The 144179-nt window shown below is 33.0% G+C and overlaps 3 protein-coding genes, 1 non-coding gene and 8 pseudogenes across 4 annotated transcripts; 11 read left to right on the forward strand and 1 right to left on the reverse strand.

Moving 5' to 3' along the window:
- Positions 1-10491: 10491 nt before the first annotated feature.
- LOC124087291 (olfactory receptor 6C2-like) lies at positions 10492-11430 on the forward strand. Its single transcript, XM_046436116.1, has one exon. It carries the CDS (start codon positions 10492-10494, stop codon positions 11428-11430), a length of 939 nt encoding a protein of 312 aa, XP_046292072.1.
- A 25650-nt stretch (positions 11431-37080) lies between these two features.
- On the forward strand, positions 37081-38021 carry LOC124087309 (olfactory receptor 6C2-like; annotated as a pseudogene).
- A 17905-nt stretch (positions 38022-55926) lies between these two features.
- On the forward strand, positions 55927-56876 carry LOC124087403 (olfactory receptor 6C2-like; annotated as a pseudogene).
- A 3725-nt stretch (positions 56877-60601) lies between these two features.
- LOC124087404 (olfactory receptor 6C74-like) lies at positions 60602-63081 on the forward strand (annotated as a pseudogene).
- Positions 63082-74892: 11811 nt separating this feature from the next.
- Positions 74893-75855, forward strand: LOC124087316 (olfactory receptor 6C6-like). The gene has a single exon (XM_046436162.1). The coding sequence runs from the start codon at positions 74899-74901 to the stop codon at positions 75853-75855; it is 957 nt and encodes a 318-aa protein (XP_046292118.1). The 5' UTR covers positions 74893-74898.
- Positions 75856-89450: 13595 nt separating this feature from the next.
- Positions 89451-90414, forward strand: LOC124087405 (olfactory receptor 6C1-like; annotated as a pseudogene).
- A 7113-nt stretch (positions 90415-97527) lies between these two features.
- On the forward strand, positions 97528-98445 carry LOC124087406 (olfactory receptor 6C3-like; annotated as a pseudogene).
- A 3413-nt stretch (positions 98446-101858) lies between these two features.
- Positions 101859-102814, forward strand: LOC124086957 (olfactory receptor 6C3-like; annotated as a pseudogene).
- A 1642-nt stretch (positions 102815-104456) lies between these two features.
- LOC124087407 (ubiquitin carboxyl-terminal hydrolase isozyme L5-like) lies at positions 104457-105564 on the reverse strand (annotated as a pseudogene).
- Positions 105565-113870: 8306 nt separating this feature from the next.
- On the forward strand, positions 113871-113979 carry LOC124087493 (U6 spliceosomal RNA). Its single transcript, XR_006850084.1, has one exon. It is a non-coding gene; the product is annotated as a U6 spliceosomal RNA (small nuclear RNA).
- A 1379-nt stretch (positions 113980-115358) lies between these two features.
- LOC124086963 (olfactory receptor 9K2-like) lies at positions 115359-116300 on the forward strand. The gene has a single exon (XM_046435484.1). The coding sequence runs from the start codon at positions 115359-115361 to the stop codon at positions 116298-116300; it is 942 nt and encodes a 313-aa protein (XP_046291440.1).
- A 24073-nt stretch (positions 116301-140373) lies between these two features.
- On the forward strand, positions 140374-143670 carry LOC124087408 (olfactory receptor 6C2-like; annotated as a pseudogene).
- Positions 143671-144179: the final 509 nt, after the last annotated feature.

Here is a 144179-nt window from a genome sequence, read left to right on the forward strand (position 1 = left end):
ACAGTAAATTCTCCAAACCTAGAGAAGAATAGACATATTCAGGAATAAGAAAGCTCAGTGATCACCAGACAGATTTAACTTGACCAAGTCTATTCCAAGACATGTTTTAATGAGTTATTAAAGTGAAAGATAAAGAGAAGATTCTCAAAGTGACAGAAGAAAAGAAACAGATGACATATGAGTGTGTCTCAATTCACCTGACAGCTGACTTTTTAAAAATCTTACAGGGTAAGAGAGAGGGGCATGAGATTTTTAGAACAATGAAGGGAAAAAAATTATCAGCAAAAAATACTGTACCTATCAAAGCTATTCTTTGAAATGAAAAATAGGTAAAGGTATTTTTAGCTAAAAGCTGAGAGAATTTGTCCCCACTGGAACTGAACCAAGGTATGCTAGAGGGAGTTATTTAAAATAAAAGAAAGTGATGTTGAAGAGTAAGAAGAAAAGATGGGAAGATTTAAATCTCAAAGAGTAAAATTAGCCCTACAGACAAAATCACAATGCCTTAATGTTGTAAGATGGTATGTAAATTATTTATATTTTCAGTATGAATATGATAAACAAAACAAGCCTAAACCCAATAACTACATTGGTATGTTTACATGGAAGATATGATGAGATATTAAAAATGGAAAATGTGGGGAGGAGTGGAGTGTGAATGTAATGTTCTTATTAGTATAATTTCTTTTTTCTTTATATTCTTTTTCCTGCTTTTATAATTATGTCATGTTGTAAATATTTAAAGATAACTTGTTAAAATCAAAGATGTCTTTGTAAGCCTCAGATTAAACACAAAATATTCTGAAAACCAAAAATAATAAGCAAGAAATGAAAACACAATCACAAAGGCAGTAAATCACTTAATCACAAAAGAAGATTGTAAGAAAGGGGAAAGAGAAGAAATACTATAAAATCAGACAAGAAGTTTCAACATGGATGCAGTAAGACTTGGCCCATTGATAATTTATTTAAATGCAAACATGTTAAAATCTCCAATTAAAAGATGCAAAGTAGCTAAATGAATAATAAAAAAGACTCAACTATAAGTTGCTTACAAGAATCTCAACTCACCTCTAAGACCCACTTAAATTGAAAGTGAGGGTATGTAATAGGATGTTCCATGAAAATAGAATAGAAAGCAGGAGTAACCACAGTCAAATCACAAAACACTTGACCATAAATAAAAAACCATAGGGCCAGGAGTGTAGCTCAGTGCTAAAGTGCTTGCCTATAATGCTTGAGTCCCTGAGTTGAATCCCCAGCACTAGCAACAAGAACAAAGGAAATAAAAATATTTTTAAAAAGAGGTAAAGGAATTGATTAAATAGTGATGAAGGGTCAATTCCACAAGAGGAAAGAATAGTTATATATGCATTCAATTTTGGAGTACACAGATATATCAAGGAAATATTAATAGATTTAAAAGGAGAGATAGGGTCCAAAACAATAATAGTATGGGACCTGAACACTCCATTTTCAGTAATGAAAGAATTATTCAGGCAAAAAATCAACAAAGAAATGACAGAGTTAAATTGCACATAATAGACATCTACAAATTCCATCCAACAACTGAAGAATACATATTCTTCTAAAAACATGGAGTAATCTTCAAGAGAGATCACATGATAGTGTACAAAACAAATCTCAGTAAGTCTTTTAAAATTAGGATTATATTAATGTATCTTTTCCAAAAATACCATGATAAATATAATTAGAAATCAATAAAAAAAACTTTGGAAATTACATAAATCCAGGGAAATTAAACAAACTCAGTCATAAACAAGCAAATAGATTGAAATCAAAAATGAAGTTTAAAAAATGTTTGAACAATTGAAACTGTAAACACAGTATACCAAAAACCAATGGTCCACAACAGAAGCACTACTAAAAATAAAGCTCATAGCAATCAATAAATTCTCCAAAATGGTAAGACCTTACATAAAGAACCTACCTGTGCATTTCAGGGCACTAGAAAAATAAAAACAAACAAAATTCAAAATTAGTTAAAGGAAAGAAATAATGATCTAAGTCGAAATGAGTGAAATAGAGAATTTAAAAAACAACACAAAAGACTTCCTGTTTGGTCCTTCAAAAAGATAAAGAAAATTGACAAGACTAACAAAAAGAGAATATTCAAACAAAATCAGAGATGAAAATGAAATTATTAAAATTGGCACTGAAGAAATACTGAGAAACATTAAAGATTATTATGAACAAGTATACCAAAAAAATTGATAATCTAGAAGAAAGGAAAACAAATACCTGGAAACATACACCTTGCCAAGATTTAATCATGAAGAAATAGAAAAACTGAACAGGCCAATACTGAATAATGAGGTTGAAACAGTAAATAAAATCTCCCTTCACAGAAAAATACAGGACTAGATGGCTTCACTATGAAGTTCTACCAATTATGTAAGAAATGTTAATTCCATTGTTTAAATGACTCCATAAAAATGAAGAGGTAGAAATTCTTGCAAATTTATTCTATGATGCTAGCATTAATTTCCCTGATACCAAAACCAGACAATGATACAACAACAAAAAAGCTACAGCTTGATGTCCTTAAAAAACATAGATGCAACAATTCTCAACAAAAACTAGCAAATGACTAAATCCAATGACATATTAAAAAGATTATTCACCATCTTTTAAAAAAATATTTATTTTTTAGTGATAGGTGGACACAATATCTTTAGTTTATATTTATGTGGTGCTAAGGATCAAACCCAGTGCCTCATGCATGCTAGGAGAGCGCTCTACCTCTTAACCCCAGCCCCCGTTATGCACCATTCTTAAGTGGGAATCATGCCAGGAATGCAAGGATGGTTCAAAATATGCAAGTCAATAAACATGACATACAGCATCAACAAAATGAAGGACAAAACTTAGGATTACATGAGTAGATGTAGAACAGGCATTTGATAACAAACTCAACAACACTCTATGATGAAAACAGAACACATTAAGAGTAAAATGAATGTACCTAACATAATAAAGGTACATATAATAAGTCAACAGTTGCAACCACACTGAATGGAGAAAAGCTGGAAGCTTTCTCTCTAACATCTGGAACAAGAATGTCATTTCCACCACTTTCATTTTAGCAAGAACAATCAGGCAAAAGAAAGAAATAAAGAGCATCTAAGTTGGGAAAGAGGAAATCATATTGTCATTGTTTGTAAGGCAATATGTTCTTATGTACAGAAAATCCACAAAACTCCACTAAAAAGCTATTGGAGCTAAAATTAATTCAGCAAAATTGAATGATACAAAATCAATATACAAAACTCATTAGTATTTCTGTGCACTAATAGCCTATCATGTGTATTAGAATTCAAGAGAGATTATTCAACCATAAAAGTAATGATATCATATTCCAAAAGATGGATATAACTAAAGAACAATATGCAAAATAAAATAAGTCACATGCGGATAGACAAGTATTATGTATTCTTTCTCATATGTGAATGTTATAAAATTAAGTTGATCAGATTGTATAATAATGATTACTAGAACTAGGAATGAGGAATATAATGTGGTAAGAAAAGTGGTATCCAAGTACATAGTAAATATACTTGGTACCCAAGTACACAGATAATATTCTATAGAACAGGGATTCTGTAGTTTACAATAATTTATTTTATATTTTATGAATAACTAGAAGAAATAAGCTGGAAGTCTCCAAACACAAACTAATAGGGAGAAGCATTGTTTGCATATAGAACAAATAATGTCCACCTTATACATGTTCTCCTGTTTTCAGATATAAATTCTGATTTAAGAAATGATTGTTTTTATAATATCTCTGTATACATAGTAATTTTTGTCAATTAGAATTTTCACATGTACCAGACACTTTATCAAATATTTATCATGGTGGATTCAATAAAATATTTTATTAACAGACATAATTATATTCTTAGAAAGTATAATGGGCAGTTGAATCAGACTTGTGCTGGCCCCCCACCCCATCCTGATGCCATTAAGACAATCACCTTCCCTGTAACTTGTTCCTAATCGCTATCTTATTGTCTCAAGAAAGGTGTTTTGGCTGCTGCCTATTTTAGTTGCTTTGCCAAAGCTAATTACACACAAGATTCAGTAAATGACGTTTGAACCTCAACACTAAGGATACTTAACTATTAATTCAAGTAATCTCAATGTGCTTCTCGGAGACAGAGAAGAAAATATAAATATCATTATTTGAGGAGTAAAAATATTAACTGCCTGCTCAGAAAGATCAGAAAACCACTCTTCTCAACCCAAAGAAACATTTTTATTCTCCCTTTCAAATTTTCTTACCAACATGATGGAGAGCAAAGAAAATGATTCTAATATTCAAAGTAAGAAAGAGTTTCTAAAGATATACACATACTCTGTTAAAATGGGAAATTAGAGAAACGTAAGACTCTCCAAAACATGCCTACTGAGCAATTTAAGTGATTGCCAGGACAAAACACATCTTCCTTAACAAAATACAGTTAAACCTACTAGGAGCTGCCAGCCAAATAATAAAAAAATTATCAAGAGTAAGTAATCTAAGGCAGACATGAGAACTACTTTTTCTTTTGAGAGATTAGGGAAAGACATATTTGCTGGTGTATTTTCCTGTAATTTTGTTTAGCTTTGCTTCAAATCTTTAATATGGAATATTGTATTGACCATGTTTTAAAATTATTCAACAGAATCTTATCTACATTATTGTCTTGATCAGGCATATTTAAGCATCTATCTGTAGTCACTGATCCAGCAATTTGTAGTTATCCATGCTGTGTAATTTAAGACACTCTGAGGTGTGTCTTCGAAATCCTTGGAAAATGTACCACAAAGAATATTACATTGCTGAAAATTTCAACGGTTTCTAAATTGGAAATATTATTTTAATATGAAAATTTAAGTAGAAATAATCCAATATCTCCTATTATTTTAATGAAATTGTCCCCTTTGCTAAGTGAGACAAATTACTCTCTATTGCAAGAACTTTCACTTGCTCATTATTCACTGCACAAGATTATCAAAGCATGCTGAGCCTTGCCATACACACCACATGGGATTTTCTAAGGCACATGGCCATAGGAATGAAGAAGTCACTTTTCCAGACCTATGGGATTCATGTTGTTTGCAGGAATTTTTAAAAAACAATCTGAGTTAAAAAAAAATCTAAAACAAACTGCTCTCCCCTGGGGAAATATCCTTTCACTCAATGATAGGGAAATACACAAAGCCCAAGAGACCATGTTTTCAGATGGTGCATATGTTCCTTGCTAGCATTATAAGTAATTGATGCTGGCTGACTAGGGGCAGATATTGTTCCATTAAAAGAAGCACAGTCTGTTTCTCTATATGAAGACTACACGTAATGATCAACAAAAGAAAGCCTGTAACAGGTAAAAGAACTCTATTAATATTTTAGTCATTCTTTGTGTCTAAATTATAATGCAAATATATAAATTAAGTGATGGTTTATGGCATAAGGAACAGCACTGATGGGGTGTGTAGATGACAATGTCAGTGATTAACACTAAACTTTAATTGCCTTGGTGATTCTCAAACTTTAATATGCATATGAAACTCTTAATAATTGTACTGCAATTATTCTAGCTTCTAATTTCTCTACTAACATTTAACCTCACTCCCTGACTTCCTAGTGAAAATTTATTATCTGTTTAATTCCCCCAGGTTTCTATATTTGTGAAAATATCCTTCATAATTCTAATTCAAAGGACAAAAGTAATGCATTACAGAAAATGAGGATGAGAGTTTTAGTACAGGTTAATGAATTCCATCATGTGGAACCTAGCCTGGTGACTTATAAATGGTAGATGCTATATGGGATAGATTTATTTGAACTAACTTGTTTTGTGTTTGCCAACAGTCATGTGCAATCAATCCCTGAGGGAATTAATAAGAGGGAGGGGGATGAAAAGATCCAAAGCACTTCATTCCTTGAAAAGACTAGGGCCAAGACAATGGCAGAGTGGAGCATTCTGTGCAGTAAACACATCATTATTACACCTAAGGAGTCTGGCAAAAGGAACTGGGAGTTTGAAAGATACGTATGGACAATGGATGTTATAAAACAAACATTGCCTTAGTCACAGCTTTCCCAATCCTGCATTGGGGAAATGATTTCTGAGAATATGAAACCAAAAGTCTTAGGGGAATTAAAAGAGTTCATTTTTTATGCAAAAGGAGAAGATATATTTACCCCTAATAAAATAATATGTGAAGAGAGAAATGAAAATGATATTGCATTTCTGAGGAGAAAAATAGATGAAATTTAGAGTTTTGGTAAAGGACTATATGAAAGGCTTTTAAAGCACAAAAGGAACAATTATCTTGTTAAATAATTAAGGAGACAATTTTGACTTTAAGATCTCTAGACTTATTTATATTCCATGCTGGAATTTTATAGCAACAGAACAACTCTCCATTTCCCCTTCCTCTGCTCCTGGCAACCACCCCTCTAACTCTCTTTCTTTGAAACTGACTATATTAGATACTTCATGTAAGAGGAACCAAACAATATTTGTCTTCTGTAACTCATTTCACTTTGATAATGTTTTCCAGATTATTCATGTTGTTACGTATTGCAGGATTTCCTTCTTTTTAAATTTGGATTATATTCCATTGTGTGTGTATATGTGTGTGTGTGTGTGTGCGCGTGCACATGCACATCACATTTTCTTTTAGTCCTTTTATCTGTTGATGGACATCTTAATTGTTTCTGTATCTTTGCTAATTTTAGCTGCAAAGAACACAGGGTTGCAGACTCTTCTTTGGGATATTTATTTCAATTCTTTTTGAAATATGACAAAAACTGGAAATGCTAGATCAGAAAGTCATTCTATTGACAGTTTTCTGAGGAAACTTCTTAACATTTTCTATAGTAACTATACAAGGTTACATTTCCACCCAAAGTATGCAGATCTCAATTTCTCTGCATCCTCATGAAAACATATTTTTATTGTTGTTAATAGATGGATGTAAGGTGACATCTCATTGTAGTTTACAACTTAATATTAGTTGTTAGAAAGTTGAGGAGTCAGAAGTACATTTTTAATGTAAGACTCCAAACACCTGAGATTTCCAGTGTAACAAAGATTGTAAGCTGTGGTCACACCTCCTGGAGGATAGCAGAATCACCAGAAAAGAGAAGTTTTTAAAAACTTGAACTTTTCTTGCCCACTCAGCCTTTACTTCATCCTGTACCTTGTTCCCACTCTTTGCAGAAGAGAGAACTACTGCTATTGCACAATTGTGTTCCTTACCTCAAAAGTGCTGGATCCTAAAAGATTTATAATTCCCTACCATTTAGGTGAATTTATGGATGAGAAGAATGGAGAAAAGAGGAGGAAACCTGGGCAGGCAAGGAATTCAAATAACAATTCCTCAGACTGTGACTATTCATGGCCATAGAAATTTGATGGCATTATTTTTCCCTTTACAAAAGGTAGGTTTATTTATTTGTCTCTCTGGCAAACATCACTTTTTCTCTAGAAACACTATCACTGAAGATGATTATGTAAAATACAAAGAACTGAATAGCTAAATGAACATTTTAATATGGATATAAATGTAAGTAGAATTAATTCTATATATTAGAAAAGATGTTTACATAATACATTCTGGTTATATCAGCCCACATTGCTGGAGTATTAGTATGAGAGAAACACATTTTGGGATATAGATAGAAAAGTAAATTTAAAAAAAAATATCTGGGTTATACTCACAAGATTTATCAATAATTCTAATCTTCTAGACATCACAAAGTAAACCTTTTAGATAGAAGTATCATCTGAAACATTCTCTATTTTTTGAAAGATTGAAATACAAGTTAAAATATATAAAGGTACATCAAACCATTTCTTCAAAACTTATTAAACATATGTTATGTATCATGCATTCTTTTTGTAGCTACAAAGGCTATAACAGAGACAGAATAAATTTCCTGTTCTTAGAATATATTTTTTCTCTCAAACCTAAAAATCTAATAACCTTGAGAATATTTGGATATTCCTGAGCTTTTTGAAGGTACCTGTTTATATTATTCATGTGGATCATAGTTGATTTTAGAAAGACAATACAAAGTCTCTCTTAGGAGATTAAATCTTTAGACATGCAGTAGGTGGTTTTATATATATATATCACAATGTGGAATAATTACAGTTCCAAAAAAATGATATATGGGAAGCAATTATGTAAAAAAATGGCAAACCTTAACTAAGAAGAGATTAGAAAAAAATTTATTGGAAATAAGAAAACAAACAGCAGCTGCAGACAGGGAATTAGTTACTAAGGGTAAAGTAAGAAGTAGATTAAGACTGGGCAAAACTGGGTAGAGTGTAGAGCTGGGCCTATTCAGGCCTTTGTTTAAGAAGTATTCAAAATAAAAGAGTATTTTGAAGTGTATATGTAAATATGGACTTTGAATCGAATGACCAGAAAAAGCATTAAGGATTATATAGCCAGGATATAGACAATGCTGCCTGGTTTCATCCCCAAGTTTACAATATAAGCCAAATACAAGAAAATTTAATAGCCTATAAAATATTGTTTCTACTTTAGAGAAATTTACAGAAACATACAGGAGAGGGCTGGAGATGAGGCTCAGTACTAGAGTACAGGCTTGGCATGTGTGGGTACTAGGTTTGATCCCCAGCACCACATTAAAAAAAAAAAAAAACAACTAAATTAACAAAATAAACATATTATGTCCATCTACAACTAAATATATTTTTAAAAAATCCAAGAGAAATATAATTACAGTGCAAAGCATAATACAATGTGATATACTCCACGACTGAATAAACAACAGGTACTTGGAAATACCATATGAGCACAATTTCACGTGCTTTGAGTTCATGAATGAAGATTATTTGAAAGAACTGATACCTACAGGTATCCATGAAGGACTAATAGGCATTAATCAAAAGGATTGCCTGTGCAGAGGAGAAAGCATGTAGAAAATATGAAGAGTTTCAAGTAGTCAGTGTTAGTGGAACTCAAGCCCTAAGGAAGACAGGTAAGAAAATGAGAAAATGAGAAGTGCTGAAATGAGAAAAACAAAGACGCTACTTTCCATAAAGAGCCTTACAGGTTAAGCAAAAAGATAAAATTCTTTTTATATCAAAAAGTATTTAACACTGGAAGAAAATAAGGCAAATCTTTTAGAGCATATGGTAATTGGGATGTGGACACACAAATTGTAATGTTTAGAGCATCTTCAGGCTTGGTATCCATGAAGGGTCCTGAAAGCAACACAGTGCAGACACCCAGGAATGACCTATATGCTATATCCTATAGATCTCATCTTTGGAGTATATCATATAAATGAAAAAGCAAATTAATTGATAAAATCACTCATGGAAAGCATAGAAAAAGAAGAATAACAAACAGAACACAAGAAGTGAGATGTCTGAAAGTAGAACATTGGGGAACACTGATATTTCACACGTGAATAGAGAAAAATGAAGAGTAAAAAGAGACACTAAAAATAGCAATATAAAGTTACAAGGAAAATTAGAATGATGCCATGGGACCCATTTAAGGAATGACCAGTATTTGCTTTTTGATGCTGTGGTAATTTTAGGCAAGATAAAAACTAAAATGTGCCACTAGCTTCAACAAAATGAAGTCTTTGGAGTGTAAGGAAATCTAAAGGGAGTTGCAAGTGAAAGTCCCAACAGAGCTAGTTAAGACCTCAATGGAATGAAGAAGAACTGAGGAGAAACTTGTATGTTTTCAAATGAGTTTAAAACATCATGCAATAACACACAGCCTAGAAGGCTATATTCTGTGATATTAAATATATATTAACATCTGAGGCTTTGAGAGAAACAGTCAAGTAATTGAGCATAAATGTATGCATAAGAAAGCACTCTTTTTTTTTAATACCTTGGACATAACACTTTCTCACACTATAAGTCAAATAGTTCTACATCCAACCATCCATAGGTTCTACAATTTCCACTATAAGGAATCCTGTTGTTGTTTTTATCACTTGTTTGTTTTTCAAGAAAAATGTATCTTACCTTTATAACAATCCCAAGATAGAACAAGAGAATCCATGCTCTTAGTTACATGGATAGGCCGGGTATTCAGGGTTTTCTTGGACAAAGAACTATTAGCCTCCCATGAAATGACATCTTTTTCTTACCCATCTGGAAATCCAGTTCATCTAATGATTTTTATGTGACCAATAAACTATATTTGTAAATTCTAAAGGGAGCAAACGATCAAAGAAAAAGTTGGATTGTTCTACAAAAACATGAACCCTTAAGGAAACTTCCACTAGTCACACACAGAAAATTCAGGATTGCTATTGAAATAATAAAAATATTAAGTATGATGTAAAAGGAGAAGAAAAATATAGTCTGGTTTGCTTGACTTCTATATGCACACCTTTCTGTTGTAGAATTTGAATATGTTTCTCTTTATGATATCTTGGTTTTTATATAAGGATTAGGTAAATATCAATGTACAGTGATGAGGAATCACACAGCAATAACCACTTTCGTCCTGCTGGGACTGACTGATGACCCAAAACTGCAAGTTCTGCTTTCTATCTTCCTGTTGCTCACATACATGTTGAGTGTAACAGGGAACCTGACTATTATCACCCTCACATTGGTGGATCCCCATCTTAAGACTCCTATGTACTTCTTCCTCAGAAACTTTTCCTTCTTAGAAGTTTCATTTACTACTGTCTGTATCCCTAGATTCCTGTACAGTTTATCAACTGGAGACAATACTGTTACCTACAATGCTTGTGTAAGTCAAATATTTTTTGTTTTTCTCTTTGGAACAACAGAATTTTTTCTCCTGGCAGCCATGTCCTATGATCGCTATGTGGCCATCTGTAAACCTCTTCATTATATGACCATCATGAACAACAGAGTGTGCACCTTAGTAGTCCTCTCCTGCTGGGTAGCTGGCTTGATGATTATTGTCCCACCCCTTAGCTTAGGCCTCCAGCTTGAATTCTGTGATTCTAATGTCATTGATCATTTCAGCTGTGATGCAAGTCCTCTCCTAAAGATCTCCTGCTCAGACACATGGTTATTAGAACAGATGGTTATCATTGTGGCTGTATTTGCCCTCATTATTACCCTAGTCTGTGTGGTTCTGTCCTACACATACATCATCAGGACCATTCTGAGATTCCCCTCTGTTCAGCAAAGGAAAAAGGCCTTTTCCACCTGTTCCTCCCACATGATTGTGCTTTCCATCACATATGGCAGCTGCATGTTCATCTACATAAAGCCATCAGCAAAGGAAGAGGTGGCCATAAATAAAGGAATTTCAGTTCTCAACACTTCTATAGCGCCCTTGCTGAACCCTTTCATTTACACCTTGAGAAATAAGCAAGTGCAACATGTTTTCAGTGACTGTATAAAAAAGATTGTATTTCTCTCAAAGAAGTAGAAGTTTTGATGAATAAGTAAAATAAAACATTCTGTAATTCTTTTATTACTGCTTCTAAGTTACTTCATCATTTCCTTTCTACATTTCATTCAGATTAGACTTCTCAATGACACTTAATATTTAATCCTGATCTCATCTTTATTAAACTCTTTATTATTTCAAATCAAATTCATGCATTGTGTTTTCCATCACTGTGAAACTAAAATATACAATTTCCAAGGTGTTAAGTTTTTCTCATTTCTTAGCTAGGGAAGGGAAGAAAATAACATTGCTCTAGGGAAGGAAAGATAATATTTAAAATTGTATAAATTATCCCTGAGTTAAATTAAATGGCAATAGTGCCATTCACTGACTTCCTGTAATACAAGTTACAAAATGAATAACACAAACGCAACAATCAAAACAGCAACAACACAAAACTCAGAGACATGCTAAAATATATTAAAACAAATAAGGCCTTCTAAGCAAATTAAAATAATAAGAAAATGAGGTATGAACAGGAGTTGATTAGTCAGAATTGAAGAAATGGAGATTTCTTCATAATCACTGAGAAGACTTATTTGCTATTTCCTAGTATAGAAGAGCAATATTACTTAAAATTATACATTTGATTTAAAGCAATGTATGCATAAAATCAATTATTATGGGTTTCTAATTCAGATTAGATGCATGAAAGTGAATTGGAACACCAAATTTTACATTTTCAGAAATAGGAAAACAAGTTAAATCAATACATAAAATATACAAAATAATTTTTGAAGATATCAAGGATATAGAATAATAAAACTAGGAAAAAATAAAAATACTAATATCAATTGGAATTAAGATGAAGGGAACAAAAAGAAAATGCTCAAAAAATAAAGAGTTAATATTCAAAGCAAATTAAAAATGTACATGTTTGGTTTATTAGCCCCTTTATTGATTGGGTTATTATTTTTTTTCTGGTGTTAAGTATTTTGAGTTCTTTACATAACCTGGAGATTAATGCTCTATCTGAGGTGAATGCAGTAACATTTTCTCCCATTCTGTAGGCTCTCTCTTCATGTTTTTAATTATTTTCTCTTGCACACATCCTATGTGTTCGAGGGAAAGTGTTTCCCTTCAGAGGGATGGGCTGGCTGAGAAATAAAGTCTAAGAAAATAGTACTACAAAATAACCACAGGACACAGAAATACAATTTCAGAGCTGGGGCAGCAACAGGCCAAGCTGACTAGACGGGTATAGCTTCTAGTAAAAAAAAGGAGCCCACATCTGGTTTATTTATATCAGCACAGATCAAAAGAATTTGATAGAAATTTCTTCTGAAAAACAGGATTGAGATAGGGGTCGGTAGGCCAATCAGTTCCCAACAGGTCACGCCCATCTCTGGTGCTGCACAGAACCTGTGGCAAAGCTGGGTGGGAGTTCACAATATATCAGACCATCTCAAAACCAGCAGGGGTGCTGCTGGGAGTTCCCAGATGCCAGATATTCCCTGTCAATGGCTTCAATGCTGATCTGGTCCACATACATTTCATAGATGGCTTCCCACACTTTCCCTCTTTTCTTACTTTCAAATTCAAATGATGGGATGTTATATAGAATTCCTGGATTCTTGTTCTGAAGTTATGACAATCAATTATTAGGATACAAAAGAGAATTAGTAGCAAAAATATCGTACCAATAATATACCATGCAGAGTGTTTCAGCATATTTCCCGGATTAAAGCTGTTCAATTTCTGAAGCATTTGACCAGCTAGAAATATAGGGTCCATAAGATTGATTTTGCTTTTCTGAATATCTTGGATGTGATATTGTAACTCCATAGGATCCAGGCTATTTTATTGCTATACCAAATATCCATTATATGATTTTTAGCCTTTTCCAATCCCATTGAGAAGCATTATTTGCTGATAATAACAAAGACATATTTATTAGCAGCATGGCATTTAAGCCTTTATTTAAACTTAAGAGTGGAAACTCATTACCAATAGTTATGACAGTAGCCTCCAAGGCATTCAATTAGTTTCAATCTTTTCATCAATGTTTATCTGATTATGGAGAGCTTTGAAATTATTTTGAACCAAATTATTGAGAAAATGTGCATGTTGAGTGTTCTGAAATATAGCTACCAAAGTTGTCACATTACAGGATATAAATGGTATTAAAGCAACCACTCCAAGAATTATGAGACCAAGAGCTCACTTGGCTCTGGTTAACTGAGCATTCATCTGTTGTAGAACTTGAACATCAGCATCAGCATACCGTGGTTCTGACATGTTGGCTGGTAGTAAGACAAAGGAGGTTAGTGAAGGATTAACATTCCTCTCCCTCTGTTAAATCTAGTGATGCAATTAGATTGCATTTTTTACAGGCCACAAGATATGTATCACTTTTTTTGACTATTATAATAAATTCCAAAAAATTAAAGCATAAGAAGTTTGAACACAGGCTCACAGGCCGTAGCAGGAATCCTCTTTGCAATTCCTGCCTAAAAGTCAGGCATAGGGTTATCTATATAATGTAGAAATTCTGAGGCTGAAATTAAGTGCCAGAGATCTTTTTTGATACCTCCTTCACTGAATATCACCAATAAAACCTCCAGGGGTCAAGACATTCTTAAGTAGTGGTCTTTTATCAATTCTTAGAGACAGTCAAAAATATATCCACTATTTCTAGAAACTTTAGATTGAATTGGACAGACATTTGCACATCCCATCTATTTAGGAGAGGTACCAAATTCTATTGCAGAACGATTAAAGAAGTAAGGTAATTGTGGATCTTCTGGAGAAATGACTGGCTTGTTATAAGAAAATTCCATTTTAATAACTGTCCGGACATAAAATTTTAACTCCCAGGGGTTAGGTCTCCCATATGCTGTCTTTTCCTCAACAAGGACCTTTAAACAGCCAGCATGTTTATCATGGGACCAACATGGAAGTAGTTGTACACTGTAACCAGTATAATTAAATCCATTCGCACACATACATGGGTGTAATATGAGTATCTGTAAAACCTCGCATCATATGTGTATCATTAGTAAATAGTGGGATGGATTCCAGTTGACATTACTAAAGTTGGATAAGGGAAATAGGCTCAAAAATCTATCCATGGATTCTAATTACCTGCCAGCTAAATAGAGCTATCATGGCCACAAACATTGGGGTGGAGACAGTTCAGCCTGTTGCATCAAATTCTTCAGCTGTTTCCATGATGGCAGTTTAGACATTTGGTCCCTCTGGGACTTCTTCATCCTTTTCCTACTTACAAAATTCCTGTTCCTGCTGGGGGGTCAGTGCTGACATCTCTGGACTGATCTTTAGTTATTTGAACCTTGGATTTAGGTCCTTCATTTCTGAAGGCATGTTCAGGTACCCAAATAGGACAAAATGCACTTTATGAGAAAACATAAGCATGACCTCTACCCCACAATATGAATGAATTTGGTCCTCTCCACTGTCCTGTTTGTAAATTTTTCTACCAAACTAGGTCCAAGGGACTTGTTTACAGTGGAAGAAATGTCTCTCAGCAGCAGTGCAATCTATACAGTCACAAGTTAAAAATTTAGAACAATTAAAACATGATTAAAGTTATTCTGTGGGGCTGTAATTCCCCTCCCCCTATTTAAGTAATTGTTGCTTAATAGATAAATGAGTTTGTTCTACAATGACATGACCTTGAGCATTATGAGGAATGCCTGTTTTATGATCAATACAAAATTGGTAGCAAAATTTACTGGCAAATTATCTATGATATAAGGTATAAAGAGTCCTAAAATGCCATATTTATCTTCCCAAAAGAATTGAGCACTTTCAGCAGGCTGAGAGATCTGACCAATACCTTCTTGTTGGACAGGTGCTATCTGTAAAGCCCAATTCCTGGGCCAGAATTAACTGGAAATTACAGAGACATCTGCACCAATATCTGTAACTCCCTTGAAAATTTTCTAATAACATGTAAGATCCAATAGAGGGCACTCTTGCTTAAGTAATTGAGCCAAGTATGCTCTGTGTGGGGACACGGACATCTGAATTTCTTGGGGACCCAGCTGCTAAATCTTTCCCTGAGGAATTACAAGGCAAGTAAACAATTGACACTATGATGTCTTTTGGAGAAAGCTGAGTAATGGAATTTGCTTGAACAGCAATTTTAATTTCCCCATCAAAATTTACATAAAAAACACAGATAGTATCTGAATTCCTTTTTGAGTTAAATTATTTCTATTCAATATTAAACCTATTGTATCTGGTGGTAGAGGTTCATAAATTCCCATAGGAACAATTTTTGGACCCATCTCTGGTGTCAGTATGAATTTTGAGGTGGGATGGAGCTCCAAGCTTTCTGTTCCCAAGTGGAAAATGTTCTGAATATATCACAAGACTGTGGCTGCACATAAGGAGGGTGAGCTAAAGTGAGTGATGGTTAACCCACAGCCAAAAGCTGCTCTGGAGCAAATTGTGATGTCTCCCCCATTATCTGTTGGGTTTGGGGCTTTTCCTACCTCTTGTTTCCCTGTTGTGTAAATGAACGTGGTCTCTTTATGACATTCTGGGCATGGCATTCCCATACCCAGTGGTTAACACAGACAAAGACCTGGTATATTCCTTTGTCCTTGTGACGGTTTGCAATATCTTTCCAGGTGTCCCATCTTGCCACAATTAAAGCACTGCCTCTTAGAAATGGTCTCATTTAATAGATTTTGCAAAACTTATTGTAATACAGCTGCCATGGCTATACTTTGGGAATAGGCTAATCCCACTCTGAAAAAAAGGTGTATGTAATCTGATATCATTCCTTTTTTGCAGTGGGGCTGAATTACCTCTTAAAAAATTCTACTAGAATTTTCAAAAACTATCTGTTTAATTAAATCTCAGAGGCATTCAGATCTCTGATCAAAGGGCTCACAGCTTGATATAAATGTGTCACAAAATCTGAGAAATTCTTCTTGGTTCCTTACTAAATCTGACTGAAATATATTTTTCTCTCCCTCAGTAAGTAATTCTCTCCATATCCTTCTTGCACACACACTAATGTGAGTATAAGTTTGTGTAAGGAGCATCTGCCATAGACCTTCTTGGATATGCTGGGATTCACTAAGATGCTGGCCATAAGGAACAGCAGCCATTGAACTGCTTAGTCATGTCTGCTTGCAATTGATGAAGAGCTGTAAGGGGCACTAGCCATAGGTGTTAGGTTGGTTTGAGGTGGCTAAGGGAACAAAACACCAAGCAACTCATGTGCCTAAAAGAACAATTAATCAGGCACCAACAGAACCACCTGCCAATCAGTGGAGTCTCCTGATCAATCCTGGAAGGACATGGATCTCAGAAAGATCCCCTGAACAACCCCAGGAAAACAAGGGACTCTAAAAACCTCCCTTTCCTGTCCCAAGCCCTCCCTTCCTGCCCTAAACCCAATAAAATTCCAATTCAGCTGAGCCTGTGTGGGATTCACTCAGACCCCCTTTGTTGGACTGCAGGGTGTTGCCTGGGAGCAAGTCTCAACAAAGCCTTGTTCAGCTGTTTGTAATCTGCCTCCTTTTGATCACTGGTGCCTGACTTTACAATAGGCATTCTTAGCAATGACTGGTTACAATTGATATGGAGCACAGCTCCATGGATGTGTACAAAGAATATGCTCAGTTGCAATTATACACCTCACTGGACATAACCAATGGACATTGACTTTCACTGGGTGTAACCAATCACTAACATCCACCATCAACTTGGAACTGTATTTAAATTCCTTGTCCAGCCACATTAAAGAGTTTTCTTTCAAGGACATCAGTGAGACTGGCCACCTTGCTATCCATCCCTGGACTGACTCCTCCATTCCCTGACATCCATCCATTGGCTGAAGAGAATCACCAGACAAGGATAATGTCTGCTCTTTAGCTCTATGACATTGGAGGTTTTTGGGGCTCGTGGTTGCCCTAGGATTGTGTGTTTTGATTATAGTGTTTAATTAGTGTGCATTAAATGCTTGTTGGTGTGCTTCAGTATACTCAACACTTTTGCTTTAATTGTTTATATTTGATGATTGGTGTGAACAGACATACATTTGCATTTAAAGATAATCTGCTTCTGAGTAATTATGAATAATGCTGCTCATGACAGTTTGTAAATCATAATTTAACTGTATTTCAAAATCAGCATATTGTCCCATCCTGGTCAACATCTCTAAAGTAATTTGAAGTCAATGTCTTTTGTTAGTTTCTTCCTGCTCAGAGCAAAAATCTACCCAACAAGATTTGCAACCAATATTCACCTCCTGAAAGAGAAGCTTTAGCAAGTGTAATCCAATCATAAATTGGCAGGGCCTCATTATCTATAGATTCCATCAAGTTTTGAGCAAAAGGCAAGTTTGGGCCATATGTGGAGCAAGCAAATTTTAATTCTTCTAATGTTTTAAAAGGAATAGCTGCATGAACTCTTACATTTTGGTTTTTTTGGTCTAAGTGCTCAAAAATTGGAAATAACTTAAACTCTGATATATCTTCTCCCAGGGTTCAGGTAGCTCTGAGACCTCATAGGAGTAGAGAAATATTTGTAGCAGCTATATTTAGGACTCTGAGTCTTAGACATTCTCAGGGGACAGGATGGATCCCTGGAAAAGTAGCATTTAAATGCAAATTACAGAGGTCTGCTGCCAATTTAATCTCTTCCTCAAGTGAAAGTTTTTGTCCTCAGACAGAGAATACTCCAGAGTGACCCTTCCTGCATCTTCTTGTTTCTCTCTTTCTAATGAAGTGCAATCTGGGCTGTTTCCCTGCCTTTTATTCACTATAAATTAGAATCATGTTCTGGGTCTGCCTCCAGGCTGTTTCCCTGTCTCTCACTTGCTATGAGTGAAGTATGCTTTGGTTGTGTTCTTAGATCATCTCTTTGGTTTTCATGAGCTACAAATGGGGCCTGCTGCAGTTCCACCCTTGACTCTTCTTTTTGTCCTTCATGTGTTAAGTTTCCTGCAAACAGAGAAGTCCTAGAAGCTGGGCAGCCCTGTTATCTGGGTTTAAGACTTTTAATCACATTTCTAAGGCCCATGATTAAATCTCCTAAGAACCATCATCCAGTATCTTGGTCTGAATATAAGCAAGTCTGTATTACCATGTATATTCTTCTCAATTGTACCCTTAGTCTTGTTAGCTGAAATACAGACAGCATGCAGTTCCCTGCAAAGTTTTTCCCAAGTATAAAAACCAAGGGATTTCTCCTCACAAAACTGTGGACAAACTTCCCTAATCACCTCTAGGAACTGAGAGAGTTTAGCTCTTTACATAGGCTTTCCCTTTTGCCTCATGATAGCCTTGAGAATAGAAAATTAAATTTCTCTCTCTGTAGAGAGTGAGTTCTTTATGCTTAACATCATGCTATAAAGAAACTTTCTCTCTTCTCTCTCTCAACCAGCAAGTTGTACACAAGCTTCCTGCAAGAGAGTGCCCAAGTACTCACCTGATATCTTTCTCTTTCAGTTTCCTCAGGAAGGTGTTCCTCTTCTGGGTGCCAATTCTCATTCATGTCCTGTGTGGGCAAAGGAAAGCATTTCCCTATAGAGGAATGGGCTGGCTGAGAAGTAAAAGCTAAGAAAATAGAACTATGAAATAATCATAGGACATAGAAGTATAGTTTCAGAGCCAGGGCAGCAACAGGCCAAGCTGACAAGATGGGTGCAGCTTCTAACAAAGAAAGGAGCCAGCACCTGGTTTATTTATATCAGCACAGATCAAAGGGATTCAATGGAAAGTTGTTCACAAAAATGATGAACCCAGCTTAATTCCATATTAACATTGGGAGCCATCTTGTCACAAAGTCATGTAAAGTTCATTTGTGTTTTACTGTAAAATACTAAGATTTCTATTTTGTCTGACCATATATTGATGTTTAAGCTTTTTTAAATTTCTGCCCATACTCTGAACTCACCCATGCCTGGCTCTCCCTGTCCAGATAACAATCCTCTCTGAAACTTAGTGGTCCCTCATAAATTCTGGCTCTCCTTGACCAAATAACAACCCTCCATGTAACCTCAGTGGCTCCTTATAAATTCTAATGTTCAAATCTAAATTTACCCCCTACCTTAAAATGTTAAACCATGTAGATCATTTACCTTCTATCTGCCCTTGTACTACCCTTGCCAAAACCCTGTTCATTGTAAGTTCCTAAGACACCCCCCTTTGTAACTTTTTGTGTTATAAAAACCTTTTCTGATCTTTTGGCTAAGGCAGCCACTGATCAGCTCTCTTGAGTGCACAATATAAGCTTACTTTACTTTTGTTTAATATTGGAGTTGGTGGTCTTTTTTTGTAATGTAGGTTCAACAAAAAACAGGATAAGGGTGGGGGCATGTAAGCTGTTAAGTTCCTTGTGGGTCACACCCATCTGTGGAGTTGCAGGGGACCTTTGGCAGAGCTGGATGCGAGTTCAAAATGTATTGGACCATCTCAAAAACTATAGTAGAGGTCAGACTGGCCAGGACACTGAAGATACCAAGAAGCAGTTTTATATGACTGCACCAGGTTCAGAGGGTATAGCTTTCACCATAACCATTTAGTTTGCCTGAACTCCAAGTTTTTTCTTATATTTCTAGGACCTTAAAGCATCTTTAGATTGTTTATTTGGGATCTTGCTGGGTTTTGTTTTGTTTGGGTTTTTGTTGTTTGCATATAGGCAATCATAGCTATACACTTCCTCTTAGAAAATCTTCAAAATGTCCCAGAGATTCTGGTATGCTCTATATCTATTCTCACTGGATTCTAAGGATTTATTTGTTTGTTGGTTTAGAGAAAAAGCGTTAGAGTAACACCCACATGGCTCTTTCATGATCATTGTGGCAATTTCTCATACTGAGAACATATTTTTAAATTTAATTTATTTTCTCCCTGCTTTTAATTTATCATGACTTCATTTGTTCATATTTTGTTTGAACAAATGAAGTCATGATATTATTCTTTATTAAGTCGATAGTCATCTGTCACATAATAAGTAACACAGGTCTCTGCTGACCCAAATTCACTCACTTAAAAAATAATAACTCATTACTTTTTTAAAAAAATTCATTTTATCAGCTTTATTGACATATGCTTTATATAAAGGAACTGCACATATGTAAGGAACAAAATCTGATTTGTGTTTACATTTCATATACATCCATAAAATCATCTCCATATTAAAGACATTCAAGGTAATAAACATACTTATAACCTCCAAAAATTTCTTCCTACCTTGTGGTGAGCCGCTTCTGCCGTTTCTGCAGATTATGGTCGCCATTACAAGATGACGCTGGCTCCGCTGTGGTCTGTGACAAACAACTTCTTATCTGGGAAAGTTGGCACATGATTTTTCACCACCCTGTGAGAAAGTTCCACGCGGCAGCTTTGCATTGGGGCTTGGGATGCTTTATTAAGGCTGGGAGGGGCATCCGAGAGAGAGAAGAAGAAATATCCAGGGCCTGAATAAACTGTTGAAAGAAGATTCTCGAGTTGCGTCTTCCTTGCGGGCAAGGGGTCGCGACACTACCTCTCTATTCTGAGTTTTCAGTTTTTAACTTAGTAAGAGCACATCACATGAAGTTCTACCCTCTTCACAAAATTTTAAGTGCAAAATACAGTATTGTTAACTACAAACACTTTGTTATATATTAGATATCTAGCACTTATCCATCCTACATAATGGAAACTTTATACTCATTGAACAGTAACTGCCCATTTCCTCAACTCCCCAGATCTGAAAACTTTCATTACTTTCTGCTTCTGAGTTTGACTATTTTCAGTTCCTGAAAAATGTGACCCTATTTTCAGTTCCATAAACATATCATTCTGTGACTGGATTTTATCTTAGTATAATGTCTTTCAAATTCATGTATATTGTGGCATATGTCAAAAATTCATTCTTAATTAGGGCAGAATAATATCCTAATATATATATAATCACACTTTCTTTGGCCACTAATCTATAGATGGGTATTTAAAAGATTGCTTTCATATCATGGATATTGTGAATAATGATGTAATATGCATAAATATTAAAAAATCTCTAGAAGATCCTGGTTTCAATACTTTTAGATGCATATGTAAAAATTGGATTTCTTTCTCACAGGGTAGTTCTATTGCAATTGTTTTGAGGAAAAATTGTACTGTTCTCTGAAATGGATGTATCATTTCACATCCCCATAAACAATGTTCATTAGTCTCAATTTCTCCTCCTCTGGCAAAAATTTGTTATGTTTAGTTTGGGGGTTTGTTGTTTTGCTCTTGTTCGTATAATAGCCCTCATAACAGGTGTAATGCCTCACTGTGGTTTTAATTTGCACCTCTCTGATAATTAGTGATGTTGAGAACCTTGTACACTTGTATGTCATTTTTGGAAAATAACTATTTAGATCCTTTCCCCTTTTTTTTCAAATACATTTGTTCTTTTTCTGTCAAGTCTACAGAATTCTTAATGTTTTGGATATTAATCTGTTATCAAGTTTATGGTTTATAAATATTTTTTTCCATTCCATGGGATGGCTTTTCATTGTGTTGTTTTCTTTGTGAGTGTAGAAGCTTCTCAATTTGATGTGCTCCCAATTGTCTATTTCTGTTTTATCACCTGAGATTTTTGTGTCATTGCCAAGACAAATGTTATGAAGCTTTGCACATATATTTCTTCCTAGAAGTTTTACTCTCTTGGGTCTGTTTGTGTGTGTGTGTGTGTGTGTGTGTTCCTGTCTTGTCTCAGATCTTATGTTTAGTCTTTCCTTCTATTTTGGTTCATGTATAATGTAAGATAAGGCTGCAGTTTCATTCTTTTGCATGTGAATATATAGTTTTTTCAATTCTACTTATTGTATAAATTGACCTTTCCTATTGTGAATTCATAACACCCTGTAAAAGATGAATTCTCTGTACATTCATGAGATTATTACTGAGCTCTCTATTTTGTTCAATTAGTTGACATGCCTGTCTTTATACAAATGACATATTGTTTTAGTTATTGTAGCTTTGTAATGTATTTAAATATCAGCAAGTGTTATGGCTCCAGCTCTATTCTTTTTTCTCAGGACTGATTGACTATTCAAAGTCTTTGGATATTCCATTACAATTTGACGTTATTTTTTTTTTCAGTAAAAAAACTGTTCTCGAAATCTTGAAACAGATAGTGTTGAATGTGTAGATAACTTTGTGCAGAGAAATATTTAATATTATTAAATCTCCCAATATATAAATATGATATCTTTTTATTTATTTGTGTTACTTATGTCATTCATCAATGTTTTGTAGTTTTCAGCATGGAAGTCATTTCTCCATTTAGTTAAGTTTATTTTAAGAGTTTTATTCTCGGTTACACTATTATAAATTAATTCATTTTCTTAAAAATTTTTCTAATTTTTTTTTGTTAGTGTACAGATGCAAGAAGTTTTTGTATGTTGGTTTGGTATTTTGCAACTTTACTGGTTCATTGGTTCTAACAGTTTTTTGATGTTTTTGTGCATGAGTATGTGTTTCTGTGTGTGTTCTTCAGCATTTTCTTCATGGGAGACCATGCCATCTACAAACAGATAATTTGTCTTTTTTTCCAATTGAATGCCTTTTATTTCTTATTCTTTTATTATTGCTCTATCTGTCTTTTTCAGTATTATATATAATGAAAGTGGTGGGTATGAGGAAATTTGTCTTGAATTTGATCATTAAGAATCAAGTTTTCCATCACTGAATATTTTAGTGTGGTAGGCTTTTTAAACACTGTCTTATTATGTTGGGATTCATTCCTTCTGAACTTAGTTTATTCAGAGATTTTTTTTTTAATCATAAAAAGCTGATTGGGGCTGGGGACATGGCTCAAGTGGAAACGCGCTCACCTGGCATGCTTGGGGGCACTGGGTTCCATCCTCAGCACCACATAAAATAAAGATGTTGTGTCCATGGAAAACTGAAAAATAAATATTAAAAAAATTCTCTCTCTCTCTCTCTCTCTCTCTCTCTCTCTCTCTCCTAAAAAAAAAAAAGTGATTTATCATCCACCCACACCAACCTGTGCAGGTCCCAGGCACAAGGCATGCATGGCCCACCCCTCCCCCTGCAGGGCAGACACAAAAGAGCAACACAGCAACACAGCTGTCAAAAGACTGCCCCTTCTGGCCAGCAGACCACTGAGGGAGGTCAAGCCCAGTGGCTGAGATCCACCCATACCAACTTGTGCAAGACCCAGATCCAGGATGAAGGAAACCAGCAGGAAACCAGCAGGGTCTGGAAGCCCAACATCAAGGTGAGGTACAGCCAATCTGCATGGGTACTACAAGGATATAGGAAAGAAACTGTAATATCTCAGATCAACACTTCAAGAAAGGAAGACATATAGACAACATGAAAAATACAAAGGAGGAAAGTGACCCAAATAAACTAGGACACTATAATAACAGAACCCATGGACAGCAAAGTTGATAAAATGTCAGAGGAGTTCTGAAGGTTCATAATTAAAATGATCTGTGAATTAAAGAATAGCCTAAATGAGCAAATACAGGCAGAAATTGATCACTCCAACAATGAGATAAGAGAGCAAATATAGATAGCAAAAGATTACTTCAAGAGATAGATAGAGACTCTGAAAAAAAAAGTCAGATATCCTTGAAATGAAGGATACAATAAATCAAATTTAAAAACTCAATGGAAATCATAACCAACAGACTAGATCACTTGGAAGGAAAAACATCAGATAATGAAGAAAAAATATACAAGCTGGAAAATAAAGTTGATCACACAGTGAAAATAGTTAGAAACCATGAACAAAACATCAAAGAATTATGGGACAGTATCAAAAGACCAAATCTAAGAGTTACTGGGATAGAGTAAGACACAGAGTTTCAAACCAAAGGAATGCACAATCTCTTCAATGAGATAATATCAGAAAATTTCCCAAGCATGAAGAACAAATTGGAAAACCAAATACCAGAGGCTTACAGGAGACCAAATGTACAAAATTACAACAGATCCACACCAAGGCACATTATAATGAAAATGCCTAGCATACAGAAAGAATAATGATATAATCTTAAAAGCTGCAAGAGAGGGAAATCAGATCATATATAGGGGGAGACTAATTCATATCTCAACAGATTTTTCAACCCCGGCCCTCAAAGCCAGGAGATCATGAAACAACATATACCAAGCTCTGAAAGAAAATGGATGCCAACCAAGAATCTTATATCCAGCAAAACTAAGCTTTAGATTTGATGATGAAATTAAAACCTTGCATGATAAACAAAAGTTAAAAGTATTTACAACTAGAAAACCTGCACTACAGAACATCCTCAGCAAAATATTCCAAGAAGAGAAAATGAAAAATAATGATGAAAATTAGCAGAGAGAGATATTATACTAAAGGAAAATCTAATTAGAGAGAAATCAAGTTGAATACCAACAAATAAACAAAATGGCTGGAAGTACAAATCATAACTCAATAATAACTCTGAATATCAATGGCCTAAACTCACTATCAAAAGACATATACTAGCAGATTAGATTAAAAAAAAGAAGACCCAACAATATGCTGCCCCCACAAAACTCAACTCATAGAAAAAGACATCCACAGACTGAAGGTGAAGGGTTGGGAAAAATCATACCATTCACAGGGACTGTGGAAGCAAGCAGGGTTTCCATCCTCATATCAAATAAAGCAGACTTCAAACTAAAGTCAATCAAAAAGGATAAAGAAGGACATACATACTGCTCAAGGGAACCATACACCAACAAGACTTAACAATTATAAATATATATACCTCAAATAATAGAGCCTCTATGTTCATCAAACAATCTCTTTTCAAGTTCAAATAGACCACAACACAATAATTTTGGGTGACTTTAACACACCTCTTTCATCACTAGATAGATCTTCCTAACAAAAGCTGAACAAAGAAACTATAGAACTCAATGATATAATCAATAACTTAAACTTAACTGATGTATATATTTCATCCTTCAAGGAGAGAATACACTTTCTTCTCAGAGCACATGGCTCCTTCTCTAAAATAGACCATATACTATGCCACAAAGCAACTCTTAGCAAACACAAAAAAGTAGAGATACTACCCTGCATTCTATTAGATCATAATGGAATGAAATTATAAATCAATGATAAAATAAGAAATAAAGTCTACTCCAACACCTGGAGACTGAATTACATGCTATTGAATTAACAATGGGTTACAGAAGACATCAAGGAGGAGATTAAAAATTTTTTAGAGGTGAATGAGAACACAGATAAAACATATCGAAATCTCTGGGACACTATGAAAGCAGTTCTATGAGGGAAGTTCATTGCATGGAATTTATTCCTTAAAAGAAGAAAAAGTCAACAAATAAATGACTTAACATTACATCTCAAACCCCTAAAAAAAGAAGAACAAATCAACACCAAAATAGCAGAAGACAGGATATAATTAAAATCAAAGCTGAAATCAATGAAATTGAAACAAAAGAAACGATTGAAAAAATTGACAGAACAAAAAGTTGTTTTTCTGAAAATAAATAAATAAAATTTATAGACCCTTAGCCATGCTAATGCAGAAAAGGAGAGAGAAAACTCAAATCACTAACATACGTAATGAAAAAGGAAATATCACAGCAGACACTACAGAAATACAGAGGATAATTAGAAATTATTTTGAAAGCCTGCACTCCAGTAAAATAGAAAATATTGAAGTCATAAACAAATTTCTAGAGTCATATAATCTGCCCAAATTGATGATATACAGAATATACAGAATTTAAACAGATTAATTTTAAGTGGTAAAATAGCAGATGCCATCAAAAGCCTACCAAACAAGAAAAGCCCAGGACTGGATGGATACACAGCCAAGTTCTATAGGACCTTTATAGAAGAACTAATAACAATACTCTCCTTTTTTTTCAGGAAATAGAAAAAGAGACAGCACTCCTCTTCTAAACTCATTCTATGAGGCCAATATCACTCTGAGTCTAAAAGCAGGCAAAGACACATCAATGAAAGAAAACTTCAGACCAATTTCTCTAATGAACATACATGCAAAAATTCTCAATAAAATTCTGGCAAATTGAATACAAAAACATAAAAAAGTTTATGCACCACAATCAAGTGGGATTCATTCCAGGGATTGGATTCATGGTTGGTTCAACATATGGAAATCAATAAATGTAGTTCATCACATCAACAGATTGAAAGATAAAAATTATATGATCATCTTAATAGACACAGGAAAAGTATTTGACAAAATACATCACCCCTTCATGTTCAAAACACTAGAAAACTAGGGATAACAGGAACATATCTCAATATCATAAAGGCTATCTATGCTAAGCCCCAGGCCTACATCATTCTAATTGTAAAAAAATTGAAGGCATTCCCTTTAACAATTAGAACAAAACAAGAATGTCCTCTTTCACCACTTCTATTTAACGTAGTTCTTGAAACACTGGCCAGAGCAATTAGAGAAATGAAAGAAATTAAAGGGATACACATAGGAATAAAAAGAACTCAAATTGTCACAATTTGCTGATATGATTCTACACCTGGAAGACCCTGAAAGTTTCACCAGAAAACTCCTAGAACTAGTAAATGAATTTAGCAATGTAGCAGGATATAAAATCAACACCCATAAATGAACAGCATTTCTGTATATCAGTGATAAATCCTCAGAAAGGTAAATGAGGAAAACCACCCCATTTTCAGTAGCCTTAAAAAAATAAAATAAAATAAAATAAAGTACTACAGAATTAACTTAATGAAAGATATGAAAGATCTACTTAATGAAAATTAAAGAATACTAAACAAATAAATCAAAGAAGACTTTAGAAAATGGAAAGATCTACTTGCTCTTAGATGGGCAAAATTAATATTATCAAAATGACCATACTTCCAATACTATACTATACAAATTGACCATACTTCCATACTATACAGATTTAATGCAATTCTGATCAAAATCCCAATGACATTCCTCATAGAAATAGAAAAAGCAATCATGAAATTCATTTGGAAAAACATAAGAGACCCAGGATAGCTAAAGCAATCCTTAGCAGGAAGAGTGAAGCAGGTAGCATCACTATACCAGAGCTTAAACTACACTACAGAGCAATAGTAACAAAACCAGCATAGTATTAGCACCGAAACAGACGGTTAGAGCAATGGTACAGAATAGAGAACACAGAGACTATCCCACAAAACTACACTTATCTTATATTAGACAAAGTTGCCAAGAATATGCATTGGAGAAAAATAGCCTCTTCAACAAATGGTGCTGGGAAAACTGGAAATCCCTATGCAACAAAATGAAATTAAACCCCCATCTCTTATCATGCACAAAATTCAACTCAAAATGGATCAAGGACTGAGGAATAAAACCAGAGACCCTATGTCTAACAGAAGAAACAGTAGACCCTAATCCCTATAATGTGGGATCAGGCTCCAACTTCCTTAATAAGACTCTTATGGCACAAGAATTAAAATCAAGAATCAATAAACAGGATGGACTCAAACTAAAAACTTTCTTCTGAGCCAAAGAAACAATGTGTGAGGTCAATAGAGAGCCTACATCTTGGGAACAAATCTTTACCCCTTACACATCAGATAGAGCACAAATCTCTAGGGTATATAAAGAACTCAAAAAGCTAAGCACCAAAAAACAAATAACCCAATCAATAAGTGGACCAAGGACCTGAACAGACACTTCTCAGAAGATGATATACAATAATTCACTAAATATATGAAAAAAGCGTTCATCATCACTAGCAATTAGAGACATGCAAATCAAAATCACCCTAAGATTTCAACTCACTCCAGTCAGAATGGAAGCTATTATGCATACAAACAACAATAATGGTTGGCAAGGATGTGGGGGAAAAGGTACACTGCTGGTGGGACTGCCAATTGGTGCAGCCTATATGAAAATTTAGAATGGAACCACCATTTGACCCAGCTATACCTCTCCTTGGTCTATACCCAAAGGACTTAAAAATAGCATACTATAGGGATACAGCCACATCAATGTTTATAGTAGCACAATTCACAATAGCTAAACTGTGGAACCAACCTAGATGCCTTCAATAGATGAATGGATAAAAAATGTGGCATATATACACAATGGAATATTACTCAGCAATAAAAGAGAATAAAATCATGGCATTTTCAGGTAAATAGATGGAGTTGGAGAAGATAATGCTAAGTGAAGTTAGCTAATCCCCCCAAAACAATTTTTTTTGCTGAATGTTTTCTTTGATATAAGAGGCTGATTCATAATGGGGTAAAGAGTGGGAGCATGAGAAGAATAGATGACCTCTAGATGGGGCAAAGGGTTTGGAGGGGATGGGAGGGGTATGCGGTAATTAATGACGGTGGAATGTGATGATCATTATTATCCAAAGTACAGGTATGAAGACACGAATTAGTGTGAATATACTTTGTATACAGAGATATGAAAAATTATGCTTTATATGTATAATAAGAATTGTAATGCATTCTGCTGTCATACATAAATAAAGAAAAAAAGCGATTTATCCCTGGGGTGGAAGGATGGCTCAACATGGGCAAATAAATTAATTAGATAATCCACATTAACAGGATGAATAATTAAATCACATCATTATCTCAATTGATTCAGAAAAAAATTTAACAAATTGCAATACCATTTTATCATATTAAATACAATTCATTATTTTTGATTTCTTATAGAAAGGCAAGAGATTCACCACCATCAATTTCAATTAAAATGATAATTGGATGGTGTTGATTGACATTCTTTGAGTAGGTAGCAGTCACTGAACTATCACTTGGATCCAGGAGGGTCAGTTATGTTTCATAGCCATAATGTGCTGCTTAAGTGTATGAGTGCTTGGATTAGGTTGCCAGGGTGTGTACTTGGCTTTGTCATTTACAAGCTGATGCTTAAAAAAATTATCTTCTCTGGATTTCAGATTTGTTCATTTGTTGTAAAGGAGAAAAACTAATTGTACTTAATTCACAGATTTTTTTAATGATTTTGTGTAGGTTAACATCTAAAATATTGCAAGTAAAGAAGTAAGTTCTCATCAATGTTAATATTTATTATTTTAATTGTTCCATTTCATGGCAGCACTGGTCTCATCAGGCTGAGGAATCAAGCACACATAGACTGAAACTCCTAAAAACAAGCCACTTTTTGCTGAACAACACCTAAATTTACACTGACCAACACAACTGCAGATTTGGGACAGATGGTACATGGATTGCCATATAGTGCTGAACCAATGAACACATCAATAGCAAACAGGCAGCAAATCTGGACTTAGGACACTTTCTATTGCCGAAATAGCAGAAGTGACTATAGACTCACAGAAAAAAAAAATCAGACCACTTAAAATTTCTAGAAAGGAAGGCATAATCAAAGATAGTTTATGAAGATTGGAATAAACACCCATTTCTTCAATATTATTGTACAGCAACAAGATCAGCATCAAGAACTTTCAGGGAACTACAATAAGGTATAGGAAGACAACCAGGTAATAACCAAAATGGATGTGAACTCTTGAATGAAGAATTTAAAAGAATCATTTTTAAAAACTTGATAAACATCAAGAAAATATTTGGAAATAATCAACTCTAATAAAGAAATAACAGAAATTGAACCAATTGAAAATGAAAAAGATGACCAGAAATCCTTGCACCACAAAAAATACAAAAGCAATATTTTAAAATATGAAAGAAGGTATTATAGCAATATTGATTAGACAGTAAAGTGAATTAATGAGCTGAAAGATTTTTAGAAAATGCACCGTTGGAGAAGAAAGAAGAAAAAGAGGAATAAAGAAAGCCTTTGGGAATTTTGGGACACCATTAAAAGAGCAAATAATTGTGTTACTGGGGTTCAATAGGGACTTGAGAAAGCCTAAGGGATAGAAAGCTTATTCAAAGAAGTAATAACGGAAAACTCCCCAAACATAGCGAAGAATACATATATTCAGGTATACGAAAACTCAGTGACCACCAGAGAGATTTAACTTGACCACATTTATTCTAAGACATACTATAATAAAGTTATCAAAATTAAAGTTAAAATGAAGGTTCTCAAACTGGCAGGAGAAAAGAAACATATAACACACAAGGGTGTCTCAATTCACCTGACAGCAGTCCCTTTAGCAAAAATCTTATAAAGTAAGAGGAAGCAGCATGAGACTTTTATAACAGTGAAGGAAAAATAGGAATTATCAGCAAAATCACTGTAGCCATCAAAGTTATTCTTTGAAATAAAAAATATAAATGTATGTTTAGCTAAATCCTAGGAGAATTTGTCCCCACCAGAACTGAATGCCAAGATATGCTAGAGGGAGTTATTTAAATAATGATAGTGGGATGTGATGATCATTATTATCCAAAATACAGGTATGAAGACAGAAATTGGTGTGAATATACTATGTATACACCCAGAGATATGAACAATTGTGCTCTATATGTGTAATAAGAATGGTAATAATATTCTGTTGTCATATATAAATTAAAAAATAAATATAAATAAGAAATAAAATGAAAGAAAGTGATGTTGAAGAGAAAGAAGAAAAGATGAGAGGATTTGAAACTCAAGACTAAGAGTAACCACACAGACAAATTCACAATGCCTTAATGTTCTAAGGTGGTATGTAGATCATTTATGTCTTTAGTATGAAGATGATTAACAAAACAAGCCTAAACCCAATAACTACATTTATATGTTTACTTGAAAGATGTGAGGTGGAATATTAAAATTTGAAAATATGAAGGGGAGTGGAGTGTGAATGTAGTATTTTTATTACTATAGTTTCTTATTTCTTTATCTTATTTTTCTTACCTTTATAATCATGGTATGCTGTAAACATTTAAAAATAACTTGTAATAATCAAAGATGTGTTTGTTACCCTCAGAGTAAACACAAAAAAAATTGTGTAAGCCAAAAATAATAAGCAAGAAATCAAAACACAATCTCAAAATCAACCACTTAATCACAAAAGAAGACTGTAAGAAAGGGGAAAGGAAAAAAATTAAATACAGTAAAACCAGAAAGAATTTCCAAAATGGCTGTAGTAAGCCTTTGTCTATTTATAATTCATTTAAATGTAAGCATGTTAAATTCTTCAATTAAAGTTGCAAAGTAGCTAAAAGAATAAAAAATAAAGCCCAACTGTAAGTTGCAGACAAGAAGTTCAACTCACCTCTAAGACCCACATAGACTGAAAGTGAGTGTATGTAATAAGTTTTTCCATTAAAATAGAATAAAATAAAGTGAGAGTAGCCACAGTCACATCACAAAACACTATACCCTAAATTTAAAAAAAAATGTAGGCCAGAAGTGTAGCTCAATACTAAAGTGCTTGTCTAGAATGCATGAGGCCCCGAGTTGAGTCCCCAGCACCACCAACCACAAAAAGAGAAATAAAAAAAATATAAGGGATATAATTAAATAGTGATGAAGAGTCAATTCCTCCATAGGAAAGAATAGTTTTAAATGCATCCAATATTGGAGCACACAAATATATATAAATGAAATGTTAAATTGCACCTAACAGACATCTACAGAATACTCCCTCCAACAACTGAAGAATACACATTCCTGTAAAAACGTGGAATAATTTTCAAGATAGAGCATATGACAGGCTACAAAACAAATCTCAATAAGTCTTTCAAAAAATGAGATGATATTAATTTATCTTTTCAAAACATATCATGACACAAACTAGAAATCAATAAAAAGAAAACTTTGAATATTATATTAATCAATGGAAATTAAGCAAACTCAATCTTGAACAACAAATAGGTAATGAAAGAAATCAAGAATAAAGTTTAAAAAAAGGCTTGAAAAAATTGGAATTGGAAACACAACATACTAAAACCAATGGTATACAAAAGAAGCACTACTAATAAGAAAGTTTATAGCAATAAACACCTGCATCAAAAAAGTAAAGTCTTTTCCCTGTTGCAGAGTTGTGTCCCTTCAATAAACAGGTATCTTGAGGCACAAGAAAAAAAAATAGAAAAGTCTTTAAATAAAGAACCTATCTCTGCATTTCAAGACACTAGAAAAATGAGAACAAAAAAATTTCAAAATTAGTAAAAGGAAAGAAATAATGATCTAAGCCAAAATGAGTAAAATAGTGAATTTTAAAAACAATACAAAATGACAAGTTAAATAAAGAGCCGGTCCTTCAAAAAATAAAGAAAATTGACAATTCCCTAGCAAGACTAACAAAAAAGAATATTCAAACAAATAAAATCAGAGAGAAAATGCAATTATTAAAATTGGCACTGAAGAAATACAGAGAAAATTTAAAATTATTATGAGTGACTATATTCTCCAAAATCCATAACCTAGAAGAAAGGAAAAAAAGTACCTGGAAACATACCCCTTGCCAAGATTTAATCATGAAGAGATAGAAAAACTGAAGAGGCCAAGAATGAATAATGAGGTTGATTCAGTAAATGAAAGTCTCCCTTCAAAGAAAAACCCAGGACTAGATGGCTTCACTACAAAGTTCTACCAAATATGTAAGAAATATTAATTCTGTTTTTTTTATGTGGCTCCATAAAGTCGAAGAAGAGGAAATTCTTGCAAATTTATCACATGAGGCTAACATTAATATCCCTGATGCCCAAACCAGAAAAAAACATAATTAAAAAGAATACTACAGGCCAATGTCCATGATGGACATAAATGCAAAAATTCACAACAAAAGCTAGCAAACTAAATATAATGACACATTAAAAAGATTATTCACCATTCTTAAGTGGGAATCATGCCAGGGATGCAAGGATGGTTCAAAATATGCAAGTCAATAAACAAGATATACAGCATCAACAAAATGAAGGACAAAAACATGATCACCTGAATAGACGTAGAAGAGTCATTTGATAACAAACTCAACAACCCTTGATGATAAAACAGAACACATTAAGTATAAAACTAATGTATCTCAACATAATAAAATCTATATATGATAAGTCAACAGTTGCTGTCACACCATATGCAGAAAAGCTGGAAGCTTTCTCTCTAACATCTGGAACAAGAATGCCATTTCCAACACTTTCATTCTAGCAAGAACAAGATGCATTGTTTGCATATAGAACAAATAATGTCCAACTTACACATGTTCTCCTGTTTTAAAATATAAATTCTGATTAACAAAATGATTGTTTTTATATTATATCTGTATAAATAATAATATTTGTCAATTAGAATTTTCACATGTAGCAGATACTTTACAAAACATTTTATCATGAAGGACTCAATAAAATATTTTATTAATAGACATAGTTATATCCTTAGAAACTATAATGGTGAGCTGAATCTGGCTTGTGCTTTTTTTTTTCCCCCTATTAAGATGAGCAACTGATGTCTAAATGATTTTGGTGTTGCTATCTTACTGTCTCAAAGGAAAGTGTCTCTGTTGCTGCCTATTAGTTGCTTTACCAAGGCTAATTACACAGAAGTTTCAGTAAGTGATGTTTGAACATGGACACTGAGGATACTTGACTATTATCTCAGGTAATCCCAGTATGCCTCCTGGATACAGAGCAAAAACATAAATATCATTATTTTGGGAGTAGACATATTAACTGCCTGTTCAGAAAATCAGAACACCACTCTTCTCAATCCAAAGAAAATTTATTTTTTTCTTCTCCCTCTTAGATTTTCTTGCCAGCTGAAGGAGATAAAGAAAATATTTCCAATATTCAAAGTAAGAAAGTTTCTAATGATATAAATATACAGTGTGAAAATGTGAAACTACGAAAACTCAATATTCTCCAAAACATGTCTACAGATCAAATTTAGATGATGGTGCTAGCTCTGGACAAGTCATATCTTCTGTAACACAAACAATTAAATCCACTAAGGAGCTGCCAACCAAAATTATCAAGAGTAAGTAATGTAAGATAGAGGTGAGAATTGCTTTCTCTTTTGAGAGATAAGGGAAAGAAATGTTTGTTGATATTTTCCTATAATTTTATTAAGATTTGCTTAAACTTTTTACTATGGAAAATTCTAATATACATATTACAATTACATAAATGTACATTAAATTATTTCTTCAAAAATTATTGAACATGGGTTATGCACTAGACTCTATTTTTGTAGCCACAAAGAATATAACAGAAAAAGAACAAATTCCCTGTTTTTACAGTACATTTTGTAATGACCCCAGAAATCTAATAATCTTGAGAATATTCAGGTACTCTTGGGCTTCTTCAATGCATTTGTTCATATTATCTATGTGGATCATTATTGATTTTTTTTAAGAAAATACAAAGTCTCTTTGGCTGGGGTGGTGGTTCAGTGATAGAGAGCTCACCTAGCACATGCCTAGCTCTGAGTTTGATCCTCAGCACCACATAAAAATAAATAAATAAATAAAATTAAGGTACTGTGTCCAACTACAACTAAAAAATAAAATATATTTAATTAAAGAAAATACAAAGTCTCTCTTAGCAGATTAAGTTTTTATACATGCAATAGGTAGTTTTAGAATCAATAAAAAATAAAAACAGAATGTGAAACTATTACAGTCCCAAAAAATTATATGTGGGAAGCAATTCTGTAAAACAGAGGCAAATCCTAACTAAGTACCTAAAAAGGAAGAGGTCAGGAAAAAGGTTATCAGAAAGAGGAAAGCAAATAGCAGCTGAAGAGAGGGAAATAATTAATAAGGTTAAGGGAAGGAGTAGTTCACAGGCTGTGGAAAATCCTGGAAAAGGAGAAGCTTTACAGTTTAGAACTGGGCATATTTAGGCCTTTTGTTTTAAAAAATATTCAAAATAAAAGATTAATTGAAGCACATATGAAAATAAGAACTTAAAAGCAACTTACCAGAATAGGCATTAAGAAGTATAAATTTCTCCAGTATACAGACAACACTGTTTTGTTTTGTACCTAAATTTTACTATATAACCCCAAATATAAAGAAATTTAAGAGCATATAAAATATTATTTTTACTTTAGATAAATTTACAGAAAAGAAAAGGAGAAATGTAGTTACAGTGCACAGCATAATACAATGTGATATATTCCATGACTGAATAAACAACAGGTACTTGGAAATACCACAGGAGCACAATTTCATGTGCTTTAGGTTCATGAGCAAAGATTTCCTGAAAGAACTGATACCTAAGGGGATCCCCGAAGGACTAATAGGTATTATTCAAAAGATTAGCCTGTGCGGAGGAGAAAGCATGCAGAAAATATGAAGAATTTCAAGTAGTCAGTGTTAGTGGAACTCAAGCCCTAAGGAAGACAGGTAAGAAAATGAGAAGTGCTGAAGTGAGAAAATCAAAGAAACTACTTTCCATAAAGAGCCTTTTAGGTTTAACAAAAAGATAATTGTTTCTATATCAAAAAGTAGTTAACACTGGAAGAAGATAAGAGCACATGGTAATTGAGATGTGGACACACAACTTGTAATGTTTAGAGCATCCTCAGATTTGGCATCCTTGGAGGGTCTAGGAAACAACCCAGAAATAACCTATATATTTAATGATGTTTTCATAGAGGATAGATCTCATCTTTGGAGAACATCATATAAATGATAAAGCATATAAATTGATGAAATTACTCATGGAGAGCATAGAGAAAGAATAACAAACAGAACATAAAAAGTGAGAGATCTGAAAATAGAATATTGGGAAGGACCTATATTTCACACGTGAACAGAAGACTCAAAGAGAGATACTAAAAATAACAATCTAAAGCTAGGAGGAAAATGAAAAAGATGGCATGGAACCCATTTCAAGAATGACCAAATTTTGCTTTTTAATGCTGTGGCAGTTTCAGGAAACTTAAGAACTAAAATGTGTCATTGTCTTCAACAAAAATGAACTTGTTGAGGTGTTAGGAAAGCTATAGGGAGTTGCAAGTGAAAGTCTCAATATAACTATTTAAAACCTCAATGGAATGAAGATGAGCTGAGGAGAAATTAATGTCTTTTAAATGAATTTAAAGCATCATGAAAAAAAAAGACACATTGTAGAAGGCTATATTTATTGATGTTAAATAAAAAATTAACTTCTGGGCTTTGAGAGAAAAGGGAGAACAATCAAACAATTGGTCAAAAGTCAATGCATAATGAAATACTTTATAATTATAAATATCGTGGACATAACATTTATTCAGACTTTACATTTATTCAGACTTTACCCAACCATCTTTAATAAGTATTAGTCTCCACTATAGAAATCCTGTTGTGGTCATTATTCTTTATTTGTTTTCTAGGAGAAATATATCTTACCCTTAAAACAATCCCCAAGTAATAACAGTAAAGAGAATCCATGTTCCTACTTACCTGGATATGTACTGTATACAAAGGGTTTGCTTGGACAAAGAAGGATTAGGCACCCAACAAATGACATCTTTCTGTAACCAATATGGAAATCGAGTTCACCTAAAGATTTGTATGTGACCAATCAACTACATTTTTAAATTCTGAGGGGAACAAATAATTAAAGAAAAAGTGGATGTTTGACAATAACAAATCTCCACTGCTCATACACATAAAATACAAGAAGGCTATTGTAATGGTAAAAATATTGATTATGATATAAAAAGAGAAAATAAACATACGCTGATTTGTTTGACTTCTATGTGCATAGTCTTCTGCTATAGAATTTGAATATCTGTCTCTTCATAAAATCTTGATTTTTACACAAGGATTAGGTAAATATCAAGGTTCAATGAAGAGGAACCACACAACAATAACCACTTTCATCCTTCTGGGACTGACTGATGACCCAAAACTGCAAGTTCTGCTTTTTATCTTTCTGTTGCTCACCTACATGTTGAGTGTAACAGGGAACCTGACTATTATCACCCTCACACTGGTGGATCCCCATCTAAAGACACCTATGTACTTCTTCCTCAGAAACTTTTCCTTCCTAGAAGTGTCATTTACTACTGTCTGTATCCCTCGATCCCTGTACAGTTTATCAACTGGAGACAATACTGTTACCTACAATGCTTGTGCAACTCAAATATTTTTTGGTTTTCTCTTTGGAACAACAGAATTTTTTCTCCTAGCAGCCATGTCCTATGATCGCTATGTGGCCATCTGTAAACCCCTTCATTATATGACCATCATGTACAACAGAGTGTGCACCTTATTAGTCCTCTCCTGCTGGGTAGCTGGCTTGATGATTATTGTCCCACCCCTTTGCTTAGGTCTCCAGCTTGAATTCTGTGATTCTAATGCCATTGATCATTTCATCTGTGATGCAAGTCCCCTCCTAAAGATCTCATGCTCAGACACATGGATACTAGAACAGATGGTCATAATTGTGGCTGTATTTGCCCTCATTATTACCTTAGTCTGTGTGGTTCTGTCCTACACATACATCATCAGGACCATTCTGAGATTCCCTCTGTTCAGCAAAGGAAAAAGGCCTTTTCCACCTGCTCATCTCACATGATTGTGGTTTCCATCACCTATGGCAGCTGCATCTTCATCTACATCAAGCCTTCAGCAAAGGAAGAGGTGGCCATAAATAAAGGAGTCTCAGTTCTCACCACTTCTGTAGCGCCCTTGCTGAACCCTTTCATTTACACCTTGAGGAACAAGCAAGTGAAAGACGCTTTCAATGATTCCATAAAGAAGATTGTATTTCTCTCAAAGAAGTAGAAGTTGTGACAAATAAAATAAAACATTCTGTAATTCTTTTATTACTGCTTCTAAATTACTTCATTGTTTCCTTTATACATATTTGCCTGATTAGCTTTCTCAATGAAATTTAATATTTCATCCCAATCTCATCTTTATTAAACTCTCTATTACTTCAAATCAAATTCATACTTTGTGTTTCCTTCATTGTGAAACTAAAATATATAATTTCCAAGCAATTACATTTTTCTCCACTTCTGAGCTAGAGATGTGGCAAAAATAATATTGCTCTAGGGACTATTGCTCTAGGAAGTAAAATAATATTTTAAAATGTATAAATTATCTATGGTAAATTATATGGCAATAGTGGTAGTTACATTTTTCCTGTAATACAAGATACAAAATGAATATCACAAATGCAAAAATCAAAATAAAAAAATTAAAAAACAAAAACACCAAAGACATGCTAAAATATTCACCAAATAAGGCATCCAGGCCCATTAAAATACTTGGAAAAGGAGATATCAATAGGAATTAATGATTAGTCAAAATTGAAGAAATGGAGAAATCTTCAACATCACTGATAAGACTTATTTGCTATTTCCTTATATACAAGAACAACATCAATTACAAATATATATTTAATCTAAAACAATATAAACATAAAATCACCTATTATGGGTTTCTAATTCAAAATAGATGCATGAAAGTGAATTGGAACACTAAATTCTACATTCCCACAAATAGGAAATCTAGTTAAATCAACACAAACAAATATGAACACTCAGAAAAATGAGAAATTATACCCCATTTGATTCAAATGTATGATATGTCAAGATCATTGTACTGTCATGTGTTACTAATATAAAAAAGAATTAGGAAATTGGAAGAAAAAAAACAAATATGAAAGATTTTTAAAAGATATTAAGGATATGGGATGATAACACTAGGAAAAAATAATGAAATATATGCTAATATAAATTGAAATTAAGATCAAGGGAATAATATAGAAAATACTCAAAAATTAAAGAGCTTAGAGTTGAAGCTCTTAAAAATGTATTCATTAAGTTCATTATAAATAATGAACCCATTTATTGATTGGGTAATTTTTTGGGTTTTTTTGGTGTTAAATTTTTGTGTTCCTTATATAACCTGTAAATTAATTCTCTATCTGGGGTGAATACAATAAACATTTTCTCCCATTCTGTATGCTCTCTCTTCATGTTTTTGATTATTTTCTGTTGCACACATAGCATAAGGCTGAAGGAAAGTTTTCCCTCCAGAGGGAAAACACAAGCATGTCGTCTACCCCACATTATCACTGTATCTGTTTCATTCCACTGTCCTGTTTTAAATGTTTCCACCAAACTAGGCCAAATGGATCTGCCGCAGTGGAAGACATGTGTCTCTCCACAGCAGTGTGACCTATAGAGTCACAGTTTTTAAAAAATTTAGAAAAACAAACATGATTAATGTTATTTTATTGGTCTTATTTCCCTTTTTTTGTTTAAGTAATTATTGCTTAATAGAAAAATGATTTCATTCTACTATGGCATGACCTTGATGTTATAGGGAATACTTTTTTTTTCAGATCAATACAAAATTTGTGGCAACATTGTTGAAAAGAAGTAAGTAGTATAAGCTGGGGTATTATCAGTTTTCAGTCTGTAAAGGACAACCTAATATTGTACAAGCAGGTGGGCAATGAGAAATGACATATTGAGTATTTTCTTTTACAAGGGCAATGGCAAAGATAAATTGAGAATAAGTATCGACAAAAACATGATCATAACAATTTTTGCCAATCTGAAGGACGTGAGTTACATCCATTTGCTATAACTGATTTGGTGATAAACCATGGGGACTAACCCCAGTTGGTGAAGATGGAAAATGTATAACACATTGTGGACATTGCAGACAAAGACCTGTTACACTCCTTTGTCCTTGTGACTGGTTTGCAATTTGTTGCCATGTGCTCTGTCTTGCCCTGTCTTGTCTAACCATTGCCTCTTAGAGTTGATCTCCTTTATTGGAGGTTGTAAAATTTGTTTTTATGCAGTCACCATGGATACACCCTGGAAGTAGGCTGGTCCCAATTCTGAAAAAAGATGTATGTAATCTGATATCATTCCCTTTTGGGTTGGGGCCAAATGACCTCTTCCCAAACTTTATTAGCATTTTCAAAAGCTAGCTGTTTAACTAACATCTCAGAGGCCTTCAAATCTCTGATCATACAGCTCACAGCTTGATAGAAATATGCTACAAAATCTGAGAAATATTTTCTCAGGCCCCTACCGGGTTTGAATGAAATCTAGTTTTTCTCTCCCTCAGTATGTAATTATCTCCATGTCCTTCTCACACATACACTAACCTGAGTATAAGTTTGTAAATCATAATCTAACTGTTGCTCCAAATCAGCAAATTGTCATGTCCCAATCAACATTTGTAAAGTAATTTAAACTCCATGCCTTCTGTTAGTTTCTGCCTGCTCAGAGCAAACATCCATGCAACTTGATTTCTACAACAAATATTCAGCTTTTGAAAGCCAAGCCTTAGTAGAGCTAATCCAATCATGAAGCTGCAGGGCCTCATTATACACCAGTTTTATCAAACTTTGCACAAAAGGAAAGTTTGGGCCATACATGAAGCAAGCAAATCTTATTTTTTTTAAATATTTTAAAAGGAATAGCTGCATGAAATATAACATTTTGGTTTTGTTGGTCTAACTGCTCAAAATTGGAAATGTTTTAAATTCCAATATATCTTCTCCCATCACTTGGATGTCTCTGAGACCCCACTGGAGTGGAGAATTTTGTGGTGGTCATATTTGGGAGTCTGAGTCTTAGTCTTTCCTGAGGGATAGGTCTTATTGCTGGAGCAGGAGCATTCAAATGTAAATTATGGAAGATGCTGCCAAGTCAACCTCTTCCTTAGACTGAGAATTCAACCTCTTCCTTAGACTGAGAATACTGCAGAGCAAACCCACCTCCCCACCCCCATCTTCTTGTTTTCTCTATCTAATTAAATGTGATCTGGGCTGTTGCCCTGCCTATCAAGAGCTACAAACAACAAATCCTGCTCTGGTTGTGTTCTTAGATTGCCTTTCTGATTTTCAAGAGCTACATACAGATGGGGCAAGCTCTAGTTCCCTAACTTGAATCTTCTCTTTGTCTTTCATGTTTTAAGTTTACTGCAGACAGAGAAGTCCTAGAAGCCTGACAGGCCTGTTTACAGGGTCTAAGACTTTGAACCACATGTCTAAGGCCCATGACTAAATCTCCTGAGGACCATCATATTGATGAACCCAGCCTAATTCTGTTTTAAGATTGGGAGCCATCTCGTCACAAAATCATGAAAAGTTAATTTCTGTTTTACTATAAATTACTGGAATTTCTAAACTTTCTTGGAATTCCAGCCCATGACTTGAACTCACCCATGCCTGGCTTTCCATGACCAGATAACAACACTCTTTAAAACCTTAGTAGTGCCTCATAAATTCTGGTGTTGAGATCTAAATTTAGTCCCTAACTTGAAATGTTAACCATTTAGATCATTAACCTCCTATCTGCTTTTGTATTATGCTTGTCAAAATCCTGTTATCTGTTATTTCTCAAGACACTCGCCTTTTGCAACTTTTTGTGCTATAAAACCATGCTGCTAGAGAGCTGTGGGATGATTCTCTAACCCAAGGATTTTGGAAGAGACAGTCCTGGCTGGTCAGAATTACAAGCTTGCTTTAATTTGATTTAAAATTGGAGTTGGTGTCTTTTCTTTGCCTCTCCTCCTCTGGCCAAAACTTGCTACTTTTAGTTTGAGGGTTTGTTGTTTCTGCTTTTGTTTGTATACCAGCCATCATAACAGGTGTGATGCCTCACTGTGGCTTTAATTTGCACTCCTCTGATAATTAGTGATGTTGAAAACTTTGTACATTTGTAGGTTCTCTTTTGAAGAATAAATATTCAGGTCCTTTTCTCATTTTTTTTCAAATATATAGTTTATTTTCTGTCAAGTCTACAGTTTTTTATATTTTGGATATTAATCCTTTAATATGTTTATGGTATATAATTTTTTTTCTTTCCATGAGATCCCTTTTAATTCTGCTGTTTTCTTTGCTGTGCAGAAGATTCTCAATTTGATGTGTTCCCACTTGTCTATGTCTGTTTTTTATCACCTGAGATTTTGATGTCATTGCCAAGACTACGGCCATGAATCTTTTGGCATGTATTTCTTCCTAAGAGTTTTACTGTCTCAGCTGTGTGTGTGTGTGTGTTTGTGTGTGTGCGCGCACACGCATGTGTGTACATCCATTGTCTCAAATCTTATGTTTAGTCTTTAGTACTTTTTCAGTTTGTGTATAATGGAAGCTAAGGCTCCAGTTTCAGTATTTTGCATGTGAATATGCCATTTCCCCAATTCTATTTATTGTATAAATTGTCATTGCTATTGTGAATTTTTAGCACTTGTAAAAGATCAATTTTCTATACCTGCATGAGAGTATTATTGAGCTCTCTATTCTGTTCAATTGGTTTACATGCCTATCTTTTTACAAATGACATACTCTTCTTAATATTGTAGCTTTGTAATATATTTAGAAATCAGCAAGTGTTATGGCTCCAGCTCTATTCTTTCTCAGGACTTATTTGGCTATTCAAAGTCTTTGGTTATTCCATTCCAATTTTAGACATTTTTATTTTTCAGTAAAAAAAAAATCTTGAAATCTTGAAACAGATTGCATTGAATGTGTAGATAACTTTGTACAAAGAAAACTTTAACAATGTTAAATTTTCCAATCCATAAGCATGGTATTTTTTAAATTTATTTGTGTCCCTAAAGTCATCCATCAGTATTTTATTGTTTTCAGCATGGAAGCATTTTCTCTATTTAGTTACTTTTATCTTAAGTATTTTATTCTGTTATGGTTTTATAAAATAAATTGTTTTCTTACAAACTTTTCAAATAGTTGTCGTTAGCACATACAATGCAGCTGATTGTTGTATGTTGATATGGTATCTTGCAACTTTACTGGTTCATTGGTTCTGACAGTTATTGTGTGTGTGTGTGTGTATACCTTCATTGTGTTCTTCATTGAAGACCATGTTCTCTACAAAGATAATTTGACTTTTTTTTTCCAAATTGAATGCCTTTCATTTCATATTCTTGTCTAATTGATATAGCTCTATCTTTCAGTCTTATATTGAATGAAAATGGTAATTATTGGAAAATTTGTCTTTGATTTTGATTACTAAGTATCAAGTTTTCCATCACTGAATATGGTGTCAGTGGTGAGCTTGTTATACACTGACTTATTAGGTTGATACTAATTCCTTCTGAATCTAGTTTGTTCAGAGTTTGTTTTTACTTTTTTTTTTTTTATTATAAAAGAGTGATTATCCTTAAGGTGCAAGGATGGTTTAACATGGGCAAATCAATTAATTAGAGAATCCACATTGATAGGATGAATGATAAAATTATATCACCATCCCAATAGCTTGAGAAAAAAAATTGGCAAAATGCAATACCTTCTCATAATATAAAAAATACAATTCCTTATTTTTTATTTCTTATAGAAAAGCAAGATATTCACCATCATCAATTTCAATTAAAGGGCTAATTGGAGGTGTTCATTGACATTTCTTTGATGAGGTATCAGTTACTGACTTATCTCGTGGATCCAAGAGGGTCAGTTTTACATTTCATAGCCATAATGTGTGCAAGTGTATGAGTGCTGGGATTAGGTTGCCAGGATTTGTACTCTGGATTTGTCATTTACAAGTTGACACTTTGAAAAAAAAAATTACCTTCTCTGGAATTCAGATTTGTTCATTTGTTGTAACAGAGAAAAAATAATTGTACTCAATTCATAGATTTTTTGTTATGATTTTGTGTAGGTTAGTATCTAAAATAGTACAAGTAAACAAGTAAATACTCACCAATATTAATAATTATCCTTCTAATTGGTTCATTCCAGTGCAAGTCTTGTTACAGCAGGCTATGGGATAAAGAATCCATAGCCTGAAACTTCTAAAACCAAGCCAATTTATGCTGCCCAACACAACTTCAGATTTGGGACAAACTGTGCTTGGATTGCCCTCTAGTGCTGACACAATGAACACATTAAGCAAATGTGTAACAAACCTGGACTTAGAACACTATCTAGAGCTGAAATAGCAGAAATGAGTACAGACTCAGAGAAACTACGTAGTCCACTTAAAATTACTAGAAATAAAGGCATAAACAAAGATAGGTTATGAAGATTGAAATAAACACCCAACGCTTCAATGATATTGTACACCAAAAAACATCAAGAACTTTCATGGAACTACTAACTGTCCAAATAAGGTACACAGAGACGACCAGATGGTAACCCACATGGATGTGAACTCTTGAATGAAGACTCTAAAAGAATAATTTTAAGGAACTTAATAAGCTTCAAAAAATATAGGGAAATGATCAACTGTAACAAAGAATTAGCAGAAAATCTGAAGCAATTGAAAATGAAAAAAATGACCAGAAATCCTTGCACCACAAAAAATACACTAAGCAAAATTTTAAAATATGAAAGAAGGCATTATAGCAATATTGATTAAACAGCAAAGAGAATTAATGAAATCAAAGCTTATTTTAAAATGCACCATTGGAGAAGAAAGAAGACAAGAGGAATAAAGAAAGCCTTTGGGGATTTGGCGACACCATTAAACAGCAAATAATTGTGTTATTGGGCTTCAATAGGGACTTTAGATTGCCTAAGGTATAGAAAACTTATTGTCAGATATAATAACAGAAAACTCCCCAAACTTATGGAAGAATACAAATATCCAGGTATAGGAAAGTCAAGGTTCACCAGACAGATTTAACTTGACCAAGTCTATTCCAAGACATATTTTAATGAAGTTATCAAAGTGAAAGATAAAGAAAAGATTCTCAAGAGGGCAGAAGAAAAGAAACAGATGACACATAAGGGTGTCTCAATTTACCTGACAGCAGACTTTTTAGAAAAATCTTATAGGGTAAGAGAGAGGGGCATGAGATTTTTAGAAAAAGGAAAAGCAAATTATTAGCAAAAGAAACCACTGTACCCATCAAAGCTATTCTTTGAAATGAAAAATAGGTAAAGTAAATGTATGTTTAGCTAAAAGCTGAGAGAATTTGTCCCCACCAGATCTAAATGCCAAAAAATGCTAGAGGGAGTTATTTAAAATGAAAGAAACTGATGTTGAAGAGTAAGAAGAAAAGATGAGAAGATTTAAAACTCAAGAATAAGAGTAACAGAAAAAATTCACAATGCCTTAATGTTCTAAGGTGGTATGTAGATCATTTGTATCTTTAGTATGAAAATGATGAATAAAAGGAGCCTAAACCCAGTAACTACATCGGTACATTTACAGAATATGTGATGTGGGATACTCAAAATTGAAAATGCGGGGAGGAGTGGAGTGCAAATGTAATGTTTTTATTAGTATAGTTTCTTTTTCCTTTGTCTTTTTTTAAACCTTCATAATCATGCTATGTTGTAAATATTTTAAAAATAACTTGTTATAATCAAAGATGTCTTTGGAACCCTCAGAGAAAATACAAAAAAAATCTATAAGCCAAAAATAATAAGAAATAAATCAAAACACATTCACAAAGGAAGTAAATCACTTAATCACAAAAATAAGACTTGGAAGAAAGGGGAAAGGGAAGAAAAGAAATATAATAAAACAAAAAAAGAGTTTCCAAAATGGCTGTAGTACATATTTACCTATTGAAAATGTATTTAAATGTAAGCATGTTAAATTACCCAACTAAAAGATGCAAAGCTAAATGAATAAAAAATAAAGACCCAACTGTCTGTTGCTGACAAGAAGCTCAACTCACCACTAAGATCACATAGGCTGGAAGTGAGTGTATGTAATAAGGTATTCCATTAAAATAGAATAAAATGAAGCAAGAATAGCCACAGTCACATCAAAAAATATTAGACCCTCTATAAAAACTGTAGGGCCAAGGGTATAGCTCAGTGATAAAGTCCTTTTCTAGAATTCATGAGCCCCAAGTTGAATCCTCAGCACCGCCAACAACAAAAAAGGAAATAAAAAGTTTTAAAAATATACAAAGGATATAATTAAATAGTGATGAAGCGTCAATTCCATGAGAGGAAATAATAGTTCTATGTGCATCCAATATTGGAGCATACAAATATATAAAGAAAATATTCATAGATGTAAAGGGAGAGATAAACTCCAAAACAATAATAGTATGGAACTTGAATTCTGCACTTTCAATAATAGACAGAATTATTCAGAATAATATGATAGGCTATAAAACAAATCTCAATAAGTATTTAAAAATTGTGATCATATTAATTTATCTTGTGAAAACAAACCATGACACAATTAGAAATCAATAAAAATTAAAACTTTGGAAATTACATAAATCCAGGGAAATTAAACAAATTCAGTCTTGAACAACCAACAGATAAAGAGATAAATCAAGAATGAAGTTAAAAAAAATGGTTAAAACAATTGAAATTGGAAACACAGCATACCAAAAACAATGGTATACAACTGAAGCAATACTAACAAGGAAGTTCATAGCAACCAATACCTGCACCAGAAAAGTAAAGACTTTAAATAAAGATTTATCTCTGCATCTCAAGGCACTAGAAAAATAAGAACAAACAAAATTCAAAATTAGTAAAAGGAAAGAAATAATAATCTAAACCAAAAGGAGTCAAATGGAGAATTAAAACAACTACAACAAAGGCAAATTAAATAAAGAGCTGGTCCTTCAAAAAATAAAGAAAATTGACAATTCTCTAGCAAGACTTACAAAAAGAAAGAATATGCAAACAAAATCAGAAATAAAAATAAAATTATTAAAATTGGCACTGAAGAAATACAGAGAAACATCAAAGATTATTATGAATAACTTTACCTAAAAAATAAACCTAGGAGAAAAGAAAAAAATACCTGGAAACGTACACCTTGCCAAGATTTAATCATGAAGAGATAGAAAAAATGAACAGCCAATAGTTAATAATGAGGTTGATTTAGTAAATGAAAGTCTCCCTTCAAAGAAAAATCCAGGACTAGATGGCTTTACCACAAAGTTCTACCAAATATGTAAGAAATATTAATTCCATTTTTTATGTGGCTCCATAAAGTTTAAAAGAAGGAAATTCTTGCAAATTAATCCATGAGGCTAACATTAATTTCCCTGATACCCAAACCAGAAAAGGACATAATTAAAAAGAATACTACAGGCCAATGTTCTTGATGAACATAGATGCAAAATTTACCAAAAAAGCTAGCAAACTATATGCAATGACACATTAAAAAGATTATTCACCATTCTTAAGTGGGAATCATACCAGGGATGCAAGGATGGTTCAAAATATGCAAATCAATAAACAAGATATACAGCATCAACAAAATGAAAGACAAAAACATATGATCAACTGAATAGATGTAGAACAGCTATTTGTAGATGTAGAATAGTGAACTCAACAAGAGTTTATGATAAAACAGAACACATTAAGTATAAAACTAATGTATCTCAACATAATAAAATCTTTATATGATAAGTCAACTGTTGCAGTCACTCTGTATGGAGAAAAGCTGGAAGCTGTCCCTCTAACATCTGGAATAAGAATGCCATTTCTGGACACTTTCATTCTAGCAAGAACAATCAGGCAAAAGTAAAAACTTCTAATTTGGAAAAGAAGAAATCATATTGTCATTGTTTGTAAGACAATATGTACAGATAATCCCCAAAATTTTAATAAAATTCTATTGGAACTAAAATTAATTCAACAAAGTTAAATGATACAAAACCAACATACAAAACTCATTAGTATTTCTGTGCACTAACAGTCAATTATCTGACTTAAAAATTGAGATTATTCAGCTATAAAAATAATGATATCATATGCCGCATGATGGATATACACTAGAGAACAATATGCAAAGTAAAATAAGTCACATGCAGACAGACAAATATTATCTATTCTTTTTCATATGTGGATATTAAACAAATTAAGCTGATAAGGTTGTGTAATAGTGGTTACTAGAACTGGTAATGAGGAGGATAATGGGGGTAAGAAAAGTGGTACCCGAACACAGTAAGATAATACTCTATAGAACAGAGAGGGGTATGCAGTTCACAATAACAATTTATGTTTTATGAATAACTAGAAGAAAGAAGCTGGAAGGCTCCAAACACAAAGTAATAAGGAGATGCATTGTTTCCATATAGAACAAATAATATCCAATGTACATATGTTCTCCTGTTTTAAAATGTAAATGCTGATTAATAAAATGATTGTTTTTTATAATATATCGGTATACATAATAATATTTGTCAATCAGAATTTTCACATGTAGCAGACACTTTACAGAACATTTCATCATGAAGAAATCAATAAAATAACCGATATAATTATATCCTTAGAAACTATAATGGTAAGCTAAGTCAGGCTTGAGGTTTCTTTCCCCCTCATTAAGATGAGCAACTACTCTCTAAATTATTTTGGTTTGCTATCTTACTGTCTCAAAGGAAAGTGTCTCTGTTGCTGCCTATTTTAGTTGCCTATTTTAGTTGCTTTGCCAAGGCTAATTACACAGAAGGTTTAGTAACTGATGTTTGAACCTGGGCACTAAGGATACTTGACTATTAATTTGGGCAATCCCAGTGTGTCTCTTGGAAATAGAGCAGAAAACAGAAATATCATTATTTGGGTAGTAGAAATATTTACTGCCTGCTCAGAAAAAATCATAACACCACTTTTCTCAATCCAAAGAAAATTCTTTTTTTTTCTTCTCCCTCTCAGTTTTTTTTTTTTTTTTTTAACCAGCTGGATAGCAAAGAAAATATTTGCAATGTGGAGAGTAAGAGTTTTCTAAAGATATAAACATACTGTGTGAAAAGGGGAAACTAAGAAAACTCAAGCCTCTCCAAAATATGTCTACAGAGCAAATTTAGATGATGGTGTTAGCCCTGGACAAGTCACATCTTCCTTAACACAACCCAGTTAAACCCAAAAAGGAGCTGCCAGCCAAAATGATAAAAATAATCAAGAGTAAGTAATGTAAGGTAGACGTGAGAACTGTTTTCTGTTTTGAGAGATAAGGGATAGAAATATTTGTTAGTGTATTTTCCTGTAATTTTGTTAAACTTTGCTTCAACTTTTTAATATGGAAAATTGTAATGAACATGTTTTTAAATTATTGAACAGATCCTTGACAAAACTAAGGACTTGGTCAGGGCATATTTAAGCATCAATCTGTATTCACTCATCCAGTAATTTGTTATCCACGTTATTTAATTTAAAAGACACTTTGAGGTATGCATTCCAAATCCTGGAAAATGTACCACAAAGAATATTACATTGCTGAAACTTTCAACATTTTCTAAATTGTAAACATTCTTTTACTGTGAAATATCGCCTATTAGTTTAATCAAATTGTTCCCTTAAAAGCTAAGTGAGACAAATTACTCTCTATTGAGAGAACTTTTAGATGTCCACCATTCACTGCACAAGATCATCAAGGCTAAGATTTTCACCAAGACAGTTTTTGCCCAGTATGTGTTCAGAGGGGGAGTATGAAGAATAAGATGACAGAAAACTTGTCAACTTTTAGTTACTTCATAGCTTACTGCACTTTTTTATCACCCTGAAGTAGTTGAGAGACAATTAGTTCTTAGATAAACTCAAATCAAAAAGGAAGTTATAGTGAAGTATTGGCATATGATTTACCTGTATAAAAGAGAAACAATTAATGTGTTGATTTTTGTCTATCAAAGACAAAATAGAATTTGCATTTAAAAAGATTGAAGTTGAAGTAGAAAACCCCAGCAAATTTGAAAACAAAGAGCTGTTTCCTTTTCCTTGAATAAGCTGTTGGTTAGCCTGAAAGGCTTTCAAAGAGACCAATCTTGAGATGGGGGTGGGATATCATTAAGGATAACAGATTTGGTTTTACAGATTTCTTTAAAAACCTGAAGTCTCACTCAGAAATAAATGCATGTGACAGACTGTCATTGTACATTATTGTCAGAATGCTTTGTTAGTATCTTCATCCAAGTTATACCAGTCTGCATCATTTCCCTTAATTTTCTGCTTATTTTCCTATGATGATTCTCTGAAAGTAAGCTGAGTCTTGCCACATATACCACATGGGATTTTCTAAGGCACATGGCCATAGGAAGAAAGAATTCATTTTTCCAGACCCAGAGGACTCATGTTATTTACAAAAATTTGTAAAAAGCAAACTGAGTTATTTTTTTCACTAAAACAGTTATCTCCTGGGGAAATATCAATGATAGGAAAATAGAAAACTCCAAGAGATTGTGTTTACAGATAATGCATGTGTTCATTGTTAGCATTATAAATAATTAGTGCTGGCTGACTAGGGGAAGTTATTGCTCCATGAACAGAAGCACAGTCTGTTCCTCTATATGAAGACTACATGTAATGATCAGAGATTACATCAACAAAAGAAAGGCTGTTAAGGCAGGTAAAAGATCTCTATTAATGTTTTTGTCATCCTTCATTTGTGTCTAAATTATAATGCAAATATATAAATTAAGTGATGATTTATGGCATAAAGAACAAAGTATGTAGATGACAATGTCAGTGTTGAACACTGTCATTTAATTGCCTCGGTGATTCTTAAATTTTAACATGCATATGAAAACTCTTAATCATTATACTAAAATTATTTTAGCTTCTAATTTCTCCACTAATGTCTAACCTCACTCCCGTACTACCTGGTGAAAACTTTTTAGCTTTGTCTAATTCTCATGAATCTATATTTGAGAAAAATCTTTGATAATTTTAATTCAGAAGATGCATGTAACAGATTACAGAAAATGACAGTGAGAGTTTTAGTACAAATTAAATGAGTTTCATCATATGGAACCTATCCTGGTGCCTGGGAAATGGCAGATGCTACATGTTATAAATTTATTTTAAATAACTTGCTTCATGTTTACCAACAGCCAGGTTCAATCAATCCCTGAACAAAATTAATAACAGCAAAGGGGATGAAAAGATCCAGAGCACTTAATTCATTAGGAAGACTAGGGCCATGAGGATGTCAGAGTGGTGCACTCTGGCAGAAGAACATTGGGAGTTTGGGAAGATGAATATGGAGAATGGATGCTATGAAGCAATCATTACGTTAACACAACTTCCCCTAGCCTGCACTGGTGGAAAGATTTATGAAAGGACAAAACTCAAAAATATTAGGAGAATTGAAAGAATTCTTATGAAAAAGGAGAAAAAAATATTTACTCCTACTCAATAAAATATAAAGACTGAAAAGAGAAATGAAAGTGATATTGTGTTCTGAGGAGAAAAATAGATGAAATTGAAAGTTTGGGTAGAGGATCACATGAGAGCGGAGCCTATAAAAGTACACATGGAAAAACTACATGTCAAATAATTAAGGAGGCAAATTTTTTACTTTAAGATGGTCAAAATAAACATGTTAGGTCTTTTCCAAATGATACAGTTGACCAAATAACTTTAGATGTGATTCACCAATAGACTACCCACAAGGAGCAGAGATCAGTTCGAAACTACTGCCAGATGCCATTTGGCAGAGTATGCCACAACCTGTTCATAAATATGGAAGAGACACTTCATTTAGATAGTGTAATGATCTCCAGCATATGCTTCTTTTTGACAGCTTTATACAAGTATAATTTATAATATAAATTGCATATACTTGAAATATTCAGTTTGATGTGATAAGATACATGCATACCATGAAGACATTATCAGAATTGAAGTAATGAAGAGATCCATCAGCTCCCAAAATTTGTTTCCCTTTTAGCTTTTGGTTTTCTTTCTTTGTTTGTTGTGTTTAGTCCTTTGTTTTGGTAAAAGCACTTAACAGGACATATATTCTCTTTAATTTTTTCAGTGCTCAAATTAGCAGTGCTAATAATGGCACCATGTTGCACAGCAGATCTCTAGACTTACTTATCTTGCATACTGAAATTTTATAGCATCAGAACAACTCTCCATTTCCCCTTCCTCTGCTTCTGACAACCTCCCTTCTGAATCTCTATTTCTTTCAATCTGACAATGTTAAATACTTCACGGAAGTGGAATCTTGCAACATTTGCCCTTCTGTAACTCATTTCACTTTGATAATATCTTCCAGGTTATTTATGTTGTTGCATATTGCAGGGTTTCCTTCTTTTTAAAGTTGAATAATATTGCAGTGTGTGTGTGTGTGTGTGTGTGTGTCTCTGTGTGTGTGTGCCTGCCACATTTTCTTTTAATCCACTTATGTGTTGACAAAATCTGAGTTGTTTCAATGTCTTTGCTGTTTTCAGTTTTGCTACAATGAACACAGGGATGCAGATTTTTCTTTGGGATACTTATTTTTATTTTTTTGGAAATATGACAAAAAGTGGGATTCCTAGATTATAGCCATTCTATTGCTAGTTTTCTGAGGAAATATCATAATGTTTTCTATAGTAACTATACCAGGTTACATTCCCACCAAAAAGGGGTACAGATTCCAATTTCTCCACATACTCATCAAAACATATCTTAGTTGTTGGTAATAGATTCCATAAGAGATATAAGAGACATCTGATTGTAGTTCACAACTTATTATTAGTTGTTAGAATTACTTTTTTTTTTACTGTGTGACTCCAAATACCCACAATTCCCAGGGTAGCAAAGATCTTAAGAGAGGATCACACCTCCTGAAGGATAGATAGCAAAATCACCAGAAAAGAGAAGTTTAAGAAAAATTTTAAATTTTCCTTCTCAGCCTTTACTTCATCCTGTATGTAGTTTCTGTTCACTGCAAAAGAAAAATCAACTTCTATTGTAGTATTGTGTTCCTTATCTCAAAAATGTTGGATCCTAAGAAATTTATAATTTAATAACATTTTAGGTGACTTGATGGACTGGAAGAATGGAGAAAACAGAAGGAAACCTGGTCAGGCAAAGAAAAGTTGAATAAGAGTTTTTCAGACTGTGAATGTTATGGGCCACAGAAATGTGATGACATTTTTTTTTCTCTCTTACAAAAGGTAGGTAGGTTTATTTATTTATCTTTATGGTAAACATTTTTTTTTCTCTAGAAACACTACCACTAAATTTGATTTTAAAAAATACAGAAAACTAGTCAGCTAGAGGAACATTCTAATATGGATATAAAGAGATGTGTAGAATTAATACATGATCACGGAAAGTCTGTAACACTAGTTGCATTCTGGTTATATCAGCAAATATACTTGGAGTGTCAGTATGGGAGAAATGGTTTGGGATATAGATAGGAAAGTAAATTAAACAAAGAAAAAAAAAACTCCCTTGGTTACAATCACAGGATTTAACAGCAATTCTAATCTTCCAAAGGGAAGATATAAGAGAGCCTTTTAGATATGTGTTATCTTAAACATTCTCTACTTTTTGAAAAATTAAAATACAAGTTACAGTTACATAAAGGTACATTAAATTATTCCTTCAAAAATTATTAAACATGAGTTATATATCAGGTACTCTTTTTTTTTAGCCATGAATGGCATAACTGAAAAAGAACAAACTTCCTATTTTTAGAGTACATTTCCTATTGACCCTAAAAATCAAATAATCTTGAGAATATTCAGGTAGTCTTCAGCTTCTTGAATGTATCTGTTCATTTTATATAAGTGGGTCACTATTGATTTTAGTAAAAAACATAGAAAGTCTATCTCAGGAGATTAAATCTTTAGACATGCAGTAGGTGGTTTCAGACAAAGAGAAATCAAGAAGTGAAACTATTGCAGTCTCAAAAAATGATATATGGGAAACAATTCTGTAAAATGGTGGAAAATCCTAATTAAGTATCTAACAAGGAAGAGGTCAGGAAAGAGTTTATCAGACACAGGAAAGCAAATAGCAGCTGCAGAGAGGGAATTAGTTATTAAGAGTAAAGGCAGAGTCGTTCACAAGCTGGGAAAACCCTGGGAAAGGAGAATCTTTACAGTTTAAAACTGGGCATAATCAGGCCTTTGTTTTAAAAGTATTCAAAATGAAAGAGTAGTTTAAGCACATATGAAAATAAGAACATTGAACCAAGTGAATAGGCATTAAGGAGTACAATCCCCAGTATGTAGACAATGCTGCTTTATTCTGTCCCTAAATTTATTATATAAGCCAAGATATAAGGATATTTAATAGTGTATACAATATGGTTTCTTCTTCAGATAAATTTACAGAAACATACAGGAGAAATGTAATTACAGTGCACAGCAAAATACAGTGTGATGTATTCCATGACTGGACAAACAACACGCACTTGGAAATACCACAGGAGCACAATTTCACATGCTTTGGGTTCATGAATGAAGATTTCCTGAAAGAACTGATACGTATGGGGAACGTGGAAGGACTAATAGGTATTAATCAAAAGATTAGCCTGTGCAGAGGAGAAAGCATATAGAACTAAAGAAGACTTTCAAGTAGTCAGTGTTAGTGGAACTCAAGCCCTAAGGAAGACAGGTAAGAAAATGACAAGTGTTGAAGTGAAAAAAACAAAGAAGGTACTTTCCATAAGAGCCTTGCAGGTTAAAAAAAAGATAATTTTTTCTATATTAAAACTTAGTTAACACTGGAAGAAGATATGGTAAATCATTTAGAGCATATGGTAATTGAGATGTGGATACACAACTTGTAATGTTTAGAGCATCCTCAGATTTGGTACCCACAGAGGGTCCTAGAACAACCCAGAAATGACAGATATGTTTAACATTTTTATAGAGAATCGATCTCATCTTTGGGGTACATCATATAAGGTAAAACAAATGAATTGATGAAATAATTTATAGAAAGCATAGAGAAAGAAGAATAACAAACAGAACATAAGAAGTGAGAGGTCTGAAAACAGAATATTGGGGAGGACCAATATTTCACATGTGAATAGAAAAAAGAGAGACATTAAAAATAGCAATCTAATGCTAGGAGGAAAATCAGAAATATGATATAGGAACCACTTAAAGAATGACCAAACTTTGCTTTTTAATGCTGCTGCAATTTCAGGCGAGATAAAAGCTAAAATGTGTCATTGTCTAACAGAAATAAACTCATTGGGGTGTTCGGAAAGCTATAGGGAGTTGCAAGTGAAAGTCCCAATATAACTGTTTAAAGCCTCAACGGAATGAAGATGAACTGAGGAGACACTAATGTCTTTTCAAAGGAATTAAAAGCATCATGAAAAAAAGACAAGTCCTAGAAGGCTATGTTTATTGATGTTAAATAAAAATTAAATTCTAGGTTTCGAGAGAAAAGGGGGAACAATCAATAACTGATCACAAATGAATGCATAAGAAAATACTTGTTTTGTAAATATCTTGGACATTTCCTTGCAGTATGTGTAAATTAGTTTTATATCAAACCATCCATATGTTCTAGAATTTCCACTATAAGGAATCTTGTTGTTGTCATTATCATTTGTTTGTTTTTCAGAAGAAATATATCTTATCCTTAAAACAATCCCCAGATAAATAACAGTGAAAAGAATCCATGCTCTTAGTTACCTGGATATGCCCTGTATCCAGAGTTTGCTTGGACAAAGAACTATTAGCCTCCCATGAAATGACATCTTTCTGTACCATCTGGAAATCCAGTCCATGTAATAAGTTCTTTGTGACAAATAAACCACATATGTAAATTCTGTAGGAACAAATGATAAAAGAAAAAGTTGAATGTATTACCATAATGTGAATCCTTAAGGAAATCTCCACTGCTCATACACATATAATTCAGGAAGACTATTGAAATAGTAAAAACATTAATTATGATGTGAAAACAGAAAATAAACAGGCTGATTTGCTTGGCTTCTATATGCACAGTCTTTTGCTGTAGAATTTAAATGTCTGTTTCTTCATAAAATTTTTATTTTTTTTTACACAAAGATTAGATAACTGTCAAAGTTCTATGATGAGGAACCACACAGCAATAACCACTTGCATCCTGCTGGGACTGACAGATGACCCAAAACTGCAAGTTCTGCTTTTTATCTTTCTGTTGCTCACCTACATGTTGAGTGTAACAGGGAACCTGACTATTATCACCCTCACATTGGTGGATCCCCATCTTAAGACACCTATGTACTTCTTCCTCAGAAACTTTTCCTTCCTAGAAGTTTCATTTACTACTGTCTGTATCCCTCGATTCCTGTACAGTTTATCAACTGGAGACAATACTGTTACCTACAATGCTTGTGAAAGTCAGATATTTTTTTTGTTTTTCTCTTTGGAGCAACAGAATTTTTTCTCCTGGCAGCCATGTCCTATGATCGCTATGTGGCCATCTGTAAACCCCTTCATTATATGACCATCATGAACAACAGAGTGTGCACCTTATTAGTCCTCTCCTGCTGGGTAGCTGGCTTGATGATTATTGTCCCACCCCTTAGCTTAGGCCTCCAGCTTGAATTCTGTGATTCTAATGCCATTGATCATTTCAGCTGTGATGCAAGTCCCCTCCTAAAGATCTCATGCTCAGACACATGGATGTTAGAACAGATGGTTATCATTGTGGCTGTATTTGCCCTCATTATTACCCTAGTCTGTGTGGTTCTGTCTTACACGTACATCATCAGGACCATTCTGAGATTCCCCTCTGTTCAGCAAAGGAAAAAGGCCTTTTCCACCTGCTCATCTCTCATGATTGTGGTTTCCATCACCTATGGCAGCTGCATCTTCATCTACATCAAGCCATAGGCAAAGGAAGAGGTGGCCATAAATAAAGGAGTTTCAGTTCTCACCTCTTCTGTAGCGCCCTTGCTGAACCCTTTCATTTATACCTTGAGGAACAAGCAAGTGAAACATGCTTTCAATGACTGCATAAAGAAGATTGTGTTTCTCTCAAAGAAGCAGAAGTTTTGATGAATCAAAGGAAAATAAAACATTCTGCAACTGTTTTACTGCTGCTTCTCACTTACTTCATGGTTTCTTTTCTACATTTCAGTCAGATTAGCCTTCTCAATAATATTTAATATTTCATACTGACCACACCTTTATTAAACTCTTTATAACTTCAAATCAAATTCACACATCTTGTTTACCTTTATTGTGAAATTGAAATATATAACTTCCAAGGAATTCTGTTTTTCTCCACTTATAAGGTAGGGAAGTACAGCAAATAACATTTCTCTAGGGAAGGAAAGTAATATTAAAAATTTGTGTAAATTTTCTATGGGTTAAATTATATGGCAATAGTGCTAGTCACTTTCTTTCTGTAATAAAAGTCACAAAATGAACAACACAAATGCAACCATCAACAAAACAAAACAAAACAAAACAACCCAGCAGAGACATGCTGAAAATAATAAACCGAATAAGACATTCCAGGTCCATTAAACTAATTGGGAAAAAAGATGTCTACAGTAGTTTATGATTCATCAGAATTGAAGAAGTAGACATATCGTTATAATTACTGACAAGATTTACTTGATATTTCCTTATATAAAAGAGCAATATCACTTAAAGGATAAATACTTAATTTAAAGCAATATAAACATAAAATAACCTATTATGGGTTAGTAATACACAATAGTTGCATAAAAGGTAATTGGGACACCAAACTTTAAGTTCCCACAAATAGGAAAACTAGTTAAATCAACACAAAAAATATATATAAATGTGTGTGTGTGTGTTTTCCTGAGTGGAGGGTATACCAGGGATTGAATTCAGGGGCACTTGACCACTGAACCACCTCCCCAGCCCTATTTTGTATTTTATTTAGATACAGGGTCTCACAAGTTGCTTAGCACCTCACTTTTGCTGAGGCTGGTTTTGAACTCACTATCCTTCTGGCTCAGCCTCCCCAACCACTGGTATTACAGGCGTACACCACCACAACTGGGTTAAAAGTTTTTTATAACGATATCAAGGATATAACATGAGAAAAATAGGAAAAAACCTAGGAGATAAAAATGTTAATATAGATTAGAATTAAGATCTAGGGAACAATGAAGAAAATGCTCAAAAATTAGAGAACTAATTTAACTAGTTTTGAAGTTATTAATAGTATACTCACCATTGAAAGAAAAAGAAAAGAAAATCCCAACAATATGTTACCTTCAAGAGGCACACCTCTGAGGCAAAGACATCCACAGGCTAAAGTAAAAGGACAGAGAATTATATTCCATAGAAATGGAGATTGAAAGCAAGCAGCAGTAGCTCCTCTAATAGCCAACAAAGCAGATTTCAAGCTGAAATTAATGAGAAGAGACAAAAAGTTTCCCTTCACACTATAAAGGAAGAAATCCAACAAGAATATATCATAATACTAAATATTTATGCCCCCAGAACTTTTCAAAATAGTATCTAATGAGCCTCTGGATTTCACTGATGTCTGTGGTGCTATGTCCTTTTTCATCTCTGTTTGTTTTTATTCTTTCATCTATCATTTTATCGCATTTCTCTCTTTTACTTAGTTTGGCTAAAAGTCTATCAATCTTGTTTATCTTTATAAAAAACAAACCTTTATTACATTATTCTTTGTACTTTTAAAATTTTCTATTAATTTTACTTTAGATCTTACTTTTTCTTTTTCTTCAATTAGTTTTAGAATTGGTTTGTTCTTGTCTTTCTCAGACCTTCAGATGCATCATTAGATTGTTTCTTTGGGATCTCTCTGAGTTTGGAGTTTTTGTTGTTGTTTCTGTTGTTGTTCATGTAGGCACTTATAGCTGTAAACTTTCCACTTAGAACAACCTTCAAAGTGCCCCCGAATTTCTGGTTATGTTCTATGTCTATTCTCAGTTGATTCTAAGATTTTTTTTTAAGTTTATTTAAAGAACGAACATTGGAGTGACAATCCACATGGCCCCTATCTAATCTTTTCGCCCCATAATTCTGTCATAATAATGGCAACTTGCATCACCCAGTTGGATTTGACTGGCATAGCCTCAGGGTTTTAATCTGGACACAAGGTAGATTCTATTGTTTAAGTGTGTTCCCCCAAAGCCCAAGTGTTGGAAATTTAATTCCTCAATTTAGTAGTGTTGAAAGGTTGGGTCTAGTGGGAGGAATTTGGGACAATCGATCAGAGTCTTCATGAATACCTGAATCCCTTTATAACATTAATGGACTTATTTTTAAAAAATTATTTATTTATCTAATTTGTTATACATGACAGCAGAATGCATTTCAATTCATAGTACACATGTACAGCACAATTTTTCATTTCTCTGGTTGAACAAAATGTAGCATCACACCATTCATGTCTTCATACATGTACTTAGGGTAATGATGTCCATCTCATTCCACCATCTTTCCTACCCCCATACCCCCTCTCTTTTGCCCTTTGCCCTATCTAAAGTTCCTCCTTTCCTTCCATGCTCCCCCAACCCCATTATGGATCAGCATCCACATATCAGAGAAAACAAGGAATGAGCTTCTTATTGTGGAAACTTAATTCTCTTTCCTCCTTCCTGCATAGGACCACTTGCTTTTCTTCTATTTTGAATTTAATGAGTATGAGTTACTTCCCTCAGGCAGTTATTTGATGTTGGACTTCCCTTACTCCAGAATCATGAGACAAAATAAACCTCTTTAAAATTTTTCCAGTCTTCAGACACTCTATTACAACATTAGAAAATGGACTGAGAGAGGTCCATTTAAGCATAAATATAAATGGATATTTCTTTTTCTTCTATTCATATCCCATCTGTAAGAATCCTTATCTGTCTTGGTTTCCACAAAGCAATGTCTTCATGTCCCACCACATACAACTTCCTAATTCCAATTTCTTTTATTTCTCTTTGCCTCTACATTCATGAATCTTATTAATCACTTTATCTGGCTGACTTAACACTGACATTATCAGAGTGTTCCTACTGATTTTGTATTGAGGTACAGAATAGGAAGATGGGGTTGCCAATGGAGACTATTCCAGAGATACTGGCATAGTAAAAAGAAGAGCAAATGAAATTATTTCCTATGTATCATTTCTCTTGTTAGAAATTGAGTTTCAGCCATGAAAACAAATGATAAAGGAATAAAGATTTTTGAGTACATTGTAAAGCCCTAAACCTTGAGGAGGGTTAGGTGTGTGTTTGTGTGTATGCAAAAATACAAAATAAAACGATGTATTGAAACTAACAAGAATCACAAGGTTTACACAAAGTGATGGAATTTTATTTAATTAAACTTTAAATGAGGGGCTCAGGTTTTGGCTCAGTGGTAGAGTGCTTCCCTAGCACAAGCGAGGCCCTGGGTTCAATCCTCAGCACCACATAAAAATAAAGAAAATTAAGGTTAAAACAAAAAGAAACAAAGAAAAACTTTAAATGACTAGTGAAATTATGTACCAAAACATATGTATTTATCAAGTAAGAAAAGTACTTTTTAGTCTTTAACTTCAATTTCCCTCTAATTTATTCATAAAACAGAATAAACAATTGCTGCACAATATAGATTGTTCTCCAGTAGAATTGCAAACTAATTTATTAGTTCTCTGACTAGGTAGCCTGAAAAAAAAAAGAATGCTTCTTGCTGGCATAATCATTTTTAAAGCATAAATGAGCATTGCATAGCTTTTTTTGGTATATTGCTTTTTTAATGTTAGCTCAAACCTAGTTACCACTGTTATTTTTGGGGAAGAGATGATGATGATGATGATGATGATGATGATGATTATTATGATGATTGTTTTTGCATTCAGACTTGATGAAAGTAAGAGCACCATAATTCAAAACCACACAAGACTGACAATGTTCATCCTCGCAGGTTTGACTGATGACCCAGAATTAAAAGTTGTATTATTTGTCTTCCTGCTTCTTACCTAGTCGCTGAGTGTCACTGGCAATCTGACCATCATCACACTCACCCTAGTGGATACGGACCTGAAGATCCCCATGTACTTTTTCCTCCGGAATTTCTCTCTTAGAAATCCCCTATACTATTAAATTGCTGGCTACTATGGCAACTGGGGACACGACCATTTCCTCTGCTGTTGTGCTACTCAAGTGTTTTTTGCCTACCTGCCTGGGTCCTTCCCTAGCGGGGTCCAGGGAGTCCTGAAGGATGAGTGGTGTCGGCGAAAAGATGAGACAGGAGTCCTTCCGTTGGAGCAATCTCCAGAGAGAGAGCTAATGCAGCTTTCTCTGGGTCATTTTTTATTACAATTTTTCTCATCATTATAGATTCAGAATACGTCATTGATTATATAATTTAAAACTTTTCCAAGACATGACATTTCCTTAACCATGATTGGGGGTACAAAAAATGTAACATTAATTTACATTTTTCCAGGATATGACCTTCAGTTATGTAATTATTAAAAGTACAGAATCATTAATAAAATACGTCACTAATTTATATTTTTCAGATTTTCCCAAGATTTACTATTTTTCCCAAGATATTTTATTTTCTTATTAACTAATGCCAAACTACGTAACCAGACTCTAAGTCTCCTAACCAATCATTAACCTAAAGTACACTTGTACTTTATTTCTAATCTAAAATCCCATCTAAAAAAGTCCCTTTAAATATTATATTTAAAACATCCTAAAGTTTATAAATCATTCTTAAAACATATCAGAAACCTATACAACTAAAAACTTAAGAATTTCTAAACTTAAGAATCTAAATAAAATAATATTTCTAACATTATTCTAATACTGTGTCTTATAAAGCTATTTTAATTAATTCCTAAATTTATTCTCATAAAACTGGTTGAGCTGCTTTCTCAAAGAGTTTCTTTGTTTCTCAGTCAAGGTGCACTAGTTCTCATATCTTTATAATCTTTCTCAAAAGAAAGTAAGTTCTAAACATCAATCCACTTTCCACCAATATTAACTATGCTCATCATATATCCCTATGTAAAATAAAAAAAGGTTTATAAAAAGAGAAGAATATATCTTTGTATGTTTTAACTTTCCTAAGTGTATAATATAACTTTCCTTAATCAAAAATGAAACTGCAAGTGGTGAACTTTGTAAAATAAGCATACTGATTAGGTTTTCTAAGAGGCCGGAAATATGGGCTTGAGTTCTAGTTGATATAATCAATGTGGTGCCTAAAATTCTCATGACCTTTCAAAGGATGATTGTTGTCCATTATCAGGTTTGTCCACAATGTACTGAGATAGAAGAACAGCCTTCTACTTTGTCCTTGATATGCTGAGGGGTAGTAGAATAGCCTTCAAGGCATGAACTACCTGTTATTTTCTAGCCATCTGAAATTTAACTTGTTTGGCATTTAACATACTCATGCCTCCTCTCAGGAACCTAAGCATGAAAATGAAAAGTCCCAATTACATAAAAAAGGGTCTCATGGTTTCGGTTTCCCACCAACCAGCGTGGCTTTGCCAGCATTCATCCTCACTGTGACCCTGTCAAGACAGTGGGAGAGCGGCTTTGCCAACACTTTTTCTCACTGTGACCCTGTCAAGACAGTGAGTGGGGGATCGCCTTCACCACCTACCTACTTGGAGCATCAGAATTTTACTTGTTGGCAGCTATGTCCTATGACCGCTATGTGGCCATCTGTAAGCCCCTTCATTACATGACCATCATGAACAGCAAAATCTGCATTCAGCTGGTCCTCAGTTGTGGGCTTGCTGGCTTTTTTGTCATCTTCCCACCACTCGTCCTAGCTCTAAATATTGACTTCTGTGCCTCCAACGTTGTTGATCATTTCTACTGTGACACTACACCCCTCATGCAGATCTCCTGCACAGACACACGGCTCCTGGAGATGATGGGATTCATCTCAGCTTTGGTGACACTCTTGGTCACATTGGTCATGATGATGGTATCCTACACCTATGTTGCTCTGATCATTCTAAGAATCCCTTCAACTAGTCAGAGGAAAAAGGTTTTTCCACATGTTCTTCTCACATGATCGTGATATCCCTTTCCTATGGCAGCTGCATCTTCATGTATCTTAAACCTTCAATCAAACAAAGAACATCTTTTTCCAAGGGAAGCGCTGTCCTCAATACCTCAGTTGCTCCACTTTTGAACCCTTTCATTTGTACCTTACGAAATTAACAAGTGAAAAAGCCTTTGTTAATCTGATACACAGGATTGTCTCTTTTTCAAAGAAATTAATGTTTTACTTTGTTATACAAAGGATATGAACAAGGAAGGCCCAGGTAGTTTCAGCAGCTTCCAAGAGATAGTTTTCTCCTTTACTTTTTATTTCATTGTTCTGACATTTAACTTTATATCCTTTGAAAAATATTTTTTTTCTCAAAACTTTAGTCTGAAATGCTAATTTTTCTTGTAATCTCCATTAAATCTGCCTTTTATTTTTGACTTTATTTCCTCCCTTCTCTTAGTTTTCTTTCTATGGACATATGAAAATGTTGAGCTTCCACTTTCAATATGTCTCTTTTTGTTCCTTAAGAATTGCAATTAGGTAAGACTAAAAAGTTTATCTCATTTAAAATTGCGTTTGATGTATGTATGATCCATCAAACTAATGTAGAATTAATATTTATTTTTATGCTTCCAATTAACTGATGTATATTGTATTTAAGTAGATTAAAAGAAAATTATAGCAGAGCTTTTCATGTTTGCCTTTGAGCACTATTTATCTTTGACGTGTATATTTAAATGTTTTATATGTGCCTGTCTCTGAGTGTATATTCACACATATCTATGTATATGTGCATATGCTCTAAAATAACAAATCACTTAATTTTTAGATGAAAGAAGTTACATTTATAAATGATTTTTATCATAGTTAAAAGTGACAATATTACTGATTCATTTTGAAAATCAATAATAAATATAATACTTATTTGATGGTCTCAAACTCCCCCAATTCCTTTGATTAACTTGAGATAATCCTAAAGTAAATTCTAAATGATTTGTGAATCTTTGTGAAATAAGAGCAATGCTAATTCTATTTTGTTTTCAAATTTTATTTGTCTGACCTTTATGTCTGACCTAGGTATATATTAGTACAGATATGCAGATTGATATAGTTATACATATACTTCCTACCAGTGATACCAAGATAGTAGAAGATTCCATTTCTAGCTTACTGAATTGCTAGCTTAAGACTGAATCTATTAGGAGACTCTGAAATTTAAATTCTGTGGAATAAACAGAACTTCAAAAGAATTAAATATAATAGTATTTTTAAAGATACACATCTAATTTCATGAACATTTTCCCATAAACATCTGTATTAGATCGGATTTCCTTTTTTCATTTCATTTTTTAAAAGTGAGAATCTTAGTTGGAAAAAATATATTTGAAAATATCACTCAAAGGGATGGGATTAAATATAAAACCAGGGAGAAAAATAAACATAGCATATAATTAGACAATTATACAAGTTTCTGTACAATTTGTAGAACAAATTGGATATTAGAAGATATTTAGGTTATAAACATGATTTCAGGAAAAAAATATTTAAACAATTGATTATAAGTTATTTATAGTTTTTCTTTTCATCTATGTATACATTTTTTCTAAATTGTCCATTTACACCTGATGATCGTAGAGCATTATATAAGGTTTAGAAATATGAAGAGAACACAAAATTATTTGTGTGCACACACGTATGTACATATATACACACACATATGTATAAATATCTTGTGACAATGTAATAAAAGTCAAGCCTAAAGAACTCTCAATAGATTCATTAATTTTGATTCTGTTATGTATCAATGAGGACCAGTTTGCTTAAATCAATACCATTCAAGTTAAACTACCTGTCATTTATTCTGAAATATTTTATATATTAGTTTTTCTGAGACTTCTAAGTATCTAGTTCAAATATCACTTTTCTTAAGTATCTCTGTTTTCATTTCAATGCATATTTATCAATCAGTTCTCTGTGTTACATATTTCATAACTTTTTTTAGTAACTCAGTGACCTATCCCACAAGTCATTCTAATTTGCCAATTAATTTACACACAAAATTAACTATTTAAATTAATTTCTTTCAACATAGATTCTAATAGTTATACAGTTCCATTCTGACTAGGCATACAGCCATGTTTTTTTACTCATCAAATTAATCTTCCTGAATTGAAATAAAGTATTTAAAGTGAAAGACCTTTATTTATTATTCAAAACAAAACTGTCAAATAGAGGTAGTTTGGATTAGGCAGAGTGGGGTGAAGAAGGATAGGTGGAAGGGTCATAGGAAGGATAGTAGAATGGATTGGATATCCTTACCCTGTATGCATGTATGACTACATAGCTGATGTAGTTCTACATCATGTACAACCAGAAAAATGAGAAGTTATACTCCATTTATGTATGATATGTCAAATGTATTCTAATGTCATGTAACTAACGAGAACAAATAAAAAATATGTATAAATGAGTGAAAAATGGAAAAATAGGTAAAATTTTGTAGCAAAGTTTATATAAATACAAATGATTAACAACTGAAAAAAGAAAACTGTCAGAATGTTTATTATTATATCAAAACAAATATCTCAAAAATGTGATCAGTTAAATGGTAATATAAAATCCCTTATCTTTTAAATAAATAATTTTATTTGTACATTTTAATGTAAATATTTCTTCAATAATTTTAATAAGTGAATAAGTAATTTAAGGGGCTGGGGATGTGGCTCAAGTGGTAGCACGCTCGCCTGGCATGCATGCGGCTGGGGTTTGATACAAACAAAGATGTTGTGTCCGCCGAAAACTAAAAAATAAATATTAAAAAATTCTCTCTCTCTCTCTCTCTCTCTCTCTCTCTCACTCTTTAAAAAATTAAGTAATTTAATGTTATTAATCTATGATTAGACTTCTTATAAGCTCTATGTCATTTACACATGAAATAAATTCTCAGAATTTTGAAGTTTTCTTTTGAATAATACAAGATATAATTTTCTAATTTTTAATTTCCTATCTTTATTACTCTTTATCTCCAAACATGTCATAATCACCATATTCAGATGTTCTTACAAATTATATTCATTTTCTAAAGCTGGTCATAACTTGAAATTTTTAGTAACAGATTCTTTGTTTGCTAACTTATTTATTGAGCTAATTTTACATTCCATTGACAATATTTTAAATTTAAAGCTGAGTTGGGATTTTTATTGTGTTCAAAATACTTGAGATATTCTGGCTTTTGTATCACAGTGATATCTCATGAATTTGTAAGTATTCCCTATACTTCTATTTTTTTCAAAGGGTTGAAGAATTGGTATTAATTCTTCCTTGAATTTTTGTGGAATTCATCTTTAAAACTATTTTATCTTGGGCTTTACTTTTTGGAGGGAAGTTTGATTATGACTTCAATTTCTTTATTTTTACTTAGTGTTTTCAGGCTAGTCATGATTGAGTCTTGGTGGGTATATATTTCTAGGAATCTGTTCATTACCTCTGGTTTATGCAATTTTGGGGACATAAAATTTTTCATAATAGTCCATTATGATTCTTTTATTTTTGAGGCATCTATAGTAATGTTTCTCTTTTTCATTTTTGATTTTACTAATTTTATTTTTCTCTCATTTTATTTTTAATTAGACTGGCCTAGGATTTGTTGATTTTGTACTTTGAAGAAAATAACTCTTGTTTAGAAAAAGTAAAACATTATGCACAATTCCTGAAGGTAGAAAGAAACAAACAAATCCTTTATTCTGACTCAATAGAATAATTAATTACAAAATGAAAAAAGTTCTCAATTATTATACTAAAAGTTCAATAAAAACCCAATAAAAATACCAACAAGATTTTTCTTATGATTGTAGGTAAAATCAATTATATATGAAAAAAATAGTAAAGCAACTATTGCCTAAAAAATTTGTTAAGAAAAGAAAATCTACAAGGAACAACAATTATCAGGGATTGAATATTTAATAAAATATCAAGTTGTAGGTGTATTAATAAATAGGTAAATTGGAATAGAATGAAGACGTTGATATATACTATATTATATGTGAAATTTTGCATATAATAAAGATAGAAGTTTACAGGAAATGTATGAACTTTAAATACATATTATAGGGCAAATTGAAAAGTAATTTGGATATAAAGGTCACTCATTTCTTAAAATATAAATAAAAACTGAGTTCAAATAGCTTAGGGATCTAAATGTAAAAAATGAAACTAAACATAATTAAAAGAAAATGTGGGTAAATTTCTTTTTGAATTTTTAACTGATACATAGAACATAAAATTATATTCATGGACTATGATCTGAAGTTTTTATGTGTACCTTATAAATTATTTAAATAAGGGTAAACACATATATCTCCCCAAATATTTTTTTATTTCTTCATGGTGAAAACATATACTTTCCTTTCTCTTAGCTTTTGAAATACATAGTGTCTTTATATTCACCCTACTGTGCAATAGCAAAGAACTTCGTACTCCTATCTAAATGTGTCTTAATTCCCAGTAATATACCAGTTCTCATCCCTCCTTCTTCCTTGTTCTGCCCAGTTCTGTTAACTGTCATTATATTCTTGGATTTTATGAAGTAAACATTTTCAGATCATTGTAGTACTTGTCTTTCTGTGCCTAGCTTTTTCCATTTAACATAATGATCTCCAATTCCACCCATACTTTTTCAAAAGGCAAGATTTCATTTTTCTTCCAGGTGTTGGTTCTAGTGCATGACTGTACCATGTTATCATTTATTAGTTGATGAACATTTAGGTTGTTTCATTTCTTGTATAATTTGAATAGTCTACAATAAACATAGGAGTACAGCTGTTTCTTTGACATACTGATTTCATTTCCTCTGAATATGTGCCTAGCACTGGGATTGTTGGAACATATGGTAGTTCTATTTCTAATTTTTGAGGAAGTTTTATGCAGTTTTCCATGATTGTCCTAGTTCACATTTCCACCAATATGTGCAAGGTTCTGTTTTTTCCACATCTTCACTAGTACTTGGTATCTTTTGCCTTTTTGATAATAGTCACTCTTATTTGAATGACATAATATTGTGGTTTTGATTTGCAATTCTCTGATAACTAGTCATCCTGAGGATTTTCTCATATTTGTGTTCGTCATTTTTTTTTCATAAATATTTGTTTAGGTTTATTGCCCATGTTTAAATAAGATTATTGTTTTTTGTTTGCCTGTTTTCATATTTATTTTCTTCTTTCTCTCTCTCTCTTTTTTGCTAGCAGATTCTTTGAGTTCCTTATATAATCTGGGTATTAATCCCTTGTCACATGTAAACTTTAAAAATCTCCCATTAAAGAAAAGCCAAAGACAAGAGGGTTTCTCTTCTGAGTTCCACCAAACATTTAATGAGAAACTAATACTAATTTTTCTAAATTATTCCAAAAAAATAAAGAAAAAGAAATTCTCACCAACTTATTCTAATATCAAATCTAGGCAAGGACACACACACACACACACACACACACCACAAACAGAAAGCTATATTCTAATGTCCTCAGTAAATATAGATTCAAAATTCTTGACAAAATACTAAAATCTGAATACAATGGTACACTAAAAATTTATTCTGCATAATTAAATATTATTCATCATAAAAATGAAAGGATCATTCAACATGTAAATTGATAAATGAGATACACTATGTCTTCAGAATGAAGGACAAAAAATGATAATTTTAATACATACATAAGAGGCTTTTGATACAATTTATTATCCCTTTGTGATGGAAACTCTGAACAAATTAGATTTTGAAGGAAAGTATCCCAATATAATAAAGACTACATCATACTGAATGGGGAAAAGATGAAAGATTTCTAAGATCTGGAACAAAATGATGATGCCTATTTGACTAATTTTATTCAACCTACTACTGGAAGTCCTAGTCAGAACATTCTGGCAAGAAAAGAAATAAAAGGCATCCAAATTAAAAATGAGGAAGTCAAATTGTCCATGTTTACAGATGACAAGATCTTCCTAAAGATTTCACCAGGCAACAATTAGAAGTAATAAATGAATTCAGCAAAATTACCGGATACAAAATCAATATATAATATCAGTTGCATTTCTATAAGTCACTAGTGAATTATCTAAAAATCAAGAAAAACATCCTTTTATAATAGAAAAATATAAAGTATGTAGGAATAATCTCACAATGAAAAAAAAAAGTATTAAAGAAGGAAATCAAAGATGAAAGTCACAAAACATAAGAAGACATTCCATGTTTTTCAATTAGAAGTATCAAAACTTAAGATGTCTAAATTACACAAAGTGATCTACACACTCAATGCAAGCTCTATCAAAATACCAGTGGCATGCCTCACAGAACCAGGAAAAAAATCCTAAAACTCATATCAAACCACAGAAGACCCTAAATGTAAAGGTTCTGTGTTGAGGTCTCTGATACCTTCATGACTGTGGCATGCTTGGTGGCTAGGAAGCTTCTCTGCAAAGAACAGAATGCCTGGCTGCCAAGAAAACTTCTGTGCAAAGACACGGAATGCCTAGCTGCTGCAACAATGCCTGCATGCTCTGTGCTAGTCTTATCAGCCTTGACTTTGATTTCAGGCGCATAGCTCTGAAACTCTCTTGTTAGACAACAATATTTCACCAAGCTCCACTGTACCAGAACCTGCCCACATAACAGTAACTTTAAACTATAGACTTTCTTGAGAGCTAAACAAAGCTCCTAACATTGCACATTGCAACTATAGTAGGCAACTGAGGAATGAACTGCATAATGTTGCTAACTCTATAACCTGCCTAATGAAACAATGAACAATAGTGTACTACCAATGCCAGTGACCTAATGTAACCTATTAATAGAAATAAAGCTGGTTGCTTGGCCATTCTGCCATTCTGCCTTTTTTTCTGCTTCTGAATTTTGCATATGTGTCTCTTTTTTATTTTCTTTACAACACCTAAATAACCAAAATACTCTAGAGTAAAAAAAGAATATAGCAGGAGGCATTACACTTCCTGCCTTCAAAGTATACTGAAAAATTATAGTAATCAAAAGAGCATGGTATTGAGATAAAAACAGATACATGGACTAGTGGAGCAGAATAGAAAGCCTAGAAGCAACCCACACACCTATAGCCACTGACTCAAGACAAATATGCTAACAACAAGCATTGGAGAAAAGGTAGTCTTTTCAATAAACAGTGCTGGTGAATTTCAACATACAAATGCTAAGGAATGAAACTATATCCCATCTCTCACCAGTTCCAAAAACTAACTCAACGAGAAGGAAATAGTTAAATGTGAAACCTGAAATTATGAAACTACCAGAAGAAAATAGAGAGGGCATTTTTAAGTCCTTGGAATGGGCAAAGATTTTTGGATGAGACCCCAAAACCACAGACATAAAAGCAAAACAAAACAAAACAAACAAAAAAAAAAACAATAACAACAACAAAAATGAATGGAATTATATTAAACAAAAAGCTATACAAGAAAGAAAACAGTCAATATGATGGATTATTTTACATATTTGATGTAAGAAAAAGATGTCCAGCTGTTATAATCAAATACAAGTACAATAAAAATGATTGACACATTTGAAGACACAAAAAGTAAAGATCTTTCCCCCCCCCCACATCTACTTAGACACAAAGTCATAAAAAAATCAAGTCATGGTCAAATAGAGGAAATATCTATCACACAGCAAAGATGAAAAGATGATATTAATGATTTATAAACAACTCTTAAAAGGTGTAAGAAAACTAAAAACTTGATAGAGAAAATTAGCTAAAGACATATATAGACAATTCATATAGGAAATGGCTGTTTGATTTGTGAAATGATATTCAATCCAACATATAATTAGAGAAATTCAAAGTAAAATGATTCTCAACTATCATGTCTAATACATAGGATAGCTAACATTTTGTAACTATATAAATTTACTCTGTTGTTAAGGTTAATGAAAAACAAGAACCCTAATAATACAATATTAATGAGAATTAAAATACTGTGTGTAGAAAATGATTTAACATTGCTAACTGAAAGTGAATGGTGTTTTCTTTTGATTCAGAAATCCCAATTTTAATTATTTATATTAGATTATGTAATTTAAATTTTATTTTAAAAACTTATGAAAATATATATGCACAATTTTATACATTTGTCCTCTCTACTTGTCAAAATTGTAAACAATCTATTAGCCAAATATGAGAGGAATTAAATCAACTGTGACACATCCTTACAAAGAAGGACTATGCACCCATTAACAAATTTGAAATATCTCCATGTGTTGATGTATTTGTTTGAAAGGATATTCTTGTTTAGTGAATAAACCAAAAGGAAACAGGGTATCTGTCATATAACTTATTTAGCCTGAGCTTAATTAGTCTATAAGAGGCTATGTTTTTATATCTTATATTCTCACTTCTCATATCAACCTTAAAATATTATTGTTTCTGTCTACTTTTAAACTCCTAACTATACATCTGGGACTGGATGTGTGGTAGGCAACCAATTAGTATAACAACATATACAGAATTCATTGAAAGCATAGTTAGAACATATAAAAATGTGTGTGTGTGTGTGTGTGTGTGTATGTGTTTGTTTGTAGAAAACAATTTGGCCATCCCTTAGGAAATGATATTTTGGGATGTGAGTTATCCTGAGAATTCTTTGTTCTTATTAGATATTTTCCTGTAAAACAGAAGACATAAATCCTTCACAGTATCAAGTGATAATTAATTTTCATATTGTATAGCACATCACATTTAGCAAGTGGTATAATACTTCAGATAAGTGGGTTATAGTAAATTTTAGAAAGAAGTTAGTTTGATAAATTTTCTAAGAACATATAATAAATTAGTCAAAATTAACATTTCTAAAATAACATTTAAATCAGTCATGTTTATGTAGAATTAAGTGCTTAGGGAGAAAAATGAATCCTCATTGCTTTCTGCTCGCCAGGATGATGAGTTAAATATGGAAGTGCATACTTAACTTTCTTTGGACCAAAGAAGCAAGGTTAGTGTTTTAACTATTATCTGTACTTCAGCTTGTAGATATGGGTGAAAGGTAATTGATAAGATAACATAATGATTTAAAATTGAAAACTAGCATTTTAAGTTTCAATTTTTATGTTATATTTACTATTTCAACAGAACTGCATATAATTGTACTTATTGGCCCATGTTCATATGATGTTATATTATTTTCCCTCAAAATATACATTGCACAGATACATGGTATGCATGATTGTTGAATAAGGAAAAACCAACCATTTGATATAAGAAAATTGTAGTTTACTATATAATTAAACATTTATATTAGGGTTGCCTTTGGGATGGTTTGTGTATATGAGATAAATTTATAATATACAATTTACATTCATTTTAATGTGGTAAAGAACTCTGGACATGGGACACTGCCCTTTCCACTGGTTCATACTTTTATTAAAGATGATTAAACAGGGGAACTCTAAATATTATTTTCAACCAAACTATGTTGGAGCCATTGATGTTCTTTGGCTTATCCTGCTTCATCTGTCTAGCATATCTTGTCTCATCTTTTTATCTCCTTCTAAGGTCCATCTAAAGATCCAAATACTCAAATATCTACTTCTTTAAATTCCTGTACAGAACACTGGTAAGACCTCTATTTTTTGGTTCACCTTTGGTTCTTTTATGTTTATTTTTATATGTATTCTGCTGTCTTAAAGATAAATTATGCATTTTAGATTGAAAGTAATTCTGTTAATATCCTCAATGCAAAACACAAGATTTTACATAGCAACCATTTAAAATAGGTTTAAATATTTTGTGATGATCATAAAACACCTAAGAAAGAATTTTTACATAGGGGTATCACTAATTCTTTTTAGAAGTATTGTACTATAATTCAGCTTCTAGTTAAAACTTTAAAACAAAAAGCTTGCATAAAATCTTTTAGAAACCTGTGCAATTTTAAAGCCAGGACTTCTGAAAATAACCTCTATTAATCTGACCCTTTGCTCTAAATATAAACCTGAGCACATTTCTTGAATATTTAATCTCATTTGTCCCACATAACACATGCAGAGCATTAAGAAAGTAATTGTTTTATATATAGTTCTCAGTGGGCACCAGATTATAGCCATAGACTTAGTAGCTTGTTTGCCTGACATATGAATATCATTATGTTGGGAAGCCTCTACATGCTATCCAAAATTTGTCTGAACTACAGTCCAACCACCTAGTGTAAGTTTAAAATTTATCACTAACTTTTCTTCTCCTTCTAAATTATGATGACTTAAAGTTTACTCATGGTTGTAGTCTACACTTTGTGGAATCAACAAAGTGGTATGTTATTATAAAGAAGCATATTCTGTTTTAAATTTTCTTCCCTTATTACATATATATCTTTCTGTATTTTAATCATTCAATTTTTTCTTAAGCTAATCCCCTAACTTTTAAAAAATATACTTTTTCTTCAGGTTTCTATGACCCTTTCTTTCTCCTCACATTATACTTCCCTTCTCATAGCACATCCCAAACACATTTTTATATTTCTGTGCTTCTGAAAATCATTACTGTACATTTCACATTATTAGATCTTATCAAGTTTCAAATTATAACTAGAAGAAAAACATTTTTTGTTATATATAACAGCATTACCAAATTGTTCATAATGAAAAATGTTTTGGGAAGTGTGTGCATCTGGAATAGATGTTATCAGAGACAAGGAGATAGAAATTGTCACAAGAAAAGCAAATAGATTGTACCTTGGTTGTTTGGAAATAGTTGAGGACCAGTGGTATAATTAGCCATAAAAGTCATTTAATAATCAGGCATATTAAACTTTCATATAGCACAGATGGCCACACTCTGGTTACTTGTCTAGACTAGATTTGTTTTTCTGTGTATGTTAAATGGCAAATATAGGTTGCTGTGTATATGGTTCTACTTTACAAACTAATCAAGAACTGATATGCAATCTCAACTCTTGTATATTAATCAAAAAGGTGCATTCTCCAAGATTTATGGGTCTTCTAACTATTCATATAAATAACCAACACTCATTACATTTATAGAATCATAATATTGCTAAAATATATAAAGTTTTAATTTTCTGTCAAAGTATTCTGGAAATTCAAATTATTTTTCTTACCAGCAAGTTACCTGTGCATTATGAATGAGCATTACATTACTCTACCTGAAACAAATTTTTGCTAATTGTAACTTAAGCACTAGCTATTGCTGTTATTTGATTGAGCTTCTTCCCTAACCCCCACCATTCAGATTGGTAAAAGTCAGAAAATGGTAATGGGAAACCATACAGTAGTGGCTGTGTTTATCATAGTGGGTTCAAATGATGACCCACATTTGAAAGTTGCGTTATTTGTTTTCCTGCTTCTCAGTTATATGCTAAGCACTATTTTGATCTGATCATTTCCACACTCACTCTGCTGGATACTCATTAGACTCTCATATATATTTTCTTCCTTAGAAATCCTATACTGGTATATGTATCTTCAAATTTTAGTTATTATGGCTACAGGAAAAAAAAACTACTATTTCCTATTACCATTGTATCACTTGAATGAAAATTTGTTTGAAATATTAGCTAAATTCAGAAATTTAAAAAAATTAAAAATACCAATCCAGGCATGGTGGTGCATGCTTGTATTTCTAGGGGCTTCGAGGCTGAGGCAAGAGGATCTGGAGTTTAAAACCAGCCTCAGTAATTTAGTGAGAACCTAATCAACTCGATGAGACCCTGTTTCTAAATAAAATACATAAAGGGTTTGGGAACATGGCTCAGTGCCCCTGAATTCAATACTTGGTTCAAAAAAATAATCAAATATTTGAATAGCTTGTCATAATAGCCTATTGTGGTAAAGCCTTTGAAAGATTGGTCATAGAAGGATCTCTCAGTGTTCTTATAAAGATGATGACTGAAGTGAAGGATATGTTCATTGTGATGAACTCTCAGCTGATTTGAGAAATATTTGTGAATTGGTAAGTTTCTGAAAATGGAACTTTATATAGATTAAAAGGAAGAAAAAACTTCTTGTAATATTAATTTTTATTTTATGTCAATTAGATAGAATAAAAGAGAAATGAAGAATCAATCAGTGGAGATAGAGTTCATTTTGCTTGGACTCACAGATGACCCTCTGCTACAAATTGTGATTTTCCTCTTTCTATTTTTCAATTATACCTTGAGCCTGATGGGGAACTTAATCATCATCCTTCTCACCTTGCTGGATCCCCGCCTCAAGACTCCAATGTATTTCTTCCTCCGAAATTTTTCCTTTATGGAAATTTTGTTCACAACAGTCTGCATTCCACGGTTCTTGATAAGCATTCTCAGTGGAGACAAAACAATTTCCTACAATGGTTGTACAACTCAGTTATTCTTTTTTTTCCTAATAGGGGCTACAGAGTTTTACCTCCTGGCTGCCATGTCCTATGACCGCTATGTCACCATCTGCAAACCTCTGCATTACCCAGTCATTATGAACAGCAGAGTGTGCTACCTACTGGTGCTCAGCTCCTGGGCAGCTGGATTCTTAATCATCTTTCCCCCTTTGCTTTTGCTACTCAAGCTGGATTTCTGTGCTTCCAAAGTGATTGATCACTTCCTGTGTGAATCTTCTGTCCTGCAGATCTCTTGCACTGATACACGTTTCATAGAATTGATGGCTTTTGTCTTAGCTGTGATGACACTTGACATCACATTGTTTTTAGTGATCCTCTCCTACACATTCATCATCATAACTATTCTCAAATTCCCTTCTGGTCAACAACGAAGGAAGGCCTTTTCCACCTGCTCCTCACACATGGTAGTTGTCTCTATTACTTATGGAAGTTGTATCTTTATGTATATGAAGCCATCAGCAAAAGAAAGGGTGACTTTAATTAAAGATGTAGCTGTGCTCAATACCTCTGTTGCCCCTTTGCTCAACCCTTTCATTTACACCCTGAGGAACCAGCAGGTGAAAGAAGCTCTTAAGCATATGCTCCAAAGGTTTTGTTCTTTTAAAAAGGACAAGTCAGTGGTTAGACATAAATAATATGCTGTTGGAACTTGAATAAGAAAATTCAATATGATTATTTATTACATCAGTTTGTATGTATAATATTTTACCCCTTGAATATTTATATCTTATTAGTTTTCATGTGTCTATCTACACTTCTCTGTTCTTATTTCTGAGTGGATTTTCCTAATTTCTATGAATAGATTGTCTTCTTCAATCTAGAATATTAAATTCTATCTTGACCTAGAAATGTCTATTCTCTTAAAGGGTAGTTTTATACATTGAATTTTTTTGCAAGCGAACCTTGCTAGACATACTTACTTCAATATTTTGATATATGTATTAATTGCTAAGCATTGCATCTGCTCTGAAATATTTTGCATTGCTAAAATTGTCAGAGACACAAAACATGATCATTTATTATGTAATGTAATTGTTGTTGTGATAGAAAAGTAGCAGAAAAATCTAATCAATTTTAAAGTTCAAGGTAAACTTCCAAGAAGAATCAGTATTTATGTTGAACATTGAAAGATGGATAAGGAAAATAAAAATGTAAGGATGTTGTGATTTAGAGCTATAACATATGAAAGGAATGGATATTCTACTGAAAACTTTTCTCCTATGGAATTGTAATAATTAAGAATAAGTTAAACATAAACATGAATAGTTGTCATTTGAGGTAAAAAAATAAACTCCAGCCTTTGGTTCTAACTTTACCGTTTCTGAACACTACAGGTGATACTATTTCATGGAAGAAATTCAACCGACAATTAATTTATATTTTGGTTTGGAAAAATATTTATATATTTAAAGCATGTGTATTAAATCACCTCCATCAGCCACTGAAAGAAACGATACACTGATGATTTTTAGTCCCTGTAAACTAGGACCTGTTCTGAAATTTCATATAAATGAAACTTTGGTTTGAATTTCATGTCTGACTTCTTTTGTTCAATATAACTAAGTTCACCGATTCTATTGGATGCATTCATATCTTCTTCTTTATGCTGATGTGATTTAGCAACATGTCTCCTGTTCTTTTGAAATTGCCAGTTTTTCCTCACTTGATCCAATAGTTTGGTGTTTCATTGTCTGAGGAATCTCTCCACAAAAGTAAATCATTTCCTTGATTAGTGTGAAAAGTGAGTAAATTGAAATGCCAATCCCTGAAAGTTTCTATCCTTACATATGTCCTTTTGAAATAAAATCTGTCAAAGTGAAATTAATAAGAATGGACTTCTTATTTTTTGATGATTCCACTCTCCAATTCCCATCATCCAGGCAGAGAAGCTTAAGAAATTATCTCTCAAGGAAAAGAAGAAGTAACTGTAAAGGAACACATTCCATGTTTTGTTGCTCTCTCCACGGGCCCACTTCACCTGAAAATAAACTTGATAACTTGTTTTTATAATTCAACAGACTCCAAGACTCAACTTGGTTTTGAAGACTTGAGGGAGCCAAAAGCCAAAGTAAGAGTATTGATGACAGGATGTTGAGCAAACCAATACTTAAGATTTCAGGATGGAGATCTCCAAAGAAGGTGAGGCAGGTGTGAATGGGAAATGACAATGCATTTCAGTAATTTCTGAGACAGTGTTTACCGAAAGCCTTAGCAGTAAAGTAGGTAATTCCCAAACACTTAGTGAGAAGATACTCTGGATGTCACATTGGCTCAGCTGCCTGACTACAAACACCTCTGGGGAACAATGAACTTTGCTTCTTTTCCTACTTGCAAGTTTTTCACAAAGTCCTCTCCTGGTTTTAACTTACCATAGTGAGATGGAAACACTGGGAAATGGCCTCCCAGTTGGTCCTCTGCTCTTAGAGAACAGCTAGAAAGGTCCTGTGTGATGTTGACTCAGCAATATATAGTTCAATGGAGATTCTATAAAACCAAAGCCATGGTATTAGAGAGTGCAAATCATTGCTTTTATTGTTGACTCTACTCAAAGAATGATGTCAGTGTTGTGGACAGGCTGGAAGGAATGAGATGCAGTTTTCATCTTCTTGTTCAATTTAAACCAATTATAAGGACTGTTTGAAGTTTCTGTCCATTATGAATGCTTACATCCATGAAATCTACTCATGCTATTTCAGATGGCTTTGATGTTGATGAGTGTGATTTTAGAGGGCTTAGTAGATTATTTCTGATGCAGGCAAGAATCAGAAAAAAAGTAAAAATCATAAGGATATATATTACTATTAAAGCAATTTAATTTTTCCAAGATAAAACAGGTCTAGATTTTAAGAACTATATGTGTTCCTTGTAGAACAATATCTCAACTCCAAGCTCTTCTGGGACAAATTCTTCTCAGTCATCAAATCACAAATCCTGGGAACAAAACTATGTTCTTTCTTTTATTCATAACCTCATCAAACAGCTATCTAAGAACTTATATCATACTAGACAAAATAGGCATGTTCCTGGAAATTGAATGTTGATAGTTTCATTGACAGTAGATTGAGATCTATAAAATAAAATGTCATAGAACAATATATATATTTGGATGCTAAAACACATGATAGAGAATTCTAAGTAGTTAGAGGGTTAGGAGTGTTTTTTTGTTTTTTAAACAAATTTTCTTCTGCTTATTCCTTAACTACAGAAGTTACACTCCTCTAACCATAAGCAATTTACATTTCAGTTAAAGATGCTCTCTAGTCCAGTAAAGCATAGTCAGTGATGGATAGGATAAATAGGGATAAGCAGGAATAATGGGAGGTCACAGGGACACAGTCACAGAGGGAGATAAAATCATCTTTCTCAGGCAGACAGTATGTTCAGTCGGCTCTTTCTAGAGAACAAAATATCTTAGCCCTGATAACAAGGTAGGATTACCAACCACAAGGGCAGAGCAAGGACTGTCTCCCTTTCCAGATGGAATTCAGGCCTTGAAACATAAACCAATTAGTAAATATGCCCATGCAGTCTGAGCACTTAAAAAGGGACCTAGAAACATACCACTATGGTTATTCTTTGTTCAGTCTGACAAAACCAGTAATTAAATGTGTATGTGGACAGGACTTCCAGGGAACATGGGGCTATTCTCTGTCTACAGATGGGCCATTCAGTGTCTACACTGCATATACGTTTGCTTTCAATAAATCTTGGACGTATACAGCCATGTGAGAGAGAAAGTTCAGGCCATCACTAATCTTGCCTGGTCAGGACAAAGGAAACAAGGGACCCACTTCCTTCTGTGATATTCCTGGTCTTCCTATGACATTAGGACTATGTTGTCTTTGCACTCAGGCAAATGCTTCTTGTCTGTGCTCTATGGTTCATAAACTCTAGACAGACATCTGTAATATTCTCTGTAGTTACACTAATTTCAATAATTTATACTTATAAATGAATGAAATGGGCCAACTCAGTGTTATGTTGAAATGCTCTTCATAATAATCTTGTTTTCTATGAAATCAAAGTAACCAAAGATGAACCTTTCAGAAGAAATTGAAAATAAAACCCCAGGAGTCGGTGGATGGTACTCAAAATTTAACAGTCTGAGAAGATTCTCAGAATTATTCAATAATAATAATGTTAATCAGATTTTACTAATAAATAAAACTTTATAAATATGAATACTAAATAGGAACTTCCTGTTCCTCCAGAGTTGTTTAAGAATCCAAAATACAGGGCATAACTTTTCAGATTCTAAAGGTTGTCATCAAAGAGGTAGAAGTATTGACCTTATAAACAAATAAAGAAAGTGGGTTGAAAAAAATATGTGGTTTTATTACCTTCCTGAAGGCAAGTTAAAAGCCAAGTTAATGAATAAAGTATCTGTACAAAAAAATATGTATGTTTTCTGGCCGGAATCTGGCTGAAATATTGAATGTTCAGACCTACAGTCTGCTACCTGAGAAGAGCCTGTGTGTTATACCCCCAGGGTAGTTACTGAACACAGCTTTTTTTTAATGTATTTTTTTAGTTGTAGGTAGACACAATACCTTTATTTTATTTTTTATGTGTTGCTGAGTCTCAAACCCAGTGCCTCACGTGTGCCAGGGGAGCATTCTACCACTGAGACACAGCCCCAGCCCCACTTTTTTTTTTTTTTTTTTGGTAAAAAAGGGACCATGACTGAGAAGATGACTTTGTTTTTTGAGAAAAAAAAAATCATTGTATCTGCTAATTGACACTGTCCTGATGTGAAACAATATTATATTTTTTTGTTAATAGTATGATTTTAGAAAAGTGGATAGATTGGGCAAAAGTCATATATTTATATGCAGTATTCTTTCAACATGATGGTTCAGTTTTTGACAATACATTTTTTTTAGAGAGAGAGAGAGAGAATTTTTGAATATTTATTTTTCAGTTTTTGGTGGACACAACATCTGTATTTTATTTTATTTTTTTATGTGGTGCTAAGGATAGAACCCAGCACCCCGTGCATGCCAGGCGAGCGTGTTACCGCTTAAGCCACATCCCCAGCCCTTTGTCAATACATTTTTAAAAGCTTTATCAAGTTATACTTTCATTTTTCCAGAGTAAATATTCAGGACTATAATGGCTTGGTTATATGGCAGGTAAATGTTTGGTTATTTAAGAAAGTGACAAACTATTTTCTGAAATGGTGACATAATTTTATATTCCATCAGCAGTGTGTGAGGTTTTCAGTGATTCCACATTCTTACCAACAGTTGTTTTGACAAATATGTGTATATATATATATATAATCTTTAATCATTCCAAAGTGTATATAGTTGTATCTCACTGTAATTATAATTTCAATTCTATAGAGATTAATGATGCTGATCATTATTTTTATGCTTTCCTGCCATTGAATAATTCCTTTGATAAAATGAGTGCTTAAATATATGCCCATTTTATTTTTTACCACTCTTATTATCATTTGGGATTCTTTGTGTATTGCAGATACAAGTCCTTTTTCAGATATGAAATTTTCATATATATTTTCTATGCTGTGGCTTGTATTTCCATTCACAAATCATGTGTTTTGAAAAGCATAACATTGATTATTTATATTTATCAACTATTTTTCTTTATGCCTCATGTTTCAATTTAGCTCAAGATAACATCTACTATCAGTTTTGTGTTTATCTGGAAATTTTATACCTTTAATTTTATAGTTATGGCTTATTTGAGTTTTATATATGGTATGAGTTATTGATCATGTGGATAGCCATTTTTTCAAATATTATTTGTTTAAAGATACTCATAGAAAAAATATTTATTATCTTGGAAATGTTAATAGTTCCAAGATTAGAAACGCTAATCTATACAAACACATGTGATTGAGAGAAAATTACAAGACATGATTTATCAAATGCCATCCCATACATGCCTCATTATCATAAATACTGTTTCATAATGTGCTAAAAATTTAGCTTAAACTGAGCTTTATGAAATTGAACATAAATTAAAACTTAATGAAGTACTATGGTAAACAATTAGAGGATTTTTCTACTTTGTCCATAATTCAGAAAATTAGAGAATGAACAGAGAGAGGTGATGATACCTTTGTGTGTCAAAAACTCAGATCAGTTTTGTTCATGCATTCATTTATCTTTGAAATGTGATCATGACAATGAAGTAGATAAACATGATGATAAAATGAAGATATGTAGATGATCCTAATAATATAAACACACAAAGTGTGAAGAAAGTTAAGAGATCATGGGACATGAGCAAAGACGAACACATGAAAGAGTGTTTTTACACTGAAAATCAAATGATGTTATAATTTAAATTAGGAATGTGTAATACAGTTATACCAGACAAATTCACCAAAACCACACACTGAGAAAAGTTAGCCTCTTCAACAAATGTCTGGGGAAACTGGAAATCCATATGAAATAGAATGAAAGTTAACTCCCATCTCTCACCCTGCACAAAAATCATCTCTAAGTGGATCAAGGACCTAGGAATCAGAACAGAAACACTGCACATACTAGAGGAAAATGTAGGCCCAACAGTTCAACATTTTGGCACAGGAACTGACTTCTTTAACAAGAGTCCTAAAGCACAATAAATAATCAATACATGGGTTGACATCAAACTAACAAACTTCTTTATAGCAAAAGAAACAATCAAGAGCATGAAGAGAGAGCCTATAGAGTGAGAGAACATCTTTGCTACCTGCACCTCACATAGAGTATTAATTACTAGGATATGTAAAAAAAAACCTCAAAAAGCTTAACACCAAATAAACAAAACAAAACAAAACTAGAAAAGAAAAAAATAAAAACAAACAAAAACAAATAACCCACTTAACAAATGGGCAAAAGAACAAAGCAGGCACTTCTGAAAAGAAGAAATGTGAATGATCAACAAATATATAAAAACATGTTTAACATCTCTATCAATTAGAAAAATGCTAATGAAAACTACAGAGATTCCATCACACTCCAGAAAGAATGGCAATTATCAAGAATATAAGTAACAACAAATGATTGTGAGGATGTGCGAAAAAGGGAACAGTCATGCTTTATTGTTGGGACTGAAAATTGGTGCAACCTTTCTGGAGAGCAGTATGGAGATTCCTCCAAAAACTAGAAATGGAACCACCATTGACCCACTCCATGGCATATATCCAAAGTATTTTAAATCAGTGTACTACAATAACACAGCCACATCAAGGTTTATAGCAGCACAATTTACAATAGCTAAGTTATGTAAGCAACCTAGATTCCCATCAACAGATGAATGGATAAAGGAAATGATGGAGTATTCTCAGCTGTAAAGAATGACTTTATGTCTTTTGCAGGTAAATGTATGGATCTGGAGACTATCATGCTAAGTGAAATAATCGAAACCCACCAAAAAATGAAAGTTGAATGTTTTTCTTGATATGTAGAAGCTAAATCACAACAAATGTGTGGGACGGGAATCAGAGAAGCTCAGTAGATTATACAAAGGAGGATGAAAGGAAGGGAGTTGGGAAAGCAATAAGGAAGAAGGTAGAATCAATCTAATATAATTTTTCTAAGTACACATATTAAAATACCTAAGTGAACTCCACCATTGACCCCCTACACAAGAATGGGGTCTTAATTAGAATAAGATATATTCCATCATTAGATAATTTTATCAAAATAGAGTCTACTCTCATTTTTAACTAAGGAGACCCAATTTAAAACAGATGTATACTGGGTTTTTAGAAAGTGGAGAAGAGATTTATATAAAATTAGAATTTGAAGACAAATACTTTTCTGGATGACATGAAAAAAAAATTGTCATAATTGAAAAATGAAATAGTCCTTGACAGAATTGGTATGTACTATGGAATAAAGGGACTGAGGTACAAGTAATTATTGATCTGAGTTCACATACACTTCTACTTTCACACTTGGAAGGCATTCCTGGGAGATCCAATTGAAAATGTATAATAAGAAGTAAATTTACCAAGGACACAGGAATATAATTCTCAAATTTTGGGGGGCTATTCCTGATACAGTTACAGGGAATGTGAGTGAGTTATGCCCCAGGGCCTGATATGTGAGCACAGTGGCACATTGATTCCTGACAGAGTGAAGATTCTGTCCTGTGGAGAGAAACTTTCAAAGTCTAGGGATACTAGGACAGAAAGCTTTGTGATTTTATTATAGACATAAGTTAATAAAATATTCCAAATGAATAAACTAGACTTTTTGTAATTAGTTATGATTTTAAATCTGTAGCATAATTCCTAAAGCTCAGCTAAAAGTTGGGTTGATTTTGTTTGTTTATTTTTTGCTTTATGAGACACTCACATACTGTGACTGTCTCATATAAATTTATACATGTGTTTAAATATATACATGTTTAAACATATAATTTAAATATATACATGTGTTTAAAATTAGGCAAATATTTCTAAAGTATTGCTTCCATATTTGTATATCACAGTAAATCATGACCCCCTTATTGCCCACTGTCCCCCAACCTTTCATTTCGAACTTCAGTAGTAATGTGTATTATGTTTATATTCCTTTGAGTTTTGTTTACATTCTTCTTCTGGCAGTCTTCACTGAATTGGTCCCTTGAGTCAGTGACAGAGAAAATGGATAAAAATATTAAGTAGCTCATGATATATAAAATTTTTATAGAAACCACATCAAACCATTTTAAAGCACTTCTGATATTGTATCTACTTTATATTTTTGCTTCTTTCTCACGATTTATAGTCAAAGAGATATATATGCTCTGGATAAAATGGAAAAAATAAGACAAAAATTTTGACAATATAAAAATTGACTTGTATTTTAAGTGATACATAACCTGCAACAATTAAAATAAGCATACTAGTTCAGTAGAAGAAAGAGGGAATGTTTTTAGGAATACTGGTTTCCCTGGATTACAACAAAGCCATTGTCTATTTTTTTTTATTCCAGTCATTCTGGTTATTAGTGAAACTGGATAAAAGCCAGAGGTAAGTTGGATATACAGAGAGTGGAGGAAGACTCTCAAATCTCAGCATTGATTCAATTCTTAACAGCTCAACTTTTTAATCAAGGTTAAATAGAACTTGACATATTACAAGTCATAAAAAGGTTATGTTTTTGCATGTTTTGCTTTACTTAATCTATTCATTTTCTATTGATTAAATACTATTCGTATCTCTGTATTTTAAATTGAGTACCGACTTGTAGTACTGTGTTAAAGGAATAGACTTGAGTTGTACATAGTCTGAGAGTGTATTCCACATTTGCTAGCTGTGTGGATTAATGAAAATTTTACAATTTTGAGTCTCAATGCTTCATTAGGAATAGGTGGAACAATTTCACACTTGTGTTATGATAACTAAGATAAAATTAAAATTTTTCAGTCACTGGAGTAAACTTCTGTTTAGTAAACCACAATTACTATTAGTACTCTTCCAAGAGTTGAGAATGAATTCCAACCAAAATAAAAATCATCAACGCAGCTATTGTTAGAACCTAAGAGCCACATGATTTATGGAGTACATTTGTTTACATGATTATATTTAATTCTCAAAAACACTCTTGAAATTCCTTTTGCATTTTAAGCAGAGACTGAAACTTAATGAATTTAAGTAATGCATCCAAAGTCCCCAATCCATTGCATGACACATCTATATTTTTGATCTACATCTAAAACCTAAGCTCATACCTAATGTAATAAAGAATAATTTAATCATGTTTTGAGATGATTATTTCCTCTTCCTTTCTTGTTTAAATTATAGATAACTAGGTAATGAAATGAAAATATAAACACTGACATGAGTGTTAGTATTTATAAAATGATCATCAATTGTAATTTGATGATCTCTCTTTTCCCTTGATTTCTTTCTCTGTAAGCTGGTATGATTACAGAGAATTGAATCTGCCCATCATTTCTGAAATTAATAAATATAAATTATTCTTATTTCTATTACTTTTTAGGCAAAAGTTTTCTAAAATAATTGAAAGAAACAGTAAAATAAATTCTCATAAACAAGTGTTTCAACCACTCAGTTGGTGTTCCTAAGGAGTCTTTGCTTTGTTCATGCTGACAGAATTTTTCAGGAACCATCATCTCCCATGTCCTGGCTCAGAGCCTGAAACACCTAAGAACTGTAAAAGTGCATTTTAGTGTGGTTACAGAGCTGAGCTAGAGATTGCCTACATGTCGAATTCAATAATTAGCTTGTTCTGTAATGTACTAACCTAGACACTGAACAGATCCTGAAATTTATAAAGGAGAAATAAAGAGTGTAACAGGATCAGATGCTCTATGAAACTTTACTAATGATTTCCACTGGGGTTTAAGTGAAGAAAAGAGAATTGAGCAAACGAAATATTGAAAAGCTAGAATCTCAAAGTTATTGCATTACTGAAGAAGATTTCAACCCAGTGCTATATGAGTGTGTGTGTGTGTGTGTGTGTGTGTGTAAAACAAACAACCAAAAGAGAGAGAGAGAGTGGGGTGGAGATCAGAAATCAAATGGAACCAAAGTTTTTTATCTCATTCTCTAAAGAACATCCTTTGATCCTTCACACCTAATATATATTTAAGTATAGTGTTTCTAATTAAATATATTGCCCATATCACATTGGCTTTATTTATATGGTCATTATTAATATTCATTGGATAGTAGAGATTTGGAAAGTGCAAATTTTATTTAACAAGTTATAAATATCACTATTAAATTTCATTTTGAATGATTCAAATAATCTATCTCAGATTCTTTGGAAAGAAAATAAGAAGTAATTTTGATGTAATGTGTAAAATGAAATGAGAACTAAATAACCAAAGACATGTTCTTTCAGGAGAAAATATAGAGTTTACATTCATAAATAATAAACTAAAATGATGAGTTAGATCTCTGCAGATACCCATCATCCTCCATATAAACACATCCTTAGTTTAAGGATCAGGAATCATATATATTTTATTAAGTATTTAATTAATTTTCTTTCAAAGGAATAGAAATACTCATAATTTTTTCATGTTCATTTTATATTAACAAATCAAAACAATTCATTGAATATTTACAAATTTTTATAGAAAAGCACAGTATACCACAATTATTGATGTTCAATCTCCTACTGCTAGAGTTTCTTTAAGTCTGTTTCTTTGGTATTTGGAAACTTTCTATACAGATGTTCATTTTTGTGTGATGTGCTCATAAAGCCTTCTTCTGTTTATTTATATCATCCTTCACAGCTCCTACTACATTTCTTCAGAACTTTAATTAGTAGCAAAAAATAGTGACTCATGATATTATTAATATTCACAAAAATGTTAAAATTAACAAAGATTAGAAAGATATATAGATATTCAATAAAGTTGGAAACAAGGATTAATAGAGTGCATTCATACATTTTACTATGGAATAGTAATAATGTAAATATATTTTTAAAAGTATGAGTTTCCCGTAGCAGTAAGTTATTATAAGAACTTTAAAATTGAGACTGTCACCAAATCTTGTCTATTTGATGGGAAGGTAGTTTATTACTTCAAAGTATTATGAAAAACTCTTGATTTCAATAAAAACAAACACAAAGGAAAAGTAGTATTCCTGGAGGAGGCATAAAGAGAATTGAAAGAAATGTTACAAAAGTAATTTAGAAATAATGTTTAATGAAGTTTTTAAAAATTTATGTATCAATAAAATGTGATTTCCCTTACTTTTTTTTGTTTTAAATTCATTCCATATAGGGACATTGGGCTAAGTGTTTAAGTATATCTTGTAAGGTAATGTGTGAAAATACATCTTATAAGAGAAAAATAAGACATAACTACTGCCCAGGCTAGAATAGAACATAAAATAGGGAACTGAGCCTGATGGCAGCATTTGTTTCAACAACAAACTCAGCATTAACTGGATGAACCTTTCTTTTAGCTTTGAAGATAAGATCCTGTCCTTTCAAGAATGAGTAGGGTAAGGACAGAGTTCACAGGAGACTTCAGCATAGTAAAGGTGTGGTGCGTTGGGAGGAAGGACTAGGGGTTCTTATAACATTATACAATGGATACTCCTCCTGTGATGGAAAGAGGTGATTTGGGATGTCATTACAATGAGCCACTCACAATGCTAGTTATAGCTTACTGAAAACTCCACAATCACTTCCAGAAAGATTATTACTAATGAGTATCAGAAAAACAAACTAGCCATGCATAATGTTAATATGCTGTGAATACATAATTTTCTCAGATACAATGATCAAATCCTGCTAGGGATGGGAGTAGAGTGTGTGTACAATCAGGTGATTCCTGGTCTCTTGTTGTTATTCTTGTGTAATTCTCCTGGGATAAAATGTATTTGTTCCTATTTATCTAAGATAGCCTTTGACTCATAACATCATCCCAATCCCAAGGTATTCTTCTCAGTGTTTAGAGAATATTTTATGCATAGAAAATGTCTATACAACTTCCATTAAATGTTAAGCATATTTACAAATGCTTCACATATATTAACTTATTTAAATCTTACAATTATCAAATGAGATTGATTTGTATTGTAGATAAGGAACCTGAGCACAGAGGAGTGATTTTAAGACCTAAAGAGTAAATTGGATTTACAACCAGACATTCCCATTCTTTCATATGGAAATATCTTTGGTAATAACATTAAACTTTACCTCTAAAAAAGCATTAGAACTTATTAATTTTAAAATAAAAATAAAAAATGTTAAGGCAAGTTTTCTTGGGGTATGCTTATCTATTTATCTGAGGCCATCCTCAAATATTAATAACAATAATAAGGATATATTGCTTCAATTAGAAAACAAAATAAGTTGACTAGTAATAAACAACATAAAAGTGACACAAGTGGACTAAAATGTCATAAAATCTTGCAAGAGCTTTACATTCAATAAACCTCAGATTCAAACCTTCCAGTGTTCATTGTTTCCTGCTCTTTTCTCCCCTCTATCCTTCATTTCTAGGCTGCTTATGGCAATGGCATCAGGATTTCCAACCTCCAATGAGATAGGAGGAAGAATTGGAAAGTTTTTTAGCATTAGTAAATGTTAGTTGATGGCTAAGGATAAAAAAATCACTTTAAATAATTATATGTCTTTTCCATTTTTGGTAATTTTTAGTGAAACTAAACTATTACCTAAGGGAAAATATCTATAGAGATTGGAGCATTGTCCTAAAAGGAAGATATTTTGCAGACCCAGGTATGAAAGATAAGACGTAACATTTGGAATCAGAAAAGTCTGGCTAAAACCTTAGTTAGCCCTACCATTTTAAGCTGTATAATACCAAATTATTTTCTTATTATCTTTAAACTTATTTTATGCACACATATTAACTATACATTTTAATGAAAATCAATGTGATATTTCTGTAGATGTATACAACATTCATTGATCATATTCAATGACCCTTCTTCCACTGTCCCATCAACCCTTCCCTGCATCCTTCCTAATTGCTATTAATCACTATTCTACTTGGTTGTTTATTTCATTTTGTTTGGTTTTTTAGATTCCGCATATGAGAGAGTACAGTGATACTTGTCTTCCTGGGTCTAGCATATTTCACTAAAAATAATGCACTTCATTCCATCCATTTTGCTGCAAATGATTTCATTCCTCTTTGTGGCTGAATACTACTACTTTGAGTAGACATACTACATTTTATACATCCATTCCTCTGTTGAAGAGCATCTAGGCCCTTAATATTTTACAATTGTGAGTTATGCCACTATAAACATGGGCATCCAGGTATATCTTTAGTATAATGACATCATTTCATTTTTATATATACTGTAGTAGCATGGCTGGATCATTTGGTAGTTCTATTTTCAGTTTTTTTGCACCTATGTGCTATCCTTCATAGTGGCTGTACTAATTTACATTCTTACCAACAGTTTATAAGAATTCTTTCTCCACATATTATCCTCAGTATTTCCTAGAGTGTGTGTGTGTGTTTGTGTGTGTGTGTTTGACAATAACCATTCTAACAGTGGTGAGAGGACACCTCACTGGAATATTGATACTAAAGCAGTTTTTAATCTACCTTAACTAAAGAGTTTTTCACTGTAAAAGAGTGGAAATTAAAGGAATTGTTGTCATTGTCAGGTGGCTTTCCATTTCCCTTGAAGGTGGAAATGGCATAATATTTCAGCAAAATTCCAGCTTCACACTGGTGTATTTATTAATCATCAACACAAGCTTTTTGTTTGCACTTTCTCCTATAGGTTTGACAAGAGCAAACATAAACAACTGAAAACCAGATGAGAAACCACACAGAAATAAGAGCGTTTATCCTCCTGGGACTGTCAGATGAGCCCAGGCTCCAGGTGGTAATATTCATCTTTCTCTTCCTCACCTACATGCTCAGCATCACTGGGAACCTGACCATCATCACCCTTACTCTGCTGGATCCCCATCTTCAGACTCCCATGTATTTCTTCCTCAGGAATTTCTCTCTGTTGGAAGTTTCATTCACAACCGTCAGTATACCCAAGTTCCTAAGTACCATTATTTCAGGAGATAAAACCATTTCTTTTAACAACTGTATAGCTCAGGTGTTTTTTTTTTTCATTCTCTTGGGAGTCACTGAATTTTACCTTCTGGCTGCCATGTCCTATGATCGCTACATTGCCATCTGCCAACCTCTGCACTACATGACCATCATGAATCGCAAAGTCTGCACAATGCTGGTCTTTGCTTCCTGGCTGGCCTCATTTTTAATCATCTTCCCTTTGCTCATGATGCTGCTAGAGCTTGATTACTGTAGGTCCAATATCATTGACCATTTTTACCTGTGATTACTTCCCCCTACTCCAACTTTCTTGTTCTGACACTAAATTCCTAGAGATAATGGGGTTTTCCTGTGCTGTGTTTACTCTGATGGTCACTTCGGCCTTAATAATTCTGTCCTACATATATATCATCAGAACGATTTTGAAGATTCCTTCTACTACTCACAGGACAAAGGCCTTTTCTACGTGTTCTTCCCACATGATTGTCATCTCCATCTCTTATGGCAGCTGCATTTTTATGTACATTAAACCCTCAGCAAGAGAGAGAGTGTCTCTGAGCAAGGGAGTGGCTGTGCTAAACACCTCAGTGGCTCCTATGCTCAACTCCTTTATTTACAGCCTGAGGAATCAGCAGGTCAAGCAAGCCTTCATGAACATGGCAAGGAAGATTGTGGTTTTTACAAGTACAAGGAAAGACGTGGTGTCTTGAGGTAAAGGCACATTGATGAATAATTAAAAGTACAAGAGAATGAAATTTCAGTAGCCAATTCAAATCAGCATTTCCCTTTGTGTCCTTCTTGTTCATTCACTCTTTTTTCCTAACAAGTTTACTGTCACATTTGTTTAATATATGTCTCACCAAATTTAAATTATTTTTGTATACCTTTCTGACACCATGTTTTTCTGGTGTGTGTTTATTACAACTTCTCAAGCAAGAATTATTTTACAAAGAAAATTGCAATTTGAGTTGTGGTCGGAACAAGAAGATACCTCATACACAAGTGACACAAATTACAAAATATTTATATATTTTATTTAATACACACCAAAATATAAATTGTAATTCTGTTTATATTCTATAGAAATTTCCTTACACTTTTTTCTAGGAAACATCTTAAATGCTACTTAAGTGAATGAAAACTGTAAATTTTACTCATTTAAAAAACAATAAATGGTCTAGGATTGGAGCTCGATGGTAAAGGACTTGCCTGGCATGTGCAAGGTCCACCTTTATTCCCCAGCACCACAAAAATAATGATAATAATAACAATAGTTCATAAGTTAAAAATTAAAATAAACCAACAAAAATGCTGCTTGTCTATTCACAAAGTAGCATGGACCATTAATAATGCATCTCTAGATTTAGATGCTAAATAGACTTTCATATTTCCAAACCCTACAATTTCTCAGTAGATGCATAGGTAGACACACATAAAAATATATGCATACATATGTATATATACACATACAAGGAAATAATGAACAGATTTATAGAAAATAATGAAGAAATAAGCATTGAAGCATTGGATACATGGGATAAATTTATTTTCTGAAATTCCATTGTGATTAAGCTCTTTTCTGAATATGAGCATGCCTGTGTTTGCATGTATATATGTGTATATATATGTGTGTGTTTATATATATAGATAGATACATATGCTCCTTGAAAATAATCAAAAAAAATGATATATAAGTATATATATGCATATATATAAAATCTCTTAACATATAGATCTTTTGAACATATTATATGCATGAAAAATATATAGATATGGGTATAGGTATCCTCATGTTTTGGACTTAGAAACAGGGCATATAATCAAATTAGTAGATACTTAAGTAAAATTTTGAAAATTTCTGTCTTGTAAAAAATAAAAGCTTCATTGCAATGAAAAATATTCCATTATATATAAAGTCATGATTTCATTTGTTAAAATTTCTATTCCACACATTATGCTTAAAATACTTAAAAAGTATTTAATAAAGATGTGGGTGTGTCTGTGTGTATGAAAAACTTGAAAATATGAATACTGAGAATTATTTTAACATGTGAGAAAACCTACTGTAATTCTCATCAATGGAGGTACATTTTGAATGTTACAATCAATTGAGAGATTGAGTATGAAATTTGCTGAAAGAGATAAAAAGGGATTCCAAATTTTGGAGGAAAATTGTACATGATTTGTAAATTAAATTTCTTCCAAATGAATTGCAATTTTTATGTTAGGAAGTAAATATTTGAAAAACCTATCTTTCTGTAACCTCAAAGTACCTATTTCCCCACAAATAAATAAGGAATATTATCAAATAAATGAAGCATAAATAACATTATGAGGATGAAAACAAATCTGTATGTAGATTACATAGAATAATTACCTATATTAATGACTACCAGCAATTATTATAATTTTCTCTAGACACAGTGAGATAGTTTTGAACACTTTCAGATAAAATTTGTTATTGGAATAAGAAAACTTAATGTAAGATCTAATCACAATGGCAAATTATAAAATCACAATACAGCATGATTAAATAGAGGCACAATACTGTACAGCAGATCTCTAGAATTTATTCATCTTGGAAATTCTATACACCCCTTGAATAGAAACTCCTATTTCCTTTTCTGCCAGTCCTGTAGCATTCTATTTTATGCTTCTATGAGTCTGCTTTAGATACTTCATATAGGTAAAATCATTCAGTGTTTGTACTACAATGATTGGCTTATGTAATTAAGTATATTTTCCTTCAGGTCCATTCTCATTGAACATTATGGTAAGATTAAGTTTTTAAAAAATAGTATGTATGTGTGTGTGTGTGTGTGTGTATGAAAAACCTTATGCCAGTTACGTTGGGATCCCCACCACAACCTTTCCCCCAATTATTTTGCTTTTCCTGCTGTATAAGACAGCAATCATTTGACCATTGACTTTCTGAATATGGATTATTTCACTAAGCATGATGTTCTCCAGTTCTACTCATTTGCCAGCAAATCCATTCTTCTTTCTGACTGGGTAACAACACAAATGTGCCTATATATCACATTTTCTTAATCCATTCATCTATTGACAGGCACCTAGGCTTGTTTTATCACTTGGGTAATGTGATTTGCACTACTATTAATATTGGTATGCATACATCACTCTCTTGGGCTGATTTTAAATCTTTAAGATAAATTCTGCAGAGTGGAAGAGCTGGGTCTTATAGGTCCCATTATTAATCATTTTAGGAATCTGCATACTACTTTGCAGAGTCCTTGTATAAATTTGCAGTCCCACCTACAACCAAAGAGTGTACCTTTTTCTGCACATCCTCACCAGAATTATTATTATTTGTACTCTTGATGATTTCCATTCTAGTAGAAGTGAGATGAATTCTCAATATAATTTGATTGTGTTTCTGTCATCTCTAGAGATGTTCATTTTTGTGTGTGTATTTGTTGACCATTTGCAGTTCATCTTTTGAAAAGTGTATGTTTACTTCTTTTGCCCATTTATTAATTAAGGTATTTGTTTTACTGGTGCTAAGTGTTTGAGTTCTTTGTATATTCTTGGTATTAATCCCCTGTCAGAGGAGTTGCAGGCAACAATTTTCTCCCATTCTGTGGGCTCTTCTCTTCATGCTCTTAACTGTTCCCTTTATTGTCTGGAAGCTATTCAGTTTTGATTCCTTCTTACTCATTTATCTGGGTTTTATTTTGTGAGTTTTATAGGCCTTCTTAAGGAAGTTGGTGCCTGCACCAATATATTGAGTTATTGACCATATGTTTTCTTCTAACAGTTGCAAAGTTTATGGTCTAATTCCTAGGTCTTTGGTTCACTTTGAGATGTGCAAGAGATCAGGATCTCATTTCATTACTCTACATATGGCTGAGCTGTTTTCCTACCACCATTTTTTAAAGAGGCTATCTTTTCTCCAACATATATTTTTGACACCTTTGTGAAGTATCAGATGATTCTGTCTTTGTGGGTTTGTCTCTGTGATTTTATTCTATTCCATTGGTCTTTATGTCAATTTTAATGCTAACAACAAGTTGTTTCTGTTACTATAAGTCCATAGTATAATTTGAGATCAGGTATTATGATTTGTTTACCCATGCTATTCTTTGCTCAGGATTGCTTTTGCTATTCTGGGTCTCTTAGTCTTCCAAATGAATTTCTGGAATGTTTTTTTTCTAGTTCTGTGAACAATTTTATTGGTACTCTGATGGAGGTTGCATTAAGTCTGTATGTTGCTTTTGATAGTATGGCCACTTTGACAATATTAATTAGCCTATCCAAGAACATAGGAGGCCTTTCTATCTTCTAAGATCTTCTTCATTTTTTTTTCACAGAGTTCTATAATTTTCATCATAGAGCTCCTTCTTTCTCAACAATATCACCATTGGAGTATAGAAAAGCTATTGATTTATTAATGTTGGTCTTCAATTCTGATATTTTGCTGAATTATTTATCAGCTCTCTGAGTTTTCTCGTGGAGCTTTCCTTCCTTCCTTCCTTTCTTTCTTTCTTTCTTTCTTTCTTTCTTTTACAGGGCAAGTCTTATAGATTTAGGATCGTATCGTCAGCAAATAGAAACAATTAGACTTCTTCCTGTATATATATTTTTTAATTTCCTTCTCTTGCCTGATTGTTCTGGTTGGCTCAACATATATAAAACAACAAATGTGATTTGCCACATAAATAGAATTATAATAACATTTAAACAGATGTAGAAAAACGTTGGACAAAATCCAGCACCCATTCATGTTGAAAATGCTGAAGCAACTAGGGACAGAAGAAATTTACCTTAACATTTTAAAGGATGTATATGACAAAATTAAGGACAGAGTCTTATCTCAGATAACCATTCCCAATTGTGTAAGAAGACAGCAGGAAAGTGCTGTATTATGAATCTGGAAAATGTAGTAGATTAGAAGAAAGCCGTCAAAATTTAAAATGTATGTTCAAAAAACATCAACAGAACAAAACAAAAGCAAAACAAACAAACAACACTTTGCTCATAACTGAAGCACTCCAAAGAGGTCAGATTGTTAATTTTAATTTTCTGTGATATGTTTATGTCAAATACTAATGTTATCTAATAGAATTTCAAAGTTATAAATTCATATTTCCATATGATTCAACATAATATACTTGAGAACCAACTCAGAATAGTGAATAGACAACAGAAAAAGCATTTATCTGATCTTTTCTCTAGGAGTTGTAATAATAATAAGCAAATGGTAAATGATACATTGGAAATATTACAATTTTTTAGCACATAATGAACTAATGGAGTCAACTGTTCATCACAAATGGGCTGCTCAGAAAATATTGAAAACTTTGTTAAGCATGTATTCCCTTTCTGAAACAGTTTTAAAAGAACAAAGGGAAAATGCTATTAACCTGAATTAAATATCTAAATCTAACTATTTACTATGGGAGATTTATATATATTGAATGATTTTTATTACATTATATGTTATTAGTTTGTGTAATTATATATTAAATATATGTGCTATTATCTAATGTTATGATTTGGATATGAAGCGTTCCATTAAATTCATATAAAAGAAAATAAAGGAATGTTCAGAGGTTAAATGATTAGATAATGATAGCTGGAAAGTCATCAGTGGATTAATACATTTGATGGATGAATAATTTGAATATAATACTGAATGGTCACTACAGGCTGGTAGGATTGGAGTGGAGGAAGTATATCACAGGGGTCATGCCCTTGAGGACTTTATCTTGTTTCCTCAGATCCTCTCCTGCCCCTTCTCTGTCTCCTTTCTCTCTCACTCTTTCTTCTCCTCCTCCTCTGTCTTGGCTTCAATGAGGTGAGAAGTTCTACTCCACCAGGGCTCTTTCACCATGACATTCTGCCTCACTGGGGCCCAGAGTAATGACGTTTGCTGACCATGAACTGAACTTCTAAAACCGTGAAGCCCAAATCACATTCCTCCTTTAAGTTAGTGTCGTCAGGTATATGAACCACAGCAATGAAAAACAAACACATCTGATATTATATTTTCGTTGTCGAAATATTTGAGAAGCATGAAGAACGTGAAAGAGAATAATATGTGTAATCCACCAGCCAGAATGTCATATAAATGAAGGTTAATCATTTTGTGGTTATTTCCTATTAAGATATTGAAGTGATGATAAATAAAGGTAAAGCCAAGATGAGTAGAAAGATGAGGAAATTTGACAAAGCAATTAAAAATTGCAGTCTACAATGAGGATGAAGTTAGTTAAAGTATGTAATAACATTTTGTTAATTATGAAAAAATATGTACTTCATAATAGTTATTTTTAAACTGACCATTATAGAATAACCTTTAGTTTACAGGGGACCAACATCTAACAAAGTATTAACAATCAAAAAGGATTATGTAGACATTTTTTATATTTAAAAATATGATTAAATATTTAGATTTAGAATTCAGGTTTTGTAACAAAGTATGCTTCATAGTTATTTTTATTGCTTATTAAATATTACATACTAAAAAAATATTAAGTAATCACAACTAATGGAAATACATAGTTTGTCTAAGACAGCATTGTAGATTCTCTGTGGAATTCAAAAATACCATTATCAAGGGAGATCCACAATAGAGAAGAGTTAGGAGGTTTCTGAGAAACTGAAGGATGGCTAACAAAAATCCCTCCAGGTTGATAAGACAGCAGAGATGTGGCCTGGCCTTTGTCTTGTTCCCAGGAGATTAAACCTTTGGAAAACAAACCAAGTAGAGTTAAACTATTTGAGATAAAATGTACAATCAGTTGGAAGCAGTATTGTGATTTAATAATCTAAACTCATAATACCCAATTTTATCATATGTTTTTCTGTTCTTTCTTTAAATATTACTTTTTTAAAATTCTAGATAAAATTAGTGGAGGGGAACATAGTATATTGTCACATTTTCTGAAAGTTTTGACATTGCATCTTTATTTCCTAAAATACTTCCCTTCCATCCTCATAAAATAGAGAAAATATAAAATCAAATTTGATTAGTGTGAACATTGCTAGTGTCTGACAAAACAGCAATGATTTTACATTCTGTCCTTCACAGCAGAAATTTGAACATCTACAATATGGAAAAGACAGCTATCAGGACTTAGCAGACTAAATCCACAGAATAGCATACCTCTCCTGTGTTTGAAGAGCTGGGGGCTAACTGAATGGGTTAAGGTGAATTGAAGATGTTTTCCTGTACACTTCTAGACATCCTTGTGATGAGTGAATCAGTGGAATGAATGGCTCATGTAAGACAAAATGACAAATCAAGAAAACACTTTTCCATAAAACTTATCAGATAAGGAAGGATGATATTCAAATGGAAAATAAACTGTGCTATAACCCAAGTGACAGAGCTGCTAAAATCTAAGGCAAGTACTTTTGAAATTATGATTCAAAGGAAAGTGAAAAATAAATAACATGTTCTTTTAAGCTCAAACTGAAAAAAAAGTTTGTATACTGTGTGCCTGCATGTATGCACACACACACACACACACACACACACACACTTCTAACAAATCATCAAAGACATCAAACTTTACAGATTTTGAGAGAATTATAATATAAATCAGTAAGTGAACATGTTTCCTGGTTACTACATTAAATAGTCATATTATGACAAATATGTATTAAAATATAATGAAAAGAAGATGATCAAAATTGTTACAGATTGTGGAACATATTTTAGAATTATATCAATAAGGACTGTACTGATCATAATAAATTATATCTTTCTTCTCTATTTAATTCTGTTGTACCCCCAATAGCTTTAAAAGAGGAAAAAGGAGAGACTAAGAAACAAGAACAAAGAGAAAGAGAGAGAGATGAACCACACAGAGATCACAGAATGTGCTTCTAGGCCTTTCTAATTATCCTGAGCTTCAGATTGGAATTTTTATCTTTTTATTTATCACTTACATATTAAATGTCACTGGGAATCTGACTATCATCACTCTAATCTTGGTGGAATCCCCTCTACAGACTACCATGCATTTCTTCCTCCAGAACTTCTCTTTCTTAGAGATCTCATTTACAACTCTGTCTATCCCTAGTTTTCTAAGTGCTATTCTCACCCAGGATAAGACCATTTCCTATAACAATTGTGAAGCACAACTCTTTTTCTTTACTTTCATGGGAGTGACAGAATTTTACATTTTCACTGCCATGTCCTATGACCACTAGGTTGCCATCTGCAAGCCCCTTCATTACACAACCATTATGAGCAGGAAACTCTGCACCCTGCTTGTGCTGTGTGCCTGGGTGGGTGGGTTTCTGACCATTTTCCCACCCCTGATGCTTCTGCTTCAGCTGGGTTACTGTGCTTCCAAGGTCATTGATCACTTTGCATGTGATTATTTTCCCCACTTACAACTGTCTTGCTCAGATACATGGCTCCCAGAAACATTGCTTTCTACTTTGCTCTGGTTACTTTGCTATTCACTTTGGCATTAGTGGTTTTATCTTACATGTACATTTCCAGGACAATTTTGAGAATTCCGTCTGCCAGTCAGAGAAAAAAGGCTTTCTCCACCTGTTCCTCTCACATGATTGTCATTTCTATTTCTTATGGAAGATGTATATTCATGTATGTTAATCCCTCTGCCAAAGGAAAGGCATCACTGACTAAAGGAGTAGTTATTCTCAACACCTCTGTTGCCCCCAAGTTGAACCCTTTCATCTACATCCTGAGGAACCAGCAAGTAAAGCAAGCCTTCAAGGATGTGCTCCACAGGGCAGGGTAGTCTACAAATAAATGAAAGAAAATTTGTCAAAAGTAAGGGACACTGTAAGAAACAACTTAGTAAAATCTCAAAATTCATAAATATCTTTATTAAGTATCCTTGTTCTCTAATGGTTTCTTTATATGCCACATTATATTTGACTGGAGATTTCCCCAGTCCATTTTTCCACACCCACACCCAAGTATATCCAACATATTGTTTACTGAGTATTTAAAAATATGCTGAAATTTTCCCCTACAGAATTTTCTTGAAATGGTATGTATTTATATAAAACATTATCTATGATGTGGTAAAGAGTTTTAATTCTGTGTATATCACTCCATAAAAGGCACATGTGTCGCTATGTTGTACTTCAGATGCATAACTTTAAATTCTGTGTAATTTCTCCCATGTTTTCAAAGTGAATATTGATAATGTCATAATGTTTTTAGATTCTACGTGGTCTATATCTTGGTTTATTAAATATAATGTAATGTTCTATTACATTATATCTTAAATATCGGGTTGTAAACTTTGTGAAATTGAAGGGCACCACTTTCTTTTTCTCTTTAAATTGAGTTCCTCATTAAATACACAAAATAAATTTAGGATTCACTATAATTATGTTAGTCATATGAACATCAACTCAATAATTAAATTTTTGTCATGAGTTATCAGTTAATAGTTAGACCATAGGATAATTTCAACTTCAATTATTTCTCTTTAAGTAATATTGATTAGAAAACTTTAAGACTAATACACTTTATTTCTAAATTTATGGACTACTGTAATTTACAAAGTAAATATAAAAATTGTTTTAATTATTTATAAAATAAAAATCATTACATGAATTCTAATACATTCCAAAGGATTCTTAGTCTTTATATCTCAATAGTCTGCTAAAATCTGGAAATCAAAGGATTCCAATACAAGAAATTAAAATGGTAATGCCTCTCTGAGAAATTAAATCTTTAGGAATTTTTGTGATTTAAAGATGAACGCATGCCATCAGTCATAAATTCAACACAACTCAGTGCTATTTTATTTTTCTGTGAATTAACTAGTTTCTTACTCAACTTTTCCTATTCTCTCTCTTCTATCCTACTTTCAAATACTGTCAAATTTTAACCTATCAGTGATTGCACTTTTGAAATTTTATATCACATGATTTGCATACTTGTGATATTCGTGTTATATATGAAAAATAAGAAGAAATTGCTAAATGGAAAATGTGTGTTACATATATACTTATGTATGATATATGAATGTTATACTTTTCTTGTCATAAAACTTATATCTCTCAGTGTAGAACAATTTTGAATACATAAGTTTAAGTATTTAATACCAGATTTCTAACTATTTATTTTCTTGGCTCACAACTATTCCTGCAGTAAGAGGTTGTCATATTAACTATAAGCAACAATTCAATGAAAGTATATGATACAGTGAAAGGAAGTAAATGTAACTTTTACCAAATATTGCTATAACATTAGCTATGGGCATAAGAATTCTCTCCCTAAATGTAAATGATGATAGAAGGATAACTCTCATCAGAGATCCTTAACACTGGTCATTTCGGAAGACACTTAAGTCAGACTAGAAACTCAAGCAGCATTTTCTAACATATCCCTACGTTATTGTGAGGAAGATCTGATGAGGTTGACAAAATTTAAGGAATGCAAATATGCTAACGTTCTTAAAGATCCAGAATTTCTCAAAGAAAAAAGCCATAAGTTCAAATAACCATAGGAGAATCAAATTCTAAATCAAACTTTTATACATCCAATACCACATGTTATTTATATACTTACTTTATTAACATCAATACAGGTACTGACTTATCAATATTTTTTAAAATTTTTTTTAGTTGTCAATGAACTTTCTTTTATTTATTTATACGTGGTGCTGAGAATTGAACCGAGTGCCTCACACATGTTAGGAAAGCACTCTACCACTGAGCCACAATCCTAGCCCTGGTCTTTTTTATTAATATTGATAAGACAGTTGAGGCTGGGGTTGTGAGTTCAATTCTCAGCACCACATATAAATAAATAAAATAAAGTTGCATTGACGACTAAAAATAAAAATTAAAAAAGATATGTCAATGGTTCATTTATATCCTTTAGTGATGAGTTTCCTTGGCAATCTTTTTTTACTTAATGAATTCCCAAAGTTATAAGACACAGATAAAAATAAGCCAGCTCCATTTGTATAGCATACATAGATAGAAATAGTTCTTATTTTATATTGTTCAAATCAACATTTGCCAGAAAATGTAAAATCATCAAGAAAGACTAGAAAGTTAGCTTGTTATTATTCAATTATTTAATTTTTAATATTACGAGGGTTCTAAATCTGCAATTGTATATGCAAACTGTATTTTGAAAGGTACAAATGAAATAGAATATGTATTAAATTAAAGAATAACAAACTTATTTGTTATTTATTACTGGAAATATCATCAACAGCATCCCAAGACAAGAACACAGCAACAGGCCTGGTTTGGTTTTTTTTTTTTATTTATTTTTCCTTATGTTTCAATGTTATGCTGTGATAGAAATGGGATCCTCTATCTGAAAGTGGGCATTCTCTATCTGAAAGAATATCTTCTTCCCAGCAGATTTTAATTTGATCATCCACTTGTTCATTTGCTACAGCAATACTGAAAAAATAACGAAACCATGTATTTTATAAATGAAAAATTTTCTAGGCAATGATTTGTTTTGGGAAAAGAAGTTTCCCTTTCTTGTCCTTTTAGTCTTTTTACTAGAAAAGTAAATGAGGCACAGAGGGTAATTACATTAGCCAAACCTTAAAATAGGAAATTTAGGAAATAATATTAACACATTTTCCAAATAAACGTGTAGTTTCTAAAGTAGATGATTATTACAGTGACAGGTTGTTAAACCTGTGAAAGTTGCCTAAAGTACATGGGCTTGAGTTCTCAAAATATAATATCTGAAAGTAAGCTGAAATAAACTTTGAAGACTTTTCAAACTCTTCTTTCAATTGTATTGTATTCTAGACTAGCTTTGTAAGATTGAGGAAAGAAAAACATCAATTACAATATTTTCAACAGTTTTATGAATTAAACATTTTTTTGTAAATAATTATAAACTAAATTTTAAAGACATACTGAAAGATATAGCTTCTATTTAAATATTATCACCATAAGCTTTTACCTATGGTCTGTAACAATATATTTTCAATGAAGAGAGTTCAATATTTAACTTCTGCTAATACAAGTTATTTGGATGTGAGATACAATGGAAATGGGAGGGCGTTACTGTGAACACAAGGTTTTATTTTATTTCACATAAAACTCATCTTTATGAATCTTTTTAAAGTGTTATCTTCAATCTCATGCTAATATTTTTACATTATAGGGGAACTTATATTTTTATGTTCTAAAGAGGAGAAAAAAAGGATTGACAATGAAAAACCACACTGTACTCACAGAATTCATTCTAGTAGGGCTAACAGGTGATCCTGAGTTCCAGGTTGTGATTTTTATCTGTTTAATTATCACATATATATTGAGTGTCACTGGAAATATGACAATCATCACTCTCACCTTGGTGGACTCCCATCTACAGACTCCTATGTATTTATTTTCAGGAACTTCTCTGTATTAGAAATCATCTTTACAACTGTCTGTATCCCTGGATTCCTGGGCACAATTATTACTAAGGACAAATCAATTTCATATAATAATTGCACAGCTCAAAAAAAATTGCACAGCTCAGTTGTTTATCTCCGTCTTCTTGAGTATAACTGAATTTTACCTTCTAACAGCCATGCCCTATGATCGCTATATAGCCATCTGCAAACCCCTGCATTATACCACCATCATGAACAAGAGAGTTTGCATATTGCTTGTCTTTTGTGCTTGGTTGGCAGAATTCCTAAACATCTTCCCACCAGTTATTCTTTTTTTCCAATTAGATTACTGTGGTTCCAATGACATTGATCGCTTTGCTTGTGACCATTTCTTTCTATTGCAATTATCCTGCTCAGACAAATGGCTCTAGAAGTGATTGAATTTTCCTCTGCAGTAGTGATTCTGCTTTTCACTTTGGCATTAATAAATCTATCCTACATGTTCATCATGAGGACAATACTGATATTCCCTTTTGCCAGTCAGAGAAAAAAGGCATTTTCCACGTGTTCCTCTCACATGATTGTCATTTCCATCTCTTATGGAAGTTGCATATTTATTTATCTTAATCCCTCTGCAAAAGAAAGAGCATCATTGACCAAAGGGGTTGCTATTCTAACTACCTCTGTTGTTCCCATGATGAATCCATTTATATACACACTGAGGAATCAGCAAGTGAAGCAAGCCTCTAAGGCCACCATCCAGAAAGTGATGCTTCTCTCTGGTAAATGAAATTATTAGTAATGTTAGGAAAAATAAGTTTCTTGTAAATGTTTTCTGTTATGTACAACCTCCCCAAACTTTCCTTCATTTATGGTTGTTAGGATTTTTCTTCCCCATGTCCTTCTTAAAATTTCCCCCATATTGTTCTTAATAAATTCTATAAAGCTAAATATTTCTTCAGAATTTTCTAATATTTCAAATATTTTATTCAAATATATTTGGGCAAAGGAGAAAAACTGGATTAATGACTGTAATTTTAAATAGAAGTAGTTTGCTTTGGAACAGACAAAGGACATTTAGTTTGATGGAAAGTGGGTCAAGATAAATGTGGACTTCAGAAATTTTCATTCTTACCTGGTAATAAAAATAAATTTTAATGCTAAAAGTAATTATGACAATAATGAGGAGAAGTAGTAAGAGGATGAGAGGAGAAGATGAAATAAATTTTTTCAGTATTATTATATGGTTGACTAATTCTTTTTTTTAAACAAGTCATACTTCTTTATTCACAAGGAGGAAAAAATAATTGATGTAACAATGCATTTGCAATCATTAATGAGGAAGCAGATATACCATGGTAAACTATGGAAAATAAAAGGAGACGCAGAAACAAGATGCAGAGACAGGAAAAGAGGTGGGAGAATGACAGAGAGGCCAAGCTGTCAAGCTTTATTTATATCAGTAGGTTACTTTAGGTCATTGGCATCATTAGTACATATTGTTCATTGTGCCATTAGGCAGGTTATAGAGTTAGCAACACTATGCAACTCATTCCTGAGTTACATGCAAAGGTGGAATGTACAATGTTAGCAGTTTTGTGTAGCTCTCAAGAAAGTCCATTGTATAAAGTTACTGTTATGAGGACAGGTTTAGTCTCAGTGAAACATTGTGGTTGTCTAACAAGAGAGTTTTTTTATTCCCGGAAGCTATGTGCCTGAGATCAAGGGCAAGGCTGATAAGACTCTAGTGGCATTGCCACAGCAGCTAGACATAGCACATGTATTAGTTCCTAGGAGAAACGGCAGGGTGTTCTAAAGATGGGAAACAGAGCCAGTTGTCCAGCAGGAGTTAGCTCACAAGAGGAACACTTCCCTGTATATTCTCATGGTCAGATTCCCTACAAAACACTTGAAGAAACTTTGCTAAAATAAAATTACAATATATAACCATATCTTTTCTATTGGCAGCAATGGAAATTACTAGAAACTGCAGTCATGCTCTTTTCAAACGAACTTCATTAAAATCAAATAAGTGGTTTAAGAGGAAAAATTCAGTTTTAAGATCCTCAAAACATATATCAAAGATGGAAATATTGATTTTTTTCCATCAATGATAAGAAGAAACAGAATACCCTGTTTAATTAAGATCTGACATTTAAAAATCAAAAGTATTTATGCTAAAAAAATCAAAAGATGAATTAGAACAATTACAGGTAAAAAATATCATTTGTGCATTTTCTAGTTTCATTCTATATCCAGAATACCAACAAGAGTTCTCAGATCCAGAGCCAAAGAATGGAATCTGAGCAAGCAATCTCAGTGTCACTTATATTTAATATGCACTGTATATGTATGATTCAGGTAAGGAAAAAGTTTATTAATCATGCATTAAAGACAAGGCAGACTGGTACTATTGCCAAACATGCACTGAGTCATATAGGATGTTGCTCAAAGTTCCTCATACTTAATGTTGCCATAAAATAATAAGTGTAAAAGCAGAAATATGTACACATCCCAAAGTAGTCTCTTCTTTTGCTTTCCTGAGCTTTCTCTGCATTCTATTTTTCTTTTGCCTTTTCTACAAGAGGTATTAACTGCTGGTATTCTGCTAAAGTCTTGAACAATTCCATAATGAAAGGCAGATAATTATTCTTTTGATATTTTCTATCTTCTATCTTTTTAAATTTCATACTTCTTCTTCAATAAGCATCTGATTTTTGGCAACTTCTGATTGAATAGCACTTAACATATTACTACCCTGATCTGTGTCTATAGGTTCCTCTGCAAGTTGTCTTTGTAACTCTGCTACCTTCTGCTGATGCATCATTTTTTCTGTTAGAAACACTGCCATTAAGCTAAATCGAGGCCTTTAAGTTAAATCGAATTTCACCTTCACTGTACTTTTGTATTCTTTTTTCTATGATTGGTGATACTAAACTCATCTGGTCATCTTGATTGTATGCAACTACATCAATTGGTTCTTCTCTTAATCCATCCAGTTCATACAGTCTTCCATCAACAGAAACATAACTAAAAAAGTGAAAAGCATCTTCTTCTTTGGCTGATGTCTTTGCATCTAATTCAAATGTTTGCTCTCTGAAAAAACTGTGGTGTATCTGTTGAATCATATCTGAATTGCTGAAGGCCAAACCCTTCATAACTGCATCAAAACTTTGTGAAAATTCTCTAAACTCTGATAATGTCTCTCCTAAATGGACATCTTGATGGGTACAGTTCAATACACACTTACAATGGCTTGTGTTGCACATGCATTTTTAATTACTGGCTTCGCGAAATATATCGTGTCAAGTCTGAACTCCTTAACACAGTGCATCCTGGTCCTTCTGGCTGCCACTTGAGAAGAAAAATTAACTTTAACTTTTTTTCAAAATTTAACTTTAACTTTTCAAAATTCTCAGGTTCCAAACTCCGTATTTCTTCTACTTGGGCCCCTTGGTAACCGAATCCTTGAATGAGCTCGGTAAAGACCCAGGAGAGACTTTCCATGAGGCACCACTCCCCGGCCTTGCAGGACTCCATGGCCTTCTCCGCTGCCTCCAGCACCAGCTACAGTGGGTCACAGATCTCAGCAAACCCGCAGCGGAGCACTAATTCTTGAAACAGTTGCCATTACCTACGAATCTAGAGTGTAGTTTTTGATATAATTTTTTCAATAAAACCTAGGGGCTCATTTAATTCTTTCAACAATTTTATGAGGTATATATAATTGATATTTTTCATTACTCCAAGGTATTTTTCTTTAGATATATTAAATAACTACAAAATTATATACATATGAGAGAACATAAAATGTAAAACTTAACAAGAAAAATAAAATCAATCAGATTAAATCATGTTATAAGCAGGTACAAAATACCATAATGAATCCCATCATTCTGTATAATTAATATGAAGTAATAAAGAAAACCTGCACATGAAAAAATGACGGGAATTATGATAAATTGGTGAACGTTTAACAACTTACTGAAGAACTGAAATTGAGAGTCTAGAAATGACTTTAGAATTTTTAATAGTAGGGGTAAGAAATGACATCTCTTGTGATAATATTCTATTTACTCTATTTTTGTATTAAGCAAATCATATGCAGGATTTATTTTATAAATTCCCTTAGAAAATAAGTAGTGATATTTGTAATTTATAGCAAATGAACAAAGTGAAGTAGATGTTGAGAATTCAATATTTCAGAGATTACACCTTGCAATTATGGGATAAATCTACTTCTCTAATATCACAAACCAGATTTATAAATTTCCAATACACTGATTTTCATTTGAAATATTGTATTAAAAATTTCTGATAAATACCAGAATTGTTAGAGAAATTTCCATTATTTCTATTATTATTAATTCAGGTAATCATTAATTATCTTATGACAGGATTGGTGGATATTGTGAGGAAAAAGAGTGATTCTGTCTTAAATGTTCTAAAATTTTCATGGGGAGAAATAGTCCAGGCAATGTTATCATTGATGATGATAGAAGGTTGGATTTTCAGCTTTTTACCCTACCAGAGTTACGATCAATTCTATAATAATTGCTAAATGTGAGCACATTATTTTCATAAGCCTATGATAAAACTTCTCTTCTTTTGTTGTCCCTTTAGTTAGTTAATTCTTACCATATTATATTTTGTGTTTTAAAGAATAACATAATTTATTTATTTAAAAGATTTACCAGCCATTATCTCAGATTATTTAACATGCATAAATTGTACAGTTTTCCTGATTGCTTTGTGCATGGACTTGAATCAGAAAGTAAACCCCAGTGTTTCCTGCATATAAAATGAGAATCTGATCATAGGAATCCAATGGGTAGTAGTGAAGAATCCAGTTGTGACAACTGTGACCCTCTGAGCTGATATGGGCAGGCATTTCCTTGCTGTGAGTAGCTACTAATAATAAAATGGGCCTGCAACTTATGCAGGCTCTACACCTCAGAAGAAACAGAAAGTCTGGTTTTATTTCAAACTCTGTTTCCAATACTACAATAAGCCCTTTGGGATTCTGGATTCTCCCAGGTACCACACTTTAGTTGTTTTATTAACTTGAAATGTTTCCTTACACAAAATGGTGAACTATTATAATGACACTCAACAATATGATTAGCTTGGGGAAGTCCTGCCTCACTCCTGGATCATTCTATGTGATCTTACTCTCAATCATCCGTTCTCACACATGAAAATCAGGAACAGTAATTTTCTCAGAGGGTATTTGTGAATATTTATTAAGATGAGGCTTAAAAAGTTCTTAGAAACATACCACTACTTTCCAAGTGCTTAATAAAGTGTTACTATTAACATTATCTTAAACAACATAGCATACAACCATTTACATACAATTTGCTCAAAAATAATTCACTTGTATGAAGCCCAGTAGTGTTAACAGGACAACTGTCCTTATGTGGTACCAAATGTGGTTGTCCTTAATCACAATCGCAACATTTCAGCTTAGTCATTTATAAATTAGAGATTATAAAAATGCATTTATTATATTTATATAATACTTTTATATTAAATTATATTTACATTAAATATAAATTTATATTTCATATGTATTATGATAAGTTTTATTCAATTTAATTATGTGAATTACATTTCTTTTTATTTATTTTTATTTATATATAACAGCAGAATGCATTACAATTCTTATTACATATATAGAGCTCAATTTTTCATATCTCTGGTTGTATACATAGTATACTCACACAAATCCGTGTCTTCATACATGTACTTTGGATAATAATGATCATCACATTCAACCATCATTAATTACCCCAAGCCCCTTCCTTCCTCTCCAACCCCTCTGCCCTATCTAGAGTTTGTCTATTCCTCTTGTCATTTGGTTTTTTGGGATTGGCTAACTTCACTTAGCATTATCTTCTCTAACTCCATCCATTTACCTGGAAATGCCATTATTTTATTCTCTTTTATTGCCAAGTAATATTCCATTGTGTATATATGCCACATTTTTTTTATCCACTCATCTATTAAAGGGCATCTAGGTTGGTTCCACAGTTTAGCTATTGTGAATTGTGCTGCGATAAACATTGATTTGTCTGTGTCCCTGTAGTATGCTGTTTTTAAGTCCTTTAGGTAAAGACTGAGGAGAGGGATAGCTGGGTCAAATGGTTGTTCCATTCCCAATTTTCCAAGAAATCTCCATACTGCTTTCCATATTGGCTGCACCAATTTGTAGTTCCACCAGCAGTATATGAGTGTACCTTTTTTCCCACATCCTCGCCAACCATTATTGTTTGTCTTCACAATAGCTGCCATTCGGACTGGAGTGAGATGAAATCTTAAAGTAGTTTTGATTTGCATTTCTCTACTTGCTAGTGATGATGAACACTTTCATGTATTTGTTAATTGATTATATATCATCTTTGAGAAGTGTCTCTTCAGGTCCTTGGCCTGTTTATTGATTGGGTTATTTTTTTTTTTTTTTTTTTTTTTTTTTTTTTGCTGCTTAGCTTTTTGAGTTCTTTATATACTCTACAGATTAGTGCTCTATCTGATACGTGAGGGGTAAAGATTTGCTCCCAAGATATAAGCTCTCTATTCACCTCACAGATAGTTTCTTTTGCTGAGAAGAAGCTTTTTTAGTTTGAATCCACCACACTTATTGATTCTTGATTTTAATTCTTGTGCCAAAGGAGTTTATTAAGGAAATAGGGGCCTAATACCACATGATGGGGATTAGGGCCTAATTTTTCTTCTATTAGACTCAGGGTCTCAGGCTTTATTCCTAGGTCCTTGATCCATTTTGAGATAAGTTTTTGACATGGTGAGTGATAGAACTTTAATTTCATTTTGTTGCATATGGATTTCCAGTTTTCCCAGCACCATTTATTGAAGAGGCTATCTTTTCTCCAGTGTATGTTTTTGGCACCTTTGTCTAATATAAGATAATTGTAATTTTGTGGGTTAGTCTCTGTGTCCTCCTCTGTAACATTAGTCTAGAGTCTGCTTTGGTCCCAATACCATGCTGTTTTTGTTACTACTGATCTGTAGTACAGTTTAAGGTCTTGTATAGTGATGCCACCAACTTCACTCTTCCTGCTAAAGATTGCTTTAGCTATTCTGGGTCTCTTATTTTTCCAGATGAATTTCATGACTTTTTTTTCTATTTTTATGAGAAATGTCATTGGGATTTTGATTGAAATTGCATTAAATCTGTATAGTGTTTTTGGTGGTATGATCATTTTGATAATATTAATTCTGCCTTTCCAAGAGCAAGGTAGATCTTGCCATCTTCTAAGGTCTTCTTTGACTTTTTTCTTTAGCGTTCTGTAATTTTCATTATGTATATCTTTCACCTCTTTCTTTAAGTTGATTACCAAGTTGTTGTTTTTTGATTTTGAGGCTATTGAGCATGGGGTAGTTTTCCTCATTTCCCTTTCAGAGGATTTGTCACTGACATACAGAAATGCCTTTGATTTAGGGATGTTGATTTTATATCCTGCTACTTTGCTGAATTCATTTACTAGTTCCATATGTAAAAGGTGGAACTTTTACATTCTTCTAGATATAGAATCATGTCATCAGCAAACAGTGCCATTTTGAGTTCCTTTATTTTTTCCATGTGCATCCCTTTGATTTCTTTTGTCTGTATAATAGCCCTGGCCAGTGTTTCAAAAACTATGTTACATAGAAGTTGTAAAAGAGGGCATCTCTGTCTTGTTCTAATTTTTTAGAGGGAATGCTTTCAATTTTTCTACATTTAGAATGATGTTGTCCTGGGGCTTAGCATAGATAGCCTTTATGATGTTGAGAAATGTTCCTGTTATCCCTGAATTTTTTAGGGTTTGAACATGAAGGGGTGCTGTATTTTGTCCAATGCTTCTTCTGCATCTGTTGAGATGATCATATGATTCTTATCTCTAAGTCTATTGATGTGATCAGTTACATTTATTGATTTCCCTATGTTGAAGCTACCTTGCATCCCTGGTATAAATCCCACTTGATCATGGTGCACAATCTTTTTGATATGTTTTTGTATTCAATTTGCCAGAATTTTATTCAGAATTTTTGTATCTATGTTCATTAGAGACATTGGTATGAAGTTTTCTTTCTTTGATATGTCTTTGTCTGATTTGGGAATCAGAGTGATATTGGCCTCATAGAATGAGTTTGGAAGTGCTACCTCTTTTTTCTATTTCCTTAAATAAATTGAAGAGTATTGATATTAGTTAGTTCTTCTTTAAAGGTCTTGCATAACTCACCTTGTATCCGTTCCGGGGTCTTTCTTGATTGGTAGACTTTTGATGGCATCTTCTATTTCGTTGCTTGAAATTTATCTGTTTAAATTGTGTATATCATTGGGATTCAATTTGGGAAAATTATATGACTCTAGAAATTTTTTGATGCCTTCAATATTTTCTATTTTATTGGAGTACAAGTTTTCAAAATAATTTCTAATTATGTTCTGTGTTTCTGTAGTAATATTTACTTTTTCATCATGCATGTTAGTAATTTGAGTTTTCTCTCTCCTTCTCTTGGTTAGCGTTGCTAAGAATCTGTCAATTTTATTTATTTTTGCAAATAAACAACTTTTTGTTCTGTCAATTTTAAAAAAAAAAATGTTGTTTTAATTTCATTGTTCTCAGCTCTGATTTTAATTATTTCCTGTGTTGTACTGCTATTGGTATTGACTTGTTCATCCTTTTCTATGGCTTTGAGATGTGTAGTTAACTCATATATTTGTTGACTTTTTCTTCTTTTAAGGAATGAACTCCATGCAATGAACTTTTCTCTTAGAACTGCTTTCTGAGTGTCCCGGATATTTTGATATGTTGTATCTGTATTCTCATTCACCTCTAAAATTATTTAAATCTCCTCCTTGATGTCTTTTGCAACCTATTGATCATTCAGTAGTATATTATTTAGCCTCCAGGTGTTGGAGTACCTTTTGTTTCTTATTTTATCATTGATTTCTAATTTCATTCCATAATGATCTGATAGAATGCAGGGTAGTATCTCTACCTTTTTATATTTGCTAAGAGTTGCTTTGTGGTATAATATATGGTCTATTTTAGAATACGTTCCATGTGATGCTGAGAAGAAAATGTATTCTCCAGTTGAAGGATGAAATATTCTATATATGTCAGTGAAGACTATGTTATTGATTGTATTATCGAGTTCTATAGTTTCTTTGTTCAGCTTTGGTTTGGAAGACCCTAATCTACTGATGAAAGAGGTGTGTTAAAGACACCCAAAATTATTGAATTGTGGTCTATTTGACTCTTAAACTTGAGAAGAGTTTGTTTAATGAATGTAGATACTCCATTGTTTGGAGCATATATATTTACAATTATATTTGTAATGGTTAATTCTTGTTGGCATATGGTTCCCTTGAGCAATATGTAACATCCTTCTTTATCCTTTTTGATTGACTTTACCTTGAAGTCTACTTTATTTGATATGAGGATGGAAACCTCTACTTGCTTTCACCATCCATGTGAGTGGTATGATTTTTTCCCAACCCTTCACGTTCTGTCTGTGGATGTTTTTTCTTATGAGATGAGTCTCTTGGAGACAGCATATTGTTGAGTCTTTTTTTTTATCCAATCTGGTAGTCTGTATCTTTTCATTGGTGATTTTAGGTCATTAATATTCAGGTTTATTATTGAGACATGATTTGTATTCCCAGCCATTTTTTTTTTATTTTTGGTATTTAATATGACTTGGTTTCTCATGTGACTAGATTTTCCTTTAGTGTAATACCTACCTCTGCTGATTTTCATCATTGTTCTTTATATCCTCTTTATGAAATATTTTGCTGAGGATGCAGTCCAGGCTTTCTAGTTGTAAAATTTTAACTTTTGTTTATCATGGAAGGTTTTTATTTCATCATCGAATCTAAAGTTTAGCTTTGCTGGATGTCAGATTCTTGGTCGGAATTCATTTTATTTCAGAGCTTGGTATATGTTGTTCCATGATCTCCTGGCTTTGAGGGTCTGGGTTGAAAAATCTGCTGAGATACAAATTGATCTCTCCCTGTTGTGATCGGGTTCCTCTCTCGTGGCTTTTAAGATTCTTTCCTTATTCTATATGCTAGGCATTTTCATTATAATGTGCCTAGGTGTAAATCTGTTGTAATTTTGTATATTTGGTGTCCTACAAGCCTCTTGTATTTGGTTTTTGCAATTTGTTCTTCATGCTTGGGAAATTTTCTGATATTATCTCATTGAAGAGATTGTTCATTCCTTTGGTTTCAAACTCTGTGCCTTCTCTATCCCAATAACTCTTCGATTTGGCCTTTTGATGCTGTCCCATAATTCTTGGATGTTCTATTCATGGTTTCTTACTATATTCACTGTGTAATCCACTTTATTTTCCAGATTATATACTTTGTCTTTATTATCAGACATTCTTTCTTTAACATGATCTAGACTGTTGGTTATGCTTTCTATTGAGTTTTTTATTTGGTTTCTTGTATACTTCATTTCAAGAATTTCTGAGGTTTTTTTTTCAGAGTCTCTATCTCTCTTTTGAAGTAATCTTTTGCTACCTGTATTTGCTTTCTTATCTCTATTGGAGTGATCAATTTTTGTCTGTGTTTGCTCATTTAGATAGTTCTTTAATTCACAGATTATGGTTATTTTAATTATGAACCTTCTGAACTCCTTTTCTGACATTTCATCTACTTTGCTGTCCATAGGTTCTGTTATTACAGTGTCCTGGTTTGTTTGGGACACTTTACTCCCTTGTTTTCTCATGTTGTCTATGTGTCTTCCTTTCTTGCAGTGTGGATCTGAGATATTACAGTTTCTTCCCTATATTCTTGTAGTACCCATGCAAATTGTCTGTACCTCAACTCTATGTTGGGCTTCCAGACCCTGCTGGTGTCCCTCAATCTATATTACTGCATCTGAAGTTGGTGGTGGCAATAGCAGAGGTAACTCGAGATAATAGTTAAGGTGTCCCAAGATGGAAGCAATGTCTTACAGAGATAGGGCTGAAAGGGTGGGCCTCACACTCTCTTTTGGATGCCTGCTCTGAGAAGCAGCTGCTTCTAGGCCCTTTCTGCTGTCAAAAGTTAGGATTTACTGTGTGGGGAAGTTAATGGCAATTAATGCAGTGTCTCAAGATGGAAGTGAGTTAGGCTTAGGCTCCCAGGGGAGGAACTCAGACCTACTCTGGACTTGGGTCCTACACAAGTCGCTGGGGGTGGATGTGGGCCAGGTCTGGCCTCCCGCAGTAGTCTACTGGTTGGAAGAGGTGTTCCTGTGCTGGAGTCTGGGCTCAGGTGGGTGTCTGCCCGCAGAGGAGGGGATGGACCCAATTGTACTGTGAGCCTGGGACCCACCAGGGTAGTGTGGGCAGATCTGGGCTGGATCTGGGCTCCTGGGGTAGTCTGCTGGTCAGAAGGGGCTGTCCTGTGCCGGAGGTTGGGCTCCTGTGGGTCAATATCCTTCTCTTCACACTGAAAATTTTTCAGAGAATTGAAGGAATATTTTTAATTAAAAATAATTTTTTAAAATAGCCTTGCAATTAACTTATGGGAATATTTATGGGGAAAAGATATACTTAGACTATTGGACTCATTAAAACTAATGTGACTTGTGATTTTAATCCAGGTCTCAGTTACACAGTGTTTTCTAAGGAATTTTTACACATAGATTCTGATCTCTTAGACATATTTTTACTGGGGAATTTTTTTATGACTATATTGATTGCTATCATATCTTTCATTATATTTTTGAATTATTTAGTATTAAAGTAAAAAAAAGTATGAATTAGCAAAACATCTGATTTTGAGTTTGTGATTTAAAAGGCATTTGCCATATCAAGAAATAGATGGGTCAACAAGAAATATTAAAGAGTTTCTGCTTTGGCAGCACATATAATAAAATTGGAATGATACAGAGAATGTTGTCATGATCCATGTGCAATGATGACATGCAAATTTGTGAAACATTCAATTAAAAAATATTTTAAAAATTCAGGGAGAATAATGGGCTTTTAAATTATTCAAAAGTAGTTTGCCACAAAATTTAAATAATTTTTAAATAATACAAACTCTTTAATCTATTTCTCTTTGTTTATCAAATATTTGCTGTGAAAATAACCAGAAAGATTTTCTTTTCAATAAAGTCCAGAGAGAATTCTAAAAGGGTACATGCAACCAGACATGGAAAAAAAAAAACTTTGTATTTTAATTATTATTAGGCTATTTTGTTTATATCTTAGACTCTTTGTTTATATCTGAGGCTTCTGCAGTCCTCATGGACAATAGCCCAAGAGCCTGCACGTAAATGACTTTATGATTATTCCTCTCTCAGTGGACTCCATCAGAGATGAGCAAAACTTTTATGATGAAATACTTTGTAAAAAAGTTTTATAGAATAAAAATAACTAAAGCCTTCAAAGACAACCTCTATTCTGGCAGATAATCATGGAACCTGGATGATACAAGATTGGAAAGGTCCTTAAATATCCATGGTTATTCCATTTTTCTCATTTTAAGATGCATAAATATACCAGAATTCAAAAAAATATTGTTTTTTTTAGATTTTTGACTTTGCCTGCCTTGACTACAGAGTGAGATCCCTTTAACTTAATAGACTCAGCCTTGTTATAAATACATCTCTTGCAGTGGAAGAACTGAATTGTTTGCCAGTTTATTGACCCACTTTAAAAAGAGAGCCAAGATATTATGAAATTTTTAAATTAATCAAATACTAATGAAAATGAATACTTCTTAAGGAGAAAATAAAATATATTTATTTAGGAAATTCATTCATTTATTTTTAAAATATCTCTACATTATTTAGCTTTACTAGCTTTAAATTTTGTTTGATGCAACAAAATTGAATATGTTAATAAATCATTTTTTTATACTTCCAAAAATTGCTGCATGAACAAGGAAACTAGATGGATCAAAGCAAAACAAGGTAAAAATATTTTTTAAATTGTTTGTTACTGTAATGTGATGATTCAAATACTGACATTGTTATAAAATAGTGGCTAGAGACAACATGGTATGATTATATATAATATTCCTAATTTAGAATATATGTAATACTGCTATGTTAGATAGGGATAATTCTTTAGCTGTAAATTATGACAAAATTAAGGAAGTGTAAAATGAAATGATTAAAATCTGCTTCTTCCTAAAATGCCGTATACATTTTGGTGCTTGATAGAATTATAACTTCAGCAGCCTAGGGATATCGAATGCAAACTCTTGTTTGTTGATATGAAAATAGTTTCATGTGCAGTATTTCACCTGTAAATATTCTATTTCTACACTTAAAATACTATAATCAAAAAGAGAATTTGTTTTGCCTTATGCCTCTCCTTAGGTTTCTGCCATGGTTGACCAGGGAAGAAACAACCACACAGAAGTTAGTGACTTCATTCTCGTAGGCTTTGAGGTCAGCCCAGAACTCCATCTTCTCCTCTTCCTGATATTTCTGCTTGTCTATGTCATGATCCTTCTAGGGAACATTGGGATGATGACCATTATCATAACTGACCCCCGGCTGAACACACCAATGTATTTCTTCCTAGGCAACCTGTCTTTTGTTGATCTCTTCTATTCATCTGTTATTGCACCCAAGGCCATGACCAATTTCTGGTCTGAAAGCAAGTCCATCTCCTTTGCAGGCTGTGTGGCCCAGCTCTTTCTATTTTCACTCTTCATTGTGACGGAGGGATTTCTCCTGGCAGCCATGGCTTATGATCGCTTCATTGCCATCTGCAACCCACTCCTCTATTCTGTTCAGATGTCAGCACGTCTTTGCACTCAGTTGGTGGCTGGGTCCTATTTTTTTGGCTGTGTAAGCTCAGTTCTTCTAACTAGCACAACATTTAATTTGTCCTTTTGTGCTTCTCGGACCATTGACCACTTTTATTGTGATAGTCGCCCACTTGAGAGATTATCTTGTTCTGACCCTTTTGTCCAGAAAATGGTAACTTTTACCTTATCTATCATCATTATCTTGCCAACCATCTTAGTCATTATTGTTTCTTACATGTATATTGTGTCCACAGTTCTAAAGATTCGCTCCGCCGAGGGCCGCAAGAAAGCCTTCTCCACTTGCAGCTCCCACCTAGGAGTCGTGAGTGTGCTGTATGGGGCTGTCATCTTCATGTACCTCACCCCTGACAGGTTTCCTGAACTGAGCAAAGTGGCCTCCTTATGTTACTCCCTAGTCACACCTATGTTGAACCCTTTGATTTACTCCCTGAGAAACAAAGATGTCAAAGAGGCTCTTAAAAAACTTCTAGGAAAGAAAAATGGTATTCTATGATTACTATTTCTGCTCAAACAGTTGTATTGTTGCTATTTGTTTCATACCTCTTGTGACCACTAATGTTATTCTCCTTAAAATGACAAAAGTACTGTTAGTAGCATTTTCCAGGTGATGTACCCTTGCCCAAGGGTCCTTCTTCCCCCTCTTGGACATCATTAATCCTGAAAATCCTGGATATGAGAGATGCTCTGGAAGTTAGGGAATTATTTTCAGGATAAATCCTCTCAATGATCTCTAATTACATTTTATTTCACAGAATCAATGTGTATGCCATACGGTTGAACAATGTTTTCATATTTTATTATACTGTTCAAACAAATCTTTAACTAGTATGTGTCTTTGGGCTTGTACTTCCTTGTATCTGCAATTATGGGTAATTCACAGATTCCAATTTTTTAAATGCTATATTTTTTCAACCGTATAGCTAGTTCCATTAATATATGTAGTGGTAATGAAATTTTCACCTTGATTAAATATTTTATATGTGTTACACACCAAGGAAATAATAATAGTAATGATCCAACTATAGATAGCTTCACTACGTACATTAACTTGGAAAGTTTGATTTCTAGCATGCCAGGAATTTTGGATACTCTAAAGCACTTAGTTACTGGATCCTAATTCAAACACTGAAAGGGAAATAGAAACTTAAAATACTTTTGAGCACTCATTCCCTTAATTCAGATATTTATAATTTTGTCTGTGTTAATTATTGCCAAGGAGCAATTGAAAGAGGAATGAAGGGAGTCATCAAAACAGAGTGTGGCCTCCCTATTGTATATGATGATCATTCCCACATTAATCTTTTTATTTACTCTGTAAGAAATAAAAATACTATAAAAGCTCTAAGAAATATCCTGGGGAAAATATTTTTCTACTAGTGCATATTAATTTTACAGAAGAGTAGGTTTCAGTGTGGCACATCTGTACATACCTATAACATAATTTTATCAATTTCATTATACAGTATTTTCCTTACCTTACCCTGCTCAAATTCTTCCCTCTTTCCTAATAGTCTCCTTCTGTCCTTTTATTTTCTTCTATCTTCTGTATGTGAGAAAAAATATTTGATACTTGTCTTTCTGAGTTTGGCCTATTTTGCTTAATATGCTGTCCTCCAGTTCCATCTGTTTTCCTGAAAATGAGTTCATTTCATTCTTTATGGCTGTTTAAAACCCCATTGTGCATATATACCACATTTTCTTTATGTATTCAAGCATAGATGGACACCTAGGGATACATTTTTTGTGTATTATAAACTCGTTGATATCCAATAACATTTTATGTCAAAAAATCAGTGTGTATGTCATAGTATTAACCAATGTTTTTATATTTTATTATACTGTTCTAACAAATCTTTTTTCAAGTGTTTAAGTTAGCTATTGAGAATTATACTGTAAAAATACGTTAAAGTTACACTGACTTTAATTCTTTGCATAAATATCGAGCAGTGGTACAGCTGGATCATGGGTTCTTTAATCTTACATTTTTGAAGAACTTCCATACTTATTTCCATAGTGGCTATACTAATTTACATTCGAATCAATCTTTTGTGCAGTTTCCTTTTCCCTGTATCCTCACCAGCATTTATTGTTGCTTGTATTCTTTTTAAAATTTTTATTTATTTATTCTAATTTCTTATACATGACAGAAGAATCCATTTCAATTCATAAAATACACATAGAACACAATTTTTCATATTTCTAGTTGTACACAAAGTAGAGTCACACCATTCATGTTTTCATACATGTACTTAGGGTAATGATGTCCATATCATTCTACCATCTTTTCTACTCCCATGCCTCCTTCCTTCCCCTGTCTCCTCTTTTCTCTAGTCAAAGTTCCTCTATTATTCCCATTATCCCACCCATTCCCATTATAGATTGGCATCCACATATCAGAGAATACATCTAGCCTTTGTTTTTTTTGGTATTGGCTTACTTCACTTAGCATTCTCCAACTCCCTCCATTTACCTGCAAATGCCATGATTTCATTCTCTTTTAATGCTGAGTAATATTCCATTGTGCATATATATCACAGTTTCTTTATCCATTTAGCTATTGAAGGGCATCTAGGTTGCTTCCACAATTTAGCTATTGTGAATTGTGCTGCAATAAAGATTGATGTGGCTATGTCACTGTACTATGCAGTTTTTAAGTCCTCTAGATATAAACTGAGTGGATTGCTGGGTCAAATGGTGGCTCCATTATGAGTTTTCCAAGGAATCTCCATACTGCTTTCCAGATTTGTTACACCAATTTGCAGTCCCACCAGCGATGTATGAAGGTGCCTTTTTCCCCACATCCTGGCCAAAACTTATTATTGTTTGTATTCTTAATAGCTGCCATTCTGACTAGAATGGGATGGAATCTTAGAGTAGTTTTGATTTGCATATCTCTATTTGCTAGAATGTTGAATATTTTTTTCATATATTTGTTCATTGATTGTATATCATCTTCTGAAAAGTGTGTGTTCACTTCTTTGGCCCATTTATTGACTGGGTTATTTTTTTTTTTTTTTTTGGTGTTAAGTTTTTTGAGTTCTTCATATATCCTAGAGTTTAGTGCTCTATCTGATGTTCTTGTGGTAAAGATTTGCTCTCATTCTGTAGGCTCTCTCTTTCACCTCACTGATTGTTTCTTTTGCTGAGAAGAAGATTTTTAGTTTGAATCCATCCCATTTATTGATTCCTGGTTTAATTCTTGTGCTATAGGAGTCTTATTAACAAAGTCAGAACCTAATCCCACATGATGAAGATTTGGGCTTACTTTTTCTTCTATTAGGCTCAGGGTCTCTGGTCTAATTCCTAGGTCCTTGATTCACTTTGAGTTGAGTTTTGTGCATGTTGAGAGATAGGGGCTTAATTTTATTTTGCTGCATATGGATTTCCAGTTTTCCCAGCATCATTTGTTGAAGAGGTTATCTTTTCTCTAATATATGTTTTTGGTACCTTTGTCTAATCTGAGATAACTGTATTTATGTGGGTTTTCTCTGTGTCTTCTATTTTGTATTATTGGTCTACATGTCTATTCTGGTGACAATATCAAGCTGTTTTTGTTAGTATTGCTCTGTAGTATAGTTTAAGCCCTGGTATAGTGATGCCACCTGCTTCATTCTTATTGCTAAGCATTGCTTTGGCTATTCTGGGTTGTGTTTGTATTCTTGATGATTCCAATTCTGATTGAAGTGAGATCAAATCTTTTTTTTTTTTTGAGATCAAATCTTAATGTAGTTTTGGTTTGCATTTCCCTGATGGATAAAAATGTTAAGAATTCTTCATAAAATTATTGGCCATTTGTACTATTTTTTTTAAAAAAAATGGCTCTGTAGTTAATTTGCTCATTTAATAGGTGATTTGAAAAATTTTTGTTGTTTCTGTTTTTTTTTTTTGAGTCATATGTTTATTCTGTGAATACTCTTTCCAGAGAATAGCGAGCAATTTTTTTTCTCAATTGCATAGGCTGTCTCTTCACTCTGTTGTTTCATTTCAGGTGAAGAAGATTTTTAATTTGGTGTCACTGCATTTATCAATCTTTGATATTTTCTGAGCTATAAGAGTCTTATTCAGGAGTCTTACCTTTGCCTATATTTTGGAGCTTTCCCCTATTTTTAATAGCATTTGAAAATTTGGGAGTAATACACCAAATACTTATGTCTTTCATCCACTTTGATAGTTTTCTTCTGTGTGTGTGCAGGTGAGTAATGAGGATCTAGTTTAATTCTTCTGCATGTGGATATCCATTTTTCCCAGCCCCATTTGCTGAAGAGTCTTGTCTTTTCCCTAATGTATCTTTTTGGCATCTTCTCTCTCTGTCTTGTATTCTATTCCACTGGTCTATATTCCTGCTGTTTTTTTTTTTTTTTCAGTTTCAGGTTCACATATTTCTATTACTATTATGTCCCTATATTATTTAATAATTTTATAAGAGAAATTAGAGGTGAGAAATAAATAAAAGGAACACAGATAAGAAAGAAAGAATTTGAATTTTCCTTATTTTCAGATGATATATCTTTATTCACTTTTCCCAGCACCAGTTGTTTAAAAGGCTAACTTCTCTCCAACATATGATTTGGCAATTTTGCCAAATATCAGATAACTATATCTGTGTGGATTTATCTCTGTTCTATTCTATTTTTTCCCATTTGTCTTTATGTGTCACTTCCAATACTATACTGTTTTTGTTTTTGTAACTGTAGTATAATGTTTTATCAGGAATTGTGATGAATCCATCACCACTGTTCTTTGTCAACACTATTTTGGCTATTCTGGATCTTTTATTTTTCCAAATAAATTTTAGGACTGTTTGTTCTAGGTCTATGAAGAATTTCAATGGTATTTTAAAAGGATTGCATTGAATATGTCCACTGATTTTGGTAATATGGCCATTTTGAAAATATTAATTCTGCCTATCCAAAAAACATGGAAGGTATTTTATGAGATCTTCTTCAATTTCTTTCTTCAATGTTCTATAGGTTTTATTGTAAAGTTTGGTCTTTCGCCTCCTTCATTTGATTTATTCCCAGATAGTGTGTGTGTGTGTGTGTGTGTGTGTGTGTGTGTGTGTGTGTGTGGTTATTCTGAGTGGAATAGTTTTCTTGATTATTTTTTCTATATCAGATTCATTGTTGGAATATAAGAAAACTATTGATTTTTGTATGTTGACCATGTACTTTGCTGATTTTGTGTATCAATTATAGAAATCTTCTGCTGAATTTTTAGAGTCTTCTACATATAGGATCATGTCATTAATAAACAGATAATGTGACTTTGTTTTTTCTGTTTATATCCCCTTAGTTTCCTTCTCTCACATGATTGCCCTGATTAGAATTTCAACAACTATATTGAATAGCAGTGTTGAGAGTGAAATATTGAGAGTTCCTGATTTTAGATGAAATGCATTGTTTTCCTATGTTCAGTATAATATTGGCTTTGGTTTGGTCATATATAGCCTTTATAATGTTAAGGTAAGTCTCTTCTATCCCTCGTTTCTACAATATTTTTAGCACAAATCAGTACTGGATTTTTTTCTGAAATGTTTTCTATTTCTATTGAGATTGTTCTGTGATTCTTGTCCTCAGTTCTATTTATGTGGTGAATTACATTTATTGATTTGTATATGTTGAACAAAACTTGCATCCTGGGAATAAAAACCTTTTGATCATTGACTATTCTTAATGCATTTTTTAATTCACATGCTAATATTTTATTAAGAATTTTTACATTGTTTTTCAGCAAGAATTTGGTGTGTGAGTTTCATTCCTTGATGTGTTTTTGTCTGGTTATGGTATCAGAGTGATACTGTTATCATAGAATAAATTTGGAATTGTTCCCTCCATTTCTATTTCTTGGAAAATTTTGAAAAACATTGTCATCAGTTTCTCTTCAGAGGTCTGACAGAACTCAGCTGAGAATCAATCTGGTCCTGTGCTTTTCTGTTGTTGTTGTTGTTGGAAGGGTTTTAAATGCTGCTCAATGTCATTGCTTGATATTGGTCTGTTTAGATTTTCTATATCCCCATGTATTAATTTGGGAATGTCATATATCTAGAAATTCCCATATCTACTACATTTTCCAGTTGTTTGGAATATAAGTTTTAAAATAGTTTCTAAAGATCCTCTGGATTTTTGAATCTTTGGTGATACCTCCGTTTTTAATATAATTTAATTGATTTGGATATTTTCTGCCTTTCTTTTGATAAGTTTAGCTAAGGGTTTTTTTTTTTCAATTACATTTATCTTTTCAAATAATAACCACTTTTTGCACCTATATTTTATATTTTTTCTCAATTTTATTATTTCAGTTCTGACAATTATTTCCTCTTCTCTACTGATTTTGGAATGAGTATCTTCTTGCTTTTCTAGGGATTTGAGGTGTACCACTCAGTTATTTAGTGGAATCTTTCTGGTTTTTATCTAAATACTCAGTGACATAACTTTACTCTTAAAACTTCTTGCATATTATCTCTAAGATTTTTATATACTGTATGTCTGTTCTCATTTGTTACCAAGAATTTCTTTTTCTTATCTCATTGCTTTCATATATTTTTCTCACTTAAAGGAGTATGGTTCAATCTCCATGTTTTTATGTAGTTTCTCTTTATATATTTTTTTGCTGTTAGATTTTAATTTCATTCTATAATGATCTGATGCGATAATGGGGTTATACCATTTTTTTAGTTTGATAAAATTCACATTGTGACTTAGAATGTGGTCCATTTTGGATAATGCTACCCTGGCTGCTAAGAAGAAAATAAATTAAGCTGTCTTTCTGTGAAATATTCTGTAGGTATCTGTTGATTCCATTTGATTGATAGTGTTATTTAGGCCAGACTATCTTTATTAATTTTATGTCTGGAAGACGTGTGTATTATTGAAAGGGGGTATTGAAATTACCTAGTGTTTTCATATTATGGTCCATCTGGGAATTAATATCAAGTATATTTGTTTTATATTATTAGGTGCATTGACATTTGTGAAATAGTTATTTACTATTATGACATCTTCTGGTTGGATTGTTTCCTTTACCAGTATGCAATGGCTTTCTTTGTCTCTTCTGATTATTTGTTTCTTTATTTATTTGCTTTATCAGGTATAAGTGTCACTACTACTATTTATTTTGAGATGAGACTCCATTTGTATGGATTTCTTTTTCTTTTTTTGATTTTATTTTCAACTTGTGGATGTCTTGGCCTATAAGATGAGTCTCTTGCAAACATTTAGTTAATGTCTTCTTTTCTGGTCTTATCTGTCAATTACTTTTAACTGGGGAATTTAGACCATTTACATTCAATATTATTACAGCTAGACGTATATTTTTCCCTGTCATTTTGGTCAGTTTGTCATAATTAATTTGGTCTTAATTTTTATCTGGTTAGTTGCTCTTCTGGAGCAGTTCATCCATTTGGGAGTTTGTTTTTTAATTTCTGTGTGTAGTATATCTATATGTGCTTTGGTAGTGCTGGATTACTGGTTATGAATTTGTTTACTTTATTTTCATCATGAAAAGTTTTCATGTCTTATTCAATTCTAAAAAGCAGTTTTGCTAGATTTAGAAGTCTTTGATGGCAATTGTTTTCTTTTAGAGCTGGGAATATCTCAATTTAGGCCCTCCTTGATTTTAGAGTCTGAATTGAGATGTCAGAAATGAGTCTTATTGGTTTGTCTCTAAATGTGAACAGATGTTTTAATTCTTTCTTTATATTCCATATTCTGCATTAGAATTATGCTGTGTTTTGGAAAGGTCCTGTTTTGATCTTTTCTATTTAGGGTTCTATATGCCTCGTATGTGTGGATGACCATTTCATTTCTCAGTTTAGAACTTTTTTTTCACTTAAAGTTTCTTAATGCCATTAGCATGTATCTTTATATTCTTTTCTATCACAGTAACTCCAAAATTTGGTCTGGATGATTTGTACCAGATGTTGTACCAGAGTTCATGTCTGTTCTTTTTTCCTTTATTGCATGCTAAGTGTTCAAATTTACTTACCTTGTCTTCAAGGTCTGATATTCTGTCTTCAAGGCTGAAATTTTATTTTCTGAGTAATCTAATCTGTTGGTGACAGGGTAAAGTGAATTTGTTATTTGATTCATTGTGTTTTCATTTCCAGTTCTGATTAGTTTAGTTTCAGTATTTCTATTTCTTTATTGAAATGATCCATTATCTCCTGTATTTGCTTTCTTAATTTATTCCTTAGATCTTTTTCTAGCTCTCTGACATTTTAATAATCAAATTTCTATCTTTTTCTGTAATGGCATCCACTTTTATATTCATGGATTCCTTTCTTGGAAGAGTGTACATTTGGTGGGGGAGGGAGACTTGTTTGTCTCTTTCTCCATGTTTTCAGGGGTTTGGGACTTGTGAATCTGTTGAGATGGATTCCTATTCCTTTTTATGCATGCATAATTTTGGTATACAGTTTCATTTTTATTCTTGATAATTCTTTCTGTTTTTGCTGTTTGAATACATGTGAAGAAGTAGGATGGAATCCCCTCTAGCTATTCCTACTTAAGGTCTGGTCATCGATTTGTGTTTTTTATTCTATGTGGTGAAGTATTGTTAGAGCTTAAGCAGAGATAGTTTATGAATGGAATGAAATATATTGATATTGTTACTTGATTCAGTTGTGAGTGTATCTCAGTAGTAGGATCTCTATACTGTGAATATTTAGCATCCCAATTACATCCGAGCTCTTCTTAAAAAAAACAAAAAACCATGAAACAGAGAATAGCAATAAGGGTTAACAACCAATATACAGATTAAAATAAATGTCTAATGCTTACTATGACATCTTTATCACAATTGTCATATGAAAATGGTGGGCTTAGCTTTAACATCAGCATTAACAATAAACAGCTATGAACTAGATCTAACATTAAACAGAAGTTGTCAACTACGAGGTTCACCATATAAATAACCACCACAACATGAATGATGAGAGACAGGAATTATATAAATTAAATAATTCAGTAAAATTATAGTCCCTTAAGTGCAGAGAAAATGAGGTAGGAAGGCAAAATAAAATTTGAAATATTTGAAAAGTTAACAGAAATTTAAAAGGATACTGAAAATTGAAGTTTTACCTGGATAAAATATATCAATAAACTCCTAGACCATGAATCATTTAGGGCTCTAAATGGGAAATTCCACTAGGAGGGATTTAATTCTGGTCAGCATTTGGAACTTTGTCAGAAGATATATGAGATAGATTCACATGCACTATTGCTAGGCAAAGAACAATCTTTGCCAGATGTCTGGGGCTCAGGAATCTTGTTAAAATGCCACTCTCAGAATAACCCTCCACAACTCTCACTTACTCCACTGCCATGAATGTGAATTTTCCCAAGATCAGGCCTGGAGTGCAAGTATAGCTGTTGGTCCAGTTTTCTGGTCTCTTCCCAGCTGGTTACATTGGCCTCCAGCAACATCAGAAACTCAGCTTCTGTCTCTTCCGTATCTCAAGCCTGAATTTCTCTGGGTATATTCCTCTTGTAAAGTGTTTTAGTCACACTGGTCCAGGCACATTCTGGATTCTACAATAGAGTGTGCTGGGACATACTCTTCTTGATACCCTTTATGAACTCCTAATCTCCCACCTCTGCAAACTCCTACCTGGCCACTTGTAGATGGTTCTCAACATGACTCTCCACTCAAAAGTCAAGACATTCTGATCACTTTTGAATTATCAATTTGACAACTATCTCTGGGTTGGTTAAGATCCCTCTCTATTCCAAAGGTTCTCCTCTTTTTTTGACTGGGTTATCCCTCCCTTCTGCAGTGAACTATGGCACTGATGCTAATGCTAGCAAAGCTAGTATATCTCTAATGTATTATTTATTTCTCTACATTCAAAACTTCTGAATGTCTTTGTCCCTATGATTGTTTTCCTGTCCAAGGTTGAATTTCAGTAAATTCCCTCTGGCATTCACCTCACCAAAAAGCAATACTGCTGCTGGAATCTCAAATTGAGGAGCAACTGGAGAGTGCACCCTTACTCTAATCCACCATCAGTACTCCCTTCAGTTATATCTTATTGTAAATTGTGTATTTAATCTCAATTTACTACATTAAATTACTTATATTCTGTCCAAATTTATGCGTGTTCCTATAATCCATTATGGAAAATGTCAAAATAAAGGAAGATTCTGCTGAAAAATTTTGAAAGCACATAAATTGTTATATTCTAAAGAAATATATGTTACTGCTTAAAATTGTTATGATATGTGTGATATTGGAATCTGAACTGGTTTAGTAATACCCTTTGACAGTCAGGCCCTCTTGGAAACTGTGGAGATGATCTTGGGAAATAGGAACTTTGCAGATAAAAATCAAGTTAAGATATAAACAATCATATACATTATCACAAGTTTTCTACTTGTCTTCATTTAATAGGTCCTCTATACTTTATGATTACAAATGATTTAGGCCTATGGACAAACATCATATATTCTTACAATAATAATTGTAATTAAATATCAGCATTTTTGTGGCATATTACTCAAGTTCTAGATTTTTATGTTTGATAAATTATTTTGATGTACATAGAATTTAATATAGTTTTGTGTTGATTTTCTTTATTGTGCACTCTGTATTTCTTCACTTTTTATTATCATAGTAATCTTGTGTTTTGAATAAGAAACAATAATCAATCCAAATTTTCATTGAGTTTGAAATATATGGGGCTCTGAGTTAAATACCAACTAAATAAAAGTCTAAAAATAATAATATGAATGAAGACTTTTCAGGTCAAACCAATGACAACTTGTGGAGAAATAGTATATGTATTGAAGTTGGGGAAGTCAATCTGAGATTTAAAAATAATGTAAAATTCTCACTACTTTTAATAAGAGTAAAAAGTTACAAACTAAGATTAAATTCAACACATAAGAAGTATTCCAAAAGAATGATTGAATGAATAAATGGTAATTATTATAATCATAACCAAGTTTTCTATGTTATCAGTCAGGGGAAATATAAAACCTTAAAGATAAATTTTTACATCTTTTATAATGTAGACTAATGGAGATTGTTTTAGGCCATTCTAAATGATCAGAATGAATTCTTAATTTTTCCCTAAAATAGAAAAACTTTGCCCAGTCATTGTTTTGTGTGTTGCTCTTTAGAGAATGTTAATCTCCGTTACTTTGTACTTTTGTTTCTTCTCCTTGTGAAGTCATAGATTATAATGAAACATTCAAATTTCTAAGGCAATATGAGCACATGTAGTTTACAAAAATGAAATTAGGAATAATTCATGTAAAGATTGCTTCATATTTTGGCATATTACCTAGTGATAGGTAGGGAGCAACAAAAAACAGATTCAAGAATAGTATATTTGCCGCCTTACAAAACACAATTTTAGGGGCTGGGACTGGGGCTCAGTGGTAGAGCTCTCTCCTGACACATTTGAGGCACTGGTTTTGATCCTCAGCACCACCTAAAACCAAAATGAAAGTATTATGTCCACCTACGACAAAAAAACATATTCTTTTTAAAAAGGCAATTATAACAGAAATGGTCTGAAATGATAAGAGGCCAAAGCCCTTGCAAAAAAGAAACTTTTTTCCAGAAAAGTGATAAAGATAATAACCCAATCAACAAATGGGCCAAGGACCTGAACAGACACTTCTCAGAGGAGGACATACAATCAATCAACAAGTACATGAAAAAATGCTCACCATCTCTAGCAGTCAGAGAAATGCAAATCAAAACCACCCTGAGATATCATCTCACTCCAGTAAGATTGGCAGCCATTATGAAGTCAAACAACAACAAGTGCTGGCGAGGATGTGGGGAAAAGGGTACTCTTGTACATTGCTGGTGGGACTGCAAACTGGTGCGGCCAATTTGGAAAGCAGTATGGAGATTCCTGGGAAAGCTATGAATGGAACCACCATTTGACCCAGCTATTGCCCTTCTTGGACTATTCCCTGAAGACCTTAAAAGAGCGTACTACAGGGATACTGCCACATCGATGTTCATAGCAGCACAATTCACAATTGCTAGACTGTGGAACCAACCCAGATGCCCTTCAATAGATGAATGGATAAAAAAAATGTGGCATTTATACACCATGGAATATTACACAGCACTAAAAAAATGACAAAATCACGGAATTTGCAGGAAAATGGATGGCACTAGAGCAGATTATGCTTAGTGAAGCTAGCCAATCCCTAAAAAAACAAATACCAAATGTCTTCTTTGATATAATGAGAGCAACTAAGAACAGAGCAGGGAGGAAGAGCAGGAAGAAAAGATTAACATTAAACAGAGCCATGAGGTGGGAGGGAAAGGGAGAGAAAAGGGAAATTGCATGGTAATGGAGGGAGACCCTCATTGTTATACAAAATTACATATAAGAGGTTGTGAGGGGAATGGGAAAATAAACAAGGAGAGAAATGAATTACAGTAGATGGGGTAGAGAGAGAAGATGGGAGGGGAGGGGAGGGGGGATAGTAGAGGATAGGAAAGGTAGCAGAATACAACAGTTACTAATAGGGCATTATGTAAAAATGTGGATGTGTAACCGATGTGATTCTGCAATCTGTATTTGGGGTAAAATTGGGAGTTCATAACCAACTTGAATCTAATGTATGAAATATGATATGTCAAGAGCTTTGTAATGTTTTGAACAACCAATAAAAAAAATAAAGAAAACTGCCAAAAAAAAGATAAATGTCTCAGCTCAAAGTTATATTTCAATAGATTCAGTTCCATCTCCAGCTATAAGACTGAATATGGATCTTATTGTGAAAATCCTGGGGTAGAGCACAACATGACACTGCTGCTTGTGCAGCTCACTCTCCAGACTCTACCATTGTATCAAGCCTAACAATGTTAGGGAAATTGGTTATCCATTGGAAAAGCAAAAAAGAAAATAGAAATATATCTCACATACAAATGTGTACTGAGTTTTATGGCTGGATATTTAAATCAACCAATGGACATTTGCCTAGCATGTGTGAAGATCTATCTGTGGGTTCTATGTAATTGTTGATTTATAATTCTGAATAGAAAACCAGCAATTGTAGAATTTAAATAACTTTGCTAGTTATTCTTTTTTTTGTATTTTTATTAGTTATTAATGGACCTTTATTTATTTACTTGTTTATATGTGATGGTGAGAATCGAACTCAGTGATTCACACATGCTAGTCAAGTGCTCTGTCACTGAGCTACAGCCCCAGCCCCCCTAATTATTCTTATAATGAAAATATTTTATATTTCAATGGTGTTTTAATAATCTTAAAGTTTCTTTTTTCTGTCACAAGCATACAGTTTCCTTTTTAAATTTACATGAACTATGAAATTGATGTCTGTCACAATCTATTTTCATGCTGTTTTCTGCATCTGTCCAATTCTTTCCAGACACTAATGGACTTGGGCATTTGTTTTTCCCCTTAGAAGTAATTGGAAAATATTCTGTATTTCCTAGTTATCCTGATAGTATATGTTCTATGCAGTTTTATATGTTCTCCTTTATATATTTGTTCTTCAAATCTGTATATAAAAAATGAATGTTTAGGTTGCCACCATTGCTCTTATGCAACATGCAAATCTGATAGAAATTTATTTATTTTTTATTGTTGTTCCTTTTAGATAAGATAGAAATTTATTTATTTTTTATTGTTGTTCCTTTTAGATAAGATAGAAATTTATTTATAAAAGAATTGCTATTTTACAAAACACACTATTTCATATCTTTTTTTGGACTATGTTCTGTATCATATCTTACTCAATCATCACAGTTATGTGGCAATTTAGAAGAGGTTATGTCCTTTTTATAAATATGTATATTGATGCTTTAAGAATTCAGTTACTTAAGATTATTGAGCAATAATAGCCAATAAAATAACCTGATTTAAAAACAAACAAATAAAAACAGTCTTTGCCATATTTTTATATTGTGTACTGTTACTTTTTCCTTTTATTCTATCATTTCATTTCTTTTAAATATGACTATTATTTCTTTTAAGCATGACTATATTACAGTTGTTTCAGAGAGGATACTAGCTTAAAATATTATACTTAACTTATAAATTACAGCATTAATCAATCAAAAAAATCTTTAGTGCTAATGAGCAATCAAATAAACAAGAAAATATATAAATTATGAACATTATTATGATAGCTAAAATTATTAAATGAAGACAGATTAAAAATAATGAATATAATAAATACATTCAGTAAAATATAGCAGTTCCTCAATTTGAAAAGTGTCATGGACATTGAGTAGAAATCACAGTAGGAATTAAGATTCCGTATTTTGTTGCTGTCTCTATCCCAGAAAATATCATCAAGGGAAAAAATTATCAGACTTTGTGTTGTATTATTCTTATTTTTTGTAGGGGCTGGGGATTGAACCCAGGGCCTTGTGCATGTGAAGCAAGCACCTTACCAACTGAGCTATATCCCAGCCCCCCAACATTGTTATTTTCTTGTTATCATTTTTTTTTCTGTCTCACTGGACACTGTTCCCCAGCTCCCTTTTTGAAATTCAGTACTAATTTTTATTATGCTTTATAGTCCTTTGAGTATGGTGCACATTCTTCTTCCGATTTTTACTCACTGAATGAGTCCCTTGAGCCAGTGGAGATAACATGGATAAAACATTAAGTAGCTCATGCTTCACACAATTTATGTATAAAACATGCTAAATAATTTTAAAACACATTCTGATATTTTCTGTATTTTATATTTTTGCTTCTTAATCTCCAAAGCCAAAGAAATAGATGCACTCTGAATAAAATGGAAAAACAAAGATAAAAACATTGATGGCCAAAAGCATTGATGAAAGAGGGAACATTTTTTAGAACTTTAGAACTGCTAGTTTTATTAGATTACATTAGTGGCATTGTTTAATATTTCTACTGTTCAAGAGCCATTCTGAGTAATAGTGAAATTACAAGAAAATCAGAGGTAAATTGAACATATGGAAGGCAGAAGAAGACTCAAATTTCAGCACTGTTGCAATAACATTCATTCAATCATATTACATTCAATCATATTAAATAGAATATATTTGGGTTATATTTTAAAATAATATATTAAAAATTATAATAAAATGATTAGTATTTTTTATTATATTAAGTTATTCATTTTCCATTAATAAAACCTGGAAATCACTATCTGTATCTCTGTGTTTTTAATTAAATACAAACTTGTAATACTGTGCTTAAGAGTATATAGACTTTACTTTTGGATAGTCTGAGATTATATTTGACATTTGCTAGTTATGTGAATTAAAGGAAGTTACATATCTATGAAGTTCAATACTTTATTTAGCTTTAAGGACAACAATTTCATATTGTTTTATATGAATTGAGATAAAATATAAGTTTTCAGTCACTGGAATAAATAGTGCATTTAGTAAACCACAAGTACAACAAATTCACTTTCCAGAGTTGAGAATTATTTCTGGCTAAAAGAAAAATAAAATAATTAACACATCTACTCATAGAATCTAAGTGTCACATGATTTATGGAGCACATTTGCTTATATAATTCATTTAATTATCAAAAATACTCTTAAAATTCCAACTACATTTTTCAAGAGAGAAACTAAAGCTTAATGAAATTAAGTAACTCAAAGTAACAAATCCATTGCATGGTACATTTGTATTTTAAATCTATGCCTCTCTAACAGAAAAGCACAAATACTTTCTATGAAAAAAATGGCTTTATGTCATAAATGCGAAATTTAGCACATTTAGATATAATAATTTTATTACTATTTCCCCTTCCTTTCTTGTTTAAATTATAGATGGCTAATTAATGGAATAAAAGTATGATCCCTTACATATATGAGTGTTAATATATATGAAATAATCATCACATGTTATTTGATAATCTATTTTTCCCATGGGTTGTTTTTATATGCACTGCTATAAATGCACAGAATTAAACGTGCCCATCATTACCGAAATTAATAAATATAAATTATTTTTATTTATCTACAGAAAGTCACCTAAATTATTGTGATGAACAGTAAAAAATGGATTCTAATAAGTCTTCTAAGTACTCAATCAGTGCTCCTGAGGAATTTTTGCTTTATTCATGCTGACAGACATTCTCAAAGGAACCAACTCCCATGGCATGGCCCAGAGCCTGGAATGCCTAAGCAAGGCCAGGAGTGCATTTTAGTGTGGTTATGAAGATAATCTAGAGTTGCCCACACATTGTATTAAATAATTAGACTATTCTCTAATGAGTTAACCTAGACTCTGAACAGTTTTTAAAAGTAGCATTTAAGTTATTGCATTGCTAAGAAAGATTTGAACCCCGTGCAAAAACAAAACAAAAAAAATTATTACAAAGAGAGAGAGAGAGAGAGAGAGAGAGAGAGAGAGAGAAATCAGAAATCAAATGGAACCAAAGTGTCTTATCACAGTCTTTAAAGATAAGAATCTCTTTGATACTCTAAATTATCTCCTTGATACCCAATGTGGAGAGGGATGATAAAGAATGGGAGAGCAGAGCAGTGTCTGAGATTGGGGTCTCTGATGACCTCATGGCTGTGGCATGCTTGGTGCCTGGGAAAGTTTCTGTGCAAAAGTGCAGGATACCTAGCTGCTATGGTAATGTCCTCCATGAGGAGGCTCTGTGCTAGAGTCTTATTAGCCTCAACCTTGATGTCAGGCACACAACTCCTGGGAATAGAGGAACTTTCTTGCTAGACAATCACAATGTTTCACCAGCTCCACTGCTCCTGAACCTGCCTGCCTAACAGTTAACTTCAGACAACAGACTTTCTTGAGAGCTACACAAAGCTTCTAATATTGCACATTGCAACTGTAGAATGCAACATTGAGAAAGTTGCATAAAGTTGCTAATGCTATAAATTTCCTAAATACAAAGAATAATGCTTGCATAGTCTTAAACCTAATAATGATACATATATAAATAAAAATTGCTGGCATAACTCTTTAAACCTGATTCTCCATCAGAGAGCAGCACTCCACCTGACCCCAGATATTATCTCAAAATATGCATCTGTGAGTTTTTATTTTTCTTATCCCCCTTCATCCCTGACCAGAACCTGCTAGATTGGTAGCTCTGATAGAGGCACTAAAACATAATGGATTCTTTAGTGAGATTTTTTTTTTTCACATTGGGCATCAAATATATTGCCCACATCTCATCTAAACTACTTGGAGGACCATTGTTAATATTATTTTTGATGGTAAGCATTAAGAAGGAATTGGAAAGTTCTGACCATGTTTTGTTGCCTCTTATTTAACAAATATTAAATATCACTATTTATTTTCATTTTAAATGATTAAAGGGATCTGTCTGATCTTTGAAGGAGAAATAAGAAGTCATTCTGATGTAATTGGTTAAAGAAAATGGGATTGAATAACATAAACTATTTCAGATATGAAAGGTGGAATGATGAGTTAAGTGCTTGGAGATATACATCATGTGTTACACAAATAAGTTCTTGAAATGGTTAAAGGCTGAAAATCACATGCAACTTATTAAACAAAAAAGTTGTATAAGTGCTCATAATTTTATTAATCTTATTTAATATTGGCAAATGAAAAGCATAGTATTTCACCCTTAATTATTTATTATAGATCATCTGCTACTAAAGTTTCTTCAAGTATTTTCTCTGGTCTGTGAAGAATTTCTATGGAAATGTTTATTGTTTTGATGCTCTCATGAACCCCTCCTGTACTTATTGATGTCTTCTCTCACATCTCCTTCCACATTTCTTCACAGATTTAATCAGTAACAAACAATCAAACAAAAAGGAGTGAGTTATTTAAGAAGAAAATAGATACACAATAAAGTTGAAGCATATTAAAAAACTTTTCCACTATGTAACAATAACGTAATATATATTTATAAAATAAGAACCTTTCACATCTGTAAGTAATTGAAGTTTCTTCAATAGAAACCATAACTTGTTTCTTTAATTAAAATGTAGTTTGTGACTTCAGGGTGTTTTGCTTTTAATCTCTCTCTTAACTTCTAAATGGTGAAACTAAGCACAGAGGAATATGTAGTTTTCTGACCTAGAAAATGCAATGGGTTCAAAACTGTATGTTCTCATTCCTTTCTACGGAAATATCTATGGCAATACAATTTACCTTTCTTTCTTTCTTTCCTTCTTTTTTTTGGCACTGTGGATGCAACTCAGAGGTGATTTAAGACTGAACTATCCCCAATAATTTATCTATCTATCTATCTATTTATTTTGATAGCAGAGATTGAACACAGCCCGTTTTATCTTTTATTTTGAGAAAGGGTCTCACTAAGTTGCTGAGGCTGGATTTGAACAAGTGATCATCCTCGGCATCAGTCCCCTGAATTTATAGGATTACAGACATGTACAACTCACCTAGCCAAATCACTTTTCAAAGGACAAAAACTTACCATTTTAAAAAACAAATAAAGGCACAAAGGTCATAAAACAACACTCAGATCTACCAAACCATCATGAAATTTTATAAGAAGTTCACATGATATAGAACTCAGACTCCAGCCTTCCAAGATATATTATTTTTCTACCTCTTTCTCCCCTCTATCCCTGACATCTGAGGTTGTTTATGGCAATGCCTTTAGTATTTCTGACTTCTAATGGGTTAATAGTAAAGGTTGGAAAAGCTCATGAGTAGTAGTAAAAATTGATAGATTGCTAAAGAAAAAGCACTCACTTTATAAAAATAATGTATCTTTCCTATTTTTGACAATTCTCAAAGTAATTAAAATATTTATTTTTATTAGTCAATTATAGTTGTAAATAGGTTCATTTTGCTACAATCATACCTGCAGGGAATTTAATTTATTCCACTTCAGTTCCGAGTGCCCCCTCCCCCATTTCCTACTCTCCTCCCTTCCCCTATTCTCCTTCTCCTTCCCTTCTGGTTTTACTTTCCCTCACTTATTTATTTATTATTGTTTTGTGCTTTATAGATATGCATAAAGGTGGAATTTACTGTGGTATATTTATACATGTACATTGTTGCACGCCATCCATGGGTTGTGTGTGTGAGCTCTGCGCATTTGAGTGTGTGAGGGAACTGGACTGACATTGCTGCCTAATTGGGCTGTGCAACCTGTGTTTGCCATTTCTCTCACTCTGCCTTTGATCCCACACAACACCTGAGATGGGTGTGGCCTTCCAAGATGTCAGTCAAACTGATGACCACAAGACATCACCAAGCAAGACTGCTTGCTTTGAAACCTTGCCTTATTTGGCTAGAACTTTTTTGAATGTCTTTTCCCCAATAAATAGAAGGTTTCAGGTGTGCTTGCTGTCTTGCTTCTTCCAGCGCTGGAGCTGACCCTTGGGGTCACTTAGCAGAGCTGAGCCATCCTACCTTAGAAACTTAGGTTTGTGTGCTGTGTGGTTTCTTCACCCTTTTATTAGTTATTGATACAGTCAGCCCCTTTGAACCCAGTTCATATCGCCATTCAACATTTCCTCCCCTTTTCCTATCCTATCACTTTCTCTCTCTCTCTCTCTCTCTCTCTCTCTCTCTCTCTCTCTCTCTCTCTCTCTCTCTCTCTCTCTCCTTCTCCTCCACTAAATTTTTCCCATACCTTTATGACCCCTTACATTTTTCTTTTATTTTGCTCTAGCTTCTGCATATGAAAAAAAAAATAAATAAAAATCCAACCTTGATTGTCTGAGTCTGGCTTATTTCACTTAGTGTGATGTTATACAGCTACATCAGTTTACTAGAAAATGGCATAATTTCACTCTTTTTTTATGGCTCAGTAAAACTTTATTATGTATATATACTACATTTTCTTAGCATATTCATATGCACTGCTTTTGTAACTTGGCTATTGCAAATTATATGCTATGGGTGATGAAACTATATCATTGTCATATGCTGATTTTAGTTATTTTGAATAAATACCAAGGAGTGGAATAGCTGGGTCATATGGTGGCCCACTCCTGATTTTTTGAGGAATCTGCATACTGCTTTCCAAAGTAGTTGTACTATTTTACAGTCCAATCAATATTATATGATTGTACCTTTTTCACCACATCCTCTCTAGCGTTTATATTATTTCACTTCTTGATATTGCCATTTCAACAAGAGTAAGATGAAATCTTCTGGTAGTTTTGTTTTGCATTTTACTGATCACTAGAGTTTTTAAATAGTTTTTCATATGTTGATCATTTGTGTTTTTTTCTTTTGAGAAATTTCTGTCTAGTTCTTTTGCCCACTTATTGATTGGTTATTTGGTTTTGGTGTTAAGCATCTTGAGTTCTTTATGTATTCTAGATATTAATCTCTTATCAGAGGAAAAGCTGACAACGACTTTCTCCCTTTATTTAGATTCTCTGTTCGTGCTCTTAATCATTTTCTTTGCTATGTAGAAGCTTTTAATTTGAAGCCACTCCAAATATTGGTTCTTGGTTTTATTTTTTTGAGTTCTGGTGGTTTTGTTAAGGAAATTGGAGGCTGTACCAATATGCTGGAGTGTTAACCCTTTGTTCTATTCTAACAGTTGCAGAAATTTTAATTTAATTCCAGAATTAGGTCTTTGATCCACTTTGATTTCACTTTTGTGCAGGGTGAGAGATTGAAATCTAATTTTATTCTTGTCCATATAGATGCTCAGTTTTCCCAGCACCATTTGTGAAACAGTCTATCTTTTCTTCAACATGTATGTTTGGGCACCTTTGTCAAGTATCAGGCAGCTCTAAGTATGTGGAATTTTTACTATGTCTTATGTTTTGCTGTGTCCTATGCTTTAGGACATAGAAATTAACATGAAACCATATTGTTTAGAAAAATAGAAAAAATCCAAAACATAAGTTTTTATACATCATAACAACATAAACAACAAATTTTTAAAAATGATAAACTGATGAAAAATTGTCATATTGTATGTGATCATGAGATAGTCATAAGTGTTAGATTAAGTGTGTTACATAGCTAGGTCATGAATAAAATTCAACTGTATAATTTGGTTTAACCTTTTTGAGGGCACTTTAGTAAATTAATATCAAAGCCTCAATATGTGAATATATTTTTATTCTGAAATTTATTTATTTAGTTTTAGGTTTAACAAATAAATGCAGATTTTAATAGTGTAAAAAGCCTTCACCCCATCTAGAGAGCACAATACCAATGCCTTGAAATCAAGAGAGGGAAATACTTAAAACAATATTTTATTTTCAATCCAAAGAGAACTAGAAAATATTTCCTAGGTAAAAATTGGACTAAAGTTATTGGTTAGAAAATCTTTCCAGTTTGTTGGAGATGAAAAATTTGAAGAAGCCAGGCATGGTGATGCACACATATAATCTCAGTGTCTCCAGAGGCCCAGGCAGGAGAACTGCAAGTTACCAGTCTTAGCAACTTAGCAAGAACCTAAGAAACTTAGTAAGACCCTAAGCAACTTAGTGAGACCCTGTCTCAAAATAAAAAATAAAAAAGGACTAAAGAGGTGGCTAAGTGGTTAAGTGCTGCTAAGTTCAATCACTTGTACAAAAACAATAGCACTCAAGAATTCTAACATTTTTCAAGCACCAATCATAGGAAATGGGGGTGGAGGGCATACACTAAGACAAGAAAACCATTCATAAACTTTTGCTATTAGGTCATCTTCATCAAATTACCCATTAGGACTCTTGTTAAAGAATCAGTTAAAGCTATTGTTAAGTCTCAGAAGAATAAATACAATGGCTATTTTATTTCATTTAAGTTCATCTTTCATAACTTTGTATAATGATTTTCTCTAAGAAGCTGGTTTGACATGATTTAACCAAATTACATGTGATTAGTTATTTGAATTATTATATAAAGATTCACAGGTCTTATTGGGTTGTCTTTTGGAATGCTGATTTTTATTGTTATGTAACAATAATATGAAATTATAGATGAGGGGACATTATTACTTTCACACCCTAACTTACCTTTTTAAAGGAAAAAAATGAGTATCTGCACTAAAAATATCCAATGTAACACTTTATTTGCTATTGAAAAAATTAGTTATCCCTGCAAAATCTTTAAACTTACAACCATTTCCCTAGTATTTGCCTCTTAAAAACAAGAAGTATTAATGAATGGAATATGTAAGGGACATTTTGGGGAAAATGGCTAACATGCAGGAAAGAGTTCAGGAAAGAGCTTACTACCATATGATACCTCTAGGAGCAACTGGGTTGAGAAGAAGGAAGCTGAAAAGAGTATCCTTCCCTTCAATAAAAACGACCCATTGTAGTTATTGTGTCCCATAGCTCTTAGGAATGACACAGGTCTTCAAAAAGTCTTTGTTGGCTTTTCTTCTCAATGGTGGTGCAACAAAACTTGAGATTTAACTGCAGTAACTGGTCATATAATTAAGAGGTTATCCACCCTGATCTCTTGAAATAGTGACTATTTTTAAAAAGAAATGACATTCACAATATATGCTTATTGAGTCTTATTAGAAAATGGTGGTGGGTGGGAGGCTGTTCCTGTTCATCTACATAAGATAAATACTGGAGATATTAACCTGAATATGGTAATAAAATTGTGTGACAGCTGAGGAAAATCTCTAGAAAACTTGATTCAAGAACTGAAAATTCCTTAACTCTCATTTTGAAATATTATTAAAATATTGATTGAAGAGGCATAAGTGAAAAATCTAGGAGAAAAATTTTTTGTAGAAGACAATGATGAAATCCTTAAATATAAACTGAATAGAGGATTAACCATGGTGTAATTGTATGAATTAAAACCAAATGTGACCAAAACCTGTATCAACTAAAGGTTTCAATAATTTTTCAAAAAGATCTACCATATGGTACAGTGATTTGAGTGTTGCAGCTATAACATCACATGTGAGTTGAAGAAAATTAGTGATAGGAACTTTATAGATGATGCCCTGGTAAATGTACACAAAAGTGTCATATATATATATATATATGTTTTTTTCTTTGAAATTACATAACTGAGAATCATGAAATTGTGCATTGTGCAAATCATGAAATGTTTATAAACATATGCTTATTTTAGACATCTTAACAATTGTGGAAAACAAAAAGAGGTATAATATCTTGTTAGGAATTGGTTTAAAACTTGTGGTATATTCATAAGTTTATTTTAATATAGGTAAAATTTTGAAAAAAATAAGAATTTGCAAAAATAAAAAGAAATTTATAAACTGATAACAAACATACAATGGGCTGAAATTAGAATTAATTACACTTATAGATATGTAAAAATATTCTTTTTTAAGTATTTAAAATATTCATTTTAAGATGTCTAGCATGTAACATTGTGAATTCAGATATGCAAATTTCTTGCCTTCTGGTTTGAATACATTACTGACAGATGCCTCAAGAAAACAAAAATTCACCAAAGATGCATTTATCTGTTCAAGAGCTAAAACAAGAAATCAATGACAATCAACAGTTTGGTTGGCATGGAACATAACAACATAAGAACATGAGTGATACTTTCACAGTATGATACTTTCACAGTAGCAAAGAAAAAAAATGTCAAAAACAGAGATATATGAAATTTAAATAATTAAAATCAATGACAAAGTAATTTCAAGATGAAACCCAAATAGAACTGAAGCTAGCTTTGAATGTGTAGGCAAATTATATAAATATGTATTTATTCATATGATATTTCTTACACACTGATCATAAATCTAGGATTGTGTTAGTTTGGGTAGATATCCTAGTTTAAACAAAAAAAAATAACATCCTAATTTCAACAATCTCAGTTTCTCAGGGGAAATGCTAAAATTGAAATAAAAATTACTTGTAACAGGAACAAAAATGAATAATTAACATAGATTTTTAGAAGACTTTCCAATAGAGCAGATGCTGAAACTGAAAATCACAATAAGTAGATGTACACAGGCAGACTGTGGAGAGTTTATTTAGCATTTGGAATTTGATGTTTTACTTGATCTTATTGTTATCAAGGGGTTAGGGATATTTTCCATCCTTAACAGGCTGAAAGTATATAAGTAATTTTTTTCCAGCTGTATATCCTTGGATCAAGCATTTCTTCATTTGTAGCCACATTTGTATCCCAGTGGACACTGCAATAAATTACATACTAGCAGAGAAATGTAAGGAGAATCAAAGGAGTGAGCCCACGATGTGGCAGTTACATTTTAAAATACAAAACAAACTACATACACACAGGCTTTGTCATAGTTGGCAAAACATGATATTCAGGTCATAGTGGACTGACAAACCTATTCATGAAGTCCATATGAGATGTTAGATATTTACATTTTAGACCAAATATTCTAGGAAAGACTGGACAAAATAATTACATTTAAATATTCACCTTTAAAATACAGAAGATCTTAACAATAAAAAGAATTTATAATTTTATTGAATCACAAGAGATTGTGACCCAAAGCCAACAACGCAGAATAATCCAGTTAGATATAAATTACAAACGTAGAATAAAAGGAGTAGCCATGCCCATCAGGGTATTGACAACATCAATTGCAATTTACAGAAGAAACTACATGTGCATTAGTTTTCTGTCTCTAGTAGTGACTATTTCTTTCGGGCTTTCATGTCACTCTTGTCAGATAAAATAGCTCTAAATTTTACATGAAGATTGACTAAATAAACATCAGTAGTTAGTGATGAAAAAATACACAATAACAACCTTCACTCTGTTGGGACTAACAGATGACCCTCAACTTCAGATTCCAATTTTTGGGTTTCTATTTCTCACTTACATGTTGGTATAACTGGGAATCTGAACATCATATCCCTCACTTTATTGGACCCCTACCTTAAAACACCCATTTACTTTCTCCTACGAAATTTTGCCCTATTAGAAATTTCATTTACATCTGCTTGTATCCCTAGATATTTGTACAACATAGTAACCAATGACAGGTCCATTACTTATAATATTTGTGTCGTTCAAGTGTTTTTTATTGACATCTTTGGAGTAATAGAATTTTTTTTCTTCTGGCCGTTATGTCCTATGATCGCTACGTGGCCATCTGCAAACCCCTGCATTCTGTCACCATCATGAACCACAGAGTCTGCAGGAAGCTTGTCCTCTGCTGTTGGATGGATGGTTTGTTGACCATACTCCCACCACTTATTCTCTTCCTAAATTTGAAATATTGTGATTCAAATGTTATTGATTATTTTTTTTTTGTGATGCATCTGCTATCTCGAAGATTTCATGCTCAGACACATGGCTCAAAGAGCAGTTCTTGATTGTTTGTGCCGTGCTGACCTTCATTCTGACCCTAGTGTGTGTTGTTCTGTCCTACATATACATCATCAAGACCATTCTAGGATTCCCCTCTGCTCAGCAAAGAAAAAGAGCCTTTTCCACTTGTTCTTCTCACATGATTGTGGTGTACACCACCTATAGAAGCTCTATCTTCATCTATGTCAAACCTTCAGTAAAAAAATCCATGGCTATCAATAAGGGTGTGGTGGTGCTAATGATGTCCATTGTTCCCATGTTGAATCCATTCATTCACACTATGAGGAACAAACAGGTAAGACAAGTTTTCAGTGATTCCTTCAAAAAACTTGCTTTTGTTTCAAAGAGGAAAAAAAATGTTCAAATATAGAAATAAAATATTAACTAAGGATAAACCATTAAACTCCACATCTATTTATCTCTGCTTGATATGAACTCAATTCACATAAACCTTCTCAAATATTTCTTACACCCAGAAAAAATAGTCTCCATCACATAAATTCACTCCTTTAGTCCCCCTTCAAACAAACCTTTTTCAAGCTAAGTTCCCAATCTAAAGGAGTGATAATGTTTTTGTAATTAATGTAAACCTAGTTCATTACTTTTAATCTACCCCCAAAAATAAATAAATAAAAGAAAGAAGAAAGAAAATAAAGAAAAATAAAACAAAAGCAAAACCCAACAAGGAAATAAATAATTTAGTTTGTTTGTACTTGTACTTACAAGAAAATAATTCATATAGATTTCTCAGTACCTCTTCCACTCTAAATGATGCTATATGCTTTGTTAAAAAAAAATTTCTGATCACCTAGCTCTTGGCACCCAAAAAGAAAAAAAAAATATTTATAGTATTCTTCAATTTGTTTAGCTCACTAATAATCCTCTATAACTAAAGATTTTTTTAAAAATTACCATTATCAACAAGGGACATGATATAATTAAAAAGTAAAGAAAATTAAAATTAATGCACATCCAAATAAATGTGTTTTAAATAAAAGTAGATTTGATATTTAGGATCCTAAAGTTTATTGCTAAGTGTGTAATATTTGCATGCATATAAAATGTTAAAATTTTAAAAATTAAAGATTCACAAATTATACTGACTAATAATGCTAGGTGTGTTAATAGCCACCATTGTGTTGCTTCTTTATATGGTTACTCCTTTATGTTAGCATATCCCTGGTAGTATCTTTCATTGCAAGTTAAAACAACATCGAGACCTTGGGCCTACAGCATAGTGGAGCATACAGAAACTGTATGATCTGTGAGTTAGCAGCTAAGTCTATGTGGGCCTAGCAATCCTGAAGAAAGGCAGACACTGGCAGCATTTTACCCAGGGGAACACAGGTTAGAGAGGCTAAAGACAGCAAGACTCTCCCCAATAGCACAAGTCATAAGGTGCAAGGGGATAGACAGGGCTGCCTATAGTGGGTTGAAAGGTTGGAAGAGGCTCTAGTCTTACCCAATCAGCTAGTCCAGCACCAACTGGGTTCCTGGGGGCCACTCAGGGCAGCACTCACTGGGCCCTGACACTAGCTCAGTCCCCATCTTCATCCCCAGCCCAACATCCACCAATCCCTTGGTCCTGTCAGGTTCAACATCAGTCAGGCACCAAATTCCCAGTCCCCCTAACCCTCCCTAGCCACCAACCCAGCACAGTGCTTACAGCTACATGGCCAGCCTGTAGTTTTCATCACCTCGTCTTTATCTACCCAATACTGAACAGCTCTCTGAGACAGACACAGAAGTCTCAGTGCTTAGGACCACCTGGGAGAGTAGTGTCTAACTGGAAATTCAAAAGGGTGGGAGGAGGAAAGATCAAGTTGTAGACTAAATCAGGGACCAGGAATTGTGGGGCCCACAGGTGACGTAAGGGCTAAGATCAGGCTCTTACATCACATGAGTAGAATACAAAGGAGATTCCTGGGGAGCAGTCTTCTAACATGGATGGCAAAGCCTATACCCTACCTCCAGGAGTTCCACTTCCAGGGGTAACCCTTCAACCCTAGCAACCCTCACCATCTTGAGGATGGAGCTACCAGCAAACTACAGACAACCCCACCTATTGGCTGAGAAGGGAAGCTGAGAAACTTGAACTCTAATGGAAACAATTGTTTAATTTTCTGTTGAGATACTGTTTTTCCCTTTCTTTCTCACATCTCAACTATTTTTTCAGTCAAGTATTTTCAGGCATCAATTTATTGAGGATGAGCATGTCTGAATAATATATTACAGTTTTGTTATGTATTCTTTTATTTTTACTTTTTATTTTATTTTATTTTTTTATATTTTTCGTCCTACTTATCTTTCTGGCTAGATTCTGTGTCTCTCTTTTCTCCTGCTAGCAGCCAATCTCTATTAATTCCTCTTCACTCTTTCTATAATTATTTACTTGTATCTTACCTTCTCTTTCTTAATACATCACAGCCTACACCACTTCTGTTCTCTCTGTTTATCATTTGAAATCATATACCCATTTGCAAACTTATCATTTATATTGTAGAAAATAATTGAACATATCATTTCTGCTTATTGAGACAAAACTGTAGATGTCTTAAAATGATCTATTTGGTTTAAGGCTAAATGATGTTTGTGTTAGGTGCTGTCAATTTTGGTCTCCCCCTTAAAGATGAGGCATTGGAAACTTTCAGGGACACTGCAAGTCTACAGAGTAAAAATCATATTACCTCAGATTCACAAGGCCAAATAGGAAGACTCAAAAAAAAAAAAAAAAAAAGAAAAAACAAGGGAACTAAGTGCCCCAAATAAATGAAAATGCTCTAATCATAGAATCTATTAACAATATAGTAGAAGAAATGTTAGTTTACAATGTTCATAGTTAAACTGATCCATGACATAAAAAACAGTGTAAGGAGTAAAATCAGAGATAAATTTCAGGAGGTGAAAGGTCACTTCAATAAACAGAAATATTATAAAAATAAATCAAGTGGAAATCCTTGAAATGAAGGAATCAATAAACCAAATTAAAAATTCAATAGAAAGTATCACCACTTGGAAGACAGAACCCCAGACAATGAAGAAAAAATACACAGTCTTGAAAATAAAGTTGACCACACAGAGATGATGGTAAGAAATCATAAACAAAAATTCCAAGAATTATGGAATAACATAAAAAGGTCAAATTTAATATATATCAGGATACAGGAATCTGTAGAGACACAAACAAAAGAATGCACAATATTTTTAATAAAATAATAT

Source organism: Marmota monax, unplaced genomic scaffold, assembly GCF_021218885.2.
Source record: "Marmota monax isolate L192 unplaced genomic scaffold, Marmota_monax_Labrador192_F-V1.1 WCK01_AAM20220418_F8-fsc00012, whole genome shotgun sequence".
Lineage (NCBI taxonomy): Eukaryota > Metazoa > Chordata > Mammalia > Rodentia > Sciuridae > Marmota > Marmota monax.

Coding starts and splice junctions, on each gene's coding strand:
- LOC124087291 (XM_046436116.1), top strand. CDS start 10,492: ATGAGGAATCACACAGCAATAACCACTTTCGTCCTGCTGGGACTGACT.
- LOC124087316 (XM_046436162.1), top strand. CDS start 74,899: ATGAAGAATCAATCAGTGGAGATAGAGTTCATTTTGCTTGGACTCACA.
- LOC124086963 (XM_046435484.1), top strand. CDS start 115,359: ATGGTTGACCAGGGAAGAAACAACCACACAGAAGTTAGTGACTTCATT.